This window comes from Coenobita brevimanus, chromosome 19 (assembly GCF_032717465.1).
Source record: "Coenobita brevimanus isolate Jiangsu-jjx chromosome 19, ASM3271746v2, whole genome shotgun sequence".
In the NCBI taxonomy this organism is placed as follows: domain Eukaryota; kingdom Metazoa; phylum Arthropoda; class Malacostraca; order Decapoda; family Coenobitidae; genus Coenobita; species Coenobita brevimanus.
The window spans coordinates 8934343-9078521 of NC_136972.1; positions in this window are offsets into that span (position 1 = coordinate 8934343).

Consider the following 144179-nt stretch of genomic DNA (forward strand, 5'->3'; position numbering starts at 1 on the left):
AAGCTCGTCTCAAATAACTAATTTCCACTGCTCTCAATCTTGACTTGTGTCCCTCCAACAACGTCCAACCTTTACAATACTGTCATGTAATAACTTTGTCACTTCCAAGCTCACTTCACTGTTTCTCATCACTGCCTTCAAGGAACCGGCAAACTTTCTTCCAAATTGTACCCTTTCAAGTACTTCACCCTACAAACTTCCATCCTTACTCATCACACTACCCAAGTACTTAAACGCACTCACATTTTCCATTTCCTCATCATCCAACCTTACTGTACATTCACTGACTTCACCTTTCTCGAAGACCATAACTTCACGCTTACCTACATTTACTTTTAAATTCCGTTTCTTACACACACTCCCAAACTCATCCACCAAGGCTTGCAGCTCCCCTTCGTCTTCAAATAACAACACAGTATCATCTGCAAACAACAGTACAGGGAGTTTCCAGACACTGCCATGTCTCATTAGGGCCATTCCAACATCCACTGCCCTACCTTGTATCTCTTTCATAACCCCATCCATATACAGATTGAACAACCATGGAGACGTGACACATCCCTGTTTCAACCCAACCTTCAAACAGAAAATCACTCAGTTCACTATCCACACGCACTGCAGCCTTAGCACCCTCATACCTACTCTTCACAGCATTTGGGGGAGGCGGTGGCTCAATCGGTAGAGAGGTGGCTTGCGGTCCTACCGGACCCAGGTTCAAATCCCCGCTGGGGCAGGGACCACTTTAAGGATTTCACTTTCATTACAGCAGACTTTACCGATCTACCAGAAGACCCGCCGACATGTCGTAAAAATACCCCCGCTAATACCAATACATCAGTCCTGTATGAGACAGCCCTAGCATGTATTCAATATGGACGGTGGGTGTTAGAGCCGAAGTGGTGACATGTAGAGGTGTACGATATGTAGGAGGATTACTGGGCCTGGGGAGCAGGCTGAGAAGCCTATGCCCAGAGTCGAGCACATAAAAAAAATAATAATAATAACAACCTCCTATCTACTCCATATATTCTTAATACTTTCCACAGTCCTTGTCTGTCCACCCTGTCATATGCTTTCTCCTTACTTTTCCACTTTCCTTTAAATCTCCCTTTTCATCACCCTAATTTTCTCCACCCTAATTTTCTCCCTACTTTGTCTTTATTTCATATTTTTAAAAATTTCTAAGGTACTTTTTTTTTTTCCCTTCGTCATCCCTGTGTTTGGCATGCCCTCTATTTTTTTTTTTTTTTTTTTTTTTCAGATTCCTTTTACCCGTCCTCCTCCTGCCTCTTTGACCCCTTCCCCCTCTACTCCCACACCACACAGGCTTTATGGTCCATGCCTCATAAAGCTAATGGCCCTCCTCTTTTATTATCGCGTACTTGTTCTTTTTCACAGTTCAGTCTAGCTATTACACACACACACACACACACACACACACACACACAAACACAAATATATATATATATATATATATATATATATATATATATATATAGATATATAGAGAGAGAGAGAGAGAGAGAGAGAGAGAGAGAGAGAGAGAGAGATATGTGTGTGTGTGTGTGTGTATGTGTATTTTCTGTTAATTTCTTTCAACGTGATGACATATAATGCTGTTTTCTGTCAATTTATTTGAATCTGATGATGCCCATTATGATCATCACTCTCTTTATCATACTGTAGATCGCTATCATAACACACCATCAGCATCAGCATCACCATTATTATCGGAATGAATATCTTTATAATCATCATTAGCATCGTCATTGTTGGTCACTGTTGCATCCATGAGCAATATCATAAATTCTCAGTTGTTAATGGCACTTATTAATTATCTCTCATGACTGGGACAACACCCGTGTTATTTCAGTTACAGCCAGATAATTATGTTAAGCCAAGAGTGAGTAATCGGTGCCTGAGACGTACAAACAGCCACTGTCTTATTTTCGTTCACACAATTCTAGCAATATATTCCAGTTAACGTCGTACGAATATGTTCATCTGAGAGCCAGGAAATGTTATTTTCTCCCACACATAATAAAAATTAGTTTACCTTTAATTATCTCAGAGTAGCTTCCTTGCAAGTTACCTCTCTCTCTCTCTCTCTCTCTCTCTCTCTCTCTCTCTCTCTCTCTCTCTCTCAACTCATCTACAAAGCCAGGCCTACTGGAGTCCTCTTGTCAACCTATATAGTTGATCGTCCAACTTAAATCACTTCCTACTTGTTCTATGGAAAAGTTTCGATACATCGGAGTGCAAGGATTTTTTATTTTCCTCTTACGTTCGAGACACATTTACATGCCCCCTTTAGGCACCAACACGTACCGTCCATGCTGAATACATTCCAAGGCTGTAACATTCAGGACTGTTGTAATGATATTGCCGAAGATTTGTTATGACGGGTTGGAGGGCCTTCTGGAAGATAAGGAAAGTCTGCTGTAACCAAATTAAAACACTCAGACTGTCCCCTGCTCCAGTCTAGGGATTGAACTCTTGTTCATTCAGACAGCAGGTTGCTCCTTTAACCACCATCTTCCCCTGCCTACAGTGTAACGACGTGGTTGTTTCCTCACAAGTGCTTACTTAGAAATTGCCAGCCAAATAGCCTGGATGTCACTGGCAGGGAGAATGACTAACTCAGGAAGACTGTTATGTGTATGACTGAAAAGGCAAGCATCCAAAATGTTGTGGTGTCTGTAATGAAGGAAGGGTCTGAGGAAAAAATGAGTGGTGAGGAAGTACATTTCAGCAAAGAAAAAATAAGTCTATCTATCTATTGCCAGACGTCCCCAACACGCGGGATCAGTACACAGTGACTGGCAAGCAATTACAAAATCAAGAAAATGTGACTGACAAAAAGTGCACCCAAACCTTCCTTCAGACTATGACACACAACTGTTGCTTCATGATCAGAGTTCTTGTTTTACTTGTTTCAGTTTTAGGTAGAGACCTTGGCTAAATATCTTACGGTCAGCAAGAAAATTTTCAGAGTTGAACTGGTTTCTTCTGTTGTGGATATGAAACTGTTCCAGATCATAACATTAAATAACGAGACATTAAACAGTGACTTCCATAACTGAGTAAAGTGAGCCTCGGAGTTCAGCAAAAAAATCAGAATATCATGGTCATGTTTCAGAATTGCCTGACTCAATAGTACCGCGTTCTTATTATCCCTTAACTAAGCATTAGGAGCTAGGAATATCGGTAAACTCTTGAACTGTGGAATGTGTCTGTAAAATACAATCCTGTGGTCTAAACTCGAATAAACTTAGAAAAACTAATACGTAGGCAGAAGCGTAACACTCTCTCCTACCGTCCACAATGATGGTGTTTATATTTACTCTAACTTAACCTAATAATGCCATCTCTCAATCGTGAATGCAGATCTGTAACAAAATGTTAGCACTAGAATATCAGCTAGTCACGAGAAACTGCTATGGAAATTTTGGTCAGCTGTAGACATCTGTTTTTCTGCTATTCACCTACATAAAAAAAAAAAAAAAATCAAACGAGCGAACAGCAGAATTATGCTAAGATATATCGAGTATAATCCATTCGCTTTAGAAAACACATATCTTCCCTTTGGTTTGTATTTCGTTAAGCGCAAAACACTGTCGAATTTTTTTCTTCTTCTCACAATGCATACGCAAAGCCTGCTATAAACCTGTCCCTTTACCTGTCAGAAACTTCCTATTTGTGTAAACAGGTGTGCTTCTGAAGCATTTTACTGATCTGTGCTGATATAATAGACAATATTCTCATCCATTCATACAGTTTCCTGGGTGAATATACGTACTGTACTATCGTGTGCAAAAGCTCAATGACAATATTCTACCAGCAGTGTGTTTTAGACCCCAACACACAGATGTCCTTCTACGCCAGGATGGGGAAGAGGGAGAGCAGGGGGAGGGGGAAGGGACGGTAGTGGAAAGGGACGGCTTCACCTGAAAATGATATAATAGACGAGGGAAGTGTTAACAAACAACTAACAGAACCTTAGAGATTGGGAAGACAATATTCAGTGTTTTGATGTGAGATATATGGTTGAGATAATAATAAAAGTTAGCTATTAGGAAAGAGAGAGAGAGAGAGAGAGAGAGAGAGAGAGAGAGAGAGAGAGAGAGAGAGAGAGAGAGAGAGAGAGAGAGAGAGAGAGAGAGAGAGAGAGAGATACTAAGTAGTTTAACAACTGGTACTAAGATTATGGTTGAAGGAAAGGTAGGAATAAAGGACACAGTATTTGTGAGAAAAGGTAAAAAGATTTCGGATCACGAATACACAGTGAGTAATTCAGTTAATGGCTGTAAATATCAGAATACTTATCATATGTGGACAGCAGAAACTGACTGTAGTCTTTACGCTAATTATATAGATATTCAGCATTCGATTAGTGGAATAGTATTGCGTGGGTTAGTTACTGTATCAGGAGGGGGTTTCACCCGGAAAGATGGCGGCACTTCCGAAATGTGGTAACAAACTACACATACCACAATCCCAAGTGAGGAACTGATTATTGAAGCAGGTCGTTCATCGCTTCACAAGCCTCACTGAAACAGAGGTCATGTGTTAGAGGGTGAAGTCTTGCATTCCAGTCTAGTATCGTAACGGTATCCGGTAAGGTTGTGGCCACATTGCGGTTATAGGTTTGGTGATTACCTAATATGATAACAATTTGTCCTTTAATAATCTTTAATGATTTGCCTAACATAATTTGATACCCCAACATATAATGTGCAATATCGGTAATACATTAGTGTAAAGCCACAGTAAAACTGTAATGGCAGACCGTGGACAGATTATTGTAAAGTGGGAAGCCGGTATGACTGCACGGGAAATTTCAAGGGCAATTGGCCTACACAGGTCTACTGTTTACAAGTGGATCACACGGTGGCAACAGTAAAGAACAAGACCTCGTAGTGAACGACTATGGGTAAACACGCGAGAACAGGACAAGGCTGTAGTACAGACTGCACGATAACGCCCACTGGCACCAGCAGCACAGATTAGGTACCTTCGCTTGACTTGCAGTGATTCCACAGTAAAATGACGCCTGCACAAAGCAGATATATCGTGTTATGTTCTATCCGTGAAAGGAGAGCTCTCTCCTGCAAAGAAAGAGGCTCGGCTGGGTTTTGCCCTTCAATATTGTGTAGAAATCGATGATTTTTCGGAAAACGTGATCATTACAGATGAGAAGTCTGTGAAGGCAGGGGTATGGTGTGCTGGAGGCCTAAAGATACTCTATATATGGAAGAGCACATGGTTCAGAAGGCACATAGTGGTCTCTAACCACAGCCCTTTGGGAGTGGATAAGTGCACCTGGTGCAGGTGAGTTGATACAGATTGAGCACAGACTAACACTTGAGGAGTATGTTCTTATGCTAGAGGAGGTTCTGCTACCCACCTTGCAAGTGATGGCCATTCCTGCTCCACAGACAAGCACTGTTGTCCATGATATGAGTCTTGTTCATATGAGTCAGTATATGAAAGTGTGGCTCCAAGCACATCCTGAGATCAACTTCCTGGACTGGCCTCCAAAGGGATGCAGCTTGAACCCCACTGAGCATATATGGGCTACTATGGTGAGAGACTGGGATGTTGGACAGGAGCACACTACTGCTGCCATTGTACACCATGAACAGGAACTGTGGGGTAGCATCTGCCGCAGCCCAGATATTTGTTCCAACTTTGTAAAATCCGTAAGGAAGAGGTTAAATGATGTCACTGATGCTGGGGGAGGGTGGATACCTTACTAATCCTATACATAATGACATGGTGTACGTTTATAATGAATTTGTTTTCCTTATAGACACATAATGTTGTAATAAGCTGCTGCTGTGACACCCATAATATAAACTTCACGAGAATAATGAATGGTATATGAATAGATCAACATTTCTCGTAACGTGATCCTAACTCTAGTCACTTCACTCGAGTCTGAAGGTGTCATTAGTATACCCTGGCCAACTACTAGTCAACAGTGCTTCCGATTTCGTATCATTATATACGAATTGTATTAATATACAGACATATATTATACACTATATGTACTATGCTGGAGCATATTATACACGAGTCACACACGTATCATATTATACACGAAATCGGATGCACTGTTGATAGGTAGGTTGCCAGGGCACTATAATGATATCTTCAGACCCGCATGCTGCAACAATAGTCCTATACGTAATCAGTGTCTTAAATTAGTTACACAGAATTACTGAAAGAATGCTAACCTACAAAATGACTTTGATGTAGATGTCACATTTAACAATACGTTACATACCACATTAGAGTGAAAGAAAGAAAACAAGCTGCAGGTATCAAAGTGGGTTTAGTGCAACTGATCACACTAACACAACAATAAAACCCTTTCCATACAAAAGTCATGTAAATGCCCACGATACAGTACCCAACACATAAAATACTTTTCCAGTTGTTGGATGCTGATTACCTTTATGCTGTAAGTTAAAGACTACAGTCAGTTTCTTTTTTTTTTAATGCGAGGAAGAAGGAACCAAAGGCCATGAGCCCACAATGACAGTTCCCTCCAAGAGAAAAACAAAATATAAGAGATAGCCAAATTCAAGATCCATTCATTTCGAGATGCCTGGATACACTGCGTTTGAAAGACTGGAGATCATAGGAAGCAGGAAATACAGACAGAGGGAGACAGTTCCAGAGTTGACCTGTTGCATAAATGAAGGACTGGGAGTAACGGTTAACTCTTGCATTAGAGAGTTGGACAGAAAAGGGATGAGAGTTTGTTGCTAGACGGGTGCTACGCACCCGTCATAGAGGCAGAGGAATGCATGCAGACAGTTCAGAGGAGCAGTGACCATTAAAGTAGCGATAGAAAAGAGATAAAGATGCAACACTGCGGCGAAGAACCAGAGGTTGAAGGTAGCCAGTAAGATGCGGAGAGTTAATGAGACGAAAAGCCTTTGACTCCACCCTATTGAGAAGAGCTGTATTTGGGGAGCCTCCCCATACATGAGAGTTGTACTCCACAAAGGGGCGGATAAAACCCCTGTATAGAGTCAACAATTGTGCAGGGGTAAAGAAAGAACGGAGTCAGCTTAGCACACCCAATCACTTGGAAGCAGATTTTACAAGAGATGTAATATGATCTTTCCAAGACAAGTCCCGAGTAAATGAAACCTCAAGCATGTTCAAGGATGATGTAGGATTAAGCTGAATAATATTAAACATTAGTGGGTATACCTGTGGAAGATTTTGACGGGTTGATAGGTGTAAGAACTGAGTCTTAGATGCATTAAAAACAACAAGATTATTTTTACTCCAGTCAGAGATACGAGCCAAGTCAGACATTAGGTGTGCCATAGCCTCATCCCTTGTTTGTTGAAGTAACTGCTGAGATGGGCGTTGCGGGCCACATATGATCACAAGCACACATTTAATTACAATCAGTAACTGGATTATTCACTGTGTATACGTGATTATAAACCTTTTTTATTTGTCACAATTACTGCATCTTCTCTTCTAACCATTCCTGCACTCATAATCTTAGCTCTAATTGTTAAACTACCTAATAAGCATCTCTCTCATTCTCTCTCCCCTCCGTTCCCTTGCTCGTTGTTGTCGTGGGGGGGCTTCGGGGACATCAACTGGGGCTTGATGTGTGGAGTTCTATCAGAGCAATTTTATCCCCTCCATAGGTGTGGAGGCCTAGTTGCAGGATGGCCTTCGAGTCCCTTCTGCTCTTCCCTCTCCCCCCTCCTTGGATCCCAGTCATTGCCTCAACTAATTGTGCAAGGCTCTTTTCTTTTCCTATCACTTCTTCTTTCCTTTTCTCCTGTGTCGCTCTATGCTATCATTTGGCTTTAAATGGCGTGGACTTTTCCACATTCATCAAAATTCTTATCATTGACCATGCATCAGTTGTAACAGGAAGGACTGGGTGTGCCCTTGAGCTATTGTCTCGGCCAGTGGTGGGGGTCATGGTGGTTCGGCGCCACCCCAATGTGTGGAGCTCTGCAGGGGGACCCTCTGTGGAGGCAGGACCACCACTGGGCTGCGGTTGTCAGTTCCGGGGGTGCCGTGGCTCAGCAATGGGACTCTCGGTCATTGGCCAATGACCCTTCACTGTGCAGGAGACCTTTGTTCTCTGGTGCGACATTGCCATCCCTTCCAGGGGGGACGCACACTGGAGTTTGGCCCCCACTGGGGTCGTTGGCCTGGCCTCTAAACTCGGGGTATCGCCCGTAATGTCCTATTCAACCTTCAAGATGAGCTTTTCCTGGTTCATATACCAATATGGATTCAGTTTCCCCTCCTCTGGTTCTGTCACTGACCTGACCCAGGTAATGACCCCGGCTTCTCTTTGGGACATCCCACCAACTACCTTCACTTTTCTGCCTCTTTTCTCCTCCTCCTCACCTCCTTCATCCTCTTCTCCTCCAATTTCTGCCCAGTCCTCCACTAGCTGCTCCTCTATCATTACCCTAGAACCTTATCTTCCTCTATCCTCTTCTACTTTCCTATGCATATCTTTCATCCTAATCCATCGCTACTTCTGTTTCCTAGGGAAACCGAACACTACAAATTCCAAGCTTTGTTCGGCCCCCAGACCTGGACCAATTTTTTTTACATTTCCTCAACTGCCCCTCTAGCAGGTGATGACCTGCTTTTCAGTGTTGCCTGCTGAAGCAGGTAGGCAAAGATGTCCAATTTACATCTCGTCCAGATGGCTCTCATATTGTAACAGTTCAATCCAAAGAACAGGTGACTGCGAAGACCAGTTTACTTAGTCCTGCTGGTACCCCGATTACTGTATCAAAAAATGTTCCCCTCAATTCCTGTGTAGGGACAGTCTTGGTTCCCACTTATTTCAGTCTTGGTGACTGTCAGTGGCCAAAGTGTTCTCTTATCTGGGAGATTTTAGATCTCCAGGGTCATAGTCATTATGGTACAATGTTACTCCCTTCCTCCTAGGCATTACCACGGCTATTCTATAAATATTACAAAAATCCGCTTCAATAGTCGTACTTTACCTAGCTCTGATATCCTTCGTGGTCTCCAGCTTAACGTTAAAAAATCTACACCAGTACCTCGGCAATGTCGTGCTTGCTGGAAATTTGGGCACTTCTGAAATTTTGCAGACCCACTCCTATGAGCCCCCTTTGTTCATCTCCAGACCATAAGGATGGTGAATGTCCCTCAGATCATCACTGCTGTACTAATTGTAGAGGTGGGCATACCACCTCTGATTGCCATTGCCCTTTGTACAAATTTGAATATGAGGTTCGCCAAATTCAACTGTCCACTGGACTCCGCCAGGCTGAAGCTCACCGGGAAGCACGTTGTCAAGGCTATAAAGATGCTGCTGCCACGGTCTATCGTCTCTATTCTTCTGTTGCAACCTCAGATGTCTTTGTCACTTCTTTGTCCTCTCCCTCGTTTTTTTTACAGTCGTCTTGTTCTCTTTCTGCAGCTCAACCTTTGTCTGTTTCTCCCCTAACCACCCCTTGCCCTTCCTCATCCACCTCTATTTCGTTATCAAATTCCTTTCCATTTCTCGGTCTCTCTACTCCTACCTCTCTTTCCTCTACCTTACCTACGTCATCTTCTACTTCCTTGCCCACGTCACATCCTTCCCATTCTCGACCACGTCCCTCCCACCCCACCTCTCTCCTTCAGTCGGTTAGGAAATGCAAAGCCCATCATGAGTCGTGCCCTGTTCCTCAAAAGCGCTGCATGCCTCCTCTCTTCTCCGATCTTCTGACTCCCACCCACCTCGTCGTGCATCTTTGGGTGACAGTTCTCCCGAAACTATCCAGAAAGTTACACGGTTTCTTCAGGACACTTCTCCACCATTGTTTGCTCCAACCACTGTTGCAATCGTACCCATTTCAACTACTATAATTACCATTTCTGCCGATGTTCACTTCCCTCCTCTCACACTTCCCTCCACTCCTCTTCCCCCTGAGGCTGCAGCCTCTACCCCATCTACTTCACCTGTAATCTCTCCGTTACCTCCACCTTTCTCTTCTTCCCCTACCTCAACTTCAAATGAACCTATTGTTAATCCCTTTTAGACCTTCCTCTGCCTCCAGGGGAAGAAACCCACTTTCCTCATCGCCGTCCTTCGTTGCCCGAGTCATGCCTCTCCACCACTCAGTTCTCCAGTGGTTCTTCGATACCTACTCTCCTTACTCAAAGCTAACCTCTTTTTCAACAAACTTAGTTTTTTATCATCGTCCATTTTATCATTGTTTTGATCCTCTGTTTTATGGTACAATTTCTATTTTACAGGGGAATTTACACAGTTTTACCTCCCAAAGTAACAACTTACGTTATTTGCTTTCTGGTTAGGCTACCAACCTGCTGTGCTTTGCTTACAGGAAACTCGCCTTTGGAGTCCCCACTTCCCATCCCCAATTATACCTTTTTTAGCTCTCCTCATTCCATTTCTGATGTTTGCATTTTGCTCCATCATATGGTTCCATTTGAACCGTTAGGTTCCTACTGAGCTTCCCTGTGCCATAGCCCACATATTTCTTGGGCACTGGTTAACAATTGTCTCCCTCTATTTCTCCCCCTCAGGGGGACTTGATTTTTCACCACTGGCTATCCTGCTCTCCCGTTTCCCTTCTCCATACCTTTTACTCGGCGATTTTAATAGTTTAAATCCCGTGTGGGGTGATTTTGTTATCAATCCTCGTGGTCAACTGATGGAATCTTTTATTTACCGTCATGATCTTTTAGTTCTCAATACCGGTCTTCCCACCCACTTCGATGCAAGTATGTATACCTCTTCCTGCATTGACCTTTCTTTGTGTTGTCTCTTGCTCTTGACATCACTTGGTCTGTCCTTAAAGATTGTCCGTTTAGCTATCATTTTCCAATATATCTCAGACTCACGTCATAATCTCCTACTCCACGCCCTCCTTGTTGGTCTTTTGCTTGAGTGAATTGGACAGCTTTTACTTCGTATACGACTCCTCTTTCTGTTCCTTCTTCTTGTGTACACGATATGCTCACTAAATTCCTAGACGTGGTCCTAAATGCTGCTCATCGGCAATTCCAGAGACCATTCGTCTCTTTTCATCTTAGTATGTTCCTTGGTAGATGCTGGAATGCTCCAGAGCCGTCCACATCAAAGAGGCTACTTGGAAGAGCTATTGCTGCAAATACCATACCACTGATAAACTTTATTACCTTATACTTTCCGACGTGCCAGCACTGCCTTTCACTGAACAATTCAAGAGGCTAAGAAATCCAAATGGAAGTCTTGTCTCTTGAGTTACTTCTAACATGCCCATTCTCAGCGGTTTGGGGTATCCGTAAGACTGCAGGTAAATGGCTACAATCTCCGTCTCCGGTCCTTTATATGCATGGTACTTCCATAGCAGATCCCTACTTCGTCGCCAATGCATTAGGCTAACATTTTAATGAGGTTAGTAAAGGCTCTCATCTGGCAAGTGACTTTCACAAACTTTGTTCGACAGCAGAGAGTCATCTGCTCCACTTCCATCTCTCCAGTGAGGAACATTATAATGCTCCTTTTACGTTGGCGGAATTACGTGATGCCATTCGTTCTTGCAGAGATACATGTGAGGGTTTAGATGGTGGTCATTACAGTATGCTTAAACACGTCTCATCGGCAGGGCTTCAGTCTTTATTAGCACTTTACAATCGTGTTTGGACCAGAGAATTTCCCCCAAGTTGGCACATCGCAGTTGTCATTCCTTTCTTCAAACGTTTTAAAGATTGCTGTCTTCCTCAAGATTATTGTCCCATAGCTCTGACAAGCTGTCTTTGTAAAGTCCTCGAACTTATGGTTAATGCTAGTCTAATGTGGTTGTTAGAATCTAACCATCCTTTATCTCCAGCTCAGTTCGGCTACCGAAAGATGTAAAGTACTTTGGACCCGTTTAGTATGTTAGAAATGTATGTTAGGGCTGCGTTTTCCAAACGTGAATCAGTCCTTGCTGTATTTATTGATCTTGAGAATGCATATGATACAGCATGGAAGTATCATATTCTCCGTACGGTCCAATTCCTTGGTATTGTTGGCAATATGGGAGTTTTTATTCAAAATTTTTTGACAAATAGGTCATTTTCTGTTCGTGTCTGCAATAGTTTGTCTGATTTCTTCCCACAATACGAAGGAGTTCCTCAGAGTGGGGTTCGTAGCACAGTGCTCTTCCTTATTGCAGTTAATGATATTGTCGCTTCTCTCCCAGTAGGTTTACATTCTTCTTTATATGTTGATGACTTCGCTATCCATGTTGCAGGCTCTAATCCTGTAGTGTTACAGAGTCTTCTTCAGTCTGCTATTATGAATGCTTCTTCTTGGGCTACTGGTCATGGTTTTCGGTTCTCTGCTTCCAAGTCGTGTGCAATGACCTTTATTCGAGGTCATCAGTTGCTTCACCCATCTCTCTATCTTTATCATCATCCTCTCCAGTGTCGGGCATCTACTAGATTCTTGGTCTGATCTTTGATTCTAAGTTAATATGGGATGTTCATATGTCGTCTTTGAAGGTGTCGACATTACAATGTCTTCGTCTCCTGCAAATTTTATCCTATGCATCTAGGGGTGCTGACCATACATAACTATTTAACTTTCATCATGCCCTTATTTTATAAAATTTGACTATGGGTGCCAAGAATACTTTTCCGCTTCCTTCCATACATTACGAAAACTTGACTTGGTACACCACTGTGGTCTTTGTTTAGTGCTTGGTGCTTTCCGCTCCTCCCCAGTATACAGTCTTTATGTGGAGTCAGGTTGTCCTTCGCTTTATAGACGTCGTGCGTTTCTTTCTCTTTGGTATTTCTTGAGACAACATCAGTTTCCATCCTCTTCGGTGCTTACAATACATTTCTCTGTTGTAGATTATTAAACTCATCCAAGTCGTCGACCCCCTTTCACACTCTGTGTTCAGTCCTTCCTCTCGTCCTTCCCAATTCCCATAGAAAATGTTCTCTTATTTCGCCCTTGACGGTTTCCATCTTGGCTGCTGCCATGTCCCTCTGTTTGTCTTACCATATTGCCTTCCTCAAAGTTGTCTATCTCTTCAATAGTTCTTAGATCTTCCTTTCACGCACAGCTTGTCGAACACGCTTCTGCAGTCCATGTCTATACAGAAGGATAAAAAATGGTACACGGTACTGGGTTTGCAGTTCAGTCCCCTGATCATTCGTATCAGTATAGCCTTTCCACAGTAGCTTCAGTTATGATTGCTGAACTTCATGCTTTATTACTTGCAGCCCATAAATGTTACAATTACTCTTCATCGTCCTTCGTTCTCTCCTCTGACTCCCTTAGTGCACTCCTTCTTTTGCAGTCAGCATCGCTCTTCCATCCTCTCGTCTTAGAGATTCAAGAGTGGCTGTTACATCTGTCTGTCAAGAAGAAAATAAGTGTCTTTCTGCTGGATGCCAGGTCATGTCGGGGTTCCTCGTAACGAAACTGTAAAAGACTGTTTAAGAAGCCCTCCAGTCCCCTCGTGTGCCCTCTCGATCTGTTCCAGTTTCTTATTTTTTTTCCTTTCCTCCGATCGTTTCTCCGACATTGGTGGCAGTCTTGCTGGTTCTTGTTGACTGGTAATAAACTCCAGACTGTTAAATCTTGTTTCTCCATGGTCCAGTCATTGTCATCGTAACTGCCGTTGGGAGACTGCCCTTGCTCGCTTACGGATTGGCCATACTCGTCTTACTCATGGGTATTTGATGTCTGGCGATTCGCCGTCATGCCCTGCTTGCAATGTTCCCCTGTCAGTACACCACATTCTCATTGCCTGTCCTCGACATACAGCAATTCGTCTTCGACCAATCCAGTTTTCATCTTCACTTTGCCGACCTCCAGATTCAAGCGATATTTTAAGTGAGTCTCGGTATTTTTCTAGTACCCGTTTACTGTCCTTTTCTAGTCATTTAGGGATGTTGTACGATATTTAATTTTATCTTCCGTTTCCCTTATGTTCCTCCTTTTAAATATTTTCACTCTGTGATGCAATTTAGTGCCATATGGTCTTTGTTACCTGGTGCTACCTTTTCATTTCACACCACTCTCTCTCTCTCTCTCTCTCTCTCTCTCTCCTAGTAGCTAACGCTTATTATTCTTAGCCATATTTCTTACGTCAAAACACTGAAGAGTCTATTGTCTTCCCTATCTGTAAGGTACTGTTAGCTTAATTAATATTTTCTCCGTCTGTTATGTCATTTTCACGTGGAACTGTTTCTTTCCACTATCCCCCCCCCTCCTTCCCTGCATTCTCTCTTCCCAAGCGGCGTAGAGACATTCGTATGCTGAAGGCTGAAACACAGTGATGGTAGGGGATTGTCAGGTAACTTTTGGTCACAATAGAACAGTACATACTGAACATATATGCATATATATATTACGTGCCGTATTCGTTAGTAAATATGTATATAGTACACATTTAAATATTTATATATTACGTACCGTATTCGTAAATATCTATATTATATATATTATGTGATTTCAAGAAACTTTAAATCAATAAGGAACAAGTGGATATATAGGCGAAATTGTTTGCTTCTGAAGAAGCGCTTCGAAAGGTCCCAAGGCAACTAGATATTTGGGCCTTAATCTTTCAGAAAATACTTCAACCAGTCATATGTTACTGCAGTGTTGATTACAGTAAGATTCTCCCATATAATTGCTACAAATGTATAGTTATACTTCTTTATATTTAACTCCCTCAGTACGATGATGCGTTCTGTTTATTCTTGTAAGTACCTGATGAGTTTATTCAACCTGTTATGATTTTGGAACTGGAGGAGTTAGCTGTAGCCATGATAAACCTCCTCAGTACGAAATGCCTTTAACCCATAGTGTGCGACATACCCCATATGAGTCAACTCTGAGGATATGGAACGTGCCTCACATGACCAGGATTTTTAATAACACATCATGAAGTTTGATTTTAAGGGGCAGCGCCAGGCAGTCTCTAATCCCCACCCAGAAACAAAGCAACTGTAATTATTAGAAACTAAATTCATTTACTTCCTGATCTATTTACTACGGTGTTTGCACCTGAGGGAGGCTCAGATTAGGCTCGAAAAATCAGTTTTTAATGCTGAAATCAGAGTAAAATGAAATAATTATCGCAAATAGCACGCCACGCTCAAGCTATGGCTTATCAGACTACGTGGCAATTCACTGAAAATATGAGAGGAGTGGGTCCCGCTAGTATAGTTGCTGGTCTCCCGCCCACTCGGAAATTTCGCCCGCAACAACTCTGTAACTATAGTGAGTTGAGCAAAAACATTCCGTGAGTAATATGCAAAACCATTTCCAAGACGAAAAACGTATAATTCAGTTCATATTGTAATGGTCACTAAACTGGCCACATCCAGTGTTGTAGCTCACAGCCTGTTTTGCAACCCTTCTGCAACAGTCCACAGGTTAATTAGCCAGATAAAATAATCTGGTAACACCAAGAAGGGTTAACATTAATTTGCAGTGAAACATAATAAGGTGTTTGTACTGTTAATATGTCAAGAACCATGCTTCTCCTACCACTATAGACATCACAGTAGGATTAGTATACCCCTGTATTTCTTGCAGATTTATTTAACTACATATTCGTTTATAATTTTTTTCCTTTTTCCATGAACACACTGTTGTCTCTCCTCTCTATAACTCAGTTAGGAGAGGTATATCATTATTATTGCTACCACCAAATCATTTGATTTAGCCTTGGGATGATTGTTAAAAGCAAAAGGGTTAAATTTGATGTCCATTAACAGAGTTAACATTTTAGTGTATACTCTGTTAACCCAGTAGGCCCAGGATTGTCATATATTCCTGTCATTTCTTGAGTTTATTCTGCTTTGGATAGAATTCTGAAACTGGATGGGTTGGACAAACAGTTACGCCTCTTCCGTACGAGAGGCGTTTTGAAATCTGAATGAAATAATAAGGCAGCAGGAAGAATACACTAAAAAGTATGTCACCTGGATTCAAAACATCAGTCTCTCGGGCAAACCTGTCATCCACTCTTCCTTTATCTGCTGTGTACAGGGTAGTCCGTAAATACCGCTGTACTCATAATGCTTACAGACATCTGACAAATATGACACTAAAAATGCGACTGAGCTGTTACCACAGCTCGCGTGAAAACGCCCGCTGGAGTAAAAGGGGTAAGTTACATTTATTAATACCCTGTTTATGCCAGTAGGAATTTTGCTGTTATCTCCATAGAAATCATAGATATACTTCACTACCCTCCATTATTTAACAAAGTGAAATTAGGATGTGCTCTGGTTTTCTTTCTATGTTCTATTCTTCTCATTGCCAGACAGCTTCATTCATCTTATGAGAAGAATCAATTAGCCCACTTTCTTCTTTTTACGTTATATTAGGTACAAAAGGGCTAATGCAGTAAATAATTTTTTTTTTGTATAATTTCTACATTTATCACACCGCGTTTACTCTAATTTGGATTCAGTGCCATTCCTCAAAAGCATATTATAACATTATTGTATTGTATTATGAGTCTGCTATTGAACGCAGTGAAAGAAGCCACAAAAAGGATGGAAATCTTAGCCAAAATAAGTTATAAGGTCACAAAATGCCTTTCATTTTCACCCCATTCGGTATGATAACATAAGTTTTATTTTACTCATGCTTTATCCACACGATGCTATTCAGGGCACGAGAGACATTTCCAACAGGATGGGTTAAGTAATAGTAGCTTTCAGTAACCTCTTCTTAAATGCAGTATACTGCCCCCGGAGGCACCCAAACACCCCCACGAGGAGCCCACAGAGGAGCAATGACAGCCCGGCAGGACTCGGGGTGACAATGGCATAAGTCCACCTGGGCTGCATGCCCCTATGACCCGGAACTTGCCTGCCACCACCATAGCAGGAATACTAGACTACCTTCCGGGCAAGCCTTCCCCAACCAACTTCGGGGTGGAGCTGTCTATCCAGCTTCTGCCAGCACCCCTGAGACGGCCTGTAGCGCTCACCCCTCACTAAGGAGACGGCCTGTAGCCACTCTGTGGGTAATAAGGAGACAGCTTGTAGCCACTCCGAAGGTGCCTTCCCTAAGATGTCCTGTAACCGCTCACCCCTCCTGAAGGAGACGGCCTGTATCTGCTCTGAGGGTAATAAGGAGACTGCCTGTAGCAGCTCCCACCTTCATCAGGAGACGGCCTGTAGCCGGTTCGAAGGTGTCCTCCCTGAAACAGCCTGTAGCCGCTTCGAAGGTGTCCTCCCTGAAACGGCCTGTAGCTGCTTCGAAGGTGTCCTCCCTGAAACGGCCTGTAGCCGCTCACCCCTCCTGAAAGAGAGCCTGTAGCCACTCCTGCCTTCGTCAGGAGATGGCCTGTAGCTGCTCTGAAGGTGCCCTTCCCGAGACGGCCTGTAGCCGCTCAACCCTCCTGAAGGAGACGGCCTGTAGCCGCTCAACCCTCCTGAAGGAGACGGCCTGCAGCCTCTCCCACCTTCGTCAGGAGACGGCCTGTAGCTGCTCCGAAGGTGCTTTCCCTGAGACGGCCTATAGCCACTCACCCCTCCTGAAGGAGACGGCCTGTAGTCACTCTGAGAGTAAAAAGGAGACAGCCTGTAGCCACTCCCACCTTCATCAGGAGACGGCCTGTAGCCGCTCCAAAGGTGCCTTCCCTGAGACGGCCTGTAGCCACTCCAAAAGTGCCTTCTCTGAGACGGCCTGTAGCCGCTCCAAAGGTGCCTTCCCTGAGATGGCCTGTAGCCGCTCCAAAGGTGTCTTCCCTGAGACGGCCTGTAGCCGCTCCAAAGGTGTCTTCCCTGAGACGGCCTGTAGCCACTCCAAAGGTGTCTTCCCTGAGACGGCCTGTAGCTGCTCCAAAGGTGTCTTCCCTGAGATGGCCTGTAGCCACTCGACCCTCCTGAAGGAGACGGCCTGTAGCCGCTCTGAGGGTAATAAGGAGACGGCCTGTAGCCACACCCGCCTTCATCAGGAGACAACCTGTTGTCACTCCAAAGGTGTCTTCCCCGAGACGGCCTGTAGCCGCTCAACCCTCCTGAAGGAGACGGCCTGTAGCCGCTCAACCCTCCTGAAGGAGACGGCCTGTAGCCGCTCAACCCTCCTGAAGGAGACGGCCTGTAGCTGCTCCGAGGGTGCCTTTGGGTCTGCTGGCAGCTGCTCATTCCCCCAGGGCACGGCCAGTAGCCAAGCCCTGGCAACAGCCTGTAGCCGTGCCCCCAGGAAGCCACAGCCAGTAGCCAGGACCTACAGCAGGAGACGGCCTGTAGCAGCTCCTCCATCTGAAGCTGACACTTGTTCCCCAACGCACGACCCAGAGGGAGTCTCGGGCCTAGAGGAGTACTGGAGAGGCTCCTTAGTCTCCCCCGGCCTCTGCTCCCTGCAACCAGATCTGGAGGAGACCCACCTGATGGACCCCGATGCAGACCAGTGCCACAGCCCCTTCCTGTCGGTGCCGGCAAGCCCTGGGGACCGCAGCTCTCGGGAACCCCAGACAATCCCCAGGACTCCCGGGTGGGAACTCCCCACACCTTGACGTTGGAGATCTTTCGTCCTCCGTCAGGAGCCTGAACGACAGGTTCAGGCAGTTATTCAGCCCCAGCCCTGAGGGCCGCACTCCTGTCCCCAGCCCTGAGAGCATGGGACCCTTCGCAACCCACAGCCCTGGACGAGAACGGACGCCCCTGTGCATGATCCCATGACCTCTGGATATAGAGGCACCCGGTGGTGCCCAGCCCCATCAGTAGCGGAACTGTCATACCCCTCCGCCCTTGCACCTGACCGCCACGACGCCCAGACCCGACAGGAGTGACAGCAATAGTACAGTGTTTGTGACCAAGTGATATAAAGGCAGAACAGTGAACTAACCCTCTAATGGAAGTCAGTGATAATACCCAAGTGGTGGGGTGAATAACAACTACAGTGTACAGTGTCTGTGACCAAGGGATATAAAGACAGATGAGTGAACTACCCCTCTAACAGAAGTCAGTGATAATACCAAAGTGGTGGAGAGAGAGACAACGACAGTGTAAACACAAATACGGCCACCCAGTGAGAGTCGAGTCTGATGGGGTAAACACGCTACCATCAGAAAATACCACCTGATACTAAGACCATAATCAGACCCCAGTGCCAAAGTAACACTCACCAGTAGAAAATAACATTGGTAACTCCACGAGTATAGAAAACACGGACTTCCCATAATTAAGAACACTCTGCCTCAAGTGTTATTCACTGTGACCCAAGCAGTATCCTGCCTGATACTGATAACCATATCTAGACATAAGAGCTTGTAATTGCCCAGTGTATTTGTATCAGTGACATCTACTTGTTCCCCTGTCCTACTAAGTAATACAAGTGTAAGGTTGTTGCCTGGAGTTTTTGTGTCCTACCTCTCTCCTATTTGTCTAAGCCCCGGTCTAGAAAGAGAGCCCCGCTATACGCTAGGTGTTTATGAGACAGGAAGCCGAACCTAAAACACCTAGCATTACACCTTCCCTATCAGGGGGTTAGATATAGCCTTCAGTAACACCTCCCCTATCAGGGGGTTAGATATGGCATTCAGTAACCACTTCCCTATCAGGGGGTTAGATATAGCCTTCAGTAACACCTTCCCTATCAGGGGGTTAGATATAGCCTTCAGTAACCACTTCCCTATCAGGGGGTTAGATTTTTTTTTTTTTTTAAATAACAGAACGGAGGAAGGAAAAACAAATGGGGGAAAAAAAAATAATCCATACACCAGACTACTGGTGTCCTCCATTTATAAAATATCTGTAACAGTTAGACTTGAACAGTTGTGGGTTGAAATTTGGAGGAAAACAACTCTGGGGAAGCGAGTTCCAGAGAGATGCAGTTCGGGGAATGAAAGAATTGTGATAGGCAGAAGTTCTTCAATATGGTTGAGTGACATTCCATTCATGAGCGCTACCAGATGCCCGTGTAGCACGAGGGAAGGCATGGAGAGGCGGCACCATGGACACAACCTCGTCTGAGCACTTGCCAAAAAAATATCTGTAAAATAATGCAAGGGAGGCAACATTCCTTCTTACTTGCAGGGGAGGTAGTTTATATGTAATGGCAGGGTTGTTAATGATTCTAACAGCTTTATTCTGAATTTTGTCCAGTTGTCTCAATGCAACCTCTCCACAACCATTCCACATGGGTGAGCAATATTCAAGCTGAGAGCGCACATGACTCTTATAAATTATAGCTAACTGCTCATCGGTGAAGAAGTTACGGACTCTGTACAATAATCCAAGTTTCTTTGAGGCGGCCTTAGCAAGTGATCAGGGAGTTCCCCAGTCCTGAATACAGCTGTTTGGAGGAGGCAAGAATAACATGAAGACGACAGGTACTGAATATGTTGATCTTTGATGAAAAAAATATTGATTCTTAACCGTTGTGAAGGACAGAGCCCTATTTTTACAGGACTCTATGCTTCTATAGAAGCTACAATTATTTAACTATCACTCCTTGTGAGAGCAAGAGTTCATTTGCCATTTTTAACCTGCTGCGTTCCAGCTATTTTAAGCCCTCTGGGTAACCCCAGTGCCGGCCATTTTTTGAACTTTTTTTTTTGGCAAAAATGATAGGTTTTGATGTGGGAACAACGAATTTCACCATTAAAATGCTCACCGAGACTCAGAATTGAGTGTTATTGAGTCCTGCATACTCGTGTACAGATAAGCCACTCTCTCACGCTCATCATGTACGTAAGAGAAAGCTGTTTTCCATGTAAGGTATACTCAGGTATTTATGCTGGGAAGGTATAGCAATGTTCAGTACACTTTTCTGATCACTTATTACTTCAGCATCTATCACAATTACATGTTTTTCTCCCTGTGCGAGCATTATCTTACACTTAATAGAAGATAGGCACAACCTGACTTCATTACATACAGTCCTGGCACTTGCAAGAAGGTATTTACAACTTGACTTCACTATATAGTCTCTACACTTACGAGAAAATATTTACAACTTACACTTACATGAAAATACTTACAAAATGCCTTCACTATGTACAGCACTGGGTGAGGCACACAGGCAGAGTGAGGCAGAGCGAGCCTGGGGGATGGTAGAGGAACAGTTACCTTACATGCCTGCCATTTTTTACCCGCGAATCTTGAAAAATGCAGTCAGTGAAGTTTTTAATTTGAGACCATTTTAAAATGGCATTGGCACTGGCCACAGCTTTATGTCAGACCATTTTAAAACGGCACTGGCACATGGCAGGTGAAGGCTTTGCTGTGAGAGATCATTAGTTATGCAAAAATATATCGTCTGGCGGTAAAAATAGTGCAGCAATAAATAGACTTCATAATTCTGGAACAGTTAATCCCTTAACCGCAGTCCCCCCATGGGCAGCCACCTTGTCGTGGTGGGGGGACTTGCATGCCCCTCTGATCCCACAAGCCTGCCCGTGGATGTAGCGACATCTAGCAGGGTCTCCCATGCGGGTAGGGTTGTGGGTGAGGGGTCTGACTAACCGCTGCCCGAAACGAAGGTTACCGGTGTGGGTTATCGGTGCTGCCCTCCAGAGGGATCACTTTGGTGCTGTCCTGAGTTGGTTGGTTGGGTGTCTGGGCTGGGAGGTGTTGGAGAAGGGGGTCTTTGCACTGGTGGGAGCAAACTTTCGAAGCACGGGGTGTCCTTTTTGGGACACCCTCTGGGGACGAGGTACCCCGCTCCCATCAGACTGCGCTCAGTCCCCTCACTCCCTGGTAAGCAGTTTCCCTTGGCTCCTGGTGCTAATCCACATTCACCAACATATATATGGATGTATTAAACAATTCTTTATCCACTCGTGTGGTTGGTGACCAGCCGCACAAGTCTCATCAACTGGTCACTCTCTGGCCGACGACCTTGTACCCTCCGGGTAAAAAACTGCGAGTTTAGATGTTCCCTGTATCAAGTTTTTACTTGGTGTCTTTGTGAAACATTCTTACACAAAATATATAGTCCTCAAGACGGATGATGGTACTTCCTTCCGGAACCTGAACTGTTTTCAGAGTCACAGTGGTCTAGTTACAGCATGTGGATTTACCCCCAAGGTCTCTTTACAGGGCGATGGTTCTCTATTGTTAGAAGCCAGGAATGAAGAGGAGAGTTCACGCATCCAGTCTCTAAGTGTGGTTGCCGGTTATCCTGTATCTGCCTCTCGTCACTTGGTCCTAAATCAGTCCCGAGGGGTTGTGTATTCTCGTTACTTGATCTCATATTCTGATTCTTCCCTCTTAGAGGGGCTGGCTCCTCAGGGTGTTGTAGCAGTACAGTGAATTATGAAGAAAGTTGATGGGGTTTTAACCCCCATGCCCACTCTTATCTTGACATTTGACCGTCTTACCTTGCCAGAGGTTATCACTGCTGCGTGGTGGAAGCTAAAGGTTAAACATTATCTTCCCTGACCTAGAAGATGCTATTATTGTCAAAGATTTGGTCATGTCTGCCGTTCTTGCAGGCGGGAAGCGTCTGGCCTTCCTGAGGTCTGTGGAAATTGTGGTGGAATTTCTCATGGTATGGATGATTGTTCTTTGTTTGAACTGTGGAGGAGCGCATGCAGCCTCCTCAAGAGATTGCGAAGTATACAAGTATGAATATGAGATAATTTCCGTCCGAACGAAGGAGAAAATTTCCTTTTCCGAGGCAAAGGCCAAGGCTAGGGAGCAGTTCATTCGCCCTGGAGTTACCTTTGCTGCTGCGTTGTCTCGCCCTAAGGCTACTCGGCAGGTGCCCCTGCCATCACACAATGCCCCATCAAATTCTCAGGTTTCTAGTTCCTGGCCTTCTCGGCCGGGGGGTTCCACCAAGGGAGTGCAGCCTGGAAGTAGCTGTGCTTCTTCCGGGGAGGTGCCCCCTCTCTCTGGGGGTGTCCCTTCTGTGGTGGTGCTTCCAGCATCTGGGAGTGCCTCCCCCATCCCAGTTCCTCCAGTTCCTCCTGTGACAAACACATGTGTCGATGCTACACCTTGCTTTGACACATCCAAAACTCCCAATGTCCTTCCTGTGCAAGGTAAGCGCCGCCGTGGATCCTAGGAGTGCTCAGAGAGCAAAGGGCTGCTACCAAAGATCTCTGCAGTGGAGCCCACTACTCCTCCTCCTTGGGATGCTCAGGGGTAAGGGCAAGTGCAGGCTGGGGATAGCGTCTCGCTGATGACCCAGTCACCGCCAGATAGTGGTGGTCCTCTGGTAGTTGATGCACCTGCTCAGCTGCATGAGGCCTTGCCCTCTCAGGATTCCAGTACTGTGGGACGCGCTACTGATTGTGCTCCTTCTCGTGGTGGCACTGCCTGCTCTATTCCGGCTAGGGCAGTTTGTGGTCCACCTGCCAAACCATCTTTTGCCCTGCCAAAGAAGAAAACCATCGTCCTGCCCTCTTCTTCCTCCAGGTTATCATCAGCTGGGTGGCACACTGTACACCATAACGGTGCCAGGCAGTCCCTTTCTAAGGGCAGTTCTAAGCAACAATCTAAATCTAGTTGCTTGCCGGGGGCAAGGTTGTCTCACCCCTCAACCTGATTCTTCCTTCGCTGTGGGTACTATGGCATTCTCAGCCAGTATATTACAGTGGAATTGTCGAGGGCTGCGTGGTAATTGGGAGGAGCTGTGAACCCTCCTGGCTTATTCCCCTTTGTGCGTGTGCCTCCAGGAAACTCTTGTAAGGCTTGCCACTCCTCATGCACCACCTGGGTATGATGCATTTTACTCAGCTCCAACCCAGGATCCTGTTGGAGGTGGTGCTGTTTTGGTGAGGGCTAATGTCCCTCATCAACAGGTTCACCTCCAGTCTGATCTCCAGTGTGTTGCTGTGCGGTTGTATGCCCTCTGTTGGTATACTGTCTGTTGCATTTATTTACCACCCAGTGTACTAGTTAGTAAAGCAGACCTTGAAGACCTCTTCAGACAATTACCTAAGCCCTTTCTCCTCCTAGGGGACTTTAACGGTCGCAACCATTTGTGGGGTGACTGTCTAATTAACCAACGTGGGCATTTATTGGCATCCTTATTAGAGGATGAGCATCTCTCCCTGCTGAACACTGGTGAGTTTATGCATTTTCATCCTCAGACGAATACGTTTACCGCAGTTGGCCTCTCTGTCTGTTCTCCTGACTGCCTCCAGGATTTCTTCTGGGAGGTTCTGAGGGATCTGTATGGGAGTGATCACTTTCCTATCCTCCTTACTGCAGCAATATCTAGTCCTTGTTCCCGTCTCCCGAGGTAGAGGTTAGATAAGGCGGACTGGTCCCATTTTTCTTCCTTGACTTCTATTGGTGTTTCCATAGAAGACTTTCCACATATAGATGAAGCTGTTTCATTCTTTACATCTATTATCCATTCTGCTGCCCTCCACGCTGTTCCAAGAACCTCTGGCACATACAACTATCGCCCTGTCCCATGGTGGAATGAGGATTGTAGTATTGCTGTATGTGCCAAAAAGACAGCATTTTCACATTATCGTCGATACAAAACAGAGCATTATCTTGTCGAATTCAGGAGGGCACGTGCTAAGGCACGTGCTAAGGCACGCCGGGTCCTTAGACAAGCCCAACGAGACCTTTGGATGGCTTATGTGTCTTCCATAAAATCTAAGACACCAGTGTCTCAGGTGTGGAAGAGGGTACAAAAGATTTCAGGAAAATTCCCACAAGGCAGGTCCCCTGTGCTGCTGTCAAATGGTGAGCCTGTTGGTGACCCTGCGGCTGTAGCCGATATTTTTGCTTCTGCCTTTGCAGCGGTCAGCTGTAGAGATGCTAGCACTCCACTTTTTGCCAGACACAGGGATGTAGAAGAGGCTAGGGTATTGAACTTCCATTCCGGGAGGGGGGAGTCTTACAACCTCCCTTTCTCTTCCCATGAACTCCAATCTGCTCTTTCCCTTTGTCATGACACCTCACCAAGGTCAGATGATATTCCCTATGCAATGCTTCGGCACCTGGGCGATGATGCACTGTCTTTTCTCCTCAAGCTTTTTAATAGAATCTGGAGAGACTCTTCTCTTCCTACCTCTTGGCGCGAAGCTGTTGTCTTGCCATTCCAGAATCCAGGGAAGACAGGATCCAGTCCTCTAGAATATCGACCAATTGCCCTTACATCATGCTTGTGTAAACTGTTTGAAAAGATGGTCAATTCACGCTTAATGTATTTCCTCGAAAGGAATGACTGTCTCTCTCGATGTCAGTCTGGTTTTCACAACTATCATTCGACGACAGATGCACTTGTCCGCCTAGAAGCTGCAGCATGTGATGCTTTTGCCAGGAAGCAGCATCTGGTGTGCATCTTCTTTGACTTAGAAAAGACATATGATACTACATGGCAGTTTGGTATCATCAAGCAGCTTCACTCTTTAGGTTTATGTGGTAGGCTGCCCCTATTTATATTAGACTCTCTGCATGACCGTTCATTCAGGGTTCGAAATGGTGACACTCTGTTTGCTTCGTACCCTCAGGAAGAAGGCGTGCCTCAAGGAAGTGTACTTAGCATGACCCTTTTTGCTCTAGCATTAGATGGTATTCTGTCCTCTATTCCAGAAGGGGTGGCTGTCTCACTGTATGTCGATGATTTAGCTATATGGTATGCTGCCTCCTGGATGCCCGTGGCTGAACGTCGCATGCAGCTTACCTTAGACCACTTATCTCATTGGACCACAATACCTGGTTTCCGTTTCTCCAAAACAAAAACAGTGGCCTTACATTTTTCCTGCTTGAGAGGTGTCCACCCTGATCCCGATCTCATGTTACATGGCCACAGGGTCTGATGTGTGGATGAAGCAAGGTTTCTCGGTCTTGTTTTCGACAGACGACTGACGTGGGTTCCTCACATCCGTGCATTACGTTTATCCTGCCACCGTGCCGTGTCTCTCCTACGGACTCTATCTCCCCTGTCTTGGGGCTCTGATAGAGCCACCCTGCTCTATCTTTACCATGCCTTGGTACAGAGCAAATTGGACTATGGGTGTGAGGTATACTCTTCTGCTACTGAGGCATGGCTGCAGCCTCTCAGTTCAATCCATCATGCTGGGATCCGTCTGTCAACTGGAGCTTTCCTGTCTTCCCCAGTTCCAAGACTATTAGTAGACGCAAATGAACCGCCACTAGATCTCCGTCACCAGTCCTTACTGGTGCAGTGTTGGCACCGCCTTCACCGTCTACCTTCCACACCAAGTTGTATGGATGTCTCCGAGGTCGCTCTTTTCCCCTTTTATAACACCCACCTTCGTTAACCACAACCGTTTCGGTACAGAGTGAGGGCTGCCATGGAGGAGTTAGGTGTTCAGCCTTTTCCTGTTTGCCCTGTGCATGTTCCCTGAGTGGCTCCCTGGCTCCTCCCAGAAGTACAGCCATGTGATTACTTCCCTGAAATGAAGGCCTCTCATTCCACACAGGTAGCTCTGTCTTATTTTTTAGAACATGCCTCTGCCCACAGTGGCTCGATCCCTATATATACTGATGGTTCCAAGTCCCGCGTTGGAACAGGCATTGGTGTAGTTTTCCATGATTTTAGACGTGGTGGGAGTCTTCCTCCTTCTGCCTCTGTTTTTACTTCTAAACTTACAGCTATTTTAGTTGCAGTTGAGTTGATTTTTAGTTTCCCCCCTGCTTCTTTCACCATTTTTAGTGACTCAGCCAGTGCCTTGCAAGCTTTGTCTTGTGGATTCTCATCACAACCTATAGTCCTCTCTATCTTGGAGTGGCTCTTCGTATCACACAGACGTGAATTTTCTGTACAGATGTGTTGGATCCCTGCTCATGTGGGGGTCGTAGGGAATGAGCGTGCTGACTCTGTGGCGAGAGCCGCTGCCTCTCGCCCTTCCTCTCCCCATTACAGTGTCCCATCTGAGGATTTATGTACAAGCACTATAGAAGCTGTCCGTCTCTGTTGGCAGAGAAGGTGGGATGCAGTAGGGGCGAACAAACTCCACAGCATTCGTCAGAACCTGGGCGATGGAGGGTATGTGGGACTATCCCGACAGTGGGAAACAGCTTTGGCCCATCTCCGGATTGGCCACACTAGGCTGACTCATGGTTTTTTAATGGAGAAGGTGCCCCCTCCCTATTGTGATGACTGTCTAGTTCCTTTGACTGTGCAGCATCTTCTTTTGGAATGGCCAAGTCTTGACGACCTTCGTCGGCAGTACCTTTCCGGGTGCCGAGCCGACAACGGACCTTATCTTCTCTCTTCGGTACTTGGGGAAGAGGCTTGTGCTATGGGAGGAGGCACCTTCTCCTTTGTGTTAAGTTCCGGCCTTCTCCACAAACTGTAGGACTTTACCATATTTTAGTTTGTGTTTTATACTGTTCTCATTTAACCTCAATCTTTCCACCACGTTTTAATTTTGGTTGTTTCTTTGATTTTGTCATTTTGTTTTATGCATCATTTTATTTATTTATTTATTCATTTATTTTTTGACTTCCTTTTAATGTTTGTGTTCAGCATCATATGACCTCTGCTGTTGCGCCTCCATGTCACATTTTCATTTATTCATTCATTCATTCATTCCTTAACCGTGGGGCGTCACCTTCGTGACGCTCAGGAGGAAGGGATCATGCCATGGGGTGTCAAATTTGTGATTCTGTTATTTTGAATTCGCCCGGGATTTCAAGTGGTGGCTTGTATCATCTCTCAGTACTACCAGTGTCCAGCTATACTCAGTTCTGCTAATGTCACCTGTACTCCCAGCCACTGTTGACAATTTAGCCATTTTTCTCCTGTCCTTGACTTCCCCCCTCCTTACCTCCCCTCCAACCTGACCAGCTGCCCTGCACTACACAAATGTTGGACGGATTTTTCCACTAATTTTTTCCATTGAAATGTGCCCTTTGCCCTATTCTTATACAAAATAATATATAAAAGAAAGAAAAAAGGTAATTGATACTGCCATACATCTGGAATGGGCTAATTATCACCTGACAACACCTCATGTGCACTAGTTCGCTAATTTTCCCTGTTTATATCCCCTTGAAATATGCCGTATTTCCTGTTCTCATAAAAATATATATAAGAAAGGAAGGGAGAAGCCTAACTGATATTTATATTCATCTGGAACTACCTAATTTATTATGTATAGTCTAGATTTCCTGCCAATCATTTCATAGCGTATAATTTAGAAGCTGTCACCACGCTGACATTGGCAGCCCTTCACTGGCCCTAGGCAACAGCATTCAGTTTACTGTCGTCTTTCAAGGTGAAACCACGTCGGATTCGCACCTGTCCATTTCTGACGCTTTTTAGCCCCATCCAAAGGGCCCTGTGACCTCTACCCCTACTAAACTTCGTGTGGAAAGGGGTAAAGGGCTAAGTAACTGCTGTGGAACGTGAACTGGCTAATTTATCAATGATAATGATGGACAGTGACTACAATCTTTCTGGTGACTCTAAAACAGTGCAAGTGGAAACGTAAATAATGTGTAAACGGCAAATGAAAGCAATGAATGTAAATATAACTGAACAGTGGAAAATAGTTTTATAAGTTACTACAAGTGCCCGTCATAACATAGTGTAGATAAAATAGAAATGTAAACAGAAATGTAAATAAGTAGTAATATAAGAATACGAGTATATATACTAGGAGTAATGAAAGTGAAAGTTTCACTCTTTTTAGCATGAATGATCACTGGGAGTTATGAAAGTGAAAGTGACAGATTCGTTCTCCACGCAAGTATACAGGATGAGAAAGTGAATGCTATGTATTTTACTGAAAGAGAAATTGAATGCCTACAGTGACAATAAATTACTATTACTGAAGGATACTTATGGATAAAGACAGCATATATGTATAAGTGTTTTATAGTAATAGGAATAGAAAGTGTGATTGTTTTTATGAATAATAAATGGCAGAATACCAGCAGGGAACAAGCGCAAGTGGGAAGCTTGTATGTGCTCGTAATTTTCAATTGCTTTCACAGTGTTTTTTTTTTTTTTTTTTTGAGTATGGATTTCAAACTATTTGAAAATCATAGAATAGTTTTTCTAGTGATAATATCATGCTGTGGTAATCATATTACTGGGTGTCGGGAAGTGTAAAGTGGAGACTTCGTTACCCAACTTCAGAAGTCTCCACAAGTCCAACGGTACTCGACGAAGGCTCAACAAACATACCAGGAGAAAGCTGAAGGTATGTGCCATATGCATATTTAATTATAATATTCTAGGACTAATAACTGAGTTTTGGCAAATATTTTTACGAAGTCTGTCGGAGCACGAATATACTAGCGGGACACGCAAGGAACGCCAAAACAACCCCGCGGTTTAGGGGTTAACGAAAACTGAATAAAACTTTCCCAGGTCAAGCGTTGTTCTTCCAGTCGAATGAGAAGAGAAAATAAATTAATAAATGATAGATGTAAGAAAAGCATTTGGGAGCCGTATGCTAATCACCCACCAGAATTAGCTGTTGGTCAAGTTACAAGCACGGCCCCCAAGGGGGGGTGTACTGTCACCTCTGCGATTCAGACTTTTACATGGTCAAAACGGGCAGAAAACAAGCTGTGTGCTGAAACGGTCGGGAACTCAGATTGATGGAGACTCTCTCCCCTTAGCAGCCGCTTCGGTTGCGTTTATTACATTTCAGGTGGCCAAGTTAAGAGTGGTAGCATGCCAAAATGACGGGGCCAGTCTCCACTAGGCCAACCCAAGCCCAACCTTAGCAGTTTCCCAGAATGCTTCTGAGTTGCACTTTAATAAACTACTAGGTGAGCTCTATACCACCAGTTCTCAAGGGTTATACAAACAATAAAGTTCGAGTGGGAGGAAATGTGTATTAACAAGACCAAAAGGTAGAAATCTTCCCCAGCTACTTGCTTTACAGATTAAATCTGAATCAGTTGGCAAGTTGTTCAAAGGAAAATATATGGTCCTAATATCAAATCCACAAATCTTAGCTCCTCTGTATCAGTCCAATGTGTTTCTTCATAATTGTCCCTCTGAGCACAAATTTCACTGGTCCAGTCCTCTGCCACTCCCGACTTTAACTTCCACGCTGGGACCTTGATTCACGCACTGGGACTTCGACCTCCACGCCTGGACTTGGACTCACTGGTACTTAGACCTCCACACTTGGACCCACTAGAAGTTAATATGAATAATGAATAACTATTCTCCCCAATGCAAGTAATCCCTTCACATGATCAGGAAGGTCTCATAATAAACATAAGTTACAACACTTGGCATCTCAAGTAATAACAGAATAACACATGGCACTACAAACACATAGGTCTGCTCAAAATAATACTTATTGTAGGGATAACATGGAAGAAAAGTACTAAAACAAATACAGTAAGCATGAATAACTGTAACTCTAACCATGAAAATCATCACTGCATCAATATCATTGTGCCTGACAAAGTGACCATGTGAACATTTACTCACAACATAGCCCTGATAAGTACTGAATTGCAAAGTCATTTCAACACAATAATAAATAATTCACAGTCCCCGGGCACCTGATACTTGACCTACAAAAATCACACATTTATCTGAGGCTCAAACAGAACTAGCTAGCATTCTCTTGCTTCAGTTATACACTAAATAATAATATAAAGTACAGTACACAAATATATGGGAAATACCTCACTATCCAGCTCAAGAATGTAGGGGAGGTGAGCGGGAACACAGGACTCGCTTCTCCAAAGGCTAATGGCGTCACCGTCACCATTACACTTCCTGAGGAATGACAACTCTTCGATTCTACCCCGAGTCTTTTCTCTATTTCTTCACTATTATCACTCGTGGGATATCACTGTTTGCGCTTCAACATAGCAGACCTATCAAATTACTTACAGAATTCCTTGGAGGGAGGGGGGGGGGAGAAGGATGATGACAGTACCGACCATCTGCCACCTACCACGGCCGGTGAGCGATTGAGACACGCCAAAACTGCATGGTGCAAAGGGAAGGGGGGGATGACGGTGTACGTAATATAAGATCTTTATTATTACAGACTCGTGATAGACTCACTGTGATGTTTTTCCCCTTACAATAGATTACTAAAAAAAAATAACATTTTCTAGTTACAATAATTACTCAGCAACATCTCTCTCTTTATACCCTTACATCGAAAAACAGTTAAAATTATCGTGCCTTACATCAATTTGCGCACATGTACATTAAGCTGGATCACGTGACCAAAGGCACATGTTCCCATCTCACTCGAGTTATTATATTATAAAAAGACATAATACTAATAAATTACAGTAGGAAAAAAAAAGTGACTTAGCAACTAGATAACCCGTCACGTCCCGAGCACTTTCACACCTCCGACACCCCCCAGTCCCAACCATTTTTGGAAAAAGTTTTTTTGGGGCTAAAACCTCCGCTTTTGTTGAGAAACCGAATATTCATTGAGAAATCGCTCACCTGAGGTTTAAAATACTCGATACAGGTAGGAGTACCTCCTTACCTTACAGGGTTTTCTATCAGGCTGGTTGGAAAGAAAATGAGTTCTATGGCATCCTTATTGAAGGACGAGGATCTCTCCCTGCTGAATACTGGCGAGTTTATGCATTTTCATCCTCAGACGAATACGTTTACCGCAGTTGGCCTCTCTGTCTGTTCTCCTGACTGCCTCCTGGATTTCTCCTGGGAGGTTCTCAGGGATCTGCATGGGAGTGATCACTTTCCTATCCTCCTTACTGCAGCAATATCTAGTCCTTGTTCCCGTCTCCCGAGGTGGAGGTTAGATAAGGGAGACTGGTCCCTTTTTTCTTCCTTGACTTCTATTGGTGTTTCCATAGAAGACTTTCCACATATAGATGAAGCTGTTTCATTCTTTACATCTATTATCCATTCTGCTGCCCTCCACGCTGTTCCAAGAACCTCTGGCACATATAACTATCGCCCTGTCCCATGGTGGAATGAGAATGGTAGTATTGCTGTACGTGCCAAAAAGACAGCATTTTCACATTATCATCGATACAAAACAGAGCATTATCTTGTCGAATTCAGGAGGGCACGTGCTAAGGCACGCCGGGTTCTCAGACAAGCCCAACGAGACTCTTGGATGGCTTATGTGTCTTCCATAAAATCTAAGACACCAGTGTCTCAGGTGTGGAAGAGTGTACAAAAGATTTCAGGAAAAATCCTGCAAGGCAGGTCCCCTGTGCTGCTGTCAAATGGTCAGCCTGTTGGTAACCCTGCGGCTGTGGCCGATATTTTTGCATCTGCCTTTGCAGCGGTCAGCCGTAGAGATGCTAGCACTCCAGTTTTTGCCAGACACAGGGACGTAGAAGAGGCTAGGGTATTGAACTTCCATTCTGGGAGGGGGGAGTCTTACAACCTCCCTTTCTCTTCCCATGAACTCCAATCTGCTCTTTCCCTTTGTCATGACACCTCTCCAAGGTCAGATGATTCCCTATGCAATGCTTCGGCACCTGGGCGATGATGCACTGTCTCTTCTCCTCAAGCTTTTTAATAGAATCTGGAGAGACTCTTCTCTTCCTACCTCTTGGCGCGAAGCTGTTGTCTTGCCATTCCAGAATCCAGGGAAGACAGGATCCAGTCCTCTAGAATATCGACCAATTGCCCTTACATCATGCTTGTGTAAACTGTTTGAAAAGATGGTCAATTCACGCTTAATGTATTTCCTCGAAAGGAACGACTGTCTCTCTCGATGTCAGTCTGGTTTTCGCAACTATCATTCTACGACAGATGCACTTGTCCGCCTAGAAGCTGCAGCATGTGATGCTTTTGCCAGGAAGCAGCATCTGGTGTGCGTCTTCTTTGACTTAGAAAAGGCATATGATACTACATGGCGGTTTGGTATCATGAAGCAGCTTCACTCTTTAGGTTTACGTGGTAGGCTGTCCCTATTTACATTAGACTCTCTGCATGACCATTCATTCAGGGTTCGAATTGGTGACACTCTGTCTGCTTCGTACCCTCAGGAAGAAGGCGTGCCTCAAGGAAGTGTACTTAGCACGACCCTTTTTGCTCTAGCATTAGATGGTATTCTGTCCTCTATTCCAGAAGGGGTGGCTGTCTCACTGTATGTCGATGATTTAGCTATGTGGTATGCTGCCTCCCGGATGCCCGTGGCTGAACGTCGCATGCAGCTTAACTTAGACCACGTATCTCATTGGACCGCAATGCCTGGTTTCCGTTTCTCCAAAACAAAAACAGTGGCCTTACATTTCTCCTGTTTGAGAGGTGTCCATCCCGACCCTGATATCATGTTACATGGCCACAGGGTCTGATGTGTGGATGAAGCAAGGTTTCTTAGTCTTGTTTTCGACAGACGACTGACGTGGGTTCCTCACATCCGTGCATTACGTTTATCCTGCCACCGTGCCGTGTCTCTCCTACGGACTCCATCTCACCTGTCTTGGGGCTCTGATAGAGCCACCCTGCTCTATCTTTACCATGCCTTGGTACAGAGCAAATTGGACTATGGGTGTGAGGTATACTCTTCTGCTACTGAGGCATGGCTGCAGCCTCTCAGTTCAATTCATCATGCTGGGATCCGTCTGTCAACTGGAGCTTTCCGGTCTTCCCCAGTTCCTAGTCTATTAATAGACACAAATGAACCGTCACTAGATCTCCGTCACCAGTCCTTACTGGTGCAGTGTTGGCACCGCCTTCACCGTCTACCTTCCTCACCAAGTTGTATGGCTGTCTCCGAGGTCGCTCTTTTCCCCTTTTATAACACCCACCCTCGTTAACTACAACCGTTTCGGTACAGAGTGAGGGCTGCCATGGAGGAGTTAGGTGTTCAGCCTTTTCCTGTTTGCTCTGTGCGTGTTCCCTGAGTGGCTCCCTGGCTCCTCCCAGAAGTACAGCTATGTGATTACTTCCCTGATAGGAAGGCCTCTCTTTCTACACAGGTAGCTCTATCTTATTTTTTAGAACACGCCTCTGCCCACAGTGGCTCGATCTCTGTATATACTGATGCTTCCAAGTCCCGCGTTGGGACAGGCTTTGGTGTACTTTTCCATGATTTTAGCCGTGGTGGGAGTCTTCCTCCTTCTGCCTCTGTTTTTACTGCTAAACTTACAGCTATTTTAGTTGCAGTTGAGTTGATTTTTAGTTTCCTCCTTGCTTCTTTCACCATTTTTAGTGACTCAGCCAGTGCCTTGCAAGCTTTGTCTTGTGGATTCTCATCACAACCTATAGTCCTCTCTATCTTGGAGTGGCTCTTCGTATTACACAGACGTGGATTTTCTGTACAGATGTGTTGGGTCCCTGCTCATGTGGGGGTTGTAGGGAATGAGCGTGCTGACTCTGTGGCGATAGCCGCTGCCTCTCGCCCTTTCTCTGCCCATTACAGTGTCCCATCTGAGCATTTATGTACAAGCACTATAGAAGCTGTCCGTCTCTGTTGGCAGAGAAGGTGGGATGCAGTAGGGGCGAACAAACTCCACAGCATTCGTCAGAACCTGGGCGATGGAGGGTATGTGGGACTATCCCGACAGTGGGAAACAGCTTTGGCCCATCTCCGGATTGGCCACACTAGGCTGACTCATGGTTTTTTAATGGAGAAGGTGCCTCCTCCCTATTGTGATGACTGTCTAGTTCCTTTGACTGTGCAGCATCTTCTTTTAGAATGGCCAAGTCTTGATGACCTTCGTCGGCAGTACCTTTCCGGGTGCCGAGCCGACAACGGACCTTATCTTCTCTCTTCGGTACTTGGGGAAGAGGCTTGTGCTATGGGAGGAGGCACCTTCTCCTTTGTGTTAAGTTCCGGCCTTCTCCACAAACTGTAGGACTTTACCATATTTTAGTTTGTGTTTTATACTGTTCTCGTTTAACCTCAATCTTTCCAGCACGTTTTAGTTTTGGTTGTTTCTTTGATTTTGTCATTTTGTTTTATGCATCATTTTATTTATTTATTTATTCATTTATTTTTTGACTTCCTTTTAATGTTTTTGTTCGGCAGCATATGACCTCTGCTGTTGCGCCGCCAAGTCACATTTTCATTTATTCATTCATTCATTCATTCCTTAACTGTGGGGCGTCACCTTCGTGACGCTCAGGAGGAAGGGATCATGCCATGGGGTGTCAAATTTGTGATTCTGTTATTTTGAATTCGCCCGGGATTTCAAGTGGTGGCTTGTATCATCTCTCAGTACTACCAGTGTCCAGCTATACTCAGTTCTGCTAATGTCACCTGTACTCCCAGCCACTGTTGACAATTTAGCCATTTTTCTCCTGTCCTTGACTTCCCCCCTCCTTACCTCCCCTCCAACCTGACCAGCTGCCCTGCGCTACACAAATGTTGGACGGATTTTTCCACTAATTTTTTCCATTGAAATGTGCCCTTTGCCCTATTCTTATACAAAATAATATATAAAAGAAAGAAAAAAGGTAATTGATACTGCCATACATCTGGAATGGGCTAATTATCACCTGACAACACCTCATGTGCACTAGTTCGCTAATTTTCCCTGTTTATATCCCCTTGAAATATGCCGTATTTCCTGTTCTCATAAAAATATATATAAGAAAGGAAGGGAGAAGCCTAACTGATACTTATATTCATCTGGAACTACCTAATTTATTATGTATAGTCTAGATTTCCTGCCAATCATTTCATAGCGTATAATTTAGAAGCTGTCACCACGCTGACATTGGCAGCCCTTCACTGGCCCTAGGCAACAGCATTCAGTTTACTGTCGTCTTTCAAGGTGAAACCACGTCGGATTCGCACCTGTCCATTTCTGACGCTTTTTAGCCCCATCCAAAGGGCCCTGTGACCTCTACCCCTACTAAACTTCGTGTGGAAAGGGGTAAAGGGCTAAGTAACTGCTGTGGAACGTGAACTGGCTAATTTATCAATGATAATGATGGACAGTGACTGCAATCTTTCTGGTGACTCTAAAACAGTGTAAGTGGAAACGTAAATAATGTGTAAACGGCAAATGAAAGCAATGAATGTAAATATAACTGAACAGTGGAAAATAGTTTTATAAGTTACTACAAGTGACCGTGCATAACATAGTGTAAATAAAATAGAAATGTAAACAGAAATGTAAATAAGTAGTAATATAAGAATACGAGTATATATACTAGGAGTAATAAAAGTGAAAGTTTCACTCTTTTTAGCATGAATGATCACTGGGAGTTATGAAAGTGAAAGTGACAGATTCGTTCTCCACGCAAGTATACAGGATGAGAAAGTGAATGCTATGTATTTTACTGAAAGAGAAATTGAATGCCTACAGTGACAATAAATTACTATTACTGAAGGATACTTATGGATAAAGACAGCATATATGTATAAGTGTTTTATAGTAATAGGAATAGAAAGTGTGATTGTTTTTATGAATAATAAATGGCAGAATACCAGCAGGGAACAAGCGCAAGTGGGAAGCTTGTATGTGCTCGTAATTTTCAATTGCTTTCACAGTGTTTTTTTTTTTTTTTTTTTTTTTTGAGTATGGATTTCAAACTATTTGAAAATCATAGAATAGTTTTTCTAGTGATAATATCATGCTGTGGTAATCATATTACTGGGTGTCGGGAAGTGTAAAGTGGAGACTTCGTTACCCAACTTCAGAAGTCTCCACAAGTCCAACGGTACTCGACGAAGGCTCAACAAACATACCAGGAGAAAGCTGAAGGTATGTGCCATATGCATATTTAATTATAATATTCTAGGACTAATAACTGAGTTTTGGCAAATATTTTTACGAAGTCTGTCGGAGCACGAATATACTAGCGGGACACGCAAGGAACGCCAAAACAACCCCGCGGTTTAGGGGTTAATGAAAACTGAATAAAACTTTCCCAGGTCAAGCGTTGTTCTTCCAGTCGAATGAGAAGAGAAAATAAATTAATAAATGATAGATGTAAGAAAAGCATTTGGGAGCCGTATGCTAATCACCCACCAGAATTAGCTGTTGGTCAAGTTACAAGCACGGCCCCCAAGGGGGGGTGTACTGTCACCTCTGCGATTCAGACTTTTACATGGTCAAAACGGGCAGAAAACAAGCTGTGTGCTGAAACGGTCGGGAACTCAGATTGATGGAGACTCTCTCCCCTTAGCAGCCGCTTCGGTTGCGTTTATTACATTTCAGGTGGCCAAGTTAAGAGTGGTAGCATGCCAAAATGACGGGGCCAGTCTCCACTAGGCCAACCCAAGCCCAACCTTAGCAGTTTCCCAGAATGCTTCTGAGTTGCACTTTAATAAACTACTAGGTGAGCTCTATACCACCAGTTCTCAAGGGTTATACAAACAATAAAGTTCGAGTGGGAGGAAATGTGTATTAACAAGACCAAAAGGTAGAAATCTTCCCCAGCTACTTGCTTTACAGATTAAATCTGAATCAGTTGGCAAGTTGTTCAAAGGAAAATATATGGTCCTAATATCAAATCCACAAATCTTAGCTCCTCTGTATCAGTCCAATGTGTTTCTTCATAATTGTCCCTCTGAGCACAAATTTCACTGGTCCAGTCCTCTGCCACTCCCGACTTTAACTTCCACACTGGGACCTTGATTCACGCACTGGGACTTCGACCTCCACGCCTGGACTTGGACTCACTGGTACTTAGACCTCCACACTTGGACCCACTAGAAGTTAATATGAATAATGAATAACTATTCTCCCCAATGCAAGTAATCCCTTCACATGATCAGGAAGGTCTCATAATAAACATAAGTTACAACACTTGGCATCTCAAGTAATAACAGAATAACACATGGCATTACAAACACATAGGTCTGCTCAAAATAATATTTATTGTAGGGATAACATGGAAGAAAAAGTACTAAAACAAATACAGTAAGCATGAATAACTGTAACTCTAACCATGAAAATCATCACTGCATCAATATCATTGTGCCTGACAAAGTGACCATGTGAACATTTACTCACAACATAGCCCTAATAAGTACTGAATTGCAAAGTCATTTCAACACAATAATAAATAATTCACAGTCCCCGGGCACCTGATACTTGACCTACAAAAATCACACATTTATCTGAGGCTCAAACAGAACTAGCTAGCACTCTCTTCTTCAGTTAAACACTAAATAATAATATAAAGTACAGTACACAAATATATGGGAAACCCCTCACTATCCAGCTCAAGAATGTAGGGGAGGTGAGCGGGAACACAGGACTCGCTTCTCCAAAGGCTAATGGCGTCACCGTCACCATTACACTTCCTGAGGAATGACAACTCTTCAATTCTACCCCGAGTCTTTTCTCTATTTCTTCACTATTATCACTCGTGGGATATCACTGTTTGCGCTTCAACATAGCAGACCTATCAAATTACTTACAGAATTCCTTGGAGGGAGGGGGGGGGAGAAGGATGATGACAGTACCGACCATCTGCCACCTACCACGGCCGGTGAGCGATTGAGACACGCCAAAACTGCATGGTGCAAAGGGAAGGGGGGGATGAAGGTGTACGTAATATAAGATCTTTATTATTACAGACTCGTGATAGACTCACTGTGATGTTTTTCCCCTTACAATAGATTACTCAAAAAAAATAACATTTTCTAGTTACAATAATTACTCAGCAACATCTCTCTCTTTATACCCTTACATCGAAAAACAGTTAAAATTATCGTGCCTTACATCAATTTGCGCACATGTACATTAAGCTGGATCACGTGACCAAAGGCACATGTTCCCATCTCACTCGAGTTATTATATTATAAAAAGACTTAATACTAGTAAATTACAGTAGGAAAAAAAAAGTGACTTAGCAACTAGATAACCCGTCACGTCCCGAGCACTTTCACACCTCCGACACCCCCCAGTCCCAACCATTTTTGGAAAAAGTTTTTTTGGGCTAAAACCTCCGCTTTTGTTGAGAAACATCGAATATTCATAGAGAAATCGCTCACCTGAGGTTTAAAATACTCGATACAGGTAGGAGTACCTCCTTACCTTACAGGGTTTTCTATCAGGCTGGTTGGAAAGAAAATGAGTTCTATGGCATCCTTATTGAAGGACGAGGATCTCTCCCTGCTGAATACTGGCGAGTTTATGCATTTTCATCCTCAGACGAATACGTTTACCGCAATTGGCCTCTCTGTCTGTTCTCCTGACTGCCTCCTGGATTTCTCCTGGGAGGTTCTCAGGGATCTGCATGGGAGTGATCACTTTCCTATCCTCCTTACTGCAGCAATATCTAGTCCTTGTTCCCGTCTCCCGAGGTGGAGGTTAGATAAGGGAGACTGGTCCCTTTTTTCTTCCTTGACTTCTATTGGTGTTTCCATAGAAGACTTTCCACATATAGATGAAGCTGTTTCATTCTTTACATCTATTATCCATTCTGCTGCCCTCCACGCTGTTCCAAGAACCTCTGGCACATATAACTATCGCCCTGTCCCATGGTGGAATGAGAATGGTAGTATTGCTGTACGTGCCAAAAAGACAGCATTTTCACATTATCATCGATACAAAACAGAGCATTATCTTGTCGAATTCAGGAGGGCACGTGCTAAGGCACGCCGGGTTCTCAGACAAGCCCAACGAGACTCTTGGATGGCTTATGTGTCTTCCATAAAATCTAAGACACCAGTGTCTCAGGTGTGGAAGAGTGTACAAAAGATTTCAGGAAAAATCCCGCAAGGCAGATCCCCTGTGCTGCTGTCAAATGGTCAGCCTGTTGGTAACCCTGCGGCTGTGGCCGATATTTTTGCATCTGCCTTTGCAGCGGTCAGCCGTAGAGATGCTAGCACTCCAGTTTTTGCCAGACACAGGGACGTAGAAGAGGCTAGGGTATTGAACTTCCATTCTGGGAGGGGGGAGTCTTACAACCTCCCTTTCTCTTCCCATGAACTCCAATCTGCTCTTTCCCTTTGTCATGACACCTCTCCAAGGTCAGATGATTCCCTATGCAATGCTTCGGCACCTGGGCGATGATGCACTGTCTTTTCTCCTCAAGCTTTTTAATAGAATCTGGAGAGACTCTTCTCTTCCTACCTCTTGGCGCGAAGCTGTTGTCTTGCCATTCCAGAAGCCAGGGAAGACAGGATCCAGTCCTCTAGAATATCGACCAATTGCCCTTACATCATGCTTGTGTAAACTGTTTGAAAAGATGGTCAATTCACGCTTAATGTATTTCCTCGAAAGGAATGACTGTCTCTCTCGATGTCAGTCTGGTTTTCGCAACTATCATTCTACGACAGATGCACTTGTCCGCCTAGAAGCTGCAGCATGTGATGCTTTTGCCAGGAAGCAGCATCTGGTGTGCGTCTTCTTTGACTTAGAAAAGGCATATGATACTACATGGCGGTTTGGTATCATGAAGCAGCTTCACTCTTTAGGTTTACATGGTAGGCTGTCCCTATTTACATTAGACTCTCTGCATGACCATTCATTCAGGGTTCGAATTGGTGACACTCTGTCTGCTTCGTATCCTCAGGAAGAAGGCGTGCCTCAAGGAAGTGTACTTAGCACGACCCTTTTTGCTCTAGCATTAGATGGTATTCTGTCCTCTATTCCAGAAGGGGTGGCTGTCTCACTGTATGTCGATGATTTAGCTATGTGGTATGCTGCCTCCCGGATGCCCGTGGCTGAACGTTGCATGCAGCTTAACTTAGACCACGTATCTCATTGGACCACAATGCCTGGTTTCCGTTTCTCCAAAACAAAAACAGTGGCCTTACATTTCTCCTGTTTGAGAGGTGTCCATCCCGACCCTGATATCATGTTACATGGCCACAGGGTCTGATGTGTGGATGAAGCAAGGTTTCTTAGTCTTGTTTTCGACAGACGACTGACGTGGATTCCTCACATCCGTGCATTACGTTTATCCTGCCACCGTGCCGTGTCTCTCCTACGGACTCCATCTCACCTGTCTTGGGGCTCTGATAGAGCCACCCTGCTCTATCTTTACCATGCCTTGGTACAGAGCAAATTGGACTATGGGTGTGAGGTATACTCTTCTGCTACTGAGGCATGGCTGCAGCCTCTCAGTTCAATTCATCATGCTGGGATCCGTCTGTCAACTGGAGCTTTCCGGTCTTCCCCAGTTCCTAGTCTATTAATAGACAGAAATGAACCGTCACTAGATCTCCGTCACCAGTCCTTACTGGTGCAGTGTTGGCACCGCCTTCACCGTCTACCTTCCTCACCAAGTTGTATGGCTGTCTCCGAGGTCGCTCTTTTCCCCTTTTATAACACCCACCCTCGTTAACTACAACCGTTTCGGTACAGAGTGAGGGCTGCCATGGAGGAGTTAGGTGTTCAGCCTTTTCCTGTTTGCTCTGTGCGTGTTCCCTGAGTGGCTCCCTGGCTCCTCCCAGAAGTACAGCTATGTGATTACTTCCCTGATAGGAAGGCCTCTCTTTCTACACAGGTAGCTCTGTCTTATTTTTTAGAACACGCCTCTGCCCACAGTGGCTCGATCTCTGTATATACTGATGCTTCCAAGTCCCGCGTTGGGACAGGCTTTGGTGTACTTTTCCATGATTTTAGCCGTGGTGGGAGTCTTCCTCCTTCTGCCTCTGTTTTTACTGTTAAACTTACAGCTATTTTAGTTGCAGTTGAGTTGATTTTTAGTTTCCCCCTTGCTTCTTTCACCATTTTTAGTGACTCAGCCAGTGCCTTGCAAGCTTTGTCTTGTGGATTCTCATCACAACCTATAGTCCTCTCTATCTTGGAGTGGCTCTTCGTATTACACAGACGTGGATTTTCTGTACAGATGTGTTGGGTCCCTGCTCATGTGGGGGTTGTAGGGAATGAGCGTGCTGACTCTGTGGCGATAGCCGCTGCCTCTCGCCCTTTCTCTGCCCATTACAGTGTCCCATCTGAGCATTTATGTACAAGCACTATAGAAGCTGTCCGTCTCTGTTGGCAGAGAAGGTGGGATGCAGTAGGGGCGAACAAACTCCACAGCATTCGTCAGAACCTGGGCGATGGAGGGTATGTGGGACTATCCCGACAGTGGGAAACAGCTTTGGCCCATCTCCGGATTGGCCACACTAGTCTGACTCATGGTTTTTTAATGGAGAAGGTGCCTCCTCCCTATTGTGATGACTGTCTAGTTCCTTTGACTGTGCAGCATCTTCTTTTAGAATGGCCAAGTCTTGATGACCTTCGTCGGCAGTACCTTTCCGGGTGCCGAGCCGACAACGGACCTTATCTTCTCTCTTCGGTACTTGGGGAAGAGGCTTGTGCTATGGGAGGAGGCACCTTCTCCTTTGTGTTAAGTTCCGGCCTTCTCCACAAACTGTAGGACTTTACCATATTTTAGTTTGTGTTTTATACTGTTCTCGTTTAACCTCAATCTTTCCAGCACGTTTTAGTTTTGGTTGTTTCTTTGATTTTGTCATTTTGTTTTATGGATCATTTTATTTATTTATTTATTCATTTATTTTTTGACTTCCTTTTAATGTTTTTGTTCGGCAGCATATGACCTCTGCTGTTGCGCCGCCAAGTCACATTTTCATTTATTCATTCATTCATTCATTCCTTAACTGTGGGGCGTCACCTTCGTGACGCTCAGGAGGAAGGGATCATGCCATGGGGTGTCAAATTTGTGATTCTGTTATTTTGAATTCGCCCGGGATTTCAAGTGGTGGCTTGTATCATCTCTCAGTACTACCAGTGTCCAGCTATACTCAGTTCTGCTAATGTCACCTGTACTCCCAGCCACTGTTGACAATTTAGCCATTTTTCTCCTGTCCTTGACTTCCCCCCTCCTTACCTCCCCTCCAACCTGACCAGCTGCCCTGCGCTACACAAATGTTGGACGGATTTTTCCACTAATTTTTTCCATTGAAATGTGCCCTTTGCCCTATTCTTATACAAAATAATATATAAAAGAAAGAAAAAAGGTAATTGATACTGCCATACATCTGGAATGGGCTAATTATCACCTGACAACACCTCATGTGCACTAGTTCGCTAATTTTCCCTGTTTATATCCCCTTGAAATATGCCGTATTTCCTGTTCTCATAAAAATATATATAAGAAAGGAAGGGAGAAGCCTAACTGATATTTATATTCATCTGGAACTTCCTAATTTATTATGTATAGTCTAGATTTCCTGCCAATCATTTCATAGCGTATAATTTAGAAGCTGTCACCACGCTGACATTGGCAGCCCTTCACTGGCCCTAGGCAACAGCATTCAGTTTACTGTCGTCTTTCAAGGTGAAACCACGTCGGATTCGCACCTGTCCATTTCTGACGCTTTTTAGCCCCATCCAAAGGGCCCTGTGACCTCTACCCCTACTAAACTTCGTGTGGAAAGGGGTAAAGGGCTAAGTAACTGCTGTGGAACGTGAACTGGCTAATTTATCAATGATAATGATGGACAGTGACTACAATCTTTCTGGTGACTCTAAAACAGTGCAAGTGGAAACGTAAATAATGTGTAAACGGCAAATGAAAGCAATGAATGTAAATATAACTGAACAGTGGAAAATAGTTTTATAAGTTACTACAAGTGACCGTGCATAACATAGTGTAAATAAAATAGAAATGTAAACAGAAATGTAAATAAGTAGTAATATAAGAATACGAGTATATATACTAGGAGTAATAAAAGTGAAAGTTTCACTCTTTTTAGCATGAATGATCACTGGGAGTTATGAAAGTGAAAGTGACAGATTCGTTCTCCACGCAAGTATACAGGATGAGAAAGTGAATGCTATGTATTTTACTGAAAGAGAAATTGAATGCCTACAGTGACAATAAATTACTATTACTGAAGGATACTTATGGATAAAGACAGCATATATGTATAAGTGTTTTATAGTAATAGGAATAGAAAGTGTGATTGTTTTTATGAATAATAAATGGCAGAATACCAGCAGGGAACAAGCGCAAGTGGGAAGCTTGTATGTGCTCGTAATTTTCAATTGCTTTCACAGTGTTTTTTTTTTTTTTTTTTTGAGTATGGATTTCAAACTATTTGAAAATCATAGAATAGTTTTTCTAATGATAATATCATGCTGTGGTAATCATATTACTGGGTGTCGGGAAGTGTAAAGTGGAGACTTCGTTACCCAACTTCAGAAGTCTCCACAAGTCCAACGGTACTCGACGAAGGCTCAACAAACATACCAGGAGAAAGCTGAAGGTATGTGCCATATGCATATTTAATTATAATATTCTAGGACTAATAACTGAGTTTTGGCAAATATTTTTACGAAGTCTGTCGGAGCACGAATATACTAGCGGGACACGCAAGGAACGCCAAAACAACCCCGCGGTTTAGGGGTTAATGAAAACTGAATAAAACTTTCCCAGGTCAAGCGTTGTTCTTCCAGTCGAATGAGAAGAGAAAATAAATTAATAAATGATAGATGTAAGAAAAGCATTTGGGAGCCGTATGCTAATCACCCACCAGAATTAGCTGTTGGTCAAGTTACAAGCACGGCCCCCAAGGGGGGGTGTACTGTCACCTCTGCGATTCAGACTTTTACATGGTCAAAACGGGCAGAAAACAAGCTGTGTGCTGAAACGGTCGGGAACTCAGATTGATGGAGACTCTCTCCCCTTAGCAGCCGCTTCGGTTGCGTTTATTACATTTCAGGTGGCCAAGTTAAGAGTGGTAGCATGCCAAAATGACGGGGCCAGTCTCCACTAGGCCAACCCAAGCCCAACCTTAGCAGTTTCCCAGAATGCTTCTGAGTTGCACTTTAATAAACTACTAGGTGAGCTCTATACCACCAGTTCTCAAGGGTTATACAAACAATAAAGTTCGAGTGGGAGGAAATGTGTATTAACAAGACCAAAAGGTAGAAATCTTCCCCAGCTACTTGCTTTACAGATTAAATCTGAATCAGTTGGCAAGTTGTTCAAAGGAAAATATATGGTCCTAATATCAAATCCACAAATCTTAGCTCCTCTGTATCAGTCCAATGTGTTTCTTCATAATTGTCCCTCTGAGCACAAATTTCACTGGTCCAGTCCTCTGCCACTCCCGACTTTAACTTCCATACTGGGACCTTGATTCACGCACTGGGACTTCGACCTCCACGCCTGGACTTGGACTCACTGGTACTTAGACCTCCACACTTGGACCCACTAGAAGTTAATATGAATAATGAATAACTATTCTCCCCAATGCAAGTAATCCCTTCACATGATCAGGAAGGTCTCATAATAAACATAAGTTACAACACTTGGCATCTCAAGTAATAACAGAATAACACATGGCATTACAAACACATAGGTCTGCTCAAAATAATATTTATTGTAGGGATAACATGGAAGAAAAAGTACTAAAACAAATACAGTAAGCATGAATAACTGTAACTCTAACCATGAAAATCATCACTGCATCAATATCATTGTGCCTGACAAAGTGACCATGTGAACATTTACTCACAACATAGCCCTAATAAGTACTGAATTGCAAAGTCATTTCAACACAATAATAAATAATTCACAGTCCCCGGGCACCTGATACTTGACCTACAAAAATCACACATTTATCTGAGGCTCAAACAGAACTAGCTAGCAATCTCGTCTTCAGTTAAACACTAAATAATAATATAAAGTACAGTACACAAATATATGGGAAACCCCTCACTATCCAGCTCAAGAATGTAGGGGAGGTGAGCGGGAACACAGGACTCGCTTCTCCAAAGGCTAATGGCGTCACCGTCACCATTACACTTCCTGAGGAATGACAACTCTTCAATTCTACCCCGAGTCTTTTCTCTATTTCTTCACTATTATCACTCGTGGGATATCACTGTTTGCGCTTCAACATAGCAGACCTATCAAATTACTTACAGAATTCCTTGGAGGGAGGGGGGGGGGAGAAGGATGATGACAGTACCGACCATCTGCCACCTACCACGGCCGGTGAGCGATTGAGACACGCCAAAACTGCATGGTGCAAAGGGAAGGGGGGGATGAAGGTGTACGTAATATAAGATCTTTATTATTACAGACTCGTGATAGACTCAGTGTGATGTTTTTCCCCTTACAATAGATTACTCAAAAAAAATAACATTTTCTAGTTACAATAATTACTCAGCAACATCTCTCTCTTTATACCCTTACATCGAAAAACAGTTAAAATTATCGTGCCTTACATCAATTTGCGCACATGTACATTAAGCTGGATCACGTGACCAAAGGCACATGTTCCCATCTCACTCGAGTTATTATATTATAAAAAGACTTAATACTAGTAAATTACAGTAGGAAAAAAAAAGTGACTTAGCAACTAGATAACCCGTCACGTCCCGAGCACTTTCACACCTCCGACACCCCCCAGTCCCAACCATTTTTGGAAAAAGTTTTTTTGGGCTAAAACCTCCGCTTTTGTTGAGAAACATCGAATATTCATAGAGAAATCGCTCACCTGAGGTTTAAAATACTCGATACAGGTAGGAGTACCTCCTTACCTTACAGGGTTTTCTATCAGGCTGGTTGGAAAGAAAATGAGTTCTATGGCATCCTTATTGAAGGACGAGGATCTCTCCCTGCTGAATACTGGCGAGTTTATGCATTTTCATCCTCAGACGAATACGTTTACCGCAATTGGCCTCTCTGTCTGTTCTCCTGACTGCCTCCTGGATTTCTCCTGGGAGGTTCTCAGGGATCTGCATGGGAGTGATCACTTTCCTATCCTCCTTACTGCAGCAATATCTAGTCCTTGTTCCCGTCTCCCGAGGTGGAGGTTAGATAAGGGAGACTGGTCCCTTTTTTCTTCCTTGACTTCTATTGGTGTTTCCATAGAAGACTTTCCACATATAGATGAAGCTGTTTCATTCTTTACATCTATTATCCATTCTGCTGCCCTCCACGCTGTTCCAAGAACCTCTGGCACATATAACTATCGCCCTGTCCCATGGTGGAATGAGAATGGTAGTATTGCTGTACGTGCCAAAAAGACAGCATTTTCACATTATCATCGATACAAAACAGAGCATTATCTTGTCGAATTCAGGAGGGCATGTGCTAAGGCACGCCGGGTTCTCAGACAAGCCCAACGAGACTCTTGGATGGCTTATGTGTCTTCCATAAAATCTAAGACACCAGTGTCTCAGGTGTGGAAGAGTGTACAAAAGATTTCAGGAAAAATCCCGCAAGGCAGATCCCCTGTGCTGCTGTCAAATGGTCAGCCTGTTGGTAACCCTGCGGCTGTGGCCGATATTTTTGCATCTGCCTTTGCAGCGGTCAGCCGTAGAGATGCTAGCACTCCAGTTTTTGCCAGACACAGGGACGTAGAAGAGGCTAGGGTATTGAACTTCCATTCTGGGAGGGGGGAGTCTTACAACCTCCCTTTCTCTTCCCATGAACTCCAATCTGCTCTTTCCCTTTGTCATGACACCTCTCCAAGGTCAGATGATTCCCTATGCAATGCTTCGGCACCTGGGCGATGATGCACTGTCTTTTCTCCTCAAGCTTTTTAATAGAATCTGGAGAGACTCTTCTCTTCCTACCTCTTGGCGCGAAGCTGTTGTCTTGCCATTCCAGAAGCCAGGGAAGACAGGATCCAGTCCTCTAGAATATCGACCAATTGCCCTTACATCATGCTTGTGTAAACTGTTTGAAAAGATGGTCAATTCACGCTTAATGTATTTCCTCGAAAGGAATGACTGTCTCTCTCGATGTCAGTCTGGTTTTCGCAACTATCATTCTACGACAGATGCACTTGTCCGCCTAGAAGCTGCAGCATGTGATGCTTTTGCCAGGAAGCAGCATCTGGTGTGCGTCTTCTTTGACTTAGAAAAGGCATATGATACTACATGGCGGTTTGGTATCATGAAGCAGCTTCACTCTTTAGGTTTACATGGTAGGCTGTCCCTATTTACATTAGACTCTCTGCATGACCATTCATTCAGGGTTCGAATTGGTGACACTCTGTCTGCTTCGTATCCTCAGGAAGAAGGCGTGCCTCAAGGAAGTGTACTTAGCACGACCCTTTTTGCTCTAGCATTAGATGGTATTCTGTCCTCTATTCCAGAAGGGGTGGCTGTCTCACTGTATGTCGATGATTTAGCTATGTGGTATGCTGCCTCCCGGATGCCCGTGGCTGAACGTTGCATGCAGCTTAACTTAGACCACGTATCTCATTGGACCACAATGCCTGGTTTCCGTTTCTCCAAAACAAAAACAGTGGCCTTACATTTCTCCTGTTTGAGAGGTGTCCATCCCGACCCTGATATCATGTTACATGGCCACAGGGTCTGATGTGTGGATGAAGCAAGGTTTCTTAGTCTTGTTTTCGACAGACGACTGACGTGGGTTCCTCACATCCGTGCATTACGTTTATCCTGCCACCGTGCCGTGTCTCTCCTACGGACTCCATCTCACCTGTCTTGGGGCTCTGATAGAGCCACCCTGCTCTATCTTTACCATGCCTTGGTACAGAGCAAATTGGACTATGGGTGTGAGGTATACTCTTCTGCTACTGAGGCATGGCTGCAGCCTCTCAGTTCAATTCATCATGCTGGGATCCGTCTGTCAACTGGAGCTTTCCGGTCTTCCCCAGTTCCTAGTCTATTAATAGACACAAATGAACCGTCACTAGATCTCCGTCACCAGTCCTTACTGGTGCAGTGTTGGCACCGCCTTCACCGTCTACCTTCCTCACCAAGTTGTATGGCTGTCTCCGAGGTCGCTCTTTTCCCCTTTTATAACACCCACCCTCGTTAACTACAACCGTTTCGGTACAGAGTGAGGGCTGCCATGGAGGAGTTAGGTGTTCAGCCTTTTCCTGTTTGCTCTGTGCGTGTTCCCTGAGTGGCTCCCTGGCTCCTCCCAGAAGTACAGCTATGTGATTACTTCCCTGATAGGAAGGCCTCTCTTTCTACACAGGTAGCTCTGTCTTATTTTTAGAACACGCCTCTGCCCACAGTGGCTCGATCTCTGTATATACTGATGCTTCCAAGTCCCGCGTTGGGACAGGCTTTGGTGTACTTTTCCATGATTTTAGCCGTGGTGGGAGTCTTCCTCCTTCTGCCTCTGTTTTTACTGTAAACTTACAGCTATTTTAGTTGCAGTTGAGTTGATTTTTAGTTTCCCCTTGCTTCTTTCACCATTTTTAGTGACTCAGCCAGTGCCTTGCAAGCTTTGTCTTGTGGATTCTCATCACAACCTATAGTCCTCTCTATCTTGGAGTGGCTCTTCGTATTACACAGACGTGGATTTTCTGTACAGATGTGTTGGGTCCCTGCTCATGTGGGGGTTGTAGGGAATGAGCGTGCTGACTCTGTGGCGATAGCCGCTGCCTCTCGCCCTTTCTCTGCCCATTACAGTGTCCCATCTGAGCATTTATGTACAAGCACTATAGAAGCTGTCCGTCTCTGTTGGCAGAGAAGGTGGGATGCAGTAGGGGCGAACAAACTCCACAGCATTCGTCAGAACCTGGGCGATGGAGGGTATGTGGGACTATCCCGACAGTGGGAAACAGCTTTGGCCCATCTCCGGATTGGCCACACTAGGCTGACTCATGGTTTTTTAATGGAGAAGGTGCCTCCTCCCTATTGTGATGACTGTCTAGTTCCTTTGACTGTGCAGCATCTTCTTTTAGAATGGCCAAGTCTTGATGACCTTCGTCGGCAGTACCTTTCCGGGTGCCGAGCCGACAACGGACCTTATCTTCTCTCTTCGGTACTTGGGGAAGAGGCTTGTGCTATGGGAGGAGGCACCTTCTCCTTTGTGTTAAGTTCCGGCCTTCTCCACAAACTGTAGGACTTTACCATATTTTAGTTTGTGTTTTATACTGTTCTCGTTTAACCTCAATCTTTCCAGCACGTTTTAGTTTTGGTTGTTTCTTTGATTTTGTCATTTTGTTTTATGGATCATTTTATTTATTTATTTATTCATTTATTTTTTGACTTCCTTTTAATGTTTTTGTTCGGCAGCATATGACCTCTGCTGTTGCGCCGCCAAGTCACATTTTCATTTATTCATTCATTCATTCATTCCTTAACCGTGGGGCGTCACCTTCGTGACGCTCAGGAGGAAGGGATCATGCCATGGGGTGTCAAATTTGTGATTCTGTTATTTTGAATTCGCCCGGGATTTCAAGTGGTGGCTTGTATCATCTCTCAGTACTACCAGTGTCCAGCTATACTCAGTTCTGCTAATGTCACCTGTACTCCCAGCCACTGTTGACAATTTAGCCATTTTTCTCCTGTCCTTGACTTCCCCCCTCCTTACCTCCCCTCCAACCTGACCAGCTGCCCTGCGCTACACAAATGTTGGACGGATTTTTCCACTAATTTTTTCCATTGAAATGTGCCCTTTGCCCTATTCTTATACAAAATAATATATAAAAGAAAGAAAAAGGTAATTGATACTGCCATACATCTGGAATGGGCTAATTATCACCTGACAACACCTCATGTGCACTAGTTCGCTAATTTTCCCTGTTTATATCCCCTTGAAATATGCCGTATTTCCTGTTCTCATAAAAATATATATAAGAAAGGAAGGGAGAAGCCTAACTGATATTTATATTCATCTGGAACTACCTAATTTATTATGTATAGTCTAGATTTCCTGCCAATCATTTCATAGCGTATAATTTAGAAGCTGTCACCACGCTGACATTGGCAGCCCTTCACTGGCCCTAGGCAACAGCATTCAGTTTACTGTAGTCTTTCAAGGTGAAACCACGTCGGTTCGCACCTGTCCATTTCTGACGCTTTTTAGCCCCATCCAAAGGGCCCTGTGACCTCTACCCCTACTAAACTTCGTGTGGAAAGGGGTAAAGGGCTAAGTAACTGCTGTGGAACGTGAACTGGCTAATTTATCAATGATAATGATGGACAGTGACTACAATCTTTCTGGTGACTCTAAAACAGTGCAAGTGGAAACGTAAATAATGTGTAAACGGCAAATGAAAGCAATGAATGTAAATATAACTGAACAGTGGAAAATAGTCTTATAAGTTACTACAAGTGACCGTGCATAACATAGTGTAAATAAAATAGAAATGTAAACAGAAATGTAAATAAGTAGTAATATAAGAATACGAGTATATATACTAGGAGTAATGAAAGTGAAAGTTTCACTCTTTTTAGCATGAATGATCACTGGGAGTTATGAAAGTGAAAGTGACAGATTCGTTCTCCACGCAAGTATACAGGATGAGAAAGTGAATGCTATGTATTTTACTGAAAGAGAAATTGAATGCCTACAGTGACAATAAATTACTATTACTGAAGGATACTTATGGATAAAGACAGCATATATGTATAAGTGTTTTATAGTAATAGGAATAGAAAGTGTGACTGTTTTTATGAATAATAAATGGCAGAATACCAGCAGGGAACAAGCGCAAGTGGGAAGCTTGTATGTGCTCGTAATTTTCAATTGCTTTCACAGTGTTTTTTTTTTTTTTTTTTTGAGTATGGATTTCAAACTATTTGAAAATCATAGAATAGTTTTTCTAGTGATAATATCATGCTGTGGTAATCATATTACTGGGTGTCGGGAAGTGTAAAGTGGAGACTTCGTTACCCAACTTCAGAAGTCTCCACAAGTCCAACGGTACTCGACGAAGGCTCAACAAACATACCAGGAGAAAGCTGAAGGTATGTGCCATATGCATATTTAATTATAATATTCTAGGACTAATAACTGAGTTTTGGCAAATATTTTTACGAAGTCTGTCGGAGCACGAATATACTAGCGGGACACGCAAGGAACGCCAAAACAACCCCGCGGTTTAGGGGTTAATGAAAACTGAATAAAACTTTCCCAGGTCAAGCGTTGTTCTTCCAGTCGAATGAGAAGAGAAAATAAATTAATAAATGATAGATGTAAGAAAAGCATTTGGGAGCCGTATGCTAATCACCCACCAGAATTAGCTGTTGGTCAAGTTACAAGCACGGCCCCCAAGGGGGGGTGTACTGTCACCTCTGCGATTCAGACTTTTACATGGTCAAAACGGGCAGAAAACAAGCTGTGTGCTGAAACGGTCGGGAACTCAGATTGATGGAGACTCTCTCCCCTTAGCAGCCGCTTCGGTTGCGTTTATTACATTTCAGGTGGCCAAGTTAAGAGTGGTAGCATGCCAAAATGACGGGGCCAGTCTCCACTAGGCCAACCCAAGCCCAACCTTAGCAGTTTCCCAGAATGCTTCTGAGTTGCACTTTAATAAACTACTAGGTGAGCTCTATACCACCAGTTCTCAAGGGTTATACAAACAATAAAGTTCGAGTGGGAGGAAATGTGTATTAACAAGACCAAAAGGTAGAAATCTTCCCCAGCTACTTGCTTTACAGATTAAATCTGAATCAGTTGGCAAGTTGTTCAAAGGAAAATATATGGTCCTAATATCAAATCCACAAATCTTAGCTCCTCTGTATCAGTCCAATGTGTTTCTTCATAATTGTCCCTCTGAGCACAAATTTCACTGGTCCAGTCCTCTGCCACTCCCGACTTTAACTTCCACACTGGGACCTTGATTCACGCACTGGGACTTCGACCTCCACGCCTGGACTTGGACTCACTGGTACTTAGACCTCCACACTTGGACCCACTAGAAGTTAATATGAATAATGAATAACTATTCTCCCCAATGCAAGTAATCCCTTCACATGATCAGGAAGGTCTCATAATAAACATAAGTTACAACACTTGGCATCTCAAGTAATAACAGAATAACACATGGCATTACAAACACATAGGTCTGCTCAAAATAATACTTATTGTAGGGATAACATGGAAGAAAAGTACTAAAACAAATACAGTAAGCATGAATAACTGTAACTCTAACCATGAAAATCATCACTGCATCAATATCATTGTGCCTGACAAAGTGACCATGTGAACATTTACTCACAACATAGCCCTAATAAGTACTGAATTGCAAAGTCATTTCAACACAATAATAAATAATTCACAGTCCCCGGGCACCTGATACTTGACCTACAAAAATCACACATTTATCTGAGGCTCAAACAGAACTAGCTAGCATTCTCTTGCTTCAGTTAAACACTAAATAATAATATAAAGTACAGTACACAAATATATGGGAAACCCCTCACTATCCAGCTCAAGAATGTAGGGGAGGTGAGCGGGAACACAGGACTCGCTTCTCCAAAGGCTAATGGCGTCACCGTCACCATTACACTTCCTGAGGAATGACAACTCTTCGATTCTACCCCGAGTCTTTTCTCTATTTCTTCACTATTATCACTCGTGGGATATCACTGTTTGCGCTTCAACATAGCAGACCTATCAAATTACTTACAGAATTCCTTGGAGGGAGGGGGGGGGGAGAAGGATGATGACAGTACCGACCATCTGCCACCTACCACGGCCGGTGAGCGATTGAGACACGCCAAAACTGCATGGTGCAAAGGGAAGGGGGGGATGAAGGTGTACGTAATATAAGATCTTTATTATTACAGACTCGTGATAGACTCACTGTGATGTTTTTCCCCTTACAATAGATTACTAAAAAAAAATAACATTTTCTAGTTACAATAATTACTCAGCAACATCTCTCTCTTTATACCCTTACATCGAAAAACAGTTAAAATTATCGTGCCTTACATCAATTTGCGCACATGTACATTAAGCTGGATCACGTGACCAAAGGCACATGTTCCCATCTCACTCGAGTTATTATATTATAAAAAGACTTAATACTAGTAAATTACAGTAGGAAAAAAAAAGTGACTTAGCAACTAGATAACCCGTCACGTCCCGAGCACTTTCACACCTCCGACACCCCCAGTCCCAACCATTTTTGGAAAAAGTTTTTTTGGGCTAAAACCTCCGCTTTTGTTGAGAAACATCGAATATTCATAGAGAAATCGCTCACCTGAGGTTTAAAATACTCGATACAGGTAGGAGTACCTCCTTACCTTACAGGGTTTTCTATCAGGCTGGTTGGAAAGAAAATGAGTTCTATGGCATCCTTATTGAAGGACGAGGATCTCTCCCTGCTGAATACTGGCGAGTTTATGCATTTTCATCCTCAGACGAATACGTTTACCGCAATTGGCCTCTCTGTCTGTTCTCCTGACTGCCTCCTGGATTTCTCCTGGGAGGTTCTCAGGGATCTGCATGGGAGTGATCACTTTCCTATCCTCCTTACTGCAGCAATATCTAGTCCTTGTTCCCGTCTCCCGAGGTGGAGGTTAGATAAGGGAGACTGGTCCCTTTTTTCTTCCTTGACTTCTATTGGTGTTTCCATAGAAGACTTTCCACATATAGATGAAGCTGTTTCATTCTTTACATCTATTATCCATTCTGCTGCCCTCCACGCTGTTCCAAGAACCTCTGGCACATATAACTATCGCCCTGTCCCATGGTGGAATGAGAATGGTAGTATTGCTGTACGTGCCAAAAAGACAGCATTTTCACATTATCATCGATACAAAACAGAGCATTATCTTGTCGAATTCAGGAGGGCACGTGCTAAGGCACGCCGGGTTCTCAGACAAGCCCAACGAGACTCTTGGATGGCTTATGTGTCTTCCATAAAATCTAAGACACCAGTGTCTCAGGTGTGGAAGAGTGTACAAAAGATTTCAGGAAAAATCCCGCAAGGCAGGTCCCCTGTGCTGCTGTCAAATGGTCAGCCTGTTGGTAACCCTGCGGCTGTGGCCGATATTTTTGCATCTGCCTTTGCAGCGGTCAGCCGTAGAGATGCTAGCACTCCAGTTTTTGCCAGACACAGGGACGTAGAAGAGGCTAGGGTATTGAACTTCCATTCTGGGAGGGGGGAGTCTTACAACCTCCCTTTCTCTTCCCATGAACTCCAATCTGCTCTTTCCCTTTGTCATGACACCTCTCCAAGGTCAGATGATTCCCTATGCAATGCTTCGGCACCTGGGCGATGATGCACTGTCTTTTCTCCTCAAGCTTTTTAATAGAATCTGGAGAGACTCTTCTCTTCCTACCTCTTGGCGCGAAGCTGTTGTCTTGCCATTCCAGAAGCCAGGGAAGACAGGATCCAGTCCTCTAGAATATCGACCAATTGCCCTTACATCATGCTTGTGTAAACTGTTTGAAAAGATGGTCAATTCACGCTTAATGTATTTCCTCGAAAGGAACGACTGTCTCTCTCGATGTCAGTCTGGTTTTCGCAACTATCATTCTACGACAGATGCACTTGTCCGCCTAGAAGCTGCAGCATGTGATGCTTTTGCCAGGAAGCAGCATCTGGTGTGCGTCTTCTTTGACTTAGAAAAGGCATATGATACTACATGGCGGTTTGGTATCATGAAGCAGCTTCACTCTTTAGGTTTACGTGGTAGGCTGTCCCTATTTACATTAGACTCTCTGCATGACCATTCATTCAGGGTTCGAATTGGTGACACTCTGTCTGCTTCGTACCCTCAGGAAGAAGGCGTGCCTCAAGGAAGTGTACTTAGCACGACCCTTTTTGCTCTAGCATTAGATGGTATTCTGTCCTCTATTCCAGAAGGGGTGGCTGTCTCACTGTATGTCGATGATTTAGCTATGTGGTATGCTGCCTCCCGGATGCCCGTGGCTGAACGTCGCATGCAGCTTAACTTAGACCACGTATCTCATTGGACCACAATGCCTGGTTTCCGTTTCTCCAAAACAAAAACAGTGGCCTTACATTTCTCCTGTTTGAGAGGTGTCCATCCCGACCCTGATATCATGTTACATGGCCACAGGGTCTGATGTGTGGATGAAGCAAGGTTTCTTAGTCTTGTTTTCGACAGACGACTGACGTGGGTTCCTCACATCCGTGCATTACGTTTATCCTGCCACCGTGCCGTGTCTCTCCTACGGACTCCATCTCACCTGTCTTGGGGCTCTGATAGAGCCACCCTGCTCTATCTTTACCATGCCTTGGTACAGAGCAAATTGGACTATGGGTGTGAGGTATACTCTTCTGCTACTGAGGCATGGCTGCAGCCTCTCAGTTCAATTCATCATGCTGGGATCCGTCTGTCAACTGGAGCTTTCCGGTCTTCCCCAGTTCCTAGTCTATTAATAGACACAAATGAACCGTCACTAGATCTCCGTCACCAGTCCTTACTGGTGCAGTGTTGGCACCGCCTTCACCGTCTACCTTCCTCACCAAGTTGTATGGCTGTCTCCGAGGTCGCTCTTTTCCCCTTTTATAACACCCACCCTCGTTAACTACAACCGTTTCGGTACAGAGTGAGGGCTGCCATGGAGGAGTTAGGTGTTCAGCCTTTTCCTGTTTGCTCTGTGCGTGTTCCCTGAGTGGCTCCCTGGCTCCTCCCAGAAGTACAGCTATGTGATTACTTCCCTGATAGGAAGGCCTCTCTTTCTACACAGGTAGCTCTGTCTTATTTTTTAGAACACGCCTCTGCCCACAGTGGCTCGATCTCTGTATATACTGATGCTTCCAAGTCCCGCGTTGGGACAGGCTTTGGTGTACTTTTCCATGATTTTAGCCGTGGTGGGAGTCTTCCTCCTTCTGCCTCTGTTTTTACTGCTAAACTTACAGCTATTTTAGTTGCAGTTGAGTTGATTTTTAGTTTCCTCCTTGCTTCTTTCACCATTTTTAGTGACTCAGCCAGTGCCTTGCAAGCTTTGTCTTGTGGATTCTCATCACAACCTATAGTCCTCTCTATCTTGGAGTGGCTCTTCGTATTACACAGACGTGGATTTTCTGTACAGATGTGTTGGGTCCCTGCTCATGTGGGGGTTGTAGGGAATGAGCGTGCTGACTCTGTGGCGATAGCCGCTGCCTCTCGCCCTTTCTCTGCCCATTACAGTGTCCCATCTGAGCATTTATGTACAAGCACTATAGAAGCTGTCCGTCTCTGTTGGCAGAGAAGGTGGGATGCAGTAGGGGCGAACAAACTCCACAGCATTCGTCAGAACCTGGGCGATGGAGGGTATGTGGGACTATCCCGACAGTGGGAAACAGCTTTGGCCCATCTCCGGATTGGCCACACTAGGCTGACTCATGGTTTTTTAATGGAGAAGGTGCCTCCTCCCTATTGTGATGACTGTCTAGTTCCTTTGACTGTGCAGCATCTTCTTTTAGAATGGCCAAGTCTTGATGACCTTCGTCGGCAGTACCTTTCCGGGTGCCGAGCCGACAACGGACCTTATCTTCTCTCTTCGGTACTTGGGGAAGAGGCTTGTGCTATGGGAGGAGGCACCTTCTCCTTTGTGTTAAGTTCCGGCCTTCTCCACAAACTGTAGGACTTTACCATATTTTAGTTTGTGTTTTATACTGTTCTCGTTTAACCTCAATCTTTCCAGCACGTTTTAGTTTTGGTTGTTTCTTTGATTTTGTCATTTTGTTTTATGCATCATTTTATTTATTTATTTATTCATTTATTTTTTGACTTCCTTTTAATGTTTTTGTTCGGCAGCATATGACCTCTGCTGTTGCGCCGCCAAGTCACATTTTCATTTATTCATTCATTCATTCATTCCTTAACTGTGGGGCGTCACCTTCGTGACGCTCAGGAGGAAGGGATCATGCCATGGGGTGTCAAATTTGTGATTCTGTTATTTTGAATTCGCCCGGGATTTCAAGTGGTGGCTTGTATCATCTCTCAGTACTACCAGTGTCCAGCTATACTCAGTTCTGCTAATGTCACCTGTACTCCCAGCCACTGTTGACAATTTAGCCATTTTTCTCCTGTCCCTGACTCCCCCCCTCCTTACTTCCCCTTCATTACCCTCTCCTCCAACCTGACCAGCTGCGCTGCGCTACACAAATGTTGGACGGATTTTTCCACTAATTTTTTCCATTGAAATGTGCCCTTTGCCCTATTCTTATACAAAATAATATATAAAAGAAAGAAAAAAGGTAATTGATACTGCCATACATCTGGAATGGGCTAATTATCACCTGACAACACCTCATGTGCACTAGTTCGCTAATTTTCCCTGTTTATATCCCCTTGAAATATGCCGTATTTCCTGTTCTCATAAAAATATATATAAGAAAGGAAGGGAGAAGCCTAACTGATATTTATATTCATCTGGAACTACCTAATTTATTATGTATAGTCTAGATTTCCTGCCAATCATTTCATAGCGTATAATTTAGAAGCTGTCACCACGCTGACATTGGCAGCCCTTCACTGGCCCTAGGCAACAGCATTCAGTTTACTGTAGTCTTTCAAGGTGAAACCACGTCGGTTCGCACCTGTCCATTTCTGACGCTTTTTAGCCCCATCCAAAGGGCCCTGTGACCTCTACCCCTACTAAACTTCGTGTGGAAAGGGGTAAAGGGCTAAGTAACTGCTGTGGAACGTGAACTGGCTAATTTATCAATGATAATGATGGACAGTGACTACAATCTTTCTGGTGACTCTAAAACAGTGCAAGTGGAAACGTAAATAATGTGTAAACGGCAAATGAAAGCAATGAATGTAAATATAACTGAACAGTGGAAAATAGTCTTATAAGTTACTACAAGTGACCGTGCATAACATAGTGTAAATAAAATAGAAATGTAAACAGAAATGTAAATAAGTAGTAATATAAGAATACGAGTATATATACTAGGAGTAATGAAAGTGAAAGTTTCACTCTTTTTAGCATGAATGATCACTGGGAGTTATGAAAGTGAAAGTGACAGATTCGTTCTCCACGCAAGTATACAGGATGAGAAAGTGAATGCTATGTATTTTACTGAAAGAGAAATTGAATGCCTACAGTGACAATAAATTACTATTACTGAAGGATACTTATGGATAAAGACAGCATATATGTATAAGTGTTTTATAGTAATAGGAATAGAAAGTGTGATTGTTTTTATGAATAATAAATGGCAGAATACCAGCAGGGAACAAGCGCAAGTGGGAAGCTTGTATGTGCTCGTAATTTTCAATTGCTTTCACAGTGTTTTTTTTTTTTTTTTTGAGTATGGATTTCAAACTATTTGAAAATCATAGAATAGTTTTTCTAGTGATAATATCATGCTGTGGTAATCATATTACTGGGTGTCGGGAAGTGTAAAGTGGAGACTTCGTTACCCAACTTCAGAAGTCTCCACAAGTCCAACGGTACTCGACGAAGGCTCAACAAACATACCAGGAGAAAGCTGAAGGTATGTACCATAGGCATATATAATTATAATATTCTAGGACTAATAACTGAGTTTTGGCAAATATTTTTACGGTCTGTCGGAGTGTGAATATCCTAGCAGGACACGCAAGGAGCGCCAAAACAACCCCTCGGTTTAGGGGTTAATGAAAACTGATTAAAACTTTCCCAGACCAAGCATTTTTCTTCCACTCGAATGAAAAGAGAAAATAAATTAATAAATGATAGATGTAAGAAAAGCATTTGGGAGCCGTATGCTAATCACCCACCAGAATTAGCTGTTGGTCAAGTTACAAGCACGGCCCCCAAGGGGGGGTGTACTGTCACCTCTGCGATTCAGACTTTTACATGGTCAAAACGGGCAGAAAACAAGCTGTGTGCTGAAACGGTCGGGAACTCAGATTGATGGAGACTCTCTCCCCTTAGCAGCCGCTTCGGTTGCGTTTATTACATTTCAGGTGGCCAAGTTAAGAGTGGTAGCATGCCAAAATGACGGGGCCAGTCTCCACTAGGCCAACCCAAGCCCAACCTTAGCAGTTTCCCAGAATGCTTCTGAGTTGCACTTTAATAAACTACTAGGTGAGCTCTATACCACCAGTTCTCAAGGGTTATACAAACAATAAAGTTCGAGTGGGAGGAAATGTGTATTAACAAGACCAAAAGGTAGAAATCTTCCCCAGCTACTTGCTTTACAGATTAAATCTGAATCAGTTGGCAAGTTGTTCAAAGGAAAATATATGGTCCTAATATCAAATCCACAAATCTTAGCTCCTCTGTATCAGTCCAATGTGTTTCTTCATAATTGTCCCTCTGAGCACAAATTTCACTGGTCCAGTCCTCTGCCACTCCCGACTTTAACTTCCACACTGGGACCTTGATTCACGCACTGGGACTTCGACCTCCACGCCTGGACTTGGACTCACTGGTACTTAGACCTCCACACTTGGACCCACTAGAAGTTAATATGAATAATGAATAACTATTCTCCCCAATGCAAGTAATCCCTTCACATGATCAGGAAGGTCTCATAATAAACATAAGTTACAACACTTGGCATCTCAAGTAATAACAGAATAACACATGGCACTACAAACACATAGGTCTGCTCAAAATAATACTTATTGTAGGGATAACATGGAAGAAAAAGTACTAAAACAAATACAGTAAGCATGAATAACTGTAACTCTAACCATGAAAATCATCACTGCATCAATATCATTGTGCCTGACAAAGTGACCATGTGAACATTTACTCACAACATAGCCCTAATAAGTACTGAATTGCAAAGTCATTTCAACACAATAATAAATAATTCACAGTCCTCGGGCACCTGATACTTGACCTACAAAAATCACACATTTATCTGAGGCTCAAACAGAACTAGCTAGCATTCCCTTGCTTCAGTTAAACACTAAATAATAATATAAAGTACAGTACACAAATGTATGGGAAATACCTCACTATCCAGCTCAAGAATGTAGGGGAGGTGAGCGGGAACACAGGACTCATTCTCCAAAGGCTAATGGCGTCATCGTCACCATTACACTTCCTGAGGAATGACAACTCTTCAATTCTACCCCGAGTCTATTTCTCTATTTCGTCACTATTATCACTCGTGGGATATCACTGTTTGCGCTTCAACATATCAGACCTATCAAATTACTTACAGAATTCCTTGGAGGGAGGGGGGGGGGAGGAGGATGACGACAGTACCGACCTTCTGCCACCTACCACGGCCGGTGAGCCATTGAGACACGCCAAAACTGCGTGATGCAATGGGAAGGGGGGGATGACGGCATACGTAATATAAGATCTTTATTATTACAGACTCGTGATAGACTCGGTGTGATGTCTTTCCCCTTACAATAGATTACTAAAAAAAAATAACATTTTCTAGTTACAATAATTATTCAGCAACATCTCTCTCTTTATACCCTTACATCGAAAAACAGTTAAAATTATCGTGCCTTACATTACTTTGCGCACATGTACATTAAGATGGATCACGTGACCAAAGGAACATGTTCCCATCTCACTCGAGTTTTTATATTATAAAAAGACTTAATACTAGTAAATTACAGTAGGAAAAAAAAAGTGACTTAGCAACTAGATAACTTAACTCGTCACGTCTCGAGCACTTTTGCACTTCCGACAACCTCCAGTGCCAACCATTTTTGGAAATTTTTTTTTTGGGCTAAAACCTCTGCTTTTGGTGAGAAACATCGAAAATTCATAGAGAAATTGCTCACCAAAGGTTTAAAATACTCGATACAGGTAGGAGTACCTCCTTACCTTACAAGGTTTTCTATAAGGCTGGTTGGAAAGAAAATGAGTTCTATGGCATCCTTATTGAAGGACGAGGATCTCTCCCTGCTGAATACTGGCGAGTTTATGCATTTTCATCCTCAGACGAATACGTTTACCGCAATTGGCCTCTCTGTCTGTTCTCCTGACTGCCTCCTGGATTTCTCCTGGGAGGTTCTCAGGGATCTGCATGGGAGTGATCACTTTCCTATCCTCCTTACTGCAGCAATATCTAGTCCTTGTTCCCGTCTCCCGAGGTGGAGGTTAGATAAGGGAGACTGGTCCCTTTTTTCTTCCTTGACTTCTATTGGTGTTTCCATAGAAGACTTTCCACATATAGATGAAGCTGTTTCATTCTTTACATCTATTATCCATTCTGCTGCCCTCCACGCTGTTCCAAGAACCTCTGGCACATATAACTATCGCCCTGTCCCATGGTGGAATGAGAATGGTAGTATTGCTGTACGTGCCAAAAAGACAGCATTTTCACATTATCATCGATACAAAACAGAGCATTATCTTGTCGAATTCAGGAGGGCACGTGCTAAGGCACGCCGGGTTCTCAGACAAGCCCAACGAGACTCTTGGATGGCTTATGTGTCTTCCATAAAATCTAAGACACAAGTGTCTCAGGTGTGGAAGAGGGTACAAAAGATTTCAGGAAAATTCCCACAAGGCAGGTCCCCTGTGCTGCTGTCAAATGTTGAGCCTGTTGGTGACCCTGCGGCTGTGGCCGATATTTTTGCATCTGCCTTTGCAGCGGACAGCCGTAGAGATGCTAGCACTCCAGTTTTTGCCAGACACAGGGACGTAGAAGAGGCTAGGGTATTGAACTTCCATTCTGGGAGGGGGGAGTCTTACAACCTCCCTTTCTCTTCCCATGAACTCCAATCTGCTCTTTCCCTTTGTCATGACACCTCACCAAGGTCCCTATGCAATGCTTCGGCACCTGGGTGATGATGCACTGTCTGTTCTCCTCAAGCTTTTTAATAGAATCTGGAGAGACTCTTCTCTTCCTACCTCTTGGCGCGAAGCTGTTGTCTTGCCATTCCAGAAGCCAGGGAAGACAGGATCCAGTCCTCTAGAATATCGACCAATTGCCCTTACATCATGCTTGTGTAAACTGTTTGAAAAGATGGTCAATTCACGCTTAATGTATTTCCTCGAAAGGAATGACTGTCTCTCTCGATGTCAGTCTGGTTTTCGCAACTATCATTCTACGACAGATGCACTTGTCCGCCTAGAAGCTGCAGCATGTGATGCTTTTGCCAGGAAGCAGCATCTGGTGTGCGTCTTCTTTGACTTAGAAAAGGCATATGATACTACATGGCGGTTTGGTATCATGAAGCAGCTTCACTCTTTAGGTTTACGTGGTAGGCTGTCCCTATTTACATTAGACTCTCTGCATGACCATTCATTCAGGGTTCGAATTGGTGACACTCTGTCTGCTTCGTACCCTCAGGAAGAAGGCGTGCCTCAAGGAAGTGTACTTAGCACGACCCTTTTTGCTCTAGCATTAGATGGTATTCTGTCCTCTATTCCAGAAGGGGTGGCTGTCTCACTGTATGTCGATGATTTAGCTATATGGTATGCTGCCTCCCGGATGCCCGTGGCTGAACGTTGCATGCAGCTTAACTTAGACCACGTATCTCATTGGGCCACAATGCCTGGTTTCCGTTTCTCCCCAACAAAAACAATGGCCTTACATTTCTCCTGCTTGAGAGGTGTCCACCCTGACCCCGATCTCATGTCACATGGCCACAGGGTCTGATATTTGGATGAAGCAAGGTTTCTTGGTCTTGTTTTCGACAGACGACTGACGTGGGTTCCCCACATCTGTGCATTACGTTTATCCTGCCAACGTGCCGTGTCTCTCCTACGGACTCTATCTCACCTGTCTTGGGGCTCTGATAGAGCCACCCTGCTCTATCTTTACCATGCCTTGGTACGGAGCAAATTGGACTATGGGAGTGAGGTATACTCTTCTGCTACTGAGGCACGGCTGCAGCCTCTCAGTTCAATCCATCATGCTGGGATCCGTCTGTCAACTGGAGCTTTCCGGTCTTCCCCAATTCCTAGTCTATTAGTAGACGCGAATGAACCGCCACTAGATCTCCGTCACCAGTCCTTACTGGTGCAGTGTTGGCACCGCCTTCACCGTCTACCTTCCTCACCAAGTTGTATGGCTGTCTCCGAGGTCGCTCTTTTCCCCTTTTATAACACCCACCCTCGCTAACCACAACCGTTTCGGTACAGAGTGAGGGCTGCCATGGAGGAGTTATGTGTTCAGCCTTTTCCTGTTTGCTCTGTGCGTGTTCCCTAAGTGGCTCCCTGGCTCCTCCCAGAAGTACAGCCATGTGATTACTTCCCTGATAGGAAGGCCTCTCTTTCGACACAGGTAGCTCTCTCTTATTTATTAGAACACGCCTCTACCCACAGTGGCTGATGGCTGATGGTTCCAAGTCCCGCGTTGGGACAGGCTTTGTGTAGTTTTCCATGATTTTGCCGTGGTGGGAGTCTTCCTCCTTCTGCCTCTGTTTTTACTTCTAAACTTACAGCTATTTTAGTTGCAGTTCAGTTGATTTTTAGTTTCCCCCTTGCTTCTTTCACCATTTTTAGTGACTCAGCCAGTGCCTTGGAGCTTTGTCTTGTGGATTCTCATCACAACCTGTAGTCCTCTCTATCTTGGAGTGGCTCTTCGTATTACACAGACGCGGATTTTCTGTACAGATGTGTTGGGTCCCTGCTCATGTGGGGGTCGTAGGGAATGAGCGTGCTGACTCTGTGGTGAGAGCCGCTACCTCTCGCCCTTCCTCTCCCCATTACAGTGTCCCATCTGAGGATTTATGTACAAGCACTATAGAAGCTGTCCGTCTCTGTTGGCAGAGGTGGGATGCAGTAGGGGCGAACAAACTCCACAGCATTCGTCAGAACCTGGGCGATGGAGGGTATGTGGGACTATCCTGACAGTGGAAAACAGCTTTGGCCCATCTCCAGATTGGCCACACTAGGATGACTTATGGTTTTTTAATGGAAATGGTGCCTCCTCCCTATTGTGATGACTGTCTAGTTCCTTTCAGTGTGCAGCATCTTCTTTTAGAATGCCCAAGTCTTGAGGACCTTCGTGGGCAGTACCTTTCTGGGTGCCGAGCCGACAACTGACCTTATCTTCTCTCTTCGGTACTTGGGGAAGAGGCTTGTGCTATGGAAGGAGGCACCTTCTCCTTTGTGTTAAGTTCCGGCCTTCTCCACAAACTGTAGGACTTTACCATATTTTAGTTTGTTTTATACTGTTCTCGTTTAACCTCAGTCTTTCCACCACGTTTTAGTTTTGGTTGTTTCTTTGATTTTGTCGTTTTGTTTTTTGCATCATTTTATTTATTTATTTATTCATTTATTTTTTGACTTCCTTTTAATGTTTGTGTTCGGCGCATATGACCTCTGCTGTTGTGCCGCCATGTCACATTTTCGTTTATTCATTCATTCATTCATTCCTTAACCATGGGGCATCACCTTCGTGATGCTCGGGAGGAAGGGATCATACCACAGGGTGTCACATTTGTGATTCTGTGTTATTTTGAATTCGCCCAGGCTTTCAAGTGGTGGCTTGTATCATCTCTCAGAACTACCAGTGTCCAGCTATACTCAGTTCTGCTAATGTCACCTGTACTCCCAGCCACTGTTGACAATTTAGCCATTTTTCTCCTGTCCTTGACTTCCCCCCTCCTTACCTCCCCTCCATTACCCTCTCCTCCAACCTGACCAGCTGCGCTGCGCTACACAAATGTTGGACGGATTTTTCCACTAATTTTATCCATTGAAATGTGCCCTTTGCCCTATTCTTATACAAAATAATATATAAAAGAAAGAGAAAAGGTAATTGATACTGCCATACATCTGGAATGGGCTAATTATCACCTGGCAACACCTCACGTGCACTAGTTCACTAATTTTCCCTGTTTATTTCCCCTTGAAATATGCCGTATGACCTGTTCTCATAAAAATATATATAAGAAAGGAAGGAAGAAGCCTAAGTGATATTTACATTCATCTGGAACTACCTAATTTATTATGTATTGTCTAGATTTCCTGCCAATCATTTCATAGTGTATAATTTAGAAGCTGTCACCACGCTGACATTGGCAGCCCTTCACTGGCCCTAGGCAACAGCATTCAGTTTACTGTCGTCTTTTAAGGTGAAACCACGTCGGATTCGCGCCTGTCCAATTCTGACGCTTTTTAGCCCTATGCAAAGGCCGTGTGACCTCTACCCCTACTAAACCTCGTGTGGAAAGGGGTAAAGGGGTAAGTAACTGCTGTGGAAGGTGAACTGGCTAATTTATCAATGATAATGGATGGACAGTGACTACGATCTTTCTGGTGACTCTAAAACAGTCCAAGTGGAAACGTAAATAATGTGTAAACGGCAAATGAAAGCAATGAATGTAAATATAACTGAACAGTGGAAAATAGTTTTATAAGTTACTACAAGTGACCGTGCATAACATAGTGTAAATAAAATAGAAATGTAAACAGAAATGTAAATAAACAGTAATATAAGAATATGAGTATATATACTAGGAGTAATGAAAGTGAAAGTTTCACTCTAGCATGTATGATTACTGGGAGTTATGAAAGTGAAAGTGACAGATTCGTTCTCCACGCAAGTATACAGGATGAGAAAGTGAATGCTATGTATTTTACTGAAAGAGAAATTGAATGCCTACAGTGACAATAAATTACCATTACTGAAGGATACTTATGGATAAAGACAGCAGATATGTATAAGTGTTTTATAGTAATAGGAATATAAAATGTGAGTGTTTTTATGAATAATAAATGGCAGAATACCAGCAGGGAACTAGCGCAAGTGAGAAACTTGTATGCGCTAATAATTTTCAATTGCTTTCACAGTGTTTTTTTGTTTTTTTTTGAGTATGGATTTCAAACTATTTGAAAATCATAGAATAGTGTTTCTAGTGATAATATCAGGCTGTGGGAATCCTATTACGGGGTGTCGGGAAGTGTAAAGTGGAGACTTCGTTACCCAACTTCAGAAGTCTCCACAAGTCCTACGGTACTCGACGAAGGCTCAACAAACATACCAGGAGAAAGCTGAAGGTATGTGCCATATGCATACTTAATTATAATATTCTAGGACTAATAACTGAGTTTTGGCAAATATTTTTACGAAGTCTGTCGGAGCGCGAATATCCTAGGGGGACATGCAAGGAGCGCCAAAACAACCCCGCCGTTTAGGGGTTAATGAAAACTGAATAAAACTTTCCCAGGTCAAGCGTTTTTCTTCCACTCGAATAAAAAGAGAAAATAAATTAATAAATGATAGATGTAAGAAAAGCATTTGGGAGCCGGATGCTAATCACCCACCAGAATAAGCTGTTGGCCAAGTTACAAGCACGGCCCCCAAGGGGGGGGTGTACTGTCACCTCTGCGATTCAGACTTTTACATGGTCAAAACGGGCAGAAAACAAGCTGTGTGCTGAAACGGTTGGGAACTCAGATTGATGGAGACTCTCTCCCATTAGCAGTCACTTTGGTTGCGTTTATTACATTTCAAGTGGCCAAGGTAAGAGTGGGAGCATGACAATATGACGGGGCCAGTCTCCACTAGGCCAACCGAAGCCCAACCTTAGCAGTTTCCCAGAATGCTTCTGAGTTGCACTTTCATAAACTACTATGTGAGCTCTATACCACCAGTTCTCAAGGGTTATACAAACAATAAAGATTGAGTGGGAGGAAATGTGTATTAACAAGGCCAAAAGGTAGAAATCTTCCCCAGCTACTTGCTTTACAGATTAAATCTGAATCAGTTGGCAAGTTGTTCAAAGGAAAATATATGGTCCTAATATCAAATCCACAAAACTTAGCTCCTCTGTATCAGTCCAGTGTGTTTCTTCATAATCGTCCCTCTGAGCACAAATTTCACTGGTCCAGTCTTCTGCCACTCCTGACTTTAACTTCCACACTGGGACCTTGATTCACACACTGGGATTTCGACCTCCATGCCTGGACTTGGACTCACTGGTACTTAGACCTCCACACTTGGACCCACTAGAAGTTAATATGAATAATGAATAACTATTCTCCCCAATGCAAGTAATCCATTCACATGATCAGGAAGGTCTCATAATAAACATGAGTTACAACACTTGGCATCTCAAGTAATAACAGAATAACACATGGCACTACAAACACATAGGTCTGCTCAAAATAATACTTATTGTAGGGATAACATGGAAGAAAAAGTACTAAAACAAATACAGTAAGCATGAATAACTGTAACTCTAACCATGAAAATCATCGCTGCATCAATATCATTGTGCCTGACAAAGTGACTATGTGAACATTTACTCACAACATAGCCCTAATAAGTACTGAATTGCAAAGTCATTTCAACACAATAATAAATAATTCACAGTCCCCGGGCACCTGATACTTGGCTTACAAAAATCACACATTTATATGAGGCTCAGACAGAACTAGCTAGCATTCTCTTGCTTCAGTTACACACTAAATAATAATATAAAGTGTAGTACACAAATATATGGGAAATACCTCACTATGCAGCTCAAGAATGTAGGGGAGGTGAGCTGGAACACAGGACTCGCTTCTCCAAAGGCTAATGGCGTCACCGTCACCATTACACTTCCTGAGGAATGACAACTCTTCGATTCTACCCCGAGTCTATTTCTCTATTTCTTCACTATTTTCACTCGTGGGATGTCACTGTTTGCGCTTCAACATAGCAGACCTATCAAATTACTTACAGAATTCCTTGGAGGGAGGGGGGGGGGAGGAGGATGACGACAATACCAACCATCTGCCACCTACCACGGCCGGTGAGCGATTGACACACGCCAAAACTGCGTGGTGCAAAGGGAAGGGGGGGATGACGGCGTACGTAATATAAGATCTGTATTATTACAGACTTGTGATAGACTCAGTGTGATGTCTTTCCCCTTACAATCGATTACTCAAAAAAAATAACATTCTCTAGTTACAATAATTATTCAGCAACATCTCTCTCTTTATACCCTTACATCGAAAAACAGTTAAAATTATTGTGCCTTACATCACTTTGCGCACATGTACATTAAGCTAGATCACATGACCAAAAGCACATGTTCCCATCTCACTCGAGTTTTTATATTATAAAAAGACTTAATACTAGTAAATTACAGTAGGAAAAAAAAAGTGACTTAGCAACTAGATAACTTAACTCATCATGTCCCGAGCACTTTCGCACCTCCGAAACCCCCCCCCATTCCCGACCATTTTTGGAAAAAAAATTTGGGGGGCTAAAACCTCCGCTTTTGGTGAGAAACATCGAAAATTCATAGAGAAATCGCTCACCTGAGGTTTAAAATACTCGATACAGGTAGGAGTACCTCCTTACCTTACAGGGTTTTCTATAAGGCTGATTGCAAAGAAAATGAGTTCTATGGGACGATGACTATTCCACACCACTCATAAACGGTATTTATTTGGTATGAATTTATATGTAGTACAAGAGTATATTGGTTTTCAAACAGTAATATAGGCATTATAAGCATTGTTTCACTCATTAATTCATCACCATTCCTGACCTTCTTTCGCCACATTACCTGATCATCATTTCTGACTGTTTCTTCCTCTAATGCTATGTAAACTTTGTCCTCCACATTGTCATCGATTGGGGAATCACTCTGGCCCTGAATGTCTTTATTGGCCAGGTCACTGGTAACAGGTGAATTGCCGGGACAATGGCATGTTGGGGGGCGGGAGGTTATGCAGTGTAAGGCATTGTCCCTGCTTGGCATCTTGTAGAGGAATAGAGGAAGGTGTCCCGGGTATACGTACGAAAAATCACGAGCAAAAATTGAAAATTGTGCAAATTAGGGACCTTGCTATTGCACAACGTACCAGTACGTCTTCAGGACTGGCAAAAGCAAAATGTTGCAACGTACTCATACGTTGATGGGACGTCTCAGGTTAATCTACGTTCTGGTCATGTCCGCATGGTAACACCCATGCCCGGCCACACTCTCTCACTTAACCAAACTTTTGGTCATATAAAATGAACTAGATACAACTCATCACTTCCGGGCACTACATCCGCCCACGGTTAGGGAAGACCAAAAGTTCGGGCGACTGGACCTGAACTCCTCTGAAATGCCCAGTACCCATACTTAAAACACACGGTACATAAGTTCAAGTACATGACCAGTCTCCCTCACTACTCCTATTGTGGGGTGTTTCACACGCTCCTTGCTCGTGAGGGGACACCAATCTGCACGCCTCCAAAACACCAGCCAACGTGTCCTATACTGCGACCGTGGGATATTACATAAGCTCCATGCTCGAGAACAGTCGGAGACTATCATGTCCACAAAAAAAAATCCTCTACCACGAGTAAATTTTCTCCCACTACTCACTATATGCAACTGACGACGTATGCCACTCACCAGGCATATTACTTACAAAGAGAATGTCCTGTTACTAGGAGAAACTTTGTGCTTAGTTAAGAGTAACACGAGTCACTCCACTGCGTTCTGTCCAGAGAGACCGAGCGAAACCTACCTACCTCTCCTAACATGCGAGAGCCCCATAGTTCAACTTCTCCAAGCCCTATAGAGAAACTGGAAACTTCCCCTCTCTCTCTGAGCAATCCTATACTGCAGTTTGGGTATTACATACACTCAGCGCTCGAGGTTCTCAAAGCAAGTAGGAAACTTCCAGGTGGAGACCTTCAGGTAGAACTGCCCCTCACATGTAGGGGAGCGCAGTGATAGTTCGGCCAGGAGGATGGTTCGGCCACTGGCCTTCCTGAATAATGTAGGGGACCTAGATCATTGAGATTTCACATGAAGTTGCGTGATCTTGCTGACAGATGGTATATGTGTTTTTGTTTTGGTTGGCCGGGAAACAGCAACGTCAGGTTAGATTTTATGATTTTTCATGACCCCTATGTACTTTTTCGGTGATCCAACGTAAGCAGTAGCTCCATTAATACTTAAGGGTTGTTATCCATATATAGTGCAAATATCATTTATTGTCTATAGGTGACGTGAGAGTAGATAACACTCGAACAGCTTATGAACTCTGGGTTTCGGGGCGCCATGTGTACATCTTTATACATGGGGGATGATTCGGCCACTTGAAGTGAGGGATGGTTCGGCAGGGTTGCCAGGTGGCCGAACCATCCCTCATAATTATCTAATGATTTATTTTCTTTATTTGATGATTTTTTTCTATCTGTCTATCTATCTTTATACCTAGGCTGCTTCCCCCAAGGAAAGGGAGGTAGCCGAGACAGGACGACACACTCCCCATTTACTCATCCATTCAACCACTCATTCGCATCTTTGCCCCAAAGGGGAGAACAGACTGGTCCTCACCGCACCACACCGCACAAGGGTCAACTGCGCAATGCACTCAGTAACATCAGCAGCAGGGCCCAACAGCAGAGCTGGTTTACCCCTGCCACATCATAACAGACTCATGCCCTTACCTTTTTTCTATAAAATTACATATTCTCTCTCTCTCACTCTCTCTACTTTCCCTCAGAAATTGATGAAGCTTCTGTTTCAAGAATCGTTATAATTGGAGTATTACCTGAACCAGTTTCACAAAGCACTAAGCGAAGGCAAAGGTATTACAACTTTGGATTTTTGTTTCACTGAATTTAAAATGCGTTAAGAGTAAACAGCATGTAAGAGAAGTGGCTTTCATTTGACTCGGATATTTTCTTTCACAAAATTATAGTTTTATTTTATCTGAGATAGGCAAGAGTAGAGCCATTTAATTTCATTATAAGGAGATTGTTTGTTACTTGTTTCATTAAAAGGAGATTGTTTAGGTAAAAATAAATCCAATAAATCATGTCAGCACAGATGAAAATTTGATTCTTAATTTTTCTACTGTATCTAATCTTTAATTGAGCCCCAGAGACAAGTGGCCAAATCATCCCACATGGTGGCCGAACCATCCAACGCCAGTGGCCGAATCATCCACACCAAGAGGGATGGTTCGGCCATTTTGGAGACCTGAAGAGTTTGGATTACTGCCAAGAAATGTCGTAAGTTTAAGAACTGACAATAGCACACAAAAGAGCCAAAAGATGTGGCTTCCTCTTGGAATAAGCAGATTTTAAGAATTTCTTAAACTTTATTTATTACGATTTTTTTTCGAAAAAGTGGCCGAATCATCACCGCCCTCCCCTACAGTTCCCTAACTCTGGGAAAAAAAAATTAATGTCCTAACTCTGAGAGCTCATTTTCCCTAACTAAGCCTAACAATCTAACCTAAAGAAAAAAAAGAATTGAGGTAAGGGAAGAACAACGGTCTATACATCGAGGTGCATTCGATTTGACAACACGCAGCTTCCACGCCTCATCTCTCCAAAAGCTGGACATACCCTAAACAACTACTCAACTCTTTTAATCAACCCAAAATTACATCATCATAGGTACTGGTAGAATAGATAAATACGCAGGTACAGTCCGGAGAGACCTGGAAGGGCACACCTGACTCCATGTTCCCAGCCAGTTAAGGCAAGGACAAGACGTGTTCAGAGAAGAAAAAAAATGAGTATATACACTATACACCCATCATCTGCGTGTCCTGCAACAATATCTTAATGTCCCCATAAGTACCACCTGCCTCACATAAGCTTAACTCTCCCAGAACATATGTACACAACTCCGTGTCCATACAAGTGAGTGCTACTGCCTTCCGCTGTTCTAAGTTAGCAGTCACTGACTCCACCTGCATCAAGAAGTGATCCACCAGGGTCCCAGTATGTAGACCATACATTTCACTCATCTTTAGAACATCAACATCCTTACACTCTAATACTACCGAATTTCCCTGATAGCTCTGCATACCTCCTACAGGCAAATTTGACCACTGTGGAGTTGACTGCCTAAATGGATTTCCAGACTTAACAGGAGTATACTGTGATGGACTTCCAACCTTGGTCGGGGTGAGTCTGGGTGGGCCTAACATCTCCTCCAACGTTCTAATACGCTCAAAACACTCATCAATTGCAGAGGGTTCCTGTTTCACCTCTACTCCCTCAGGCATTTCAGTTTCAAGGTCAATTAACTTTCCTACACGGGATTCCATCATGAATTATACAAACGTGAGCAACCCCAGGTGGTGAATGCTCAACTACGAAACTGCCCCAATTGCAATTTGAGCAACCCCAGGAGGTGAATGCTCAACTACGAAACTGCCCCAACTGCAATTTGAGCAACCCCAGGAGGTGAATGCTCAGCTGCAACACCAAAATAGTACACACTACAAATACACCTACCTTATAATTCTACACATAATGCTAAGTACATATACCTTTGAGAACTGGGGGATGAGCTATTACCTTAATTTCAAGTTGAATTACCCTCACATTAATAGGTCATCCCAACGCTGTGCCAGCACTTGTACTGTCACCTCTGCGATCCAGACTTTTACATGGTCAAAAGGGGCAGAAAACAATTCACTATTGATGACCACTGTGTGCTGGAACGGTCGGGAACTCAGATTAATGGAGACTCTCTCCCATTAGCAGCCTCTTCGGTTGCGTTTATTACATTTCAAGTGGCCAAGTTAAGAGTGGTAGCATGCCAAAATGACGGGGCCAGTCTCCACTAGGCCAACCCAAGCCCAACCTTAGCAGTTTCCCAGAATGCTTCTAAGTTGCACTTTAATAAACTACTAGGTAAGCTCTATACCACCAGTTCTCAAGGGTTATACAAACAATAAAGTTCAAGTGGAAGGAAATGTGTATTAACAAGACCAAAAGGTAGAAATCTTCCCCAGCTACTTGGTTTACAGATTAAATCAGAATCAGTTGGCACGTTGTTCAAAGGAAAATATATGGTCCTAATATCAAATCCACAAAACTTAGCTCCTCTGTATCAGTTCAATATGTTTCTTCATAATCGTCCCTCTGAGCACAAATTTCACTGGTCCAGTCCTCTGCCACTCCTGACCTTAACTTCCACACTGGGACCTTGATTCACGCACTGGGACTTCGACCTCCACGCCTGGACTTGGACTCACTGGTACTTAGACCTCCACACTTGGACCCACTAGAAGTTAATATGAATAATGAATAACTATTCTCCCCAGTGCAAGTAATCCCTTCACATAATCAGGAAGGTCTCATAATAAACGTGAGTTACAACACTTGGCATCTCAAGTAATAACAGAATAACACATGGCACTACAGACACATAGGTCTGCTCAAAATAATACTTACTGTAGGGTTAACATAGAAGAAAAAGTACTATAACAAATACAGTAAGCATGAATAACTGTAACTCTAACCATGAAAATCATCCCTGCATCAATATCATTATGCCTCACAAAGTAACTATGTGAACATTTACTCACAACATAGCCCTAATAAGTACTGAATTGCAAAGTCATTTCAACACAATAATAAATAATTCACAGTCCCCGGGCACCTGATACTTGGCCTACAAAAATCACACATTTATCTGCGGCTGAAACAGAACTAGCTAGCATTCTCTTGCTTCAGTTACACACTAAATAATAATATAAACTATAGTACACAAATATATGGGAAATACCTCACTAGCCACCTGAAGAATGTAGGGGAGGTGAGCGGGAACACAGGACTCGCTTCTCTAAAGGCTAATGGCGTCACCGTTACACTTCCTGAGGAATGACAACACTTCAATTCTACCCCGAGTCTATTTCTCTATTTCGTCACTATTATCACTCGTCGGATATCACTGTTTGCGCTTCAACATATCAGACCTATCAAATTACTTACAGAATTCCTTGGACGGAGGGGGGGGGAGGAGGATGACGACAGTACCGACCATCTGCCACCTACGACGGCCGGTGAGCGATTGAGACACGCCAAAACTGCATGGTGCAAAGGGAAGGGGGGGATGACGGCGTACATAATTTAAGATCTTTATTATTACAGACTCGTGATAGACTCAGTGTGATGTCTTTCCCCTTACAATCGATTACTCAAAAAAAATAACATTCTCTAGTTACAATAATTACTCAGCAACATCTCTCTCTTTATACCCTTACATTGAAAAACAATTAAAATTATCATGCTTTACATCACTGCGCACATGTACACTAAGCTGGATCACGTGACCAAAGGCACATGTTCCCATCTCACTCGAGTTTTTATATTATAAAAAGACTTAATACTAGTAAATTACAGTAGGAAAAAAAAAGTGATTTAGCAACTAGATAACTTAATCTACCGGTATGTTCTGGTCACGTCCGCATGGTAACAGCCATGCCCGGCCACACTCTCTCACTTAACCGAACTTTTGGTCATAAAATGAATTAGATACAACTGATTATCACTTCCGGGCACTACAGGAGGCATCCCTGGGAAGGGGCCGGTGGTATTTTCACTAACTGTACTCCACTCCCGCACAAATGGTGAGAACGGCCGCGCTTGACGATTTGAAGGGCTAACTCGCTCAAACTTAGCAACTCACACACCCCACTCCAAATTGCCTGTCTGTCAGTGTGTTTATATATCTATTAATCTTTCTCATACTATAAATGCATTATCCCATTTGCGTGAGGTAACATCACAAGGATATAAATGAAAAGCATCATTTGCTGTATACAGTATATCTTCACAGTGCTGTGAATACTGAAGAATTAAAATTATACCAACATACTGAGTAATGTGTACATTCATGCACTAGTGTCGTAAAAAGTGGTTCACACATGCCAGCTAAATAATTTTCATCTTTCTCTCTCTCTACTATTGAAATTAATGCACCACTGCAATAGGAGAGAGAGAGAGAGAGAGAGAGTGAGAGCAGCAACAAGTATTTTCAAGGAATGGACCTGAAGCATTGTAGTGCACCTGGGCTCTTCCAATATTACCTCACTTCTTCCCTAAACTCTCTCTCTCTCATATATTATCAAGTATGTAAATAGAATTATATATATATATATATATATATATATATATATATATATATATATATATATACATGTATGCAAGCTTTTCAATGCTCTGTTGTCTTAGTGACATGAATGTTCTGCACACAAGCAGATCAAAATGTCTGGGAATTAATGAATAACTTTCTTAAAAGAGAAAAACACATCATATTTATTAAGCATGCAATTATTGTAGGCAAATACAATATTTCAATGGCCACTTCCATGCGACTTGGCATTGGCCACGTTTGCAGCAATGTTTACCGACAAATTTCGAGGCCGCTTCGATTTGCCTGTCATTATACAGTAGGGTCGGCGCCCTTTTCCAAGAGAGGCTTTAAAATATCACGGTGTTTTTAAAATATCTGCTATGTATTATTTAATTGATATTAATATTCAATAATATTGAAGAGCAGAGACAATGATTGTCTTGCTACATCAAGCAACGATTACTTTACGCTGGCTTGTGCACGATTCTCTAAGAACGAGAATTTATAAACTTTCTCAACAGTACACAGCAGAGACTAATTACTCACAAATGCTGAATTAGTACTGTTAGCCTCTGGAGAAAGTTACTTCACCCCTGACAATAAATAACTAATACTAATAATAATATCAGGTCCTTGCTGATGCATTAACTCCTATCTGGCACAACGGATTTTAAGTTAATACAACAAGACTGGTCTAAGTACCAGTTATGAATAGTAAAACGTCTATGCAAGCTAGGAGCTATGTGGGAAATAAGCTTAATTATGGAGAAATGAAACAAGAGTTTACTTTACATTAAGCTCAAGAAAAAGAACTGTTAAATTTATTGATTACAAAAATAAATTTAACGTTACATTTCAAATCAAATCAATGAGACCGCACTCACTCACTCACACACGAGCTAAATACTTACGCCTAGGAAAAACACCTTAATTAAACTCTTAAAACTAGGATTATAAAAAGGAAATACCGGTCGATGAATGCTGTGTATCACCCGGGGGGTGGGAGTACTGGCCAACTGTACTAGTGGAGTTTGGGTGCTAGCTGACCTCTCACACTTCTTGAGTACAGGACATTTCTCTGTCACAACAAACACGCGACTGAGTAAGTCGTGGGAACAAAAGGGGAGCAGTAGGCCGCATTTATCTAACGGTCAAATGAGTGAAACGCGCCCAAAATAAATCGCTCGGCGGAAGCACTAATGTCTCACGCAAAGACGATAACGTATGACACTGAAAAATTGATTTGACAAAGCTTCCGTCCGAATGAGGGGTTAACTGAACGATAAACAGTGAGTTTTCCACTAATAGTTCGTGGCTTCTCACAAAAGGGTAATGTCGCGAATTTGATTCGTGACAAGAGGTATCTGAATATGTTTGCAGATGATGCAAAAATACAAAGGAGAATTACTAACACAGACTCTTGTAAAGAGCTACAAGAAGAATTAAATAAACTTCATGAATGGAGTAGTACATGGCAAATGGAATTCAATGTGGACAAGTGTCATGTAATCAAGTTTGGTAAAAGTGGAAAAAGACCTGATTGGGATTATAAGTTAGGAAATAAAACCCTATACACATCAGAAAGAGAGAAAGACCTAGGTGTGATTATCAATACCAGACTATCTCTGGCTGACCACATCAGCGAGAAGGTACGTAACATGTATACACTGCTTGCAAATATGAGAATAGCATTCACATACATAAATGACAACATGCTAAGAAGGATAATAACAATATTCATTAGACCAACCCTGGAATATGCATCAGTAGTCTGGAGTCCTCATCTCAAAAAGCACATAGACAAGATTGAAAAAGTTCAAAGGGCCGCTACAAGATGGATACCAAGCTTAAGGGACCTAACCTACGAAGAAAGCCTAAATAAACTGAATCTACCAACACTACAGGAGAGAAGGAAAAGAGGTGACATGATAATGCTATATAAGTGCATATCAGGGAAGGAGAAAATAGACATAAATGATTACTTAACATATGGAGAAGCATCAGCAAGGACACTGCAAAAAACTGCATAAGAAGAGAGGTGATAAAGACTTAAGGAAATTCAGTTTCCCAAACAGAGGAATTGATCAATGGAATGCACTACCGAATGAAATAGTGTGTGCCAAAACAATTCACAAATTTAAGGATATGTACGATAAATATGGTTTAAGACACGGGACAGTACGAGCTTGACTCATTCCTGTAAAGATACAATTAGGTAAGAACAATTAGGTAAGAACACACACACACACACACACACACACACACACACACACACACACACACACACACACCCACATACACACACACACACGCAAGCACACACACACACAAACACGGAAAAAAATATGTTTGAAAAGACATTACATCTAAAAGCAGGGAGCAACAAGCACTCTTTTACATTCATATACTGTAAAACAAAACAAAGGTAAGAAAAGGTACAGAGCATTGTTGTCAACCTCAAGAACGATATTAAAGAGGAAGGTATTTGGAAAATCATCCTTTATATCTACATTTATAAGTATGTATGTCTGTGGGTGTTATGTAAACTATTCATATACCTTAGTTGGCATCTACATATACCAAAAGCAGTGTTGAGGATAAGATACCTATTCAGAAAAACTTCCTTAATGATGCACATGGTCTCCTTGCAAAAATTGTTGATGTGATGACTTCGCAACATCGCACCAGCCCTGAACGTAATACCCCACTCTTTCCTCCTTTCCATTTGTGAACCGAGATAGCTGAAAAGCGAACAAACAGTATATCAGTAGTTGATGTATAAGAAAAGTGACTATTTAGATGTGCAGCACGTATCAGTATTCGGAACTGATGATGATGATGGATGATGATGATGATGATGATGATGATACTACTACTACTACAGTAAATAATAATAATAATGATAATGATACTGATAATAATAATAACAACATTAATGATAAAAATGTAAAAATAAAGAATAGGTAGTCAATATTAACGACTTGTGTTTTCTTTCTTTTTATCAATTACTCTTGTAGAAAATGAACAAATGTAAAAATACCTGCTGAAGTTAGTGTATTTCTGTGAAAGAGGGTTAGCCTTGAATTCTTGCGAAGCTTTGAAGAAATCCTCTTTCGATGATGCATTAACGAGGCACTTCACTGCAGCCATCAGCTCCTTCGGGTCCTCTTTCCTTTTGCCATGCTTGAGGTCAAGTAGCCATCGCCACACTTGCTGAAGTAGGTGAAAAATACATAAAATCTGTCGAGCTGCAGGCCAAGTTGCTGCTAGGGCTCCCTTCATTGCGCTAGAGTCGTCTGTCATGAACGTTTCTGGTGATTGCTTCCCATAAAACGCATTTTCTCCAACAGCACATTTTACCATATCAAACCTGTAATGAGAACAAAAGTGGATAAAGGTATATATAAGATACATTCGGATGTAAATATGTACCTATAGTACCGTACACAAACAAAGCACTATACTAAGATTAAGGTTACTCTAGTTTCCAGCTGATTTTTGTCTGTTTGTCTGTCTGTGTGTGTACACACACACACACACACACACACACACACACATTAGTGAAAGTACATAACAGTGTTGGGCTGAACAATATACAAGAAATATCAGGCTCACCTTTCTTAAGTGCTGCTTCATCTATGGATGATGTAAACAGCAGAGCAAGAGGAGCAGCTCCTGCTGGTCCAGCACAGAGAAATGGGATCAATGATGTTCTGAATTGATCAATACATCCTGTAGCATCCACGAAGACTATTTCTCCAGCTTCCCTGAATTTAGTGTGAACTCTCCTCATAAAACAAGTTACAAGCACCACAGCATATCAACTTTCTTCAATGTTCTGCAGTATAGTCACTTCTGGGTTGTTTGTGGCATACTTTGTAATGGAATCTGCCATGGATAAATTATAAAGTCCACCATGCTGCTCATTGAGTCATTGCTTGCTCTTATACTCGATAGCACGGACCGATGAGTTGATTCCATGATATGCCTGTCCATATAAGTCATCACACAGACCCAATTTCATTACATGTTATCTTCCTGCTTGAGTACTGTCTATTCCTGCAAATTTAAAAGTGAATGTGTCAAAATTATGCAATAACACACGCATATGATAATCTGATAACTTAATTCATAGTTTTACACAAATATAATATTCTACTTCACTGATCAAAGATACAATATTTTTCCATCGGTAATGCATTAGGAAACAAGAAATCTAAAGTAGTTTTGTTAAGATAATAGAAGCCTCAAATTGAGCAGCGCAATAAAATACACATATAATTACCTTCCTCAAAGTACTTAATGAAAGTCCACCTCGTTTCTGGAAGTACCCTAAATTAATTGAGGGCTTCTGGAGACTGGCGGGAGTGATTGTGAAGACCCTTCAATGTAACGAAGCATGGATACTTTTCCATCAGTTTGTCCTTTATTTTGTCTTTAGTTATCGACCGGATGTTGACATCCATTGTCACAGGGCACCTTTAAAACAAAACAAAATAGATATCAGAATAACGAACACACGCTTCAGTTAGATTAAACAAGACTTGCAAACACGAAATAATAACAATTGCAAAAAAAGTCTATCTATCTATCTATTGCCAGACATCTCAGTCCCGTTTGGGGTGGCCACAGACAAATCGTCTCCAAGTCGCCCTGTCCCCCGCCATTTCACTGCCCTCCTCCCAAATCACACCCCCCTCTCTCATATACCTCTCCACTCCATCCCTCCATCTCATCCTCGGCCTCCCCCTCCCTCTTTCCCCCTCCACCTCACTCACATACACTCTCTTCGTCAGTCTTTCACCCTCCATCCTCTCCACATGGCCAAACCACCTCAGTGTGTTCCTCATAACGCTTCCTATCACATCCACATTCACACCACAACGCTCCTTTATATCCTCATTCGTCAGCCTGTCTCTCCACGTGACTCCACAGGCTCCTCTTAAATAACTCATTTCCACCGCTCTCACTCTTGACTTGTGTCCTTCCAACAACGTCCAAGCTTCACTTCCATACGTTAGAGTTGGTATTACAATACTGTCATGTAGTAACTTTTTCACTTCCATGCTCACTTCCCTGTTTCTTATCACTACTTTCAAAGAACCAGCAACCTTTCTTCCCTGCTGTACCCTTTCAAGCACTTCACCCTCCAAACCTCCATCCTTACTCATCACACTACCCAAGTACTTAAACGTACTCACATTTTCCAATTCCTCACCATCCAACCTCGCTGTACATTCACTGATTTCACCTCTCTCAAAGACCATCACTTTACTCTTCCCTACAATCACCTTTAGATTCCGTTTCTTACACACTCTCCCAAACTCATCCACCTAGCCTTGCAGCTCCCCTTCGTCTTCACTCAATAACACAGTATCATCTGCAAACAACAGTACAGGGAGTTTCCAAAGACTATCCTCTCTCACCAGGGCCACTCCAACATCCACTGCCCTACCTTGTACCTCTTTTATTACCCCATCCATGTACAGATTGAACAACCATGGAGACATGACACATCCCTGTTTCAACCCAACTTTCAAAGAGAAAAATTCACTTAGTTCACCATCCACACGGACTGCAGCCTTGCACCATCATACATACTCTTCACAGCATTCAGCAACTTCCCATCTACTCCATATATTCTTAACACTTTCCACAATCCTTGTCTATCCACCCTGTCATATGCTTTCTCCAAATCCATGAAAGCCGCATACAACTTCTTTCCCTTCTCTAGAAACTTTTCCACTAAAGATCTAAGAATGAATATCTGATCTGCACAGTCTATTCCCTTCTTAAAGCCTCCCTGTTCTTCTCCAACTAATTTCTCTGTTCTTTCTCTAACTCTGTCAATAAGTATCCTACCATTCACTTTTCCTATTATACTAAGGAGACAAATGCCCCTATGATTACCACACACTTCTTTTTCCCCTTTTCCTTTGTACAAGGGAATAATTATACCTGACTTCCAATCCTCCGGGACTCTACCTTCCTCCCAGGCTAATCTGCACATCTTTCACATCCATTCTACTACTATCTCTCCCCAATGCTGTATATTTAAATTAATAAAATAGAGTCCAATAATGTCTCAGAAGTGATGAAAAATCAAAGATGAGGTTATTTTGCCATCAAGTAAGAAGAAAAGAAGTACCTGTTAAAAAGCCTGGGTAGTATTTTTTATAAATAGAACATAGAGAGTAATTGTTCTGATTTGCCTTTATTGTCCTTCCACTTTTCTCTAAACATACAGCCGTGAGTCTAATAATCAAGAACTGCATAACCAACGAAACACTGGCAATTGCTAGGTTTCTTGAAGTTCAGTCAGTACAGATACAGTACTTATACACCCATCTCCTTTGTTTTTAACTACGCACAGGCATATCATATCTAATACAATATGAACTAAAAATATAACTCAAGAATATTCACCATCATAATGGAACACATGGCATGCAATAATAAACAATGCACATACAATACGTACCCAGTATACGTCTTCTTCTTCCCAGTGTTGCGAACAGCACCACGCGACAAATGAATGTCTTATGAAACAATTTCCTCTCTCCTCTAGGATATACACGTTTCACGTTGAAACAGGTGTTATTTTTTTGAATATAAAGTTCTTTCCAACGCTGAAACTCTTCCTCACTTTTCACATATATCCGAAAATGCACTTTGTCTTCAGTCTCACTAAGTATCACTTCGAATTCTATAACATCTCTAGAAGTTGCCATGGTGAAGTGCAGCTTCTGACTGACCTCTCTCAGCAGACAGTACTCGTGCACTTGACCTCACTCCCTTCTCTCATTCACCTCACTCCATCTTGGGGAAGGAGTGAGGACATTTTGGATGAGCCCAGGTGCACTACAAAGCTTTAGGTCCATTTCTTGAAAATATACTTATTGCTACTCTCTCTCTCTCTCTCTCTCTCTCTCCTAGTGCATTATTTTCTTAAATCTTCATTTCATTACAAAAGAGAGAGAGTGAGAGAATTTTAGGGAAGATGAAGTGAGGTCATTTTGGAAGAGCCCAGGTGCACTACAAAGCTTCAGGTCCGTTTCTTGAAAATATACTTGTTGCTGCTCTCTCTCTCTCTCTCTCTCTCTCTCTCCTATTGCAATGGTACATTCATTTTGATAGTTGAGAGAGAGAGAGAGAGAGAGAGAGAGAGAGAGATGAAAATTATTTAGCTGGCACTTTTTACGACACTAGTGCATGAATGTACACGTTACTCAGTATGTGGAGAGAGAAAGAGAGAGAGATGAAAATTATTTAGCTGGCTGCTGTGAACCACTTTTTACACAAGTGCATGAATGTACATATTACTCAGTATGTGGGTATAATTTTCATTCTTCAGTATTCACGGCACTGTGAAGATATATACAGCAAATGATGCTTTTCATTTATATCCTTCTGATGGTACATCGTGCCACTGGGAATATGCATTTATAGTATGAGAAAGATTAATGGACGATCAATAGATATATAAACACACTAACAGACAGGCAATTTGGAGCGGGGTGTGTGAGTTGCTAAGTTTGAGCGAGTTAGCCCTTCAAATCGTTGAGCGCGGCCGTTCTCACCACTTGTGCGGGAGTGGAGTACAGTTGGTGAAAATGCGGGCTGGTGGATGGACCCCACACGGGGTGGGCAAGGGTTGGCGCTCCCCAGAGCCCCCTGCGATTGGCGCAGCCCTTTGGCCCCCCTGGGGACGACAGCACCCCAGGTGGGCCGGGGGACAGCGCCACCGCCAGAGGGGTTGGGTCTCCCTGCGGGGGCAGGGGATGGTTCCCCCGGGACGGCCCAGGGGCGGCGCCACCCCTGTGAAACAACATCCCTCCTGGGGGGTCGGTGGGGCTGGGCTCTCCGGGGGGGGGGTTGGATGGTGGTGCCCCTCCCTGGGGTTCCATGGGACGCCACTCACTGGGGACCGCTCTCCCTGGGGGCAGGGGTGCAGCCCTTCCAGGAGGATGAAAGATTTTGGCCATATCTTGATGCCCTGCAGGTTTCGTGTTGATAGGTCAAGTTGTTCATGAGATATAATGGAAACACACACACACACACACACACACAGGTGGCCAAAAACATTTTCGCTCTGCCATGATAAAGGCAGGCGATAATAAAACTTTGTTGTAGCAAATGGGGTAATGGAAACTGTTTTCAACCCTTTTACCAGGATAGGACTGTCCTGCTCTAAATATAAAGACACTGACTCGTATCTACCGGTACAGTATGTATCTGTCTATATCTACTATCTTTCTGTCTATAATTACCTTTCTTGATATCTGTCTATCTATCTATCTATCTATCTATCAATCTATCTGTCGATCTATAAGCTTTAAAATGAAAGAATTTACAGAGAGCATCTTTTATCTCTTCACTCTCCCCTGTTTCCTTGCTCGTTTTTGTCGTGGGGGGCTTCAGAGACGTCGATTGGGACTTGATGTTTGGGGGAGCTATAGCAGGGTACCTCAATGAACTTCAAAGTGTGTGGGAGTCTGGTTGCTAGGTGGATGTCGCACATATGTCTCCACTCTGCTTTACCCTCTCCCCTGTCCTAGAGTCCATCCCTGTCTCAACCAGTTTTGCAAGGCTTTTTTCTTCTACTATTGCTTCTTCTTTCCTTTTCTCCTATCTTCTATATTCTATCATTGGCATTAAATAAAGTGGAAATTTCTACATTCATCAAAATTTTCATCTGTGACCACGAGTAAGTTGCAACAGGAAGGATAAGCGGGTTACTGGTCTGGCCAATTGTAGGCATTATTTTGGTTTGGCATCACCCCAGTATGTGGACCTTTGCAGAGGTAGACCTCTGCAGGGGCAGAACTGCTGCTATGTGACAGTTTTCGGATCCAGAGGTGCTGTTGCTTGGTGATTGCACTCTCTGCCAGTAGCCTGTGGCCCATCATTGCATAGGGAGACTTGGCTCTCCCACACATTGTTGCTATCCCTTGTAGGGTAGGGAGTGGATTCTAAGAGCTTGATCCCTACTTGGGTCATTGGCCGGGCCTCTAGACTCCACATTCTACCCAAATAATCCTTTCTTTTTTACAGTCACGATGAGCCTTTTCCCTTCCTCAGTAAATTTATGGATATTGTTATAGGCCCCCCCCCCCTGGTTCTGCCAAATTTTCGACCCCGCCGACGACCCCGGCTTCTCTCCCTGAACTTTCTCTTGGTCAGTTGGATCCCCCCTCCCCTACTTTTCCCTCCCCTTCCTTTTCTTCCTGTTTTCCCCCTATTTTGTTGTCTTCCTCCTCTCCTTATATAGTTACATCACCATCTGCTTTACCCCAGCCTGCCTGTCTCCCTGACATCGACATATCTCCAGTTCCCTCTTCTCTGCCCTCCCTCAATGTCACCCTAAAACCTTCCCAGGTTCCAGATGGCATCAGAGGGTCTTCAACCCCCTCTACCAACACATCCCTGGCCTCCTCTACTTCATTTGCAACCCAGTATCCATTCTCTTCCTGTACTTCTCTTTACTCCATTACTTCTTTGTATGTCTCTATTGCTGCTTCTACCTCCCCTCCCCTCCTCCCCTTCTCTCCTTCCTCACTGTTTGATGCTGGACCTTGGACTAAGTTATTCAATATCCTGGCAGGGTTTCCTCTCTCTTCTGATGACCTCTTCTTTCAATTACAGCTTGTCCATCAGGTTGGTTCCAATGTTCTCTTCCACTCCTGTTTCGATGGCATACACCTACTTACCATTCATTCTGAACAACAAGCTGCAGCCATGTCTAAAATTGTTGACCCATCAAGAGTCCCTATCACTTTTCAACATGATAGACTCCATAACTCATGTACTGGCACAGATGTTTTACCAACTTCTCTTAACCCATCCCATCTGGTACTTCTTCCCTTGAACCCTTCCCACAGTCGGACACTCCCAAGAGAAATTGTGAAAACTGTCTATTTTTAAATCTTCATATCTCAGGTAATACTTAACCAAAAATAAAAACAAGGTGTCAAAATGCTCATCAATCCTTCGACTTCAAGCTGATTGCATCAGGTTGTCCGTGAAGTGCGTGTGGGGAGAGTAAGTAGGGAAAAGGGGCAATTTTGTTGTTATATTGCCGGTGTCCGTATGCTTGGCAGAGGTTCAGTGACACAACTAAGGCTTAGACTAGTCCTCCACAATAATAAGACTTCGATAACACTTCCAGAAGATCAAAATCCATCACATACACTATTTAAGCGAAAATTATTCCATAGTCGGTCGTACTTGCCGCTGGGAGACTAGCAATGACCTTGAGGCCGGCTGCCTGCTTGCCTCACCGCTACCCTACTTTACAGACAGACAAATACTCTCTCTCTCTCTCTCTCTCTCTCTCTCTCTCTCTCACACACACACACACACACACACACACACACACACACACAAACACACACACACACACATGGAGATGTATGTTTGGCTTGCATTGTTACTCGATTCTGGCACTGCTGTGTGACTAGAAGTCTGGGTATTACAATAATATTATTACTACTACTATTACAACTACAACTACTACAGCTACTACTAATACTACAACTACCACTACTATGTCTACTACTACTACTACAACTACCACTATTACAAGTACTACTACTACTACTAATATTACTACAAATATTACCACAGCTACAATAACTACTACTACTACAACTACTACTACTACTACATAAAACCTAAAAAAAAAATATTGTGAATAAAATAGTTATACACATACTGTCCATAATCGAAAACACTGTATTTTCCACAATAACAGAAATTTTTCCTGTAATTTAGACATAATAAATATTCAGTACACACACGAAAATTTCCTTTAAAAACTAAGGCACTGATTTCATGATAAAACAAACCTTCTGATTCTATTATTCATGTAAATAGAGAGGGGTGTTGCGAGGCTCGACACATCTCATTTCCTCCTCCCTTCTCCCTCCCTCCTCCACCTCCTCCTTTTCTCCACTCCCTACCTCCTCTTTCATCTCCTTATCCTTGCCAATATCCTCCCCTCCAGGATCCTCAATACCCTCTGAACGATTCCCATAAACGGAAATAGCATGTGAACGTACAGGGGGAAATGACGGGTGCACAGTGAAGTCACATCCTCCACCTCCTCACATGACACATAAATATTGACACTCGTTATAGCAGTTGCTTTCCTGAGAGGAAGAGTCACTTACTCCACTTACAATTGGAGATAATGTCACCTCAGGTTCTCTCCCAGTTGCACTATTACTAAGGCCTTTTCTTTTCTGGCCTTTGGACTTCATTGATGTTGATGTCGGTGGCCGCAGACCCTCAACCGAGGGTCCGGACACGGAAAACATTTTGCATAGGTCTGTCCATTACGGAGGTATGCAGGTGACTGGAGCATGACTCATATGCATGCAGGAGGGTTGCCAGTGGCTGTGTGTGGTGGAAATAACCCGCGGAATATTCAAACAATGCGGCGAAACACTAGATCATATTTATGTGTCACCTGGACGGCCCCAGGAGGACATGTAAACATGGCACCAGGAAGGGATGGGTTAAACTTGAGAACAGGTCTCTCTTAGAGTGTTCGCTCATAATTTTTTACGTACTCAACGAACAAGGCTGTCTAGTCCAGACTGTGACATGCTATGCTGTTCCTCCGCAAAGTAACTGTTGACGTTTTGTCAGTATTGCTAAAATTACCTTTTGACTTTCACACCCACCCCTACACCATTATCATTGGAGGTATACAACTTCCAGTAAGGGAATTTATCCTCTCCCTCCATCAATGTACTTCCTGTTGGCGATTTGGCCATCCTGCAAAGTACTGCTGTTCCTCCAAATGCTGTCCTCTCTGCACTCAACCTGGTCACTCTCAACCTGACTGCCCTGCTGCTGCCCAAATTGTGGTGAAGTGCATGCTGCCTTTTATTGCAACTGGAAGTTTCTCTAGTTCACTACTTTGAGGGGATGTCTCTTCGTGAGGCATGTACTTCTGTTGGTCATTGGGGGTACTGCCTCAATTTCTCTTTCACAGCCTTTTTCTTCGGTTCCATCTGTATTTATTTCCTTTTTTGTTCCTGATGTTCCATCTGCTTCTAGTACCAGTATTATTTCTTCTTCCCCATCTGCACTTGTCTCTGTATCTGTTGTCCCCTGTTCTCTTCCCACTTCTCATCTTTCCATCATTCACTCTGTCCCTACCCCTTGGACTGTTGTTCCCTCTTCCCTTCCCCCAATACTCCTATTTCCACCTCTCTCTCCTCTCTCCCTAAACCACCCCTCTAGTTCAGTCTTCTCCTTACAGACTGCTCTTGTTCTATCTATCTATCTATCTATTGCCAGACGCCTCAATCCCGTTCGGGGTGGCCACAAACATATCACCTCCATGTCGCCCTGTCCCACGCCATTTCACTTCCCTGCTCCCAAGTCAAATCCCCTTCTCTCATGTACCTCTCCACCCGATCCCTTCATCTCATCCTCGGCCTCCCCCTCCCTTTTCCCCCTTCCACATCACTCACATCCACTCTCTTCGTCAGTCTTTCACCCTCCATCCTCTCCACATGGCCAAACCACCTCAGTGTATTCCTCATAACGCTTCCTATCACATCCACACCACAATGCTTCTTTTTATCCTAATTTGTCTGTCCATGTGACTACACAGACTTCTCTTAAATAACTTATTTCCACTGCTCTCACTCTTGCCTTGTGTCCTTCCAACAACGTCCAACTTTCACTTCCATACGTTAGAGTTAGTATCACAATACTGTCATGTAGTAACTTTTTCACTTCCATGCTCACTTCCCTGTTTCTTATCACTGCTTTCAAGGAACCAGCAACCTTTCTTCCCTGCTCTACCCTTTCAAGCACTTCACCCTCCAACCCTCCATCCTTACTCATCCCACTACCCAAGTACTTAAACGTACTCACATTTTCCAGTTCTTCATCATCCAACCTCACTGTACATTCACTGACTTCACCTTTTTCAAAGACCATCACTTTACGCTTCCCTACATTCACTTTTAGATTCCGTTTCTTACACACTCTCCCAAACTCTTCCACCAAGCCTTGCAGCTCCCCTTCGTCTTCACTCAACAACACAGAATCAACTGCAAACAACAGTACAGGGAGTTTCCAAACACTACCCTCTCTCACCAGGGCCACTCCAACATCCACTACCCTACCTTGTACCTCTTTTATTACCCCATCCATGTACAGATTGAACAACCATGGAGACATGACACATCCCTTTCAAACCAACCTTCAAAGAGAAAAATTCGCTCAGTTCACCATCCACACGCACTGCAGCCTTAGCACCATCATACATACTCTTCACAGCATTCAACAACTTCCCATCTACTCCATATATTCTTAATACTTTCCACAATCCTTGTCTATCGACCTTGTCATATGCTTTCTCCAAATCCATGAAAGCCGCATACAACTTCTTTCCCTTCTCTAGAAACTTTTCCTCTAAAGATCTAAGAATGAATATCTTATATTCACAACCTCTTCCCATCCTAAAGCCTCCCTGTTCTTCTCCAACCAGTTCCTCTGTTCTTTCTCTAACTCTGTCAATAAGGATCCCACCATACACTTTTCCTATTATACTAAGAAGATAAATGCCCCTATGATTACCACTCACTTCTTTTCCCCCTTTTCCTTTGTACAAGGGAATAATTATACCTGACTTCCAATCCTCTGGGACTCTACTTTCCTCCCAGGCCAATCTGCACATCTTCTACATCCACTCTACTTGTTCCTGTCTCTAATTCTTTCCGATTTAGATTCCTCTGCCCCTACTTCCTCTCCATCCCCTTCCTTACCAGTTCCCTCTCCTCGTTCTTTCCCCCGTTCCCACCCCCGTCCATCCTCTCACTCCTCCAGTTCTCTCTCTCATACCAGCCATTTGGCACCTCTGGGCCAGCGTAACATTCGACCCCCATCCTCCTCTAGTGGTAAGTGCAGACTGCCCATCGCATCAGACTGTAAGACCTCTTCTGCCCATCCTCCTACTTCTCCAGCTCGTTAAAGTCTGTGAGACGAGTACCTACCCTTCCAGACCTATACACTCTGCCTCGTCAAAAGCCACATCTCAGCAGTCTCCTCAGCCACGTCCCCAGACTGCTCCACTGCCGGCTACTTGTGATACGAAACTCTGTCAGTTATGACAATGAAACCATCCCCAAGATTAAGGATTATATTTTAACTTCTATGTCAGATTCGGTGGACAATGCTGTACTCTATCCTTCCACACTCTTTGTTGAAGTTCATCCTGTGCCACCTGACCTCCCTCCCACTCCTCTCACTCCTTCATCTCCCCCTCCTTCACCTTCTGTCCCTTCCTCCTCTTTGCCCCCTGTTTTTCCACTTCTTCCAGTACTCCTTCCCCTTTATCTCTCCCCATGCCTCCAGGCTATGGTGACCGTCCCGCTCGTCCCCCAGTTCCACCTTCTGCCCCTATTCCTACTATCGTAACGACTCGGTAATATATATTACTATTCTGTATTATATTTTACTTCCTGTGTACTATATTTTATTTGTTGTGTACTATTTTTACTCCCTCTCTCTTACATTTTATCTTTAACATTTATTTCCTTTTATCTGTCCTAGAATCGATTTTCTGTTGGGTTTTACTTTTGATTTGGTATTTTTAAAGTTTTAGTATGTTTATTTTACAATGGAACATTCAAAGTTTTATGGCCCATCGCATTTACCTCAGCTATCTTCTTACGCTTCACTGTCCATTCTTAGTCTGTTGACAAGAACCTCGTCTGTCTTCCCCACCGGTATTTATACTTGGCTATTGTTTCTTATTCTCTCCTGTTTCTCTTTCTGTTTCAGCCATCTTAATCCACTATACAGTTCCTCTTGAACAGCTGACCATTAACTCCACTGTTCTATCTCATTTTGTTCGTGTTTTTCTCGGCCGATGGATTACTGTGATTTCCACTTATTTTTCTCCCTCCCAGTCTATTGATTTTCATTCCGTATCTCTTCTATTATTGTTTTTTTTTTTTTTAGTTAGTTTTCCGGGGAGGGCACTAACCCTCCGCCAACCCTTTTAGTCGCCTTTTACGACAAGCAGGGACACTGGGGGAGTATTCTTGAAAAACCCCAACGGGATTGAGGCGTCTGGCAATAGATAGATAGATAGATAGATCTCTTCTATTGTCCCAGTTACCCCCCAAAAAAAAAATTTTAATGTTAGGTGATTTTAACTGTCACCGTTCTTTATGAGGTGATACCATTACTAATTCTCGTGGCCGCCACCTTGAGTCTTTCGTTATTATAAATGATTTGTCTTTATTGAATACAGGAGAATCGATGCATTTTGATACCAGAACTCAGACATTCTCATGTCTCTATCTCTCTTTCTGTTCCCCCTCTCTTTCTCTAGATTTCCATTGGTCTGTTCTTTCTGATGCTATGTATACTGATCACTTTCCTATTAAATATACTCTTAATTCCTATCGTCCTGTGCTCAGGCCTCCTCGGTGGTGCTTCCTGAAAGATGACTGGCCGTCTTCTACTTCTCTGTCGGTTCTCTCCATGCCCTCCTTCCTCCTTTCCTACTGTTTTAGATATGCCCACCATTTTAATGTTTTAGTTCTGAGTGCAGCTTTGACTGCGATTCCTAGGTCGCCCCATCCTTTTATTTCCAAATGTGTGCCTTGGTGGGATTCTGATTGCACCATGGCACTCCGTGCGAAATGTGCACGTTGAAAAAGTTAACTGCTTAAACGCAACATGCCAGATGAACAGAATGCATTTCTTTTGTTTAAAAAGTCATGCACTTCTCTTCATAAGACTGTTAAACAGGCTAAACGCCGTAGCTGGAGGTTACACATTTCTACTCTTACTACCAAGATGCCCATTGCTTCCATCTGGAAGTATATTAGCAAAATAGCTGGTAAACATATTCCCATACTTTCCCCTGGCCTTCATATAGATGGGGAATCGGTTGCAAATGCGTATCTAGTCGCTAATGGCTTGGGTCTTCTATCTATCTGTCTATTCCAGACGCCTCAATCCCGTTTGGGGTGGCCACAAACAAACCGCCTCCAAGTCGCCCTGTCCCCCGCCATTTCACTGCCCTGCTCCCAACTCAAACCCCCCTCTCTCATATACCTCTCCACCCCATCCTCCATCTCATCCTCGGCCTCCCCCTCCCTCTTCCCCCCTCCACCTTGCTCACATACACTCTCTTCGTCAGTCTTTCACCCTCCATCCTCTCCACATGGCCAAACCACCTCAGTGTGTTCCTCATAACGCTTCCTATCACATCCACATCCTCACCACAACGCTCCTTTATATCCTCATTCGTCAGCCTGTCTGTCCATGTGACTCCACAGACTCATCTTAAATAACTCATTTCCACTGCTCTCACTCTTGACTTGTGTCCTTCTAACAACGTCCAAGCTTCACTTCCATACGTTAGAGTTGGTATCACAATACTGACATGTAGTAACTTTTTCACTTCCATGCTCACTTCCCTGTTTCTTATCACTGCTTTCAAAGAACCAGCAACCTTTCTTCCCTGCTGTACCCTTTCAAGCACTTCACCCTCCACACCTCCATCCTTACTCATCCCACTACCCAAGTACTTAAACGTACTCACATTTTCCAATTTCTCACCATTCAACCTCGCTGTACATTCACTGACTTCACCTCTATCAAAGACCATCACTTTACTCTTCCCTTCACCTTTAGATTCCGTTTCTTACACACTTTCCCAAACTCATCCACCAAGCCTTGCAGCTCCCCTTCGTCTTCACTCAACTACACAGTATCATCTGCAAACAACAGTACAGGGAGTTTCCAAACACTATCCTCTCTCACCAGGGCCACTCCAACATACACTACCCTACCTTGTACCTCTTTTATTACCCTATCCATGTACAGATTGAACAACCATGGTGACATGACACATCCCTATTTCAACCCAAATTTCAAAAAGAAAATTTCACTTAGTTCACCATCCACACACACTGCAGCCTTCGCACCATCGTACATACTCTTCACAGCATTCAACAACTTCTCATCTACTCCATATATTCTTAACATTTTCCACAATCCTTCTCTATCCACCCTATCATATGTTTTCTCCAAATCCATGAAAGCCGCATACAACTTCTTTCCCTTCTCTAGAAACTTTTCCATTAAAGATCTAAGAATGAATATCTGATCTACATAACCTCTTCCCTTCCTAAAGCCTCCCTGTTCTTCTCCAACTAATTTCTCTGTTCTTTCTCTAACTCTGTCAATAAGTATCCTACCATACACTTTTCCTATTATACTAAGAAGACAAAGGCCCCTATGATTACCACACTCTTCTTTTTGCCCTTTTCCTTTGTACAAGGGAATAATTATACCTGACTTCCAATCCTCCGGGACTCTACCTTCCTCCCAGGCCAATCTACACATCTTCCACATCCATTCTACTACTATCTCTCCCCCATGCTTCAGGATTTCACCACACACTCCATAAATTCCTGGGGCTTTCTCCGATTTAACTTTCTTCATTGCTTCCACAACTTCTATCCTACTGATTTCTTCCTGTCTTCTCACCTCCCTCCTTCTCCCAGCCATTCCCCAGCCACTTATACTAGCATTACTTCCATCCTCTGTGTTCAACAATTCCTTAAAGTGTTCTCTCCATCTGCTCACTTTTTCTCCCTTCTCCACTAGTAATCTACCATTTTTATCTTTCATTCCCCAGCTAACTTCACTTCCACCCTGTCTTACTCTTTTCACCTCTTTCCAGAACATTTTCTTACAGTCCCTCCACTTTACACTCAAATTCCTTCCAAATTCCTCATCCACTCTCTTCTTACTCTCTCTTACTAATCTTTTCACCTCTCTATTTCTTTCTACATATAACTCTCTCTTCCGCCTCTCAACTTCTTCCACGCCCCTATTTCTCATCCATTCATTGTATGCTTTCTTCTTTTGTGCCACAGCCTGTTTCACCTCTTCAGTCCACCATGCTGTTCCTTGCACCCCCCTCAGTCTTCTCTTCCTTCCACACACCACATCACATGCTGCACATATTTCTTCTGTAAATATCCTACACACACCTTCCACGTCTCCCATCTGCTCCAATTCATATTTGCCCAATCTTTCCTCCACTTCTCCTTTATACTCTGCCTTTTTCTCATCCTCTTGTAACCTTTCCACTCTCCTTGCAACTACTCCTTCCTCTCGTCTTTCCCTTCTTCTATTCCTCCATCTTACTTGAATCCTACTTCTGGCCACCACCAAGTAGTGGTCAGAAAGTCCACTCCCCCAACCTCTATAAGCTTTTGCATCCATTACACATCTTCGCATCCTTTCATCCACACACACATAATCAATCATTGCCTTCCTTTCATTCAGTTCACCACCCACCCTTCTCATCACTCGCCATGTATACCTGTGGATCATTTTATGCCTGAAGAGGGTATTGGCTATCACCAACCCCCTCCCAGCACAAATGTCCACTAAAGCACTCCCATTCTCATCTATCTCAGCAGGCACACCCCACTCACCAACTATTCCATCCACCTTCACATTCCCAACTTTACCATTCATATCACCGATCAGAAACACTCTCTCATTCCTTCCATACTTTTCCATGCACACTTCTACATTTGTCCAGAACTGTTCTCTCACTCTTCTAGCATGATCTTGTGTTGGCGCATACACACACACAATCGCCCACATTTGTATTCTAACTTTCAACTTTACCCACACAATCCTTGACCCAACTGATCCATTCTGTCTTATGCTCTTCTTCCATCTTTTACTCACAACTATACATACTCCTTCCTTTGCCCTCTCATTCTCACCTACTCCTGCACATATACCCCATCCATACTCCCATTCTCTCACACTTTCTCCTCTCCATTTTGTTTCAGTTATTCCACATACATCCACTTTCGCACCCTCAAGCACCTGGACAATCTTTCTCTCTTTCACCTCATCATTCGCTCTTCGTACATTCCATGTACCCATTACCAAGTCTTTTGTCCGGTCCTGGGTCGTCATCGTTTCGTCAGTCCTTGTCCGAGGCTTCTTGTTTGTTTTTTTAGTTAGTTGTTTTCCGGGGAGGGGCACTAACCCTCCGCCAACCTTTTTAGTCGCCTTTTACGACAAGCAGGGAAACTGGGGGAGTATTCTTGAAAAAAAAAACCCTACCCCCAGGGGGGGTCTTCATTTTAGTAATGTTAGCAGCAGTTCTCATCTCTCCCTGAATGCCATGCCCTTAAAACTGCTTCGTCTAGTCAGTCGTATAATTTGCCTTTCACACTAAAAGAATTGTCCTCCGCCCTTCGTCTCTGTAAAAATACTTGCGAAGGTCCCGATGGCATATATTACAGTATGCTCCGTCACCTCTACCCCCGGCCTTGTCCTTTTTATTAACTATTTATAATCATATCTGGACTGAGGGTGTTTTTCCCCCATCTTTTCGTAATGCCATGATTCTCTCATTTCTTCAGCCAAGAAAGCTAGGCCATGCTCCTCAGGATTATCGCCCCATTGCTCTTACCAGTTGTCTCTACAGTTGTTTGAATTTATGATAAATCATAGTCTTGTGTGGCTCCTAGAATCCAAACAGCTTTTTTCATCCTCTCAGTTTAGTTTTCGAAAAGCGTGTGGTACCTTAACTCCTCTCCTTAATTCAGAAAGTTATATCTGCTCTGCCTTAGGCACTCACCAATCTGTTATCTCAGTTTTCTTTGATCTTAAGAAGCCATATGATACTGTCTGGCGCTTTTCATATTTTACGTACAGTTCGTTCTTGTGGTAAAGAATTTTTTATAAGCCCGTTTCTTTCAGGTCTGTGTTCAGTATACCTATTCTGATCCCTTCCCACAATATGAAGGTGTTCCCCAAGGCAGTGTTCTTAGCACTACCCTCTTTTTATGAACAATTAATGGGGTTGTTTCTTGCCTTCCAGTTGGTGTTTGCTCTTCTTTATATGTGGATGACTTTGTAATGTATGCCTCAAATTCTGACAACTCTGCCCTTGGTGCTCTCATTCAACGTACAGTTTCTGCTGCCTCAATGTGGGCTACTACCCATTGTTTCCTTTTCTCTCCTCATAAATCGCATGTCATCACTTTTACCCATTCTCTTCTTATTCCTCACTTGCCTCATTTAATTTATGGCTCTCCTCTCCCATATAAAACCTCTGCTTCCTTTCTTGACCTTATTTTTTATTCTCGTTTTACTTGGAAGGACCATATTGTCTCCACAGAAATTTCAGCTTTGCAGTGCCTCCATCTCTTACAAACTTTGTCTCATGTGTTGTGGGGTGCCGATCGAACTACTCTCCTATTCTTGTTTTCCCCAAACTTGTTTATGGTTGCCAGGTTTATTCTTCCACCTCAGATGCTGTCCTCCAACAACTTGATTCTGTGTATCATCATAGTTTGTGTCTGGCTGTTGGCGCTTTTCAATCTTCCCTAGTTGAAAGTCTCTATGCTGACTCAGGAGTTCCTTTACTTTTCCGTCGTCGTGCTTTGCTCACTCATCATACCTATGCTAAGTTGCACTGTTTCCCTAATACCCCTTCTCTGTTTCCTCCTGGTTCTGTCTTGACCACCCTTTCCTCACATCCTAGGATCAAATCACCTTTTGCAATTCGAGCTCGTACCCTCCTTTCACACTCCTCCCTTATCGTTAGTAATGTTTTCTCTTTCTGCACGAGTCTTTTTCCCCCCATGGCTTCTTCCACGCCCCAACACTTGTCCCTCCATTTTCCCTTATTCCAAGTCCAATTCTTCTTCCCTCATGCTCCGTTCCCAATTTTTAGACCATCTTTCCCGCCATTCTTCTGCTGTCCCTGTATACTAGTACACAGATGGTTCCAAAACCCCAGAAAGTGTCGGGTTCGCAGTTCTCTTTCCTGACACCGTTTATCGCTTTAGCCTTCCTGTTTGTGCGAGTGTTTTAACAGCCGAGTTGTATGCCGTCTTGTTTGCATTACGGTATATTTATCGCTCCTCCATTGCCTCATATGTGATATTCTCTGACTCTTTTGGTGCTCTGTCCCTTCTTCAGTTACCTTCTCCTACTCACCCTTTAGTCCTTTGTATCTTAGAATGATTGTTCCGTATTTCATCTCGTAAAAAATCTGTCCAGTTCTGTTGTCCCAGGACATGTAGACATCTCAGGCAATGAACGTGCGGATCTGTTGGCTCGCATAGCTGTTGCCAGAGATGCTTCTCTTTTCTTACTCATTCCAGTCTCTGATTTTCTTCCTGCCTTATCTTCCTTCCTTAAACATCGGTGGCAGTCTTGCTGGGGCTCTATTAATAATAATAAACTCCATGTTGTTAAACCCATTATTTCTCCCTGGTTGACCCCTTGCCACCGAAATAGGAGGTGGGAGACTGCCTTAGCTTGTCTAAGAATTGGCCATACTAGGTTCACACACTCATATTTGATGTTTGGTGAATGCCCTCCCCTGTGCACTCATTAAAATTCCCTCCTCTTTGTACGCCATATTTTCCTTGATTGTCCTCTTTACACTACAGCGATGTATTGCTTTTCCTTCCTTGACTCACTTTAGACGTCCTCTGACGTAGTATCATGTCCTTCCTTAACTCTACTGGTATTCTTTCCGACATTTAATTCCGTGGTCTACTTCAGTAGTCACGCTTGTAATATGATATACTCCTTCTGTTAATATATTTCTCCAACTTCGCCGCATCGTGTTCATGGCCCACCCAACATACACAACTTGTAGGCAATGATCCAGCTCTGAGCTGGATTTTGGCACTAGGTTCTTATTGATTTTCTTACCTCTTCTCTACTAGGGATCTTAATTCGGTTGTAAGGAAGTATATGAACGATAAGAAAGTCACCTTATGTTCCCTAGATATTATTCAGTTTCTTTGGTCCCTCCTCTAGCACGCTTGGCCCCATGATATAAGAGACATCCTTGGGCTAAAGGATTGAATGGGGATTAAAATGAATTCTGTAAATACAAGTCAATGTTAATGTACCATGGCCGACCCAAATACAGATACACTCCATTACAATAAATAACCAAACAGTGACCAGCGTCCTTTGGAACCTGGTTATGTGATCTCCATATCTCAGCACGCAATGGACTACAAGTTTCATAACTGCTAAAATAAAAATGTACGTTATAATTGTCAGCATCTTTATCATAAAAAGAAACAGACAAAGCGGGAAATATCGTGGAGTCTCCCTAGTCAGCAAAAATGTGACTTCTATAATTGAGTAGTCTTCATGAACTCAAGCCTCCTTCAGTGCTTACGAGCATCCTTTAACATTTTGAGCACGTAAATAAAAATCTTTTTGTTTTTCTTTTCCCTTTTCAAATTACTATTGTGCATTCTTCACACTTGTTTTTAAAGAAGTGCTTTTGTAAACAATTCATAGTAGAGAATTTCTCTGTCGTTCCCTTAGCGAACAATTTTTAGATCTGTTTCTTAAACAATTGCCAAATATATCAGCTTCTTTAACCCACTGGCGCCCAGAGTCCAATATATTGGGCGAAACTGGGCATATTCAAAATTATTATATTAAAGAAGGGAACCCTGGGGTAGGGAGCTATGAGCTTCACGACTGTGGGCCGATGGGCAGAGAACAGTACGCTTAGTACCCGTCCAGCAAAATCCCCCGCACAGGAACTCTGGCCACTAAGGGGCAGAACTTAATATTAATTTTTATATATTTCTTATACGCATTTAGAGAATATTTGCACGATTTGTCCTAAGTGAAAATCAAGATTCATTCCACTTTAGAAAAGTATTGCTATAATATACAATTAAATTATTTTCAAATCCATTTACTTTTGAAGATTTTTTTGTATCTTTTTTTTTTCTTAGTAATTCGTGTTAGAGGAATTTGGAAGGCACTTTGTTTTAGACAACTTTGAATAATTTTCAGAATGTTTGCTTGGTTGATAATTTTTTGAACTTTTTTGTTTTAGAGAAATTCTACAACATCGTTTCATGAAGATTTTTTTTTAACATTAAGTATTTTCCGAACCTTTTCGTTTTACAGAAATTTCCAAATCAAACCTTGTGGCGGAATTTATTATTTCTCCTTCACCTTCACGACTGCCTGTTTACCTCCACACTGACTATCTTCCATCATACTGGCATTCCTTTAATTTACACCTTTATTATGAGATACTAAGCAGAAAATGATTGGCCATTGCAGCTGTTGCTCTTACAATTGACGGTCCTGTCCGGTGATGGTTGGCAAAAGTTGGGATGTATTAGTGAGTCCATTTGGGAATTGATCCCGGCACAGGTTATTGCTTCATAGAATTCTCTCTGTTGAGAAGTACACCATATCCTGTATTTTTTTCCCTCGTATCGAGCTTGAATGCATATTTGGCCTGGTTATCATCATCATCAATTGCTATCAACATTACCAACGCCACCATCAGTGACAATATATTCATAATTTATAACTGTAATCATCATCATCAGCAGCAGTATTACCATCACCAACTCCTTCACCCTCACCCTTACCATAGTCACCACTGTTACCATCATAATCATCACAATATGATGATGATCATCATCTTCATCTTAATTCATCTCTAATATTCATACCCAAATTCCCACCAAAGAGATGGAGTGGGTGAGTTTAGGTCCAGTTATAAAACAAGAAAAGTTCAAATTGAATTGGAGAGCATTCGAACATCACACCCAGTAAAATTGCCCGATCACACGCACATCATCCAAGCCTTCAAATATTTGCTGTTCTGGACTGGTAATGGAAAATGAAAGCCGTAAATGAGAGTGTTGGGCATGTATTTGTATGGAAGCAAATAGCACTTAACACATTCAACACGAGGACATTTTTTTCTCTTGCTGTCTACAGACGTTTTTTCTCGGCTTAAGAGGATTGCCTATAATGATGATGTTAATAAAGGCTTATTCTAAACCCGCCTGGTAAAAATGCCTCTCCTAAACTGAGTGAAATAGTATGGAAGTGGCTGTATTGATCCTATGCTGTGAGATATTAGGTGTGTGTGTGTGTGTGTGTGTGTGTGTGTGTGTGTGTGTGTGTGTGCGTATATATATATATATATATATATATATATATATATATATATATATATATATATATATAAAGATGGATAGATATAAAATACTATAGCATTAGCCGTGTGTGTGTGTGTGTGTGTGTGTGTGTGCATTTTGGGCAGCCGAAACTACACATTCAAATCGCACCAAAATTGACACACAAATCGCAAAAAATTCGCTGTGAAAAAACTTGGACCCATCACGATAGAAAAACTTTTACTATATTTAATGAGCGATCACATTTTGACAAAAACGCCGCTCCCGGTACCTGGCATAGGATCTCTGTAGAATTTTTTGCCCCCAGCTATAACTAAAATATATTATAGCAGCGCGAGAGCCCTCCACAGGAGGCACTTGTATCTACCTATCTATCTGTCTATCTATCTATGTGTGTGTGTGTATACAGAGAGAGAGAGAGAGAGAGAGACATAAAATGATAGATAGATAGATATAGATATAGATAGTTAGATGCAGTAATTGTAGCGTATGCACCGTGTGATGACAGGAGTGAAAGAGGGTGAAAGACAAGTTTCGGGCTGAGCTGGATGAAGCAGTGGGAGAATTGTCCTGCAGCTATAAACTGATCGTAATGGGCGGTATGAATGGAAGAGTAGGCACTGGTCCTGAGGATGACATAATAGATTATAATTGAGTACCAGGCCAAAATGACACTGGGAAGCGACTGAAGGATCTGTGTCATGAAAGGAGGTTGTGCACTTGGAACTCATATTACAAAAACAAAGATGCACATAAATATACATGGTACAGAGGGAATGAGGGTCGTGTTGAAAGGAGCCTAACTGATTATGTGCTCGTAGAGAGGTCGATGTTGGGAATGGTTGCTGATACGAGGGCCGTGAGAGGACAGTGTGGAGGTCTGTCAGATCATCTGACTGTGGTATGCAAGATCAAGCTGTGAGAAGTGAGGTGGACGAAGAGAGAGAGAGGAGCAGTCAGGGAGAAAGACTGAAACTTGAGAAGCCGAGGATCAAAGAAATGGCAGATGTATTTAGGACCAGAGAAGAGGAGGAGTTAGAATCAGTGAATTGGAATGAAATGGATCTGAACAGCTTGTGGAATGCATATAGGGATTGCTTAGTAATGAATGCTAAGGCAGTGTGTGATGTGGCAAGAGTAACAACAAAGATGATAGGTACGGTATGGTGGGATGAATAGGTTAAGACAGCAGGGGATGAAAAGAGGAAGAAGTGGCTAGAGTGGTTGTAGAACAGGGGTTCAACTGAAATAAGAACTTAGTATGCTGAGAGCAAGAAGCACGTAAAGAGACTAGTGAAGAGGAAAAAGAACGAGGTAATTGATGATCTAAGAAGAAAAATAAATGCATATTACTCTGATAATAGAAAGTTATTCAGGAATGAGGTGCGAATGTGTAGAGTTTACAGCGGAAAGAAACCGGAAAGTGTGAAGGATGTAGGTGGTAGGTTGTTAACCCATGGGGATGAAGTGAGGACCAGATGGAAATAATATTTTGAAAGCCTGATGAATGGGAATAGAGAGAGCAGAGCGGCTATAAACATGACTCGTTTAGGAGGTGTGTGGAGAAGGAATGCAGTGCCAGGGAACTTGACACTGGCACAAGTGGAGAACGCCGTGAAGTGGCTGAAAAACGGGAAAGCAGCTAGGGTTGGAGAGGTGTATCCAGAGATGACCAAGTGCAATGGAAAGAGGTGAGTGAAGTGCTTGTTGGAGATATTATGAAGGCATGGGTGACTGAAACTGTGCCTTTGCGGAGCCCATACTGATGATCGGAGAGAAGGTTGTGATACGTAAGAAAGGTGCTTTAAAAATTTGTGTCAAAAGTCTCAAAAACTTTTGAAATACAGGATGTTAAAGCAACTGGGCGATTGGTAGAGGGCTGGGAATAGTCACCCCTCTTTGGAACAGGTTGAATGAGAGCAAACCTCCAACAAAAACTAAAGGTACAAGTTGCTGGCCAATGGTGAAAGAGTTTACCTAGGCAGGGGGGTAGAATAGAAGCATAGTTCTTGAGGATAACAGGAGGAAACCAATCAGACCCATATGCCTTCTTAGTATTGAAGCCAGTGATGGCAGATAATACATCAGTTGAAGAGATCTTAATGTCAGCCATGAGAAAGTCAGAATGGAGAAATGATGGAAGAATAGCACTGGAATCATCTAAAGTGGAACTGGAGGAGAAGGTCTGATTGAAGAGTTCCACTTTATCAGAAGAAGAAAAAGCTACTGAGGCATCAGAGTGGAAATAAGGAGGGAAGGATGATGATGTAAAGTTGTTAAAAGGATTTCGGCAAGGTGCGAGAAGAAGCAGGAAGAATCTGAGACGAAGAGTTTAGAGCATTTAGTAAGAATGAAATTGTTTTCAGCAGAGCGAAGAACAGACTTAGCACGATCCTGGGCAGAAACATAAAAGAGATTAGGTTCACAGGGTTGGCTCTGGTACTTTTAGGCCTTCTTGCTGTGGACTAACCAACCCACATCCGAACTGGAATATTTCCATGCAGTGCGAAATAGTGTGAAGGTGACTAGAACACAAGACAGTTTACCGGTAACCACCTATAATAAATTCTAGACATTGACCGACACTGACGAAGATATTCATGAGGCTTGACTGGTGAGAGACTGAATCATCCGTGGACAGCTCGTGGAGTTCTGGAGCAGAGCACCAACTAAAAGAATGTGATATTGCATTCCAGGTACTGGATTTGATGATGTAAATGAGGCTGTGGAAACTGTTTTGGAAGGTACAGCTAATGAGAGTCTGGTTATCATACACTCAGGAACCAACAGTGTAATTCAAACCTGGTCTGATGAGTTCCGGAACACGTTCAAATTGATGCTGCAGCATTACAAGGAAAACAGTAATAATATTTTCATTTCAGGTGTTCTTCCCAGGATTGCAGTAAGCATTGTCTTTTATAACAAAGCTTTTATCTTAAATAATCGTATTAAGTCGTTTTGCTTATAGGAGAATATGGAGTTCATAGATACTTGGAATCACTTTTATAAGCAGCGAGCTCCATTTGCACATGCTTGTCTACACTTAAATGAGGTTAGCTCTGCTCGTCTTGGTCGTTTATTAGATGATGCAATGAGTTATTTCTGGCGAAAAGCACTCATCATATCAGGCCTATAGTACAGTCAGTGTAGAAGTAATGAATCATAAACAAACTAATGGAGGCAAGGATATTATGGTACGTATTGTGAATGTGCGTAGTTTACATATTTTTTGATTTAGAGGACGAAATATGTAAGCCATTAGCTAAGTTATTCAATGCATCACTAAAAAAAAAGTAAGGTGTCCCATGAATGGAAAGTAGCTAAGCTATTCAATGAATCACTAAAAAACAGTAAGGTGCCTCATGAATAAAAAGTAACAAATGCAACCCTGATATTCAAATAAAAGACAAAATATGGCAAATGATTCCAGTCGCATGAAACTAAATTTTTTCTCTTTAACCAACCGCGTGAAAGCTATTTTTAGCCCTATGGGTCACCTCAATGCCGGCCATTTTTTGACTTCTTTTTTTTTTTGGCTAAAATGATAGATTTTGATGTGGAAACAACGTATTTGACCATTAAAATGCTCACCAAGGCTCGGAAATGAGTTTTATTGAGTCCAGCTTATTCGTTTACAGGTACAGCCGCTCTCTCATGCTCACCACGTACGTGAGGGAAAGCCTTTTTCTGTGTAAGGTATACACAGGTATTTATGCCGGGAAGGTATAGCAATGTTCAGTACACTTTTCTGATTACTTATTACTTCAGCATTTATCACAATTTGCGTGTCTTTCTCACTGTGAATGCATTATCTTACACTTACTTGAAGATAGGTACAACCTGACTTCATTATGTACAGTCCTGGCACTTACAAGAAGGTATTTACACCTTGACTTCACACTATAGTCCTTACACTTACAAGAAAATAATTACAACTTACACTTACATGAAAATATTTACAAAATGCCTCCACCATGTACAGCACTGGGTTAGGCACACAGGTAGAGTGAGGCAGACCGAGCGTGAGAGGGGAAGCAAGTGTGTGTATGGCCTTGACAGCCTGGGGGATGGTAGAGGAACAGTTACCTTACATGCCTGCCAATTTTTACCTGCGAATCTTGAAAAATATGGTCACAGTGAAGTATTTTATTTTAAACTGTTTTAAAATAGCACTGGCACTGGCTGCGGCATTATGTCAGACCGTTTTAAAACGGCACTGGGATGCGGTGGGTTAATAAAGTTATAAATATATGCCAACAAATCGCAACCAGAAAATTATCTACCAATAAGTTTAACTTCAATAGTGTGCAAGTTGTTGGAAACTATGCTCAGAGATAAGTGTGTTAAGCACATAGAAATAGTCTTATCAAAGAATCACATGGTTTTCAGAGTAATTGCTCTTGCCTTACAAATCTCTTGGATATTCAGTACAAGTATTTAAAATGTTCAACAGACACGATAACAAGCATAAGTATCTGTCTTCTCACCCGCAGCTCAATATGTTTATTCATGAATAAAACACTTCTGTATATACAGTACAAACTATATTTTTTCTGAACCAGGATGATGTAACCCACAGAACAACACTGATATTTATTGTTGACTTCCTTTTCAGGTAGATAGTTTGAATTAAAAATTAATTTCCCTCTTTCCTATGAAATTTCCATGACAGTTTTTCTTTCCTGGATTGTTATCTTTCTCACTATTTCCTGCCAGCTTCAGCTAGAGGGTTTGGTGGGTGGAGGGGAACCTCCCTTCATTTCTAGCCCCGTCCCTGACTGGCAGAATATATTTGTTAACCCCTTAACCACGGGGCGTCACTTTCGTGATGCTTGGGAGCAAGGGATCATACCGCTGGGCGTCGCTTTTGTGATTCTGTGTTATTTTGAATTCACCCGGGCTTCCAAGTGGGGGCTTGTATCATCTATCAGTACTGCCAATGTCCAACACTAGTCAGCACTCCTAATCTCATCTCTAATCCCATCCATTGTTGACAATTTAGCCATTTCTCCCCGTTCTTGACTCCCCTCCATTACCCTATCCTCTCACCTGCCCGGCTGTGCTACACTAAGTAAATCTTCCCTGGAATTTTTCACTGATTTCATCCATTGAAATAAGCCCTATGCCCTATTCTTATACCAAATAATATATACAAGAAAAAAATAAGGTAAGTGAGAGTGCCATACACCTGGAATTGGCTAATTATCACCTGACAACACCTCACGTGCACTCGTTCGCTAATTTTTGCTGTTTATTTCCCCTTGAAATATGCCATATAATCTATTTTCGTAATAAATATACATATAAGGAGGGAAGGGAGAAGCCTAAGTGATATTTAAATTCACCTGGAACTACATAAATTATAATGTATTGTCTAGATTTCCTGCCAATCATTTCACTGCTATAAATTAGCTGTGTCAAGAGGCTAGCTAACGTTGGCAGTCATGAATTTCCCTAGGTAGGCCACCACCCCGGCCCACCCTTATCAGTTCACTCTCATCTCCCGAAGTGGAGGTACGTCTGTTCGCTCTTGCTAGCTTCAGGGACTTTTTCACCACCATGCAAAGGACCCTGTGACCTTTACCCCCTACTAAACCTCGTGTGGAAAGAGGTAAAGGGCTGACAATTGATAAAAGAGTGACTACGATCTTTCTATTGAGTAAAACAGTGCAAGTGGAATTGTAAATAATGTGTAAACAGCAAGTGAAAGTAATGAATGTAAATATACGTGAACAGTGGAAAATAGTTTTATAAGTTACTTCAAGTGACAGTGCATAACACAGTGTAAATAAAATAGAAATGTAAATAACGTAAATAAAATAGAGAATGTAAATAGAAATGTAAATGAGTAGTATTATAAGAATACGAGTATATACCATAGGAGTAATGAGTGTGAAAGTTTCACTCTAGCATGTCTGAATACTATGAGTTGTGAGAGTGAAGGTGAAAGTGACATTCACTCTCAAAGCTAGTATACAGGACGACAAAGTGAATGCTACGTATTTTACTGAAAGAAATTGAATCCCTACAGTGACAATAAACTAATACTACTGAAGGAAACTTATGGATAAAGACTGTAGATATATATAAGTGTTCTATAGTAATAGATATATAAAGTGTGAGGGGTTTTATGAATAATAAATGACAGTACCAAGAGCGAACTAGCGCAAGTGCGACGGTCAGATGCGCTCGTAATTTTCATTGCTTTCACGGTGTTTTTTTTTTTTTTTGGAGTATGGATCCCAAACTACTTGAAAATCATAGAGTAGTGTTTATAGTGTTAATATCTGGCTGTGGTAATCATATTACGGGTTGTCGGGAAGTGTAAAGTGGAGACTTCCTTACCCAACTTCAGAGGTCTCCACAAGTCCTACGGTAACTGACGAAGGCTCAACAAACATTCCAGGAGAAAGCTGAGGGTATGTGCCATAAGCATATATAATTTTAATATTCTAGGACTAATAACTGATTTTTGGCAAATATTTTTTGAGAGTTTGTCAGAGCCCGAATAACCCCGCGGCACACGCAAAACATTGGTAAACATGCCAGCGGTGTAGGGGTTAATTATAACCATCCCTATACCAAACAGCCACGAAAAGAATAACAGGCCTGTTACTGTTTACCTTCCTTTGTACTCCTTTACACTCCTTTGAGAGAAAAGATTAACAGTGTTAGCAGAAAGATTAAAAGTAAGGAAGAGATCAAGTATGTAGGAACTCTCTTCAAGATGGTCAGTGACATGGGTAGCATGTTATGCAAGCTGCTCTAGGTAATTAAGGATAGAAAAGATACAGGCATATTCCCCAGGTGGATCAGTGATAGGAAAGGAGAGCCAAAGTTTGTGGTCAACATTGAAATCACCAAGAATGGAGATTTCAGCAAGAGGAGAATTTGATAGGATGTGTTCCATCTAGGAAGTAAGATAGTTGGAGAATTTCTCATTGTCAGTGGAACTTGGGGGTAAGTAAACAGCACAGATGTATTAACCCGTCACGTCCCGAAGTTTTCCACACCTCCGACATCCCCCAGTCCCGAGGTATTTTCGAAAAAAATTTTTTTTTGGCTAAAACCTTCGCTTTTGGTGAGAAACATCGAATATTCATAGAGAAATCGCTCACCTGAGGTTTAAAATACCCAATTCAGGTAGGAGTTCCTCCTTACCTGACTGGGTTTTCTAACATGCTGGCACCAAAGAAAACGAGTTCTATGGGAGGGTAACTATTTTATCCAATCATAAACGGTATTTATTTATTTACTTGGTACGAATGTATATGTAGTATGAGAGTATATTGGTTTTCAAGCAGTAATAAAGGCATTATAAGCATTGTTTCACTCACTAACTAATCACCATACCTGACCTTTTTTTGCCACAGTACCTGATCATTATTTCTGGCTGTTTCTTCTTCTAATGCTATGTAAACATTGTCCTCCACATTGTCATCGATTGGGGAATCACTCTGGCCCTGAATATCTTTACTAGCCAGGTCACTGGTAACAGGTCCATTGCCGAGACAATGGCGTGAGGGGGGGAGGGGGGAGGTTATGCAGTGTAAGGCATTGTCCCTGCTTGGCATCTTGTAGAGGAATAGAGGAAGATGTCCCGTGTATACATACGAAAAATCACATGCGAAAATTGAAAATTGTGCAAATTTGCGACCTTGCAATTGCACGACATACTGGTACATTGCCGGGACTGGCAAATGCAAATTGTTGCAACGTAACCATACGTCGATGGAACGGGGCGGGTTAAGTCAGAGGTTGGAGAGTAGAGAATTCAGAAGATTCAAGTTCTTAACCCGCCCCATCCTGACGTTTTCTGGGCAGTGGTACGCCCGAGTCCCGACATTTTTGGACCTTTTTTTTTTTGGCTCAAACATCCGCTTTTGGTGAGAAACATCGAAAATTCATAGAGAAATCGCTCACCTGAGGTTTAAAATACTCGATCTAGGTACGAGTACCTCCTAACCTAACTGGGTTCTCTAACAGGCTGGCACCAAAGAAAACGAGTTCGATGGGAGGGTAACTATTTTATCCACTCATAAACAGTATTTATTTATTTACTTGGTACGAATATATATGTAGTACAAGAGTATACTGGTTTTCAAACAGTAATATGGGCTTTATAAGCATTGTTTCACTCACTAACTCATCACCATTCATGACCTTTTTTTCCCACATTACCTGATCATCATTTCTGACTGTTTCTTCCTCTAATGCTATGTAAACTTTGTCCTCCACATTGTCATCGATTGGGGAATCACTCTGGCCCTGAATGTCTTTATTGGCCAGGTCACTGGTAACAGGTGAATTGCCGAGAGAATGGCGTGCAGGGGGGGGGAAGGTTATGCGGTGTAAGGCATTGTCCCTGCTTGGCATCTTGTAGAGGAATAGAGGAAGGTTTCCCGTGTATATGTGCCAAAAATCACTCGCGAAAATTGAAATTTGTGCAAATTAGGGACCTTGCAATGTTGCTGCGTTAATTCAAGTCTCCGGGATATGAGTGCACATCATGTGAGGACGTGAATTCACGTCTCCGGGACACGGCGGGTTAAACACAAGAACAAGATACGTCATTGCATACACACAACAGCCACCTTTGGCTTGGAACTGAGTATAGAAGAAGTAGGAGGCTACAGAGAAGAGTTTGCTATTAGTCACCCCAGACAGCTGAGTCTCAGTGAGAAAGAGAAGATGAGGTTTATAGGAGGAGAAGTGATGTTGAACAGAGAGAAAGTTAGGGGAAAGGCTGCAAATGATGCGGAAATGACGTGGATCAGATAGTGATTCCAAGCATCTCGCTTAGTCATCACCGGGAAAGGGGAGGATGGTGACTGACTTGATGACCCCCTCTACCCACTGGAGATTCCGAGCCTTGGTGATTGGATGTCATTTTTAATAAAATTTTGATTAGAGAGTGCAGTGTGTAATGTGCATGTAGATTAGTGTTGACAATTAGAGGAACTTATAATAGAAAGCATGCTGGTCTACCCTCCATGTTACTGAAACACTGAAAAAGTTCACTAATGGGGTATTTTCATTAGTTAGTCCTGAGGGCTGATGAAAAAGGACCTCCAGCTCTCCCTGTCACCAGTTTTCTATCCACCTTGGGCATACCGCCCTGCTCGATTGGTACTACAGTCTAATATCTGCTGCTTGATTTCTTTGTAGTTGTTGCTGCTGTTATTAGTCTTTGACTTGGTTAAAATCTTGAATCAAAGCCATACCAGCGAATCTACAACCATCAGCTGTACAGAGTGTATTAACTCCCACCTTACCCCGTCATCCACAATCATCATAGCACCATCCTGCCATCGAGTGAGTGATTGACAAACAGTCACATATACCAAAAACCTAAGTAAGCATACGACATTCTCAATTACCTGACACATTACGGCGCAAATATTAAACCAAATCATACAGAACTGCTTAATCTAAATTGGATTTTGCAGGAAGGAAAAAGCAGTCCACACGATGCTCTGACCCACACGATTCTCTGACCAGACCCATTTGTGTGTACTGAGCCAGCTCCAAAGAGGTACCCAATGGAGGAATATCATTTTTATTTCCCCAGATGCTCCCATCCCTCATCCTTAAGACCTGTAGCATCCAGGGGAGCAGCTCAGCTCCCTTGTAGATAGTGGTGGTACATCTCTTTCCCCAGGAGTGACAGCATATACAGTAATCCCTCCAAGACCCGAAGTAATAGAGCCAAAGGCATGTCTGGAACTTGGGTTTGTCCGGGACTTGGGAAAGGGCCTCCTGGACAGGTATTTATGGACCTTAACCCAGCCTAACTCTGAAAACCACCTAAATAACTCCCTACCGGACATGCACAACAGCTATTTAAGACCCTATTCACACAAATAAGGGACAGAAAGCATGAAATAGATGAAAAGAATCAGAGAATGAGGACTTAGAAGTGAGTATGGAAAATATTTAGCAGTGTACAGGATACTTACAACACGTCCTTGGCTGTCACGATGATTAACCCACCCCCTCTAAGGCTCTACAGTGGTGAAAATGCTCTTAAAGCACGTACAGTGATACTGTGTTGTGCTGCACTTAATCCTTTGCACTATGAATTATAATTGTTTAACACTACACATTCTGTTCTTACTTGTGCCACGCCAGTTGCAACATGCCACTTTGCACTCTACTGATCCTTTGCACTCTGAAATATAATTTCATAACACTGCACAATACTGTAAATTCCCCTGTGGTCTAATGGTGAGGTATTGCAGTTTGTTCACTGTTTATTCACAAAAACAAGCATGTGGGGCAGCCATTGCGACGAGCGTCGTCACGACGGTAGTTAGGCGGGAACTGGGGAGGGGAGGATGCAGGGGGGCACTCAATTACGTGCGAAAGCACAGCTGTTCGGTGCTGCGTGCCAAGTTCAACGTTACGTTGAAAACGTCACTTTTTTTTTTTTTTTTGGCCATTTTTGGTTTCCGAAGCCCTGAGCCCAAAATATCCAGGACTTGGGTGTCCGGGACTTGGTCATCCAGGTCTTACAGGGATTACAGTACCTGGTTTTTGGGTCGTGGATGAGGACAAGTCTCATTTCTTTCTGTCTCTGTCTGTCTGTCTGTCTGTCTGTCTGTCTCTCTCTCTCTCTCACTGCTTTGAGTTGTTAGTGTTTATTAGTTTTGGTGGGCTATATTTTTCTAATGTCATCTCTCTCTCTCTCTCTCTCTCTCTCTCTCTCTCTCTCTCTCTCTCTCTCTCTCTCTCTCTCACACACACACACACACACACACACTCACTCCTCCTAGGTCTTTGCTTCTGTCAACTGAATTTTTTTTAGTGTGTATTTGTCAGTGTTTGGCGAATTTTGTTATTAGTTGCCTGTCTCTTTTGCTCTATTATTACCTACGCCATCGAATTTGGAGGAGGTTACATATTCTGCTATGTTTGTCTATCTCTTTGTCTGTCAGTTTGTCCAAAAGTTCTCATTGAGTTACAATGAAATTTTGTGGAAGGGTGGGCCCTGGGCCATGAAAGAATTGATTAAATTTGGAGGCGGATCAGGATCAGGATCCTTCTTGCTGGCAATGGCATTGGCACATTATGAATGCTTTCCAATTTTTCCCTGTTACTATTTTGTTTTTCGCATTGTGTGTGTGTGTGTGTGTGTGTGTGTGTGTGTGTGTGTGTGTGTGTGTGTGTGTGTGTGTGTGTGTGTGGTCAAACGCTTTTCCCTTTTCTATGCTTGTATCTCATTATTTTCTTTCAGTTTCTGTTTCTGCCCTTTTTATTTTTGTGTTTGTGAGTGTATTTGTTCCTGTGTTCTACGTATGGGTTTACTGAGCCTTCCTTTTATTTTCGTAGTCTTTTTCGCGGTGTCGTTTTTGTAATATTCTCTATCTGTGTCTGTGATTTTGCTTGTGTTACTACACTGTACAGTATATGTGGTACGATATAGCTCTTTCACAGATAATAGTTCGGGACAAGTCAATTGTTTGAATAAGGAAACCTGTACTTACACTGGAAAAAAAATCATCCAACATACTACCACTATGCCGAGAATCGAACCCGGGACTCTCAGTTGAGAGCCAGGTAGCAATCCACCACGCCACGACCGAGTAAGTTACCTCACATTGTCAGAATCTGTTAATTAATGTTCCTCCGCCCCCACTGTGGGCATGATGAGGGTGACAACCTCCTGGCACTCTGGCAAGTAGATGCGTTCAATCTATCCCAAACACTTACTGCTAGTAAGAGTGAACAGAGTGCCAGGGTGTTGTCTCACCCTCTTCAAACGCACAGTGGGGACGGAGGAATATTGATTACAAGATAATGACAATGTGAGATAACGTTTACCTGGTCGTGGTGTAGTGGATTGCTGCCTGGCTCTCACATGAGAGTCCCGGGTTCCTCCCTGACATAGTGGTAATATATTGGAGGAGGAAATCTAGAGTTCTTTCACTTAAACTTGGCCTAGACTCGCTCTCAGTGGCAGAAAAAGACAATGCTGTGGCTGGACATACTTTTCATAACTCTTCTTCGTACTGTTCTAGCATTACTATATTGCCATTACTCAGGCTTCAAGATGGTGAGATGGCACCTTTAGGCCAGGTTAGAGTGAAATTTATGTACGGTAGTTCGCCTTTTTTCTTTTGGTTATTGTCTTGCTTTCTCTTTTATCTCCCCTCTCTCCGTATTATACTTGTATTTCTTTTTTCACCTCCACTTCTATATTTCTCTCTGTTAGGTCCTGTGCTAGACTATGCATACGTGAAGGACGTGAATATATTGTAGGCCTACCTGTGCTAGCATTACTCTCTCTCTCTCTCTCTCACACACACACACACACACACACACACACACACACACACACACACACACACACACACACACACACACACACAATCATCTCTCCTCATATTACTCCAAGTATATAGTAGATGTTCGAGGATTGGTTACCATAGTCTACAGAACATTAGGGCTGAATAAAGTCATCTGTAAGTAGCAAACACAAATAACAAATCACGCTAATATCTCCTTTCATACACCGAAGAAACTGTTGTCTGTTTGTACTTATTTGACGGAACTGGGTCACTCTCACAAGTTGAATTCGTAACCGTGGCAGCGTGAATTTCACTGACCCTTAGGTATGAGGAAGATATCTGATCACCTTTCCAGTCTAATTGCACTTAGCCACCACCCAATCTGAAAGGGGCTGGGAAAGTTTGTCAGGTTAGAGTAAACGCACTGTAATATTGCCGTCGTAGATTATTCATGATTATTCATAAATTACCTATCTAATACCTGAGAGGTGGAGGGAAGGTGTGGTATATATCAAACTAGAAATTATATATTGAGTACGATGACGTTTTTTTTTTTTTTCCATTGCTACATACAGATGGTTCTTTTCAGGTTCGGAGAGAGGCTTGGTGCGAGATGGATAATGAATGCAGTTTACAACATCAAATGTTCGGAAAGTCTCTTAGAGCAAAATGAAATAATCTGAATGAAAATGAAAAATATTAAGTCCAGTAATATTTTCCCCTGATGTACCACCGAAACTAACATTCCCATCGCACTCAGTGCAAGATTATTCAGAATTTGTATAATTATATTGTCTCAGTGCCGAAGGGAAGGCGTGCAACACTTGAAGCTCAGTATGTTCAGGGTGCAAGACATCAGACTCATAACATGAAACTCAATATATTCAGTGTGCAAGACGTCAAATTCAGCATATTCAGTGTGTAAGATAGCAAACTCAGCATATTCAGTATGGAAGACATCATAATATATTCAGTGTGCAAGGCATCAAACTCAGCATATTCAGTATGCAAAAACGTCAAACTCTTGTCTATTCGGTATCCAAAACATCAAACTCAGCTTACCTGGAATTCGGTTAAATTATGCTGTGCAAGCGCCTGTGATTTCTGTACATCAACGTTCTACGTATTGGGTGTGTCAGTTTTGCTAACTTTTTTTCAAATAATCTTTAGTAGTAAGAATATTGTGTCTTTTTGTCAACACTTGAAACTGGACAACCAAAATGAAAACCTTAAAATTTTAGAAAATGACTTTCATTAAATAATAACACACAAATTGATTAGATATCTATCTGCCACAGAATTATCCCACAAATCACATATGGAGCGTTTTCAAGGTCATACACTTGTATAATGTACGTCAAACCATGACCAGAACTCTCTGTCGCTCTCAGTCCACAGTTGCCTCTTAATTGTCACAGACTCCGGTTTACTATTACTCTTCATCTACCTACATCAATCATTCAATCAGTAAGGGCAAATGCAGCGGAGCACATAGCCTCATTCACCCTCTGACTCCATCCTAGCGCTTCTATTTGTACAAACCTCCAGGCAGCAGATCTACCTCCTCTAAGTATTTCTCGACGGGAATGATCGACTTGCTCCAGCCATGAGTAACGTGGCTTCCCCTTGGCCTCCTCCACGCTGGGTTAACTCGTTCGGAGATCACCCTGTGAGCTGGATCAGCCCCAGGAAAGCGGGCCACGTGCCCATATAGCTGAAGTTGGCGTTGGCATATCATGGGGGTAATAGGCCTCGATTCAGTCTCATGGAGTACTTGCTCATTATGCACCTGGTTGTACCAGTGATATCTCATGATCCTGCAAAGATGCTTAGTACCAAAGGAATCAGTTCACCTCTTCAAGTCATTGTTTAGTGTCCATGTCTCACAGCCATAAAGTAAGACAGAGAGCACCAGCGCCTTGAAGATGCGAACTTTCGTCCTTCTACACAAGTAATGAAAGCACCAAATACCCAAATTAATTGAATCCATAACCCCGTAGCCTGACCAATGGGACAAGAGATCTCACTGTCTGATCTACCGTTGTTATGGATCACACTACCAAGATAAATGAATCTTTCCGAGACTACTATATCCTCACCACATACTTGGACATTTTGAACTGCTTCATCCAACAAGTCACTAAATGTCTGGACCATGTTCTGTGCCCAAGGGACCTTTAATCCCAGTGGCTTCGCATTCTCGTGAAATTCCTCGAGGGCATTCAGTAGTGTCTCCAGCGACTCCATTATGATAACTACATCATCACCAATGTTAAAGTTGGTAAGCCTGAAATTTCCAATTGATACCCCACAGTGACTTCATTTCACAGCCTGGACCAGTACCCAATCCGTACATGTGTTGAAAAGTGTGGGGGCAAGGACACATGCCTGTCTCCCTCTAGAACTTACTTGGAAGAAGTTGGATTCTCCCCCCTCACACACACACTTGACAGCACTCTTAGTGTTTGTGTACAGTCATAAGAAAAACTATCATTACCCTTCAGAGCTATGCACCATGACACAACTATGAGGTGTTGTGGAATGACGGGACAGGAAAGTTTGTACCTCAAACCCGTCGATGTCGGTTATGTGAGACAGATATTAGAATTTGTGCTAGAGGTAATAACAACTAATTAGATCGTTTTGCCTCTGTGCATAGAGACAATACACTTTATTATCCGGCACCGAATTCATTAAATAAAAATATAACCGAATGGTCTGAAGTCGGCAACACACATGGAGATGGGCAATGAGTATGTGCACCCATGCCAGACATATGATAGTACTTCAGCCGATACAAGCCAAGTTAGTAAATTTCAGTGTAATAATGATATGTATTGCTTTCTACATATAATAAATGCTGAATAGAAGGAAAATAATAATACATGTTCAGTCTCATTGCTTTAATATTTTGTATACCCACTTCCTGCATCCAAAACAGCCTCTAGACGTCTGAAGCATCCATCTGAAGCAATTAACCACCTATCTAAAGCAAACAAATGAACTCGTGCATCCCTGCTAGACTATGATTAAAAAAAAAAAAACATAGTCGATGCCTATAGATTTAATACCCTCCAAAATAATTTATTTGTTGTATTCTATAGATAATAAGTGTTTAATAGTAGGAAAGTAATAAACCTGCCGAGTTTCATTATTAATCCCCGGCGGGGCGCTCAGGGTAACGCAAACACGTCCTATATATTTCCCTGCCATATGCCTCATTCTTGCTCATTATTCTAGCTCTTGTAGGGGGAGGGGCGAACAGCAAGGACCCGCCAACATAGCCCAGCCAACGTTCGTTTCGCATCGAATATTCCTGGGGTAACAGTACTTTTTCTTATGACTTTACAAGCCAGCATTCAGTTAGATTATCCCTGCAAGGATCCCATGGAGTTGCAGGAGTTCCCATAGTACCACCCAATTTCTTGAGATCCACATAGGTTGCTAGCATGCCTTGTCAAAACTCAAGATGACATTCCACAAGAATTCAAAGAGCTAGGATATGGTCAATAGTAGACTTCTTGGGCATTGATGCGGATTGCTCAGATCTCTGAAACTTTAGGAAACAGTCCTGGATACGCATCAGGAGAATGTGAGCAAGAACTCAGCCCAGCACATTGAGCACAATAATACCACGGTCACACTGGTCTCTTTTCCCTTCCAGATAAGGGTGGCAAAACCCTTTGCCAGTCAGAAGGAATGATACCAGTCTCCCAAACGGCTTCTATGACTTTTTTTTTTTTATGTGCTCGACTCTGGGCATAGGCTTCACAGCCTGCTCCCAAAGCCCAGTAGTCCTCTGCATGTATACCATTGATCCTGGTTTTGCCCCCAGCTTTGTTCAGTTCTGCTGGGATGCCACAAACACCTGCTGCTCTACCACCTTTCAACCCAGTCACTGCCTTCTTGATTTCAGTTGGTGGGAAAGCAGTCAATGGTTGTACACCAACCGACTGAAGCTCTCAGCTGGAAGGGTCAGCCACATACAGGTGCTCAAGTACTCAGCCCAACAAGCTCTATATTCACTTGCCCCCGATATTAGCTGTTCATCTGCTGTCAGAACAGAGTTATCCTGAGAGGTGAGTCTGGAGTGGAGCTTCTTCAGGGTTTTGTCGACGGATTCTACTACTGAGCTAAAATTAACAAAGCTGTGGCACAAAGCAGTTGAGGCATCACTTGGTAAAGGAATACTGGCAATGAATATTAAATATCTGACCACACTTGATGTTATCCTAGACATTTTGAATTGCCAGTGCTCCAAAGAGTTATTCTCTAAAGCCGATTATTCTTCTTCGAACAGAGAACCTGAGTCTCACATTGCACTTTCCTCATGAAAAGATCCTTGTTTTGGAGCTCGCTTTCATAAAGATGCAAAAATCAGAGGTAAGAGGTCAAGGAGATATGAAGATTGCCTTGGCTGATTATTCAGAAAAAAAAAAAAAAAATTGCTGTTTAGGAAAAATGGAAAATCTGAGTGAGGGAAGAATGGAAGAAAAAAGTGAAGAGTCACCCAGAGAGATGAAGAGCTCTGTCAAAAAGTTTCTCACTAATTTGACAGCTCTTCAGATAAACAGAAAGAAGAAGGAAGCAGGGGGTAGCTTCGATATGCCATCTGAACCTTTGCCAAAGATGATGAAATACAAACATCTAAGACATTGCCCTTGTCAGTATTCGCCATCATACAGGGCTAAGAGAAAGACTGCAGAGATTGCTGCGGCCCTCCTCTTCCAGCATTGTCATAGGAAGTTATCAAAGACTCAGCACGGACCAGTCTTATTCTTATCGTATTGTTCAAGCATTCAGATTGGAAGAATTGCCTCAAAATCTAGACTCCTTGGAGGTTAGATCTGTAAGTCAAAGTTGTTGGTTACCTTTAACCATTTTTTTCGGCAGGAATTTGGTTTCCAAACATGCACTGAAATGCAAAATGCTACAAAATTTGAGGTTAGTTGTTGAATTTATTATTGGGCATCAGTATCCCCAGTAGTTGAACGTAAAATTTAATTCATTGTGGACAGGGACAAAACCACATCTTGTTTCAATTACAGCTACTGAGAACCCAAACGAAAGAAGTGGTGGACATCGTGTTACTGGTGGGAGGAAGGTTTGCTTGAAATGCTGGACTTGAGACAGTTTTGCAAGCAAAGCTCTGTAGCTACCGTACCAAAGAGCGAACTGAGGCTGTGGAAATCATTCTACAACTTAAAGGGACATCAAAAGAGGATGACAAGCAGGAACATTGCTCTGTTTGGATAAGGATGGTACCTGTGATTAATGTCAGTGCCACGAAATTGTCAGAAATAATTAACTTGGTTTTGGAAGTTTTGGGGCCACCACTAACATGTCAAACAAATAAAGAATTAACACAGCTTAAAAAGTCACCAGTGTAAATGCCAACGTGTGGAAAGATGTGTGAAAATCGTAAGAGAACAGATAATCAGGTTTACATCCACGAGAGGCAAGAAGGATACATCAAATTGCAAGGAGCAAGTAGAGTGCTGATATCATGAAACCACAGAAAAAATAAATAATAATATTAATAATAAAAATAAGGTAATGCAATGCTGCTGCACCCTTCCATCTGTCGAAGCACATACCCCCCACCTCCCTGCACACCTAACCATTCACAAAATCGCCCTCCCCCTCTCCCAATCTTTTCTTATTTAAAGGTGAATGTAAGAAATACGCCTTGAGAATAATAACCTGGGATGGTCACATTGAAATCTCTGGATTTTTTTTTTTTTTTTTTTTTAACGTTCACATTATTTTCGAGGAAACTGCTTATAAACAGCATTCTGCCTATCAAAGGCACCATTTCACTAGAAGACATATAACTATGTGAAATTTCATAACTAGACTCTGTAATGAATACTTTCTGAGTTCCGGCACGGAAATGAACACTCAACATCAACACCAAGACATCGGCCTTGCTGCCCAACTCTACGGGCGGACACCAGTTGACATCAGTGATAACACCCTCCTCTGACTTCATCAGGTGGATGGTAAAAAAATAAAAATAAATGACCGTACTGGGTACTTTCTGATAAAGACCGTGAAATATATATTATTGCCACTTTAAAAGTTGATAGGATTTATGCACACATTCTTTGTTTTGCCACGAAATTCCGGAAAATTAAATTCTGTAAGTGAAATTGGTGTAGGCAGCAGTTATTTTCTTACTGTTTCTGAAGGAAGGATATTATTCTGTATGCCAAATGATTACATTATATTGCTAGCAGATCATATGATTTCAGATCAGTCATATAACCCCCCAAATTGACACACCCTATAGTACTTAATCAGCTATTCCTTCTCAGGAGCATAGGATCTTGGGTCTGTACCACTTAGTCTGCATTTAAGGTTAGAGTGAACAGTCGCTTCTCCTCAAATGGCATTATGCCAGCATACATTTAAGGCTAGAGTGAACAGTTGCTTTTCTCCAAGTGACATTATGCCAGCATACTTTTAAGGCTAGAGCGAACAGTCGCTTTTCCCCAAAGTGGCATTATGCCATCAATAAACCCTGACCACTCATTGCCTGTAAACCCCTGTAGGCCAGATGGGGTTGGAACACGTTGACCCACTGGACTACTAGGCGTTCATTTTAATATATGGTTCCACCCAATGTAAGAAATTATTTCCTGGGCTGAAAGAAACCAATTTTCTTGTCATTCACAGTGGATTAGTATGAAAGTAGGCACACATCAAGTAACTGGATGATGGCTGTCTCAACTTTCCACTAAACTTTGTATTTGGTGGTATATAGCATTGGCGAAGGGAAGTTGTGGAAGATAATTAGCTTTAAATATATGAAGATAACTTTGGTTCGGGGGAATATGAAAAAATTATTTGTTTCTCAGTGTTACCAGGCAAATTATACTGGAAACAGAAGGTGAGCAACTAACAGACTCGCTATTATGAATGCAAGATTTACTGACGGAAGGGTGTTGAAGCAAACTCGGTAAGTCAGTACAAGCACCTTTGCTGGCAAAGCGCTTGTCCTGCCTTGGCAATGTTCCTTAGCACTGTCAGCGTATTACACCTCAGTATCCTCTATTATTTGTTGTGGCCACTTCCTCGGCTACACCGCCGTGTGTAACCACATTTTGCCTAATCCACAAAATCAGGAAAGACACATTAAAGAGGATATTAAGGCTCAGCGTTCCTATTAACATACCGATGAGTTAAAGGCGTTACGCAATGTTTAAATGTACCAAGAATAGGACCTTAAGCGATATCCAGCAGGCTATGGCCGTTGAGTTGTTACACTGATCTACTTTTATCCAACAGCTTCTCCATCGCATGAAATTGGTCAAAATACCCTTGCAGAAGACGTCCATCTAGTTAAAACGCGCAATGTCAGGTACTGAACCTCTGATGGTTGCGTATGTAAGGCTTCTATAGATTTTTTTTTTTTTTTTCAGAATTCGGAATATAATTTAACACGAGCTCTCTGTGAATAGTGTAGTTGATGTATGAACTTTGGTCACTGAAGGTATGGGAAACAGATTCAATACACTAGCATCATATTTGCTAAAGTAAAGTGGCGAAACTCAACGAACTTGAATTGTGCAGAAAAACGGTGCTAAAGAAATAAAACCAATAAATTCCCTTTACATTCAGTGATAATGTTCAAACGAAGGTGTTAACAAAACGAACTCGTTATATCCAACTAAACTTTGCTAGGGGAAAGATGCAGACCCTATCTGACACTCGGTCTATCTATCTATCTATTTATTGCCAGACGCCTCAATCCCGTTAGGGGTGGCCACAAACAAATCGCCTCCAAGTCGCCCTGTCCCCCGCCATTTCACTGCCCTGCTCCCAACTCACACCCCCTTCTCTCATATACCTCTCCACCCCATCCCTCCATCTCATCCTCGGCCTCCCCCTCCCTCCTCCCCCATCCACCTCACTCACATACACTCTCTTCGTCAGTCTTTCACCCTCCATCCTCTCCATATGGCCAAACCACCTCAGTGTGTTCCTCATAACGCTTCCTATCACATCCACATCCACACCACAATGCTCCTTTATATCCTCATTCGTCAGCCTGTCTCTCCATGTGACTCCACAGGCTCCTCTTAAATAACTCATTTCCACTGCTCTCACTCTTGACTTGTGTCCTTCCAACAACGTCCAAGCTTCACTTCCGTACGTTAGAGTTGGTATCACAATACTGTCATGTAGTAACTTTTTCACTTCCATGCTCACTTCCCTGTTTCTTATCACTGCTTTCAAAGAACCAGCAACCTTTCTTCCCTGCTGTACCCTTTCAAGCACTTCACCCTCCAAATCTCCATCCTTACTCATCCCACTACCCAAGTACTTAAACGTACTCACATTTTCCAATTCCTCCCCATCCAACCTCGCTGTACATTCACTGACTTCACCTCTCTCAAAGACCATCACTTTACTCTTCCCTACATTCACCTTTAGATTCCGTTTCTTACACACGCTCCCAAACTCATCCACCAAGCCTTGCAGCTCCCCTTCGTCTTCACTCAACAACACAGTATCATCTGCAAACAACAGTACAGAGAGTTTCCAGACACTATCCTCTCTCACCAGGGCCACTCCAACATCCACTACCCTACCTTGTACCTCTTTTATTACCCCATCCATGTACAGATTGAACAGCCATGGAGACATGACACATCCCTGTTTCAACCCAACTTTCAAAGAGAAAAATTCACTTAGTTCACCATCCACACGCACTGCAGCCTTCGCACCATCATACATACTCTTCACAGCATTCAACAACTTCCCATCTACTCCATATATTCTTAACACTTTCCACAATCCTTGTCTATCCACCCTGTCACATGCTTTCTCCAAATCCATGAAAGCCGCATACAAATTTTTTCCCTTCTCTAGAAACTTTTCCACTGAAGATCCAAGAATGAATATCTTATCTACACAACCTCTTCCCTTCCTAAAGCCTCCCTGTTCTTCTCCAACTAATTTCTCTGTTCTTTCTCTAACTCGGTATTCCCAGTAAAATTTTGCTAGATAAGAGGCATAGATGCACAGCAATGTTTGGTATATGTTGCTAAATTTTGCTGTCCTAACTAACTTATGGTATATCAAAGTACATTTTGCTAGCAAAGAGGTAAACCCTAACTAACCCAAGTTATAAATGGTTATATATCACTTCAGGAAAAGCATAGACTCAAACTACCGGTTTAAGGGGATATATTCCAAGTGCCAGATGAGATCTGTAAAACCCCGAAACTTCATTACCATATCTCATGATAGCATCACTCATAACAACGTGGGTTTTACTGTCAAAGATTCATGCCAGCCTGGGTATTTACTTTCTTCGCTTGGAGTCGTTGGATAATTTGAGCTATGATGCAACATACAACAGTACAATACGTATTGTTTCCTGTGAAATATCCTTAATTCCATTCAGCTGAGTTGATGGTCAAGGACAGTTATAGTGCAGGCTTGATTTGGTTATATTGTTTACTTTAATTAGGCATAAAACTGATATATCTCCATCTTGAATACTGCATTGTAGCTTTTTTTTCTTTTTATAATGAATGGAGGAAGGAAAAACAAAGGAAAAAAAATAAGTCCATTTGCCTAAAGGCATCCTCCATTCATAAAATACTTATAACAATTGGATTTAAAACTGATAGGATTAAATGTATGTGGGAAGCAACTCCCAGGAAGTGAATTCCAGAGTAGTAATTCTGGGGATAAATGAATTTTGATAAGCAGAGGTTCTGCACTGTGGGGGAGTGTGAGTTCATGGGTGCTCCCAGCTGCCCGAGTATTTCGGGAGAAAATGTGAAGGGGAGGCACAATTGAAGCCAGTTCGCTAGAGCACTTACGATAAAAATATCGATAAAATAGTGCTAAAGAAGCAACATGTCTAAGTACTGATAACGGAGGAAGGTCCTGCGTTATGGCAGGATTATTGATTAAATTAATGGCTTTATTTTGAATTTTGTCCAACTGCCTCAATGCAACGGCTCCACATCCACTCCACAGTGGTGAACAGTATTCGATCTGAGAACGCACATGACTTTTGTATATTGTGACCATCTGCTCGTCAGTGAAGAACTCACGAACTCTGTACATAAGTCCCAGTTTTTTAGAAGCATTTTTAGCAAGGGATAAGCTGTCCAGCTTAGATTGGGGTTTAGAGTAACACCTAGGATATCAATTGTAGTGGATATGGGAATACTTACATCATTTAGAATTATGTGGGAGTCTGAGGGATTCTTTCTATTGGAGAAATTAATGTATTTAGTTTTCTGAGCATTAAATGAGACCAATATAACGCCAGAATATAATGCTACTAACAAAGAAGTGCAAATGAAGGGCTTTGGAGCCGTAATATTGTCTGATTCTCTCAATGTGCCTCGAGAAACTGGCAGAAGTATGACAAAAATATCCTCTAACTTAAAATAAATGAACAGTTTATGGTTACAACCACCGCAGATTTATATCAGGATTGTTAGTTACATCGCAGCTGAATCAGGCTCCTGTGACTCACTGTTAGCTAACATTGTGACAGTCTTAACTCACAGGCTGCTATGCTTGACACACTGCTCAATAATACTGTAAGGCATCAACTGGCATAATTAGTAGAGGTGTCCAGACTGTAGTATGACTAATGCTAACAGTATTAACACTCTTAGGCTCCTATGCATTGTCTGACCTTAGCTGGAGTAGAATAATACAATTGTCTGAATTATGAGAAGATTAGCATGTCGAGCTAGGACAGAACACATGACCAATAGGTAAGAGTGGAAGAAGGAAAGGCCTTTGCCTGTTTTCTTGTATCATCAATCAGTCAATCAATCAATTTATCTGTCTATCTGTCTGTCTATGATAAATTTGTCTACCAATCAAGCAATTTATCTGTTTGTCTCTATCTACATATATATAATTCTGCCTATAGCAGTGTCGGTACTTGCATGCTGGCTGGAAATCGGTTCTAGGACAATCGCCCACTGGATAATTATTGTCCCCCGGACAGCTGCCTCCGTATAAATGCCCACCCCCCCGGACAACTGCCCTCGGATAACTGCCCCCTGGACAATTGTCTCCCCGGATAACTGCTCCTGGATAACTGCCCCCTAACCTAATCTTTAACGGAGGCAATTGGCCGGGGGGCAGATGTCCGGGGGGCGGTTGTGCTATTGGGATGATTGTCCAGGGGGCAGTTGTCCGGGGACAGTTGTCTGGGGGGCACTTGTCCAGGGGGTAAACTGGCCCAAAGTTGCCATCTCTCCATCTTGAATTCTGGGTTATAACAACAGACTAACGCTGGAATATGGGGCTAGCCACAAAAAGTGCTAGGTATAGGATGCAAGATAGTAATACTGCCTTATATTACCACTGAAGTACGTCAAAAAAGCTGCAAAGGGACGTAAGTCTGAGCCAAATTAAGGTGACAAGAGCATAGTAATCAAGGAGATTCAATCCTACCTCGTAAGTAAGGCTCAGCGAATTTTGTGCAACAATGACTTAGTATACAGTTTGTGAGAGCAATCCAGTGCCGTCAGGTGAAAACAAACTTTATCAAGATACAATTAGGTATAAAACGTGCCTGATAAAAGTAGGTAATACACCCCTTCACGTAGACGCACAGAACGTGGTGGTGACAGTGTTTTGTCTCCCATACTACACATCTTCCAAGTCTTTCTTCTCACACTTACACCAATCACCAATCAGTAGTCTCTGTATGTCTGTCAGCTTCATTATCGTGTGTGTGTGTGTGTGTGTGTGTGTGTGTGTGTGAGAGAGAGAGAGAGAGAGAGAGAGAGAGAGAGAGACAGACAGACAGACAGACAGACAGACGGAGAAACAGACAGACAGACAGACAGACAGTGTAGGTGGTGTGGGCAATAATAAACAGTAATGCAAGCAGTTATAAACAGTGATGTTTCTCGTAGTAGTAGTAGTATAGTGTTCCTTTAACTTAATCTTGGTTCCCACAGTTCTAATCCAGATATCATCAGACGAGTTTACTCAGCTGGGAATATGTACACTTTCCTGCGAGTGGTAATAACGGTATTATTAACCCTGTCATGATGGACAGAACTCCACGTTCTTACTGCGTGTGATAAATGATCATATTTAGCTGAAAGTGTATCACAGGATCTATAATGTAAAATATTTCACTTAATTGTTTGCTAGTCTTTCATTTTATTGCGCCATTTTTTCTTTCCTTATTAGTGTTCCATTCTGGTGTTTTATATTTGTGCTTCACCACAGATGCCGGCCAGTGTTCCATTTGTGTATATTTTGTGCATTATTTTTGTTCAAAGTATTGATTAATTCTTAGGTATTTTGTATCATGCCAACACCAGACGTTTTGCTCTGCTGAGTGAGGTCTACCTATTAAACATTATTTCTTACGCTAACCACAGTATTTGGTATTGTTTTCACTCGGTTTGTCTGTTTGCCTGTCTTTCTGTCTGTCCGTCTGTCTGGTAACAACTTTACGCGAAAACTACTGGTGCGAACTGAATAAAATTACAGGGATGATGGGTCATGGCCTTCTGATCACCTGATTAAATTTTGGGCCAAAATGGGCCAAGGCCCAGGCTGTACGCCCCAAAAATGTGTTTTTTCATTTTCTTTCTTTCTTTTTTTTTTTTGCCATAACTCCTTTCAGATTCGTCATATCGATATGAAACCTAAACCTAAAGGGGCATCTTACAAATCTGCATCCTATAACATGCCTTATTACATCAGGGAGGTAATCCCCCAGTTAGCGGTAAGGGGGGGGGGGAAGTCAGTGTCAGGTGGGTCAGGCATTAAATTTCAAATGGGTATAAAATCGCCAATATTCACCCAATTTACTCCATATCTGATATGTGACATCTTTAACTAGATGTCCTATTGTGTTAATAAGTCAGCACTAAAATGACTGCCGGGGACGGGTTTGCTGTGCCTTGGTACCGCTTATTGTTCTTACTGTAGTTAGCTGAGGTGATAGTTGTTGCAGTGAAGGGATTAATGAAGGATTTATCTTGTCAAGATTCTTCTGAACAAATCAAGGCATCATCATACTGGAAGGGTTAACTTGTAAGAACTCCTGTCGACAGCTGGTTTTGACCTGATAGAACTAGACCACTCGTACCACATGATTGCCTGTAATTCGGTGAGACTTATCTATGAATTAGAAATGAGCCTTCTTGGTTCCTAACCATATCAACCCTCCAGCCTGACTACACATGGAGATTAACTTGGCTGAAAGGGATAAGGGATCTTAGTCACATTAAAGTTAACATGCAGTATTCAAATCAACCCTCCAGTCTGACTACACTTGGCCATCTAGCTGAAAGTTCTATAATACCATAATCCTACAGAGAACAACAGGTTTTTGGATCTTTGTGTTACTGATGGTTTTTAATTCAACACTCACAGCTTAAGACACTAACAATATTTATGCTATTACGATGAGGAGTCGAGGGAAGGAAGAGAAACATGGGAAGGGGGAAAGAGTTGGAGACAGATGTGAAAGAAAGAAGAGAGGGAGGAAAGAATAAGATGAAAGATGGAAAAGAAAGGAGATGAAAAAATCAGAGAGAGAGGATAAGAAATTGAGGGTTTGGGAATGAGGGAAAAAGAAAGGAAGATAAACAGAAGTAAAAGAGACAGGAAGGGAAAAATGAACACACACACACACACACACACACACACGTATGTACGGACGATAACTGTTCCTTAGAGAGTCTATGTCTGATCTTCACTTAGTTATAATGTTTGTAGACCGGCCAACCATATCAAGACTCAAACCTGGATTAGACTGATTTTAACTTCGATTCCACAACCACAGTACCATAACACCGGGTACAAGAATAAAAACTTCGTTCCAGAGGTAAGCAACAGAATATATCAGAGGCCACAGCTCCAGAGAATGGCAAATGACACTGTAAACCATAACAGAAAGAGTATATAGCCAGGTAAGTATGTTAGGTTTAAAGGCTGACATCATAGAGAAATATCAAGGTTAGTTAACATCATGTTTGTTTAACTCATGTTTATTAATTTTACTTCCTTTTCTTTCTGTTTTCCATTTTTGACGGTAATAAAAAAGATGTGATTGCTATATATCCTTGATAATCCAATGTCACACTGCCATATTGCAGAACTTCCGCCAATCAGAAATATTATATTTCACAAACTGCATCTCTTTGGAACTCGCTTCTCCAGAGTTGTTTCCCTCCAAACTAAAGCCTACCATGTTAAAGTCCAGCAGTTACAGATTTTTTATGAATGGGGGACACCAGTAACCTGGGTTATGGATTTTTTTTATTCCTTTGTCTTCCCCCCTCTGTTCTGAAAAAAAAAAAAAAGGGTGTAGCCCACATATATACATGGATGTAAATTAATATTACAGTGTATTATGCATGGTATCTGTAAATAGTATACACGTACATGCATGGAACTTGATATTTTACATCAAGGTATTATTTAAACTACAGTGTTAAACTTCCATGTTTTTATAGAAGTATTATTATCATTACAGTTAAATTACCTGGTGCGCTTATGGTGAAAATTTCATAGTGGAGATAGATAACTTAATGACAGGGTGCTTTTGTATTGGAGTGCTAGTAGGAGCATGGTTCGCACATGCCACAGCAGTTCCATGAAGCTCTACTGCATAGTAGAGCGTGTGTAACGGTGGGAAATGCTGCGAGTGATTGGCTTCCCGTGAGAGTGGGGCAGCGACAGGGATGTGTGATGTCGCTTTGGTTGTTTAATATTTATGTGGATGGTGCTGTAAGGAAGGTGAATGCAAGAGTTTTAGGTGGAGGTCTGAGTCTGATGAATGTTGATGGTGGAGAGTGGAACCTGAAGCAGCTGCTGTTTGCAGATGATACTGCACTGGTGGCTGATTCAGAGGAGAGATTGAAACAGTTGGTAGAGCAGCTTGGAAGGATGTGTGAAAGGAGGAAATTGAAAGGATATGAGAATAAGAGTAAAGTGATGAAGTGTACGAGGTTGGTAGATGGTAGGGGGATGAATATAGTTTTGAAAGGTGAGTTGCTTGAGGAGGTAGAGTGTTTTAAATATTTAGGGTCACATGTTGCTGTGGATGGAAGAATAGATGCAGAAGTGAAGTTTAGAATGAATGAAGTAGGTAAGGTGCTGGGAGGAATGAAAAAAGTGTTTTGATGTAATTCGCTTAGATTGGATGTAAAAAGAAGGCTGTATGAGGATGTTGTGGTACCGACTGCTTTATATGGGGCTGAAACATGGAATATGGGTGTAGCAGAGAGGAAAAGTTTTAATGTAATGGAGATGAGGTGTCTGAGAAGTATGTGTGGAGTGACGCGTATGGATCAAGTAAGAAATGATGAAGTGCGAAGGAGAACTGGAGTTGTTCGGGAGATGGCTGGTACAGTTGAACAGAGGGTGTTGCAATGGTTTGAGCATATGGAGAGAATGCATAATGAGCGATTGGTAAAAAAGATAACTAGATCTGATGTGAAAGGTGTAAGGCTGAGAGGGAGACCACAAATAGGATGGATGGACTGTGTGAAGAGAGTGCTGGATGCGAGAGGGATGTCTGTTGAGCAAGGAAGAGTGGCTGTGCATGACAGAAATAAATGGAGAGAAATTGTGAATGAGTAAATGATGACGCAGCCCTGAGGGGATATTCTCCCGCATTTAGTCTAATCAGCTAGTCAGGTCAGGTGCGGGTAAGGGGATGGGTCTATTATGATGTGGCAGGGGTACACCAGCTCTGCTGTCGGGCCCTCCTGTGGATGTCACTGATTGCACTGCGCAATTGACCTTTGTGCAATGTGGTGCACTGAGGATCTGTCTGGATGATTAAATGGGGAATGTGTTGTCTTGTCTCGGCTACCTCCCTTTCCATGGGGGAAACAGCCTAGGTATCTATATATATATATATATATATATATATATATATAGATAGATATATATATATATATATATATATATATATATATATATATATATATATATATATATATATATATATATATATATATATATATATATATATATATATATATATATATATATATATATATATATATATATACTTTATGTTAATCCACACTAGAGTAAATGGGAATTCCTAATTTGACCAGTTTTTTATTATGAATATCCTTAGTCTTCTTAAGTTTCTCTTAAGAAGACTAAGGATATTCATAATAAAAAACTGGTCAAATTAGGAATTCCCATTTACTCTAGTGTGGATAAACATAAAGTAATCATAAACCTTTCCAGTAGGACATTAACAGATGAAGAGGAAGATGCACTGAAATTCGGTCTCGATTTTTCCTTGCCAGTCTCCAAGCCAAACTATATATATATATATATATATATATATATATATATATATATATATATATATATATTTTTTATTTATATATATATATATATATATATATATATATATATATATATATATATATCATAAAAGACTTTGTATTTGCTTGTAGAGAAGTTTTATATATATTAGACTTGTGGACGAGCGGTTATTATACTGGAGTAGCTTTGTAAGTGGATAATCTTCTTTCCCATTTGTCATGTAGTGACAGGAGAGGTAAAGAATAGTACGGGACTATTTTTATTTGTCTTGGAAATATTAACAAGTCTCTCACACAGAGCGAAGTATAGAGTCCCGCTAGCTATCTCTCTGTCTCGCTCTCGCTCCCTCTCTCTCTCTCTCTCAAGTTGCTAAGCCCTTCTCCCCATTACGTGCCTGTTCTATGGCTAACCTCCGTCTGAGCTCTCTTTCCTAAATTCTGGTGTAGCAGGGGTGTGTCACGTGTGTTCCTTGTGAGTGGAAAGTTCTAGAAGCCTGTGTGTGTGTGTATGTGTGTGTGTATGGTCACTTGGCGCTGTCGTGTGCCGATAAAGCATTCCTTGACTTAAGAGTGTGTAAGCATGTTTAGCATTGCTCGATTCTCGCAGACACAATACCTTCTCATCATCTGACTCCCTGCTTCTATCTGTCTCTCTATCTATCTATTTATCTATCTATCTATTATGATTTGTAATTATAATATGGAGTCCGGATATCTGCTCGGTCACGCGAAAATGGCGTACCATCGACAGTTAATAGTCCTAACCTATTAATACATATTATATACACATAATAATGAACTTATAAGCTAATTAAGTGAAATACATAATATTGTAAAAGTAACATAATTGAATGAATATTGTATACATATAATATTTATAGTAAATAGTGATTATTTAGTAATATTACATTTTAAACAAGTTGTATACATATTTGAATAAATGGATTAAAAGTAAATTATTTAACTGTAATACAGTATGTACTTGGGTTATTGTAGTGAAATGCATAATTGTGTTGGCCTTATAACTGTAGTTACATTTTGTTAATGCAACTCTTACATAAGTGTCTTGGCCTTATAATTGTAGTTAAAGTTACATAAAAGTTTCATCTTGTTAATGCAACTGTTAATTGGCAAAGTGTAACATAATGCAATCGTTTGTCGTTACATAATTGTTACATATCGTTTGTAGTTACATAATTGTAGTTAAAGTTACATAAAAGTTACATCTTGTTAATGCAACTGTTACATAATTGGCAAAGTGTAACATAATGCAATCCTTTGTCGTTACATAATTGTTACATATCGTTTGTAGTTACATAATTGTAGTTAGTGTAACATAATGCAATCGTTTGTCGTTACATAATTATAATATGGAGTTATATATTACATATATATATATATATATATATATATATATATATATATATATATATATATATATATATATATATATATATATATATATATATATATATATATATACTGTATATATATATATATATATATATATATATATATATATATATATATATATATATATATATATATATATATATATATATATATATATATATATATATATATATATATATATATATCAGAACGGAGGATGGAAAAACAAATGAATAAAAAAAATAATCCATATACCAGATTGTCCTCTGTTCATAAAACATCTATAACAGTTAGACTTGAACAGCTGTGGGTTGAAATTTGGAGGGAAATAACTCTGGGGAAGCGAGTTCCAGAGAGATGCAGTGCGGGAAATGAAGGAATTCTGCTTGGCAGAAGTTCTGCAATATGGCTGAGTGACATTCCAGTCATGAGCGCCACCAGATGCCCGTGTAGCACGAGGGAAGGCATGGAGAGGTGGCACCATGGAAGCAACTTTGTCTGAGCATTTGCCAAAAAATATCTGTAAAATAATGCAAAGGAGGCAACATTCCTTCCTACTTGCAGGGGAGGTAGTTTATTTGTAATAGCAGGGTTGTTAATAATTCTAACAGCTTGGTTCTGAATTTTGTCTAGTTGTTTTAATGCAACCTCTCCACATCCATTCCACAAGGGTGAGCAATAATCAAGCTGAGAGCGCACATGACTCTTATAAATTATAGCTAACTGCTCATCAGCGAAGAAGTTACAGACTCTATACAATAATCCAAGTTTCTTTGAGGCGGTTTTAGCAAGTGATCTGACATGAGAGGTCCAGCTGAGGGCATTCTTATGTGAGACGCCAAGAATGTCAATACTTTTGGAGATGGGAATATTAGTAGCACTGAAGGTAATGTATGAATCTGGCAAAAGATGTCTATTAGTAAATTGTATATATTTAGTTTTACTAGCATGTATAGAGACAAGGTTGTTTTGTCACCATTCACTGATCGTAGATAGGTCTTGATTTATGAAGATGGTTGTACTGAGTTGAGAGGTAGAGATATTAGACTTTGTAAATGGGTGTCTGAGTGCGAATGAACTATGTAGTGTTGAGTCATCTGCGTATGAGTGGATGGGATTGTGGGTGACAGATAAGAGATCATTAATATGAACCAGGAATAGAGTTGGTGCCAGAACTGATCCCTGCAGCACGCCGGCATTAATTGAGTGAAAATTGGAATATACATCATCTTCTTTTACTCTTATTTTCCTGTCACTAAGATATGAAGAAGTCAAAGGAACAAAAGACGTTAGACCATAGCAAGGGAGTTTGGACAGCAGGGAATGGTGCCATACTCTCTCGAAAGCTTTAGAAATATCTAGAGCTACTGCATGAATATTTCCATGCAAATCAATTGATTGATGGATGGTATGAGTTAGGAGATTATGTCCATGGTGGATCTTTTGTGGTGAAAACCATTTTGTCTGTCACTAATTAATTTGTTGGATTCAAGATGTTTAACAATGTGCTTATTAATTAAAGTTTCAAATACCTTACCAAGAGAAGATGTGACAGCTATTGGTCTGTAATCAGAGGGTCAGACGAAATTCCTTTCTTCGGAATTGGGTGGATATTCGCTTCTTTCCATGAATTTGGGAATGAAGAAGTACGTATGCATAGTCTGAATAATTTAACTAGAACAGAGGCAAGTTAAGGGGAACACTTTTTGAAAACAATTGGCGGAATTCCATCTGGGCCTTGGAGCTTTTTGGTAGGTAAATTGTCTAGGATTGATTATATGGTGAAGTCAGTGAATGTACAGCGAGGTTGGATGGTGAGGAATTGGAAAATGTGAGTACGTTTAAGTACTTGGGTAGTGTGATGAGTAAGGATGAAGGTTTGGAGGGTGAAGTGCTTGAAAGGGTACAGCAGGGAAAAAAGGTTGCTGGTTCTTTGAAAGCAGTGATAAGAAACAGGGAAGTGAGCATGGAAGTGAAAAAGTTACTACATGACAGTATTGTGATACCAACTCTAACGTAAGGAAGTGAAGCTTGGACGTTGTTGGAAGGACACAAGTCAAGCGTGAGAGCAGTGGAAATGAGTTATTTAAGAGGAGCCTGTGGAGTCACATGGAGAGACAGGCTGACGAATGAGGATATAAAGGAGCGTTGTGGTGTTGATGTGGATGTGATAGGAAGACACTGAGGTGGTTTGGCCATGTGGAGAGGATGGAGGGTGAAAGACTGACGAAGAGAGTGTATGTGAGTGAGGTGGAGGAGGGAAGAGGGAGGGGGAGGCCGAGGATGAGATGGAGGGATGGGGTGGAGAGGTGTATGAGAGAGGGGGGTGTGAGTTGGGAGCAGGGCCGTGAAATGGCGGGGGACAGGGCGACTTGGAGGCGATTTGTTTGTGGCCACCCTAAACGGGATTGAGGCGTCTGGCAATAGATAGATAGATAGATATTAAGTGGGGCAATTTCGGAAGAGTCAAGTTCCAGTACTGGGACATTCTGGCTGGTATCGTCTATGGTAGAGTTTCTGGCAAATGTACTGGCAAAAATATCTGCTTTCCCACGCGATTCATTTGTAATGTTGCCATCTGAAGATTTTAGTGGGGGAATGGAAGATGACTTGTTAAAGTTATTATTGAAAGAATTAAGAGTTGACCAGAATATTCTATTATCATTAGGGTTGTTTTGATGCTTGCTTTTGAAGAAAGTTTGATTTAGCTAGATTTAATACAGTTTTGCATGATTTCTAGCAATTCTAAATTGAGAGAGTGATTCAGATGTTTTTGATTTTAAGTAAGAGATATATGCTAATGACTTTTGGGCTATTGCTCGGGCACAATTGCCATCAAACTATTTTGGAGAGTTCGATCTTTTAGTGAACTGTTCACTTGGTATGAATAAATCCATATCAGCTAGTATTAAGTCACAAATGTGGGACTGGGTAGATTTAGGATAACTTGAGAAGAACGACTGCCATGGAATCTCAGCAAGATAATTTCTAAATGCATCCCAGTCTGCCCTATCAAAGTGCCATCGAGTCACCCTGACAGGTTCAGAATGGGGAGGTGTGGATGGGTTAACTAATGAGGCTTTGATGAGATTGTGGTCAGAGGATCCAAGTGATGACAGTACCTCTATCCTGTACTGATCTGGATTATTTGTCAAGAATAAATCCAAGAGATGAGTATTATGGTCATAATTATCAGGTATTCTGGTTGGTTGCTTTACCAGCTGGGTGAGATTAAACGATTCTGCAAACAGCTCGCACTCTAGACCAGCGTCATCAGTCCTGGCAGAATACAATGACCATTCAACATTATGTATGTTAAAATCACCCAAAATGATAGTTTCAGTGCTAAGGGCAAGGTTAAGGTTACTCAACTGTGTGGATAAATAAATAAATTTATATACATATATATATATATATATATATATATATATATATATATATATATATATAAAATCATCATCTGGACCTACTTTCCCACCCTAGTAGCAGTGTCCAGACAGCCAAATTTGCCCAGTCCAATGGGCCATGCTTCCATTTCCTCATCATTGAAGCCCCTGAAATCCTGGCTCCATCGGATATGCCAAAAACATTCACCAAGTTCTGTAGCTTTACATAATCGTATCTGATAGAGTCAATCTAGACACTGCCATGTTAAAAAGGAGTGCCAAAATCCCTGATCATGCACTTCTCACAACATTCATCCAGCCAGCTCGATCACCTGTCAGTTCCCTTGCCTCACCGACTTCTAAATGTCTCTTCCTCACACATTCATCCACCATATCTCTCCACATTCTCCTTGGCCTATGTCGCCTCCTCCCTCGTTCGAATTCGCTCAGATATACATTTTTCACCACTCTATTGTTATCCATTCTCTCCACATGACCATATCATCTCAGTACACTCTCCTCGATTCTGGTGTCCACCGACTTCCTCACTCTGCATCTTTCACGAATCACATTATTTCGTATCGTATCCACCCTCTGTAGTCCAGATACATTCCCCAGCAGTCCCATCACCACTGCTCTTACTCCTGACTTTTCATTTTCATGCCACACCATATGTTAAAGTTGGCACTAACACTCCTTCATGTAAGATTCGTTCAGTTGCAACACTCAAGCCTCTGTTTCTTATCAAGGCATTCATTGAACCAGCTACTTTTCTTCCTTGTGTCACTCTACTTTCAACTTCTTTTGCACATTTTCCTCTCTTTTCTGTCACTGTACCCAGGTATTTGAACTCTCACCAATTCCTGTCTCTCCATTCACTGTTACATCACACTGGGAGTCACTTTCTTTCTCGATTACAATCACTTTACTTTTTTCTACATTTAATCCCAAGGCACGATGCTTACAGACATCAGCAAAACTACATTAGCCTACCAAGTTCCTGTCCTGCACTTGCAAGTAGTTCTGCATCATCAGCATAGAACAGATTTGAAATATTCCATGCATCGCCATTCATTACCAACGCCATCCCTCTCTCCATTACTCGTGTTTTTACTTCTCTCATCGCCCCATCCATATACTGTATATATTTAACAACCGTGGGGACATCACACAACCTTGTCACATGGCCACACCGATCGTGAACCATTAACTTAGATGCCCATTAACCTTTACACATGCTTCACTACCATCATAAAAACTCTTGACGGCACCTAGCAGCCTACCCTCTACACCGTACATGCGCAAAATTTTCCACACTCCTTCTCTGTCCACTTTATCATATGCTTTTACCAGATCCTTGAATGCTATACACACCTTGTGATCCTTTTCACATGCCTTCTCTACTATCTGTCTCACTGCAAATATTTGGTCCACACATCCTCTGCCACTCCTAAAGCCACCCTGTTCATCACTCACTAGGACTTCTGATATCTCTTATTTTCTCTATAATAATTCTTCCATATACCTTCCCTACCACACTCAATAAATTTATGCCACGATAATTCTTGCACTCACTTCGCTCACCTTTATTTTTGTACAGGGGTACAATCACAACCTTCTTCCACTCTGCAGACTCAGTTTCACTCATCCATGCCTTCTTACGTATCTCCAACAAGCACTTTATTCCACTCTTTCCAGTACACTTAAGTATCTCTGTATACACCCCATCAACCCCAGCTGCTTCCCCATTTTTCAGCCGCTTAACAGCACTCTTCACCTGTGCTACTGTCATGTCTCCTGGTCCTGCATTACTTCTCTTCACACCCCAAAACCAATCATGTTTACAGCCGCTCTGCTTTCTCTGTTCCCATTCATCAGGCTTTCAAAACATTCTTTCCATCTGGTCCTTACTTTATCTCCATGAGTTAATAATCTACCACCTGCATCCTTCACATCATCACATTTCTTTCCAGTCTCACTACATTTCCGCACCACTTTCCAGAATAGCTTTCAATTTTCAGAGTAAATCTCATTCATTTTTCTTCCTAGGTTTCTTTGAACATGATCCCCGTTCCCTCTATACCATGTATATTTATGTGCATCTCTGTGTTTGAAATACAAGTTACAAATGCGGTGGCTCAATCGGTAGAGAGTTGGACTGCAGTCCTGACGGACCCGGGTTCAAATCCCGCTGAGGCAGGGAACAGTTTAAGGATTTGAATGTCATAAAATCAGACTTTACTGATCTACCGGAAGACCCGCCGACATGTCGTAAAAATACCCCCGCTAATACCAATACATCAGTCCTATATGAGACAGCCCTAGCATGTATTCAGTATGGACGATGAGTGTTAGCGCCGAAATGGTGACATGTAGAGGTGTGCGGTACGTAGGAGGACTACTGGGCCTTGAAATCAGGCTGTGAAGCCTATGCCCAGAGTCGGTCACATAAAAAAAAAAAAAAAAAAAATTACCTTTTTCCTCTTCATCTGTCTCTTTATGTGCTTCTTGCTCTCAGCATATTCAGTTCTTATTTCAACCGAACCCCTGTTCTGTAACCATTTTAGCCACTTCTTCCTCTTTTCCTCCACCAAATTCTTTACCTCCTCATCCCACCATGCCGTACCTTTCATCTTTGTTGTTACTCTTGCCACACCACACACCGCTTTAGAATTCTGAATTAAGCAATCCCTATATGCATTCCACAGGCTGTCCTAATCTATTTCATTCCAATTCAGTACTTCTAACTCCTCTACTTTTGTCCTGTAATCATCTGCCATTTCTTTGATCCTCAGCTTTTCAACTTTCAGTCTTTCTCCCTGACTGCTCCTCTTTCTCCTGATCCACTTCGCTCCTCTCCGCTGATCTTGCATACCACAGTATGTATTCAGTATGGACGATGAGTGTTAGCGCCGAAATGGTGACATGTAGAGGTGTGCGGTACGTAGGAGGACTACTGGGCCTTGAAATCAGGCTGTGAAGCCTATGCCCAGACCTCCACATCGTCCTCTCATGGCCCTTGTATCAGCAACCATTCCCAACATCGACCTCTTTACGAGCACGTAATCAATCAGGCTTCTTTCAACATGATCCCCGTTCCCTCTATACCATGTATATTTATGTGCATCTCTGTGTTTGAAATACAAGTTACAAATGCACACCCTCCTCTCCTGACACATATCCTTTAGTCTCTTCCCATTATCATTTTCTGGTACTCCATAACAACCCATTATGTTATCCTCAGAACCAGTGCCTACTGTTCCATTCATATCCCCCATTACAATCACTTTATAGCTCCTGGGCATTTCTCCCACTACTTTACCCAGCTCATCCCAAAACATCTCTTTCTCTCTCTCACTCCTGTCCTCACATGGTGCATATGCTACATTTACTGCCACTTTCACCTTCTCAAACTTGAACTTGACATGCATACACCTCGACCTGACTCATTTGTAGTCTCTCATTCCAGTCTGCCACACCTTATTCATCAACAAAGCAACTCCTTCCTTGCATCTTCCTCGCCCATTCATTCCCGATCTTACACATTTCACACCCTCCCACCCCTCCACTTCGCACCCTTTCATCTTCGTTTCACACAATGCCATCACGGCATATCTCGCACTCTTGAACACATTCACCACTTCCATTCTCTTGCTTTCTTCATTCACACCTCTCACATTCCACATGACCACGCGAATCTGCCCATTTGGCTGGGTCCCTGGACAGGTATTGGGCCCTCTGAGGCTCTGAAACGACTTCCATGATTAAAGTGATTGTGGATAGGGGACTCTGGGGGACACTTAAACCTGCCAGAAACCCCAGTTATATGGTTACCACCCAGCGCAGTAAATGTTTTTTTGGGTACAGGAAACCATTTGGCTTGTCACACAGTGTAGAGATCATATGGCACCTCTACGTTGAGTGAGTGGATGATGGGCACCCCCACCTACCATTATATATATATATATATATATATATATATATGTGTGTGTGTGTGTGTGTGTGTGTGTGTATTGTAATAGTAGTAGTAATAGTAGTTTGTATGAGTAGTTATTTAAGTGATGTAGGTTTGAAATCACCTTTATTTTCTGTCAATAAAATCAATCTATCTACCTAATAACGTCACCCGCCCTATTAGCTGTGCTCTCCCCCTCCCCCAGTCTTTCAAAAAGGCCGACAAATGATATTGCTGGGAGTGCACCCAGTGTGGAAGTTAGGATAATATGGTAAACCAAACACTAAAAAACACATTTGAAAAAATACATTTTATTGTGGTTCTCCATAGTTTTACATTTGAATATAAAATAAAATCTAGCTCAATTCAACTTATAAATTCAATTTACATCTCAAAATATTATTCTTACAAAATGTCATCATGCCACCTAAAAGGCCTACCTTGCCTTTAAACTTTACCAGCTGATCCTGAGCACCTGGGGTTATTCATCTCCCATACTGTAAACATTTTACACAGGAGTCCGTACTCCTGAACAGCATAATTAAATGGAAAAAGGTCAACCATATCCAAATTCCCAAGTTGTATCAACATACTGATAGAACTGCCAACATCTTTAAAACTGTTAAGTTGCAGGCATACAAAGTTTTTGAATATATCATGAAAATTTCTGAATCTGACTTGAGGTTGGCCAGTCAGTGTGTCCAGACATTAAAAGAAAATCTCAGCTCTGATATGATCTTCAGGGTCAGCAATTGGCTCATCATCACATAGCTTTCTAGTCATTTTCTTCTTTTCTGCACCTTCTGATTTCCATAAAATCAAAGCTGGCACCATTATTTTGATCATTCTTTTTTACTGCACCAATTTTCCTGGTTTGATATGCGTCATTCCAAATCTCTTAAGGACTTTTTCTCTCTCTCTCTTGTAACAATGAAATCCGAGGTATAAGGCTTGTAAAAAAATTTGACAAGTTTTTAACACAGCAAGGAGAGCATCCTAGATTACTAAGTTTAGTATAAATTCCAGATGGGTGATAGTTATGGTCAGCCCATTAGCTTCTGTTATTTTTCCCTTCTTTTGTCAGTATTCTGGATTTCTTCTAGAGAGGACTGAACAGTAGGATGAGCATTGGTTACCATGGTCACAGATTGGTGCCAAGAGCACCATCTGGTGGCCTGCAGCATTTTAAGGAGAGACTGTTCTGTGCCATCCCTCTCACAAGCTAGAAGTGAAAAAGTAAATTTCCTCCAAAATGCCAAAAAATGACATATCTTCCATACAAGCTTTAAATGAGTCTACCAATGTAAGAGAGGTTTATGTGCGCAACAGCAAACAGAGAAAGCAAGAGGAATGTTTTGAGCATTTTTTTTTTTTTTTTCTGAAAGATTTTCTGCACATATAGTGCAGGCCGGGCCATACATTAGCCCGGTCAGTGGTGTATGGGCTGACTAAAAATATAGTAAGTGGGGAGGACAGGACCTGGGGAATGCCCAGCACACACGTCCTGTCTCCTGACTGGCTTTGTGGTGTTTGAGCAATTCTTTCCTGAAACCCATCTTTCTTGCCTGCCATGTTTGCACTACCTTCATAGATTTGTGCACGACAATGTTCATATGAAAGATCCCATGCCTGTAGCTTCTAGATAATCACTTCATATTTTATTTTTCAGCTGTTGTTGATGTCACTTCTTCAGAACAAAGAAATTAGTCAACCTCACATCCACTGTTACCAGAGCTGGGCAGTATTTAAATACATTTGTATTTAAATATATATTTAAATTCATCTGTGTATGTAGAACTGAATTTATAAAAACATTGGTTTTCATGTATTTAAGTATAGTATTTAAATACTTTGATGAGTATATAAATACAATGTATTTAAATCCTCAAAATGTAAAAATGTAAATACTTTTTTACCGGTTAATTTAGCCATAAACCCATCCAACCATCTGAGAACACTGAACCCGGTGCGAGTCACGAGTTCAGATCCATCAGTCAGGGTTGCCAGGTCTGGCATACTATGCTAGTTTGGCTTATTTCGGGAGCAGCTGACATGAAAATGTCTATTCCATATGCAAGGTATCGGCTGGCTATGTATGTGGCATATTTTTGGTGTGTGCAACAAACTATATTTTTTAACTGTTGTTCTTTTAGTTTTGGCATTTTAAGCCAGCAAAACTTCAAAAAGCAAAAACAAAAGATCAAAGTAGTTGATATTTAGCAATGGGTTCAGTGCCCAGGCGCCATCATTACGGTTGGTATTTTGTTTTCTCATCTGTTATTGTGGCACATGGCTGATTGCAGATGTTGATTTTTGATATCCATGATTTTTTGAGGTGTTTTTAGGACTGCTTTTGTTTTTCATTGTTTTTTTTTGGGGGGGCCATCATCTTTGGTTGATGGTTTTGCATTTAATATACTGCATCCGGTCACTTGGTACCTGCACCAATACCGTGCATTTATCAAGCATTTTATATTGTTAATCATGAATTACTGAATACTTATGTTAAAATTTGTATGTATTAAAAATTTATTAACAAATGTATTAAAATACAATTGATGTATTTAGTATTTGGTATTTTTATATAAATTCACAATATGTATTTAGTATATGGTTTTTAAATACATTTCTTCCATGTATTTAGTATTTAAATACGTTCAATGTATTTAGTGTTCAGCTCTGCTGCTAACATAATGCTATAATGCAGATACAGATATCTGGTCAGCTCTCTGAAAATCATGTGTCTCATCTACTTCAAGGGCATAGTATTTAGCATTTTTAATTAGCTTCATCAAAGATTTGCGGGATTGGTCTGACATTCACTTGATCAAGTCAAACTGAATTTCAGCACTCAAGTAAAACTATGTTTGATTCGGACAAATGGTTAGCAAGAACGACATCATACTTCGTTATCAGTTTGCAGAGCTCTGAGAAGTTTCCCTAATTTACAGAAGAATCACCCATTCAGCTGTATTCTCTGTTACCTTTAAAAGCAAAGTTCTGTTGGGCCAAGAACAAGATAATATTCATGATGCAATGAGACCCAACCTGTTGTGTTCTACAGTGCGTTAGTGTGCATTCATTTGCTCCTGGTTTACTCACTTTCTGCTAGAAATACTTTTTTTTTATCACTGTCATTTAACAGGATGCTTGAGCATGAATTTCTGAACTTTCTTGTCCAATGATTCGCTGAGTTCTTTTTTTTTTCTAATAGAATATGCATGAGCAGTATCACACCAGGTTGGCTCATAGCCCTCCTCCCTCACTGCATGGAAAACAAAAAGCTTTTGTTAAACTTTTGGGAGCAGACTAGCCAATCTCTGTTTACATTCAGGCCAGAATGTAGTGTCTTTGTGCACTAAGAGGAATGGAAGGACTGCAATTTTACCTCATCCTTTGGAAAGCAAAAATCTGAACTGACTCCAGGCTGACAGGGACCTACTTGAATATGTTCGCAATTCATCTCTGTAGTCATACTCCTTCTAATCAAGACAGCAGGATCTGAAGAATACTTCTAGTAAGGTCAATCAGTATTGACTCAGAGAGGCTTGTAAGGGCATGGATTTCTCATATGAAATATTTGGTTCATTGCCATCAGCCATAAGCTCTTGTACTTTTAATGCTTGAACTTGATCAGCAGTAGATTCTTGAACGTTGAGAAATTCACCATCGGACTCAGTAACAGCTTGAGATTCTTTAACTTGACTGTCTGATGCCTTGGGGTATGATACTTCAGTTTCTTTGACAGGACGACTGAAGATGCCGCTACCTCTACAGTTGTTTGGTTCTGTGTTCGGTCTTGTTGCGCAGATGCAGTAACTGAAGTCATCTTTGTTAGTGTGGCATAAGCCTGGAATTTACAGTTCATCAAAACTACTTCAACGTTCAGCTTCTTGGCCACCTTATTACGCTACTATATGTGTGTTAACATCTGCTGATTAGCCTGTCAGCACAATTGAAAATATTGTTGTCAGTGTGTCTGAGTAACATTTGGCTTTGGAATACCGCAGCTGTGAAAATTTAATGATAATCCATTTATTGTTAATTATTTTAGGAATTTTTAGCCAACACCTGCAGTGGTATATAGTATATAATGAATGTGATAGATCTTAATTGTTGAAATTCAACTGAAATTAACATTCCAGGTGTAGCATTTGTGGACAGATTTTAAAGAATTTTTGTCTGCAATTACAGCTACCTTGCTTAAGTTTCATGTACAAATATTTTGGAGGGTGCATTTTCTAATTTTCGGGTAAACTGAGATTATAAGATTTGAACAAGGCCTTTGCTCTAAAGCATTTATTTAGTTCTGTGAGATACAGACCTGAAATGGATTATCAGGAGCTCCAGGAACCCCGTACTGGATTGCTTTGCTTTTGGCAAGCATATCATTTTGTTCTTCACATAATCTCTCTCTCCATGATCTTTCTACACATTACACATTTAAGTTTGTGCCACTTAGGTTTAGGTATTATTCTGTTCTCGTAGGTTTACGGTCAGTGCACCTTGTAAGAAGTTAAAGCACATGCTGTGACGTCACCAGAGTCAAGCATGACATCACTAATAACCTACTTCCCCCACAGACTCAGATAATACCGTATTATCCCTAACTGCCGTGTCCTACCTAATAATCACGCCCTGCTCTTCAAAGGAGACCAAAAATTTTGTTTGTGGATGTGTTTGCACGATAAATTAACTCAGATATATAGTGTCAGTACATAAAGCTTGGAATGAACAGAAAACAGTCGGGAGGTGGCCGGCGCGGCTGACTGGTCACAAAATTTCCGAATTTTCCCAGGAACAGTGCCGGGGTGGGGTGGGGGGGGAGGATAGCAGTCCCCCACCTGCACTCCCTGCAGCTACGCCACTGTTTCTTTTGCTGAATGGTTAGCATGTCTGCTACAATACTGCCAGTTCAGTAACGCCTGGGTTTCAATCCTGATGTGAACAGCCTTGCGGGTTGGTAAGTAAAATAAGTACGTAGGGCAAAACCTAAGAGAGTTAGCTGTGGTTGCCTGGATGATACTGTGGTCTTGTAACATTGGACACAAAGCCACAGGCACAAATTAAGTTAAGGAGATATTCACAGCGACCATGCGCCTCATGTCGCCTTAGCATCAATTTTCCCCTTACCTATTCTGTACTGCCAAAGTGAGTAGGCTAAGGCACACACACACACACACACACACACACACACACACACACACACACACACACACACACACACAGAGCGAGATTTAGCTTTTCTATCTATCTATCTATCTATTGCCAGACATCTCAATCCCTTTCGGAATGGCCACAAACAAATCGCCTCCACGTCGCCCTGTCCCCCACCATTTCACTGCCCTGCTCCCAACTCACACCCACTTCTCTCATATACCTCTCCACCCCATCCCTCCATCTCATCCTCAGCCTCCCCCTCCCTCTCCCCCCCTCCACCTCACTCACATAAACTCTCTTCGTCAGTCTTTCAGCCTCCATCCTCTCCACATGGCCAAACCACATCAGTCTAGTCCTCCTAACAGATGTTCCTCGGTGCTCTCTCTCTCTCTCTTTCCAAACATTATGATCCTTAGCCTCCCCCTCCCTCTCCCCCCCTCCACCTCACTCACATAAACTCTCTTCGTCAGTCTTTCACCGTCCATCCTCTCCACATGGCCAAATCACCTCAGTGTATTCCTCCTAACATATGTTCCTCGGTGCTCTCTCTCTCTCTTTCTCTCTCTCTTTCCAAACATTATGTGAATTCACCCAAGATATGAAAAAAAAAAAATCGGTATAAAACCACAGGTGGGCTGAAATTGAGCACCACGAATCACAGAGGAAAGTTTGGGGGAGACAAACGCAAGAATGAAATGGGTTGGGAGGCGTTGCAGTGGACCGACCCGTAAATAACAGAGAGAGAAAATCTGTAATGTTGAGAAAAAGGGAATGAAGTGTCGGAGAGAAGAATGACGATAAGCATGAAAGTGGGGGAAAGGGGCGTGCGGGAGGGGAGTATTTGGGAGGGTGAGGGACGGATTTTAAGTTAGATGTGATGGGAAAGCGCGGAGAGAGACGAGAGGAAGGGAGGAAGAATGGGAAGGGAAATTAAGCTGAGGATGGTAATGAAAGTGAGAGGAAGGGGTGGAGAGATAAGAGGTGAAAGGATCATTGCTGAACTCGGGAGGTTAGTAGGCGAAAGAGAGGAGAGTGTGGTGTACGGCGTGGGGAAGGGAGAGAAGAGAGGGAAAGAGTACTGTGTGAATGAAATGTGAGGGGGGAAGACAGAGGAAGTGGGGAGGGTGGAATGAAAGAGAATGTCGATAAATGAACGTGCCTATGTAGGAGATTAGGGGGAGTCAATTTCTCATGATGAGGGTGCAACTGGGAAAGGAGAGCAGCACGTGAAGTGGAGGCAGAAGAGGGTTAAGGAGGTATGAGGGAGAGATGATGAGAGGGAGGGTGGTGAATGGATAGGAAAGAGAGGTTAAGGTGAAACTGGGAAAACAGTGTGAGGAGGTCGAGAAGGAGACAAGGCTAAGAGAGAAAATGGAGGATTGTGAAAGGATAAGTAGGGAGAAAAGGGGGTGGAGGTCAGGGAAAGAAGAGAGGAAGGTCATAAAGGGAAGACGTGGAGCAATTAGGGCAAGTTAGAATAAGGGTTACTGGAGGAAAAAAAGGAGGGGGGGTAGAGTGTCGTGGTGTGTTCTGAGGTGTTATTGGGTTATAAGAGGGCCAAAAGGGAGCAGTAGGTGAGAGAAGGAGGATGGGGATGTACCGTAGGTTAGGGATTTTGTTCCACATAGAAATGTAAGAGGAGACACAGAGCTGAAAAAGTACCTTGATTAATTATTCATTCATGCCATGGACAGGCAGTTATCTTCTGCTCAGAAAAATCATGCAAAACCAACCTTTTTAAAAAGCTTCCCAGTTAAGTATGTAATTCAGATCAACAGGAGACAATTTTATACAACTGAGAGATCCAGGTAGCTAAATGAAAGAGATTTACAGGTATATCTACAGATCATTTATTCCCACTAACATCAGACGAGTTTGTGCAACTGAAAGAAATACTGGTTGTCACTCCTAGAGGTGATATATATATATATATATATATATATATATATATATATATATATATATATATATATATATATATATATATATATTATATATATATATATATATATATATATATATATATATATATATATATATATATATATATATATATAAAGATATCTTACTTCCTCGAAAAGAATTCACCCCTCCTACACACACACATTCGTTTTATTTTTATCTGGCAGAAAAAAAAAAAAAATTTATCTTCATCATCTCTCACACTTTTGGTCCTGGATACTAAACAAGGACACACATACACACACACACACACACACACACACACACACACACACAGATAGATAGATAGATAGATAGATAGATAGAGAGAGAGGGAGAGAGAGAGAGAGAGAGAGAGAGAGAGGAAATTGTCAGTTCAGGGTGATGGCAGAGTATTATAGGCTGGTGCAGTCAGCAGAACGATATTGCTGGCACGGTGGCGATCTGAGAGGCACGGTAGGTGGCCGAGGAATGAACACGAGTTAGGATTATGAGAACACTAGGAACAGAAATCTCAGTATAGGTAGGAGAGAGAGAGAGAGAGAGAGAGAGAGAGAGAGAGAGAGAGAGAGAGAGAGAGAGAGAGAGAGAGAGAGACTGGGAAGTAGAATACAACACGAAACACGATTATGAGAAAACCATAC